Source organism: Caretta caretta, chromosome 5 (assembly GCF_965140235.1).
Source record: "Caretta caretta isolate rCarCar2 chromosome 5, rCarCar1.hap1, whole genome shotgun sequence".
NCBI lineage: Eukaryota > Metazoa > Chordata > Testudines > Cheloniidae > Caretta > Caretta caretta.
The window spans coordinates 51,195,442-51,315,656 of record NC_134210.1 but is presented as its reverse complement, the minus strand read 5'-3'; the positions used below and the strand labels follow the sequence as shown (position 1 = coordinate 51,315,656).

General features: G+C 42.1%; 1 protein-coding gene across 2 annotated transcripts; it reads left to right on the top strand.

Moving 5' to 3' along the window:
* The first annotated feature begins 11,732 nt into the window (after positions 1–11,732).
* Positions 11,733–114,065, top strand: MCCC2 (methylcrotonyl-CoA carboxylase subunit 2). 2 transcript variants are annotated; one of them, XM_048849921.2, is made up of 17 exons: positions 11,733–12,161; positions 20,594–20,660; positions 24,196–24,280; positions 28,052–28,153; positions 30,634–30,761; positions 38,621–38,733; positions 47,731–47,844; positions 69,623–69,687; positions 77,769–77,868; positions 79,048–79,143; positions 80,569–80,641; positions 80,891–80,967; positions 93,276–93,342; positions 93,569–93,725; positions 94,597–94,711; positions 105,972–106,057; positions 113,658–114,065. In XM_048849921.2, the coding sequence occupies exons 1-17, from the start codon at positions 11,748–11,750 to the stop codon at positions 113,773–113,775; spliced, it is 1,977 nt and encodes a 658-aa protein (XP_048705878.2). In that variant the 5' UTR covers positions 11,733–11,747; the 3' UTR covers positions 113,776–114,065. The 2 variants fall into 2 exon arrangements, with proteins under 2 accessions (XP_048705878.2, XP_048705879.2); XM_048849922.2 differs by lacking the exon at positions 105,972–106,057.
* Positions 114,066–120,215: the final 6,150 nt, after the last annotated feature.

The following is a 120,215-nucleotide window of genomic DNA, read 5'->3' as shown; positions in this document are numbered from 1 at the left end:
AATTCTTTTATATATTTATGACTAATATACAAAAACCATATTGAATTACCAGAGCTACAGTATTTATATTTAAGGGACTGTCCCCTGAAGCTCATTATCTTCTTTACTCCTGCAACAAATTTATAATGCTGCATTTTTATAACCATCATTTCTGTAGGAATAAACAACATCAAGGGATTCTTTCTCTTCAGGATGAAACTGAAAAGAACCTTATTTAAACACATCTTCAATAATAAAGGAAAAAACAGAAAAATACTGTCCGCATTATACATTTACTTTATTGCAATGTGAAACAAATTCAGCGTGTTACTACAAGTAGGAAACAGCCTCTTTTTGGAAAATCAGGACCCAATTGCCAGTTGAAGAAAGCTCTTTTCCAATACTGGACCAGAGATATCAATAGACAATAGTTTTATACGAACATCTGCACTTACCTGATGGCAACAGAGAAGGTTATTTGCCAGTAGGATAAGTACTAGGGATCAGTGATAAAGTGACTGATCTACACAGGTTAGAGGAGTGAGTGTGTGTGTGTGTTTAAACTTAGGGAGAAGGCTCTCCTAGTCATGTCACAAGGAAAGCACTGATATCCTTTAGGTGCAACTGAATTCCTGATCCACCATAACCTTCCTCATCCCTTTTGAGACACTACTTTGGATAAACATCCTAGTTTTAGGCCTGATCTACACTACAAAGTTAATTTCACAAAATTTGCATTGACCTAGTTGTGCACCTCTACATTTAAAGTTGTTTTCCACTGTTGTAAGTGCCCTATTATGCTGACATAGTAACCACCTCAAGTGGCATTGAGCCGTGGTTGATGTATGTAGGTCATCGCAGCGTGAGTAGACCCTGCATTACCTGTGTTGACATTAACAGTCCTCCAGCCATTGTCCAACACTGCCTGACATTGACTACTCTGCTCACAATTGTGAATTCCACTGCATAGGGACATGTAGACCAGACGCTTGCCTGCGCGGGCCCCCCCCCCCCCCCCAAAATCCCTGTAAATTTCTGAATTGCCTTTTCTTGATTGTTCAGTTGAGCGAGCATACCCAGCAGCTCTCCGCTGTGTGCAATGGCCTAGCTACCCACGACTCCAGTTGTGTTTCTGCCTGAACTAGAGGGGAGATGCTGGATCTCCTGGCCTATGGGGAGAAGAGGCTGCGCAAGCACAGCTCTGAACCAGCCACAGAAATGTCAGAAGATTGCTCAGGTGTGCAAGAAAAGGGTTTTGACAGGGACGATCAGCAGTGCTGCATGAAAGCCAAGGAATCAGGCATTACAGAAGGCCAGGGAGGCCAACCATTGATTTGGTGCCAAGCCGCGGACCTGTTGCTTTTGCAAAGAGCTGCATGCCATACTTGGCAGAGACCCTACTACCAGCCTGTACGCCACTGTGGAAACTTCTGAGAGGGGGGGGGTGGAGGATGCGTACAAAACAATTTATGTACCCAGGGATGTCCTTTGAATCCTCCTGAGAGATCTTGATCATCTGCAGTCCTCTCAGGTTTCTACAGATTACAGACTTATTCTTCCTCTGCAGTAGGACACTTTCTCAAGCCATTCAGCAATAACTTCGGCAGGCACCTGTGATGCTGGCAGACCAGATGCCAGCTCATGTAAAGGCCCCAGGTCTCACTGAATGCTTACAGATGCATAGCTAGGAACCAGTCTTGCTTATTAGATCTGAAGTTCATAAGAATGTGTTTAGTGTTTTATAAAATAATTGTAGGATGCTGCATGTATTGTTCTCACTCAATACCCTGTTATAAAGTGATAGCAAGCATTTGCATAGTCTGACTATGTAACTTATCAAACAGGGAAAAAGCCTTGTGTAATGCAAATAATGGTCTCTAACAAGAAGATGTTAAATCCTGTTCATTAAACGCAAATGAGCCATTGTGCAAGATCAATTATCAGACTTTAAATGCATTCTTCCCTCCCTCCTTTTCCCCCATGATGAAGGGACCTGTGTGGCAACTGTTGTAGTCAGTTTGATTTCTGTGAGACGCTATAAGTATGGACACACAGAAAAATTCTTCATTTCTTGACTGTTTGGATTCTAAAAGTGCAGAATAACCAAACAAGAAGATAAAGATTCCTAGAGTTACTCTGCACAGCCCTAAAAGACTTTTGGAAAGCTGGCAGATTACTACATCTCTGCTATCTTTTGAAATTATAGAATGATTCACCTGTACGTATATTTTTATTTGCTTTAACCTTTCAATAACTCTCATTCCTTTTTCTTAGCTAATAAAGCTTCAGTTAGTTTACTACATAATTGGCTACCAGTGTTGTCTTTGGTATGAGAATTAGGATGCAAATCGACCTGCAGTGACTGGTCTCTTGGGACTGGGTGTAACCTGAATACTTTGATTTTTTTTTTTTTAATATAAGCGACCATTTATCACTAAGCCCAGCTTCCTGGGTGGCAAGATAGACTGGAGACCCCAAGAGGACCGTCTGTGACTCCATGGTAAGACTAGTACAGTGATCCAGGAGTTCTGGTTAAATCTAATTATAGAACATACCTGGTTTTGTTACTGGTGAAATCTAATTATAGAACATACCACCAGTTTGGGGTTTCTGACCTGTTTTTGACAATCTGCTCTGTGGTAGGCACTCATGGTTGTGAGCTACTCTAGACAGTGTGACACCATTGCCTTAAACAGGCTAGTAACATATGGGTCTAGGCAACTTCAGGATGTCAGCAGCAGCTGTGCTTTCTCTGCCTTTGTCACCCCCAGACATGAGATATCAGCTTAAACAACCACTATCACTGGAAAATGTTGCCATTTTTCAGTCCCAGTGCCCTATACTCAGTTTCATGCATCCCAGCAATTCCCTCTCTATTTCCCTCCCCACTGATGGGTCACAGTCACCATGGCTGTCAGCTGTGTCTTGATCAAGCACTCCAAAGCGGAAGGGCCAATAAGCATATCTTGTTTCACACTTTAGGGGATCAAGACAAGGAGGGATTTATGAATCTTAAGTTTTGCTTTCTGTACATACTATGTTGACAATGATGTCTCCGTGTTATCTGTAGCTGCAGCCGGGAGGAGTACACCTTCCATGCCAGCAGAACAACTCACCCACATAAGGAGGAGAAAGAGGATGTGGGATGACATGTTCTTTGCTGCATCAGATCTTGAATAGATGGTCTGCAGGGTGAATATTGGAGACAGCCTGAAAAAGGAAAGAGTGGAGATGAGAGAGGCCCAGGAGCTCCAACAGGAAAAGGAGAGGGCGATGCACCAGGATACAAAGGAGCTTTTCCATCAACAAATGCAGGTGCTGCAGACTCTTGTGGACCTCTAGATTCAACAATCTTCGGCTCAACTGTCATTGCAATTGGTGGAGAACTTCAGCATAGCATCTCTTTACCCCTTCCTCAGCATTCCACATGGCTGCAGGGCCAGCACACCTACCCCTTCCACTCCACACAGTGGGAAAGCATGGACAACCACAGTGCCATATACACTGACCTGTGAGAGCCATGGTTGAGGTATGTGTAGCTACACTGGCCATCAATTTTCCTTTCCCTTTGTTTGTTTGTTTAGGTTCTAAAAATATAAGTTAAAATGTATTTGTCATGGTGTGTGGAGTGGCTCACAACTGAGAGTGCCTATCTTAGGGCAGACTGTCAGAAAATGGGGCAGACACTTCAAACTGATGGTGTGTTCTATAATTTAGATTTGAACTCCTGGATCACTGTAACAGTCTTACCATGGAGTCAGACAATCCTGTTAGCCTCTCCAGTCTATCTTTTCACCCAGACAAACTGGACTTTGTGATAAAAGGTCACTTAAACCAGAAATCACATCACATTAAGGTTGCTCCCAGTCCCAAGAGACCAGTCACTTACCCCAGATCAACTGGTACTCTAGATCTTACACCAAAGACAACATTGGTAGTCGATTATGTAGTTAACTAAAAGTTTGTTAGCTAAGAAAAGGAAGTGAGAGTTATTGAGTGGTTAAAGCAGGTAAATTATATGTACAGGTGAGTCACAGTTTGTAATTTCAAATGTGGCAGTGACGTAATAAACTCCCAGTTTCCCTAAAGTCTTTTCAGGGTACCCAGATTGTCTGTGGGGATCTCTGCTTTGCATCTGGTACACTTCCTTGTAAGAGTCCAAACAGTCCAGAGATCCCGGATCTTTTCTTGAATCCATACTTATAGCTTCTTTTCACAGAAAACAAGATGACAGTGTCACTACCCCTGTGGGCTTTTCCTTTGACTGAGTGAGGAATGCTGTTGAGTCTTTGACCTCCAATCATCAAACACAATGACCACTTGCTTTGAAATTAGCTCTTTTCTGATAGAATTCTTCATTTGCATTCCACAAGGCTTCTTTCTCATATGATTGGTTATTTAGTTACAGGTGTAGACACAATGTAGATCTTTACATATTGTAACAGGATACAAATAAGTGAAAACAATGCATGTAACATCCCATTAGTTTATATTAAGTTTAAACACCAAATACTTCTCATACATTTAACAGTCACTTTGATCTATACTAACACACCAACTGAATCTATGTGGGGCTTCGGAATGAGCTGGCACAGGTTTGCCAGCATCACAGTATTTACTATTATGTTCTGCAGCGTGTTCAATGCTATTTTTGTAAATCAAAACTTTTATTTTGAAAGTGATTCATCTTTACCAGTTTACAACATATAGTGTACAATGCCTGCTGGCAGTGAAAGTAATGGTCTTGTACACTCCCAACCCAGTGGCAAACAATGTAGTCGTTATAAGTGTACAGCAAACACCTCAACATTACTAGCTGCACTGGCAGTGACAAATGTGCAGCCAGCACCACACAATTCCTAACAGGCCCCCCAGTTGCAGGGCCAGTGCCCCACAACACATTACTTGTTCAAATGCTTTTTCAAAGCCGCCTTCAGCTGTATAGCTCTACGCTGAGCTCTTCTGATAGCCCTTATGTCTGGCTGTTCAAACTCAGCAGACAGCTGGTCAAACTGTGCCCTTCACCCAGGTGGGAACTTTCCCCCCTTTGCTTCACAGATGTTATGCAGGACAGAGCAGGCAGCTATAACCATTAGGATATTTTTTGCACTGAGATCCATTCTGACAAATAAATGACGCCGCACCCTTTCAATCTACCAAAAGCTCATTCAGCTATCATTCTGCACCTGCTGAGCCTGTAGTTGAATCTCTCCTTGATGCTGTTGAGTGGCTTCATGAGCCAGTGATGTAAGGGGTAGGCTGGTCCCCTAGGATTGCTACGGGCATTTCAACATCACCAATGGTATTCGGCGGGTTGGGAAAGAAGGTCCCTTGTAGTTTTCTGAACAGTCCTGCATTCTTAAAGATGTGAATGTCATGCACCTTCTCTGACTTGCCAACACTGATGTCAATGAAGCATCCACGATGATCCACCAGTGGTTGCTTAACCATGTAAAAGTAGACTTTTATGTTGATGTACTCTGTGGCAAGATGCTCTGGGGCCAAAAGAGGGATGTGTACACTGTCTGTTGCTCCACTTCAGTTCAGGAAGTCCATAGCTGCAAAACCATCCACTATGTCCTCCACACTGCTGAATCACAGTCCTGCATAGCAGGAGACAATTAATGGCCCTACATGGTTGCATGACTATGGGATTTTTCAACTCCACAATTGCTCAGTAGCAATCCAGCATTGCAAGTTTTCATAGTGTGATCACTACTTGCTTCTCAACTTTCAGTGCAGCTTGCAGTTTGGTGTCCATGCATTGGATTGCTGGGCAAGCTAGGCACACAGATCCAGCAATATAGATGAATCTGAAAGTTGTGTAGCCACTACTTGTGATCCCAAACCCACATTATGATGCAATCCCACCAATCAGTGCTCATTTCTTAGGTCCAGAAGCGGTGCTTCACTACCTGCAGCTGCTCCGTGACCAACACCAACAAACATGAATTGGTTTGTGCTATGTCCCATGGCAATCACTCCGCCAAGAAATCATCATGTTTCCCTGCACTTCTTCTTTTGGCTCTGCAAATACTGTAGGATCATGTGTCCTATGCTTGTAAAGCTCATGACAATCATTCAGAACTGTGCAGGCTCCATGCTTCTGTTAGAATTGGCAGAGTCTAGCATGGGATCATGGGAAATTGAAAATAGGCATGAAAATTAGGGACTACAGAAGATATTTTGGGATGGAGACCATTGCATTATGGGAAGTTGATCCCTTGCTCCTGGTCACCCCAGCTCTCCAGGTTGCCAGAAGTCTAGTCGGCTCCGTACAACTCCTGGCAGCAACCAGCATGTTCCTGCGGCCGCTAGGAGTAGGGGTGATCAGGGAAGCTCCAAGCACTGCCCCCACCCACAGCATGGGCAATGGGAGCTGCGGGGTGGCACCTGTGAGCACGGGCAGCACACACTGCGCAGAGCCCCCTGGCCTCTCTACCTCCGGGCTGGATATAGCGGCCGCTCTGGGGGCAGCGCAGAGCCCCGGCAGGCAGGGAGCCTGCCTTAGCCCTGCTGCACCACTGACCAGGAGCTGCCTGAGGTAAGCGCTGCCTGGCTGGAGCCTGAACCCCCTGCCCCAGGTCAGAACCCCCTCCCACACCCTAACTCCCTCCCAGATCCTGCATCTGCACCCCAACCCCCTGCCCTAGTTCTGAACCCCCTCTTGCACCCTAACTCCTTCTCAGACCCTGCACCCCCACCCCAACCCCAGGTCTGAACCCCCTCCTGCATCCTAACTCTCTCCCAGACCCTGCACCCCAACCCCCTGCCCCAACCCTGATCCTGCTCCCACATTCCAAACCCCTTGCCCCCAGCCTGGAGCCCCTTCCTGCACCCCAAATCCCTCAGCGCCCACACCCTCAGCCAGAGCCCTCACCTCCTCCCAGGCCAGAGCCCCCTCCTGCCCTGTGAACCCCTCATTTCTGGCCCCACCCCAGAGCCTAGGGGAACCCCCGAGCCTCCATGCCCCTCTGCGGGACTGTGTGTGGCCTGTGACTGATTTTTTTTTTCTGGGGGTCAGTGGCCCCTAATAGAAAAAGGGTCCCCACCCCGATTTAAAGCTGTCATAAATATAAAGGGAAGGGTAAACCCCTTTGAAATCCCTCCTGGCCAGGGGAAAGCTCCTCTCACCTGTAAAGGGTTAAGAAGCTAAAGGTAACCTCGCTGGCACCTGACCAAAATGACCAATGAGGAGACCAGATACTTTCAAAAGCTGGGAGGAGGGAGAGAAACAAAGGGTCTGTGTCTGTCTGTAGTCGTCTTGGCCGGGGATAGACCAGGAATGGAGTCTTAGAACTTTTAGTAAGTAATCTAGCTAGGTATGTGTTAGATTATGATTTCTTTAAATGGCTGAGAAAAGCATTGTGCTGAATAGAATAACTATTTCTGTCTGTGTATCTTTTTTGTAACTTAAGGTTTTGCCTAGAGGGGTTCTCTATGTTTTTGAATCTAATTACCCTGTAAGATATCTACCATCCTGATTTTACAGGGGGGATTTCTTTATTTCTATTTACTTCTATTTTTTATTAAAAGTCTTCTTGTAAAAAACTGAATGCTTTTTCATTGTTCTCAGATCCAAGGGTTTGGGTCTGTGGTCACCTATGTAAATTGGTGAGGCTTTTTATCCAACATTTCCCAGGAAAGGGGGGGTGCAAGTGTTGGGAGGATTATTCATTGTTCTTAAGATCCAAGGGTCTGGGTCTGTAGTCACCTAGGCAAATTGGTGAGGCTTTTTACCAAACCTTGTCCAGGAAGTGGGGTGCAGGGTTTTGGGAAGTATTTTGGGGGGAAAGACGCGTCCAAACAGCTCTTCCCCAGTAACCAGGATTAGTTTGGTGGTGGTAGCGGCCAGTCCAAGGACAACGGGGGGAATATTTTGTACCTTGGGGAAGTTTTGACCTAAGCTGGTAAAGATAAGCTTAGGAGGTTTTTTCATGCAGGTCCCCACATCTGTACCCTAGAGTTCAGAGTGGGGGAGGAACCTTGACAAAAGCTTTCACAGCCCAAATCAATGTTTCTTTCCTTGTCTCTGGGATAATCTTTAGTCCCTGCTGCTCAGTTTTAAAGGCTTTCCCTTAACGAGATATCTGCCTTTACCTTATTATTTTAAGGCTCTGGTCACAGATACATAGGCATTCCGATGCCGAGTGTCACAGTGCCTAACTTCTGGGTGTCTAGGAAAATCACAGCAATTTACAAAACTTGAGTTTGGTGCCAAAGCTCCCTATAAATCAGTGGTTCTCAAACTTTTTGTACTGGTGACCTCTTTCACATAGCAAGCTTCTGAGTGCGACCCCCCCTTATAAGTTAAAAACACTTTTTAATATATTTTACACCATTATAAATGCTGGATTCAAAGCGGGGTTTGGGATGGAGGCTGAGAGCTCACGACCCTCCCCCCCCCATGTAATAACCTTGTGACCCCTGAGAGGTCCCAACCCCCAGTTTGAGATCTCCTGCTATAAATGAATGGGGAGAGACAAGTGTCTTAGACCCTAATTCACAAAAGCCACCAGTTAGGTGTGGAAGATGCCTAAACTAGCAAAGGTGAGGGGTCTGTTCAAAACCTTGTGGTCTTAGCTTCATGTTCTAAGTCTTGCTTCCAATCTGCTGCTGCCTGCAGTGGTAGATGAGGGGAGTTTAGGCAAGGCTCTCGTCTAACCCCACAAATGGGCAGATTTAAATAGATCATTAGTAACTGGCAGGCCCTGGATTTAGGCTGAGTTTGAGGTTCTAGCACACACAGTGTTTTCAGGAATTGAAATGGGCGGGGGGGGCGGGTGTCAGGGCTGATGAGGGGTGAGAGCGTGAGGGTGAAGGTGGGCTCTATGGCACCATAGTAAAAACTGAAAAATGTTTCATGACCATTTTATTAGATTTTAAAATCATCACCCCAATTAAAGTTGGCTACTCAAGCCTTCTATGAAGCACTACATCTACATCCTTCTTGGTTTCTTGTTATAATTTTGCACAACTCTGTTAATGAACTTCTTGAATGCAATGCATTCATCTTTGGTGGCTTCTCGTACATCCAGTACTTCCATTCCTTCAATTGATATGCTCGTTAGTTCATTCACATGATCAGGCAGAAGGCGACTTCTTTCAAAATACAAAATTCTATTCAATGAGGAAAAAGAATGCTCAACTGTGGCTGTTGTGACTGGGAGCAGCAAGAGATGAATTCCTACTTCTTTCAGCCCAGGAAACATAGCATAAAGATTGGGTTGAGCTACTAGTGATGATAAAAAAGAAGCTGAAGTCAAATCTTCTTTAATTCATTGTATGATATTCCACTCTGTGTTCAAATTCTCTATTCTGTCCTGAGCACATGGCAGCTCCCTTGCTGGTAGTACCTCACTCCACTCAACTGTCGGTGTTTTATAAGACAGGGATCTGTAAAAGCTATGTAGAGGTTGAGTAGAATCTAGAAGTCGCTGTTGTAGATTTTTAAGAATCAAGTCTGTGTACTTTTTCAGTTGTCTTAACAAACACTTCTTGTCCTCTTCAGTTAAGGATTCAATATAAATGCCTCCATTAGTCAACTTCTGGACTGAAGTCTTTGCTTCTTCCAGTACTTTTTCAATGGATAACTCTCTGATTGATCCAAATGTAGCTTCTGTTGCTGGACAAAGATCTACTACTGTTGTAGCAGATGCCTGGATGGCATTGTTTAATGACCCAAATGGTTTCAACAGTAGACTTACAAGAGAGAGAATGGCAATAGTCTTCTCTGAACATAGTAGCAAAAGTAATCCACCAGCTTCACTACTTAGATCCATCCCATCTTAGTAGATACTTTCCAAAGCCAGTAATAATGGGTGGAGTAATTTTAAGACAGCCAAGGATCGCTCATGAGAAAGCCAGAGGGTTTGCCCAGGTTGGACTAATTTGAACTTCAGTCCCAGTGTATCCTCTATGTTTTCCAAGATATTCGGTCTTTCTGGACTCTTGCTGAAAAAAATATAATGAAGACAAATTTATAGCTTTTTAAAAGTCTTTTGAAGAGTCTGCAGTTCGTACTAGCGCTAGTTGGAGTAGATGACCTCTGCAGTGCGTATAGGAGAGACAAGGGTTACACTTTTCTCTGAGCAAAGCTTGTGCTCCACAATGTCTTCCAGAGAAGTTTGCAGCTCCATCAGATGCACAAGCAGCCATCTATTTGGGGTCCAGTTGACGACAAGCATTTAACTCTAAGATGTGGGTTGTCACAGATGCAGCCAAACTGTCTTCTATAACTTGAACATCTAGAAATGCATCTACTGGCTTACCACTGACATCAAGATAACGTACACAATGACTTAATACTTGATGAACATTTGCACTGGTATATTCATCAGCCATATATGCACATTTTTTGAATGTGGTGAGAGGGTTCTTCACTTTTTCAACTGTTGAGTCTTTCACTGTTGCACCACGTGCGTCTAGCCAGTCGAGTTTCTTGCAGAAAGACAGTGAGCATTTGCTGGTCTTGTTTGGAACCAGTGTTCAACTTCAGGATGAACAAGTGACAATGCACTTAACATGGGCCTCCAGTTTGTAGTGTGTGGTATCTCTTGCTTAAATAGAAAGTACAATGCCACAGCCATGTTTGTTCGCATGAACTGTGTTGTGTCTCCAGCATTCTTAACAGTCTCATTAACACTCACTGGTGGTGTCCTTGGTCAGTGGAGACTCTGAGTTCAGAGGTGCTTTCACATGAGTTCACCTCCCAGGTGGGGGGCAAGAAGGCACCTTGCGCCTTCCTCCAGCTGCTCACTGTTCACTTTGGCCACTGTTGTTCATTGTGCCAGAGTTCACTCCATCGCTCTGTTGCCAATGGCCCTGTGCCATCACCTTCTGCTGCCACTGTGGCATCTGCAAGTTGGTCTCTTGAGATTCCACCCAGCTCTCAGTGATTTCTGCTGAGCTCTCAGTGGGGAAACCTTGCTCCTAGTGCAGACTGGGCTCTCTCTTCCACAGAAACACTGTCCCACAGCCCATCTAAGCACTTAAACCTGATTACCTGATTTCACCTGTAGTGGTCACTTAACAGAACCAAAGACTATCCATGGAGCCTAATCAGCTCTGTCTTTAAACAGGGGAGTGGGGCAGGTCAAATAGTACTTGTGACTCAGGCAGATTATTAAGCAAAACACCTGTTTCCCCCCCTCCCATACCCTCAATCAGCAGAGGCTAAGTACAGTTCTACCACCCTTTACTCATACAATAAGAACAACATTTCTTTATGCCCCCTGCATTCAAGTGATTTGTAACCCAACCCCAGCCAATCTATCAGTTGGGCAACATAGCTCTGTTTGCTGGATACTTATGTAGATTAGGTGTGAATGTAAATACAATCTGGTTCTGAAGCCTTTCCCTCCAGCCCCCAGCTCATCACCAGCTGTCAGGGAGAGCTTATTTAGACTTTGCTTACAAATGATAATTTGAAATTATTAGGTTGGCCCACATCACTGAAATGAATGCACTGACATGGTCATAAAAATGACAGCTGTACAAGGAAGCTAGTCTCTGTTCATACTTTTCAGATCTATTATACTTTTTCAGACACACGCATTTTATCATTCACTGTATATGCTTTTAAAGTGTGTATTAATGTTTCAATTTCAATTCACATTTCCAAACAATCACTGAACTGGCAACACTGCCTGTAACTAGTTCACAAAACTGGGGGTGGGGTGCTGGGGAATTTCTGGGGGAGGGGTAAACACCTCCATGGGGGGGTGTAGGGAAGTCCCTGCCACGGGGCGCTGCGGAGCTGCAGCTCCATGGGCGCAGTTCTGGGCAGACGGGCCCGGCAGGCGTGTGAGGGGCCGGCGGCCCCCGGGCCCCTGTCTCCCACACGCCTGCGGGGCGCGGCCGGGCCCTGGGCGACCGCCCTGCCCCGAGCGATGCCGCAGGCGGCTCAGACAGCAGCAGCAGCAACCTCCGGAGGCCGCAGCTCGGCCCCGCGCTTTCCATTGGCTGCTGCGGGGGGAGTGGCGGGGCAGCCGGCTGCAGGCCGGGGAAGCTGCCGCTTCCGCCCCCTTGCCCGGAGCTTCCGCGCCGCGATGCTGTCGGGCCTGAAGGGGCGGCTGGGGCTGCGGCTCTGCCGCCCGGCCGCGACTTTGGCCCGCGCGTACCACGGGGACAGGGTGGCCGCGGTGGGCTCGCAGCCTGACGCCGGCTCCCCGCTCTACCAGGTAGGCCGGGCCGGGGCAGCCTCGCCACCAGGCCGGGCTCTGGGGCTTGTCTGGGCCCCGCGCCTGCTCCCATCGAAAACTGCGAAGACTGTCTGGCCCCTGCTACTCGGCTGCGCCCCGGGCTAGCGCTCCCCCTGCGAGGCCGCACACATGGTGTCAGCCCTCGCCCTATGCCGCCTCAGGGAGACGCCGAGAAAGGGGAAACGTGGGGGGAGGAACGTCTCCCTGCCCTCTCCCCGCAAACCTACATCTCCGGTTATTCTTTATATAATGGGGGGTGGGGGTAGCGCCCGCGAGGTGCCAGGAGCGCCTCAGGCTTTCAGGAGCAGGTGGCCACAGCTCCAAGCAGCTTCCAATCTAAGGTCGCACGTGAAACGTCCTTTTTTCCATAGCTCCCACTCTTCTGCAATTGTTTCATATTGTTTCATATTCTCTGTGTGTATATAAAGTCTGCTGCAGTTTCCACGGTATGCATCTGATGAAGTGAGCTGTAGCTCAGGAAAGCTCATGCTCAAATAAATTGGTTAGTCTCTAAGGTGCCACAAGTACTCCTTTTCTTTTTGCGAATACAGACTAACACGGCTGTTCCTCTGAAACCTGTCTTCTGCAAAGGGATCTCTTCGGACAAATGGCCAGATTCCGATCCCTCGGTATAGCTTGAGTAAATGAGCTTTGTTCAGGAGATCCTACAGTAATACCTCTGATAGATCGCTTCGCTAATGAAACAGAGAGGGAGAGCTAGTGTGCCTTAGAAGGCGTTGACTGATGTATTCAAAGCTGGAAGCAATGCTTCGCTTGGAAATTAAATGTGAATTGAGGGAGTGAGCAATGTTTTTACTAAGTCAGTTAGTATCTGCAGTAAACAAGGAGGAAAGACGTAAAAATATCCTTATTTTGGAAAGGATCGGAAGTTTGGGTTGATGCAAATTGGCTAATCTGTGCATCATTTTAAAAGGGCATTGTTAACTTCATCACACTGCAAACAAAACTGTGTACTAGTAAACTTAGATTACTTAAAACTGTACATGTTAGGATTCAGTTCACTTTTTACCAGTTAAACTATTTGTGTACATGCATTTTCCCCCAGCTTGAACACTGAAAATCAATCACTTGCACTTTTTGATTCATAGTGCTGTAGTATGTGGGTTGCAAACCCTGCAGGGGAATATGCATTTATTTTAAAATCTTTCCATTGGGATAAAAAAAATCCCCAAACAACAAAACAAAAAACTGAACCAGCCAACCAAACAAAAATATGTTATAGAAAGATTTCCATTAATCTTAGGTTTTGTTTTGCAAAATGTAAATTTGGGGACAAAACAGCTGACAGTGACACTTTAGTAAGTGTATATATGATAAACCAAACGAGTCAGAAATATTGTAAGTGTTCAATAGTTACTTTTTACTTTAGGCAACTAAATTGGCATTAGCCATCTGCGTGTGCCCTCAGAATTCAAAGTAAAAATGAGACCTGACTCAGTATTTTTTTTTTTAAACAAACTTTTCACTATTTTTTCAAATGTTCATGTATTTTGGCAGCAGTTTCCTATGGGATGTCAAGACAGGCCAGGTACGTCCAGCTATACTGGACAAGCACATTTACTTGGATACATCTGGTACGTCATTCATGCAGTAAGGTGGCAAACAGTGTTTACATTTTTGTAGAAGTAATTACTTATAGAGCACTGTAAGTGTATGTGATGTTTTACAAACACAGAAAAGCCAAGGTCCCTGCTATAAGGCACTTACAGTCTGAAACAAAGGTATTACATGGGATAACACTGCAAACACAAGAAGGCGTAAGGTGAATGATGAAAGTCACACTTCCCTTAGCTAATATTTGTCTTTATGGCTGTAAATTCAGCAAGACAGTTTACATTTAGAAGGCCAACCTATTTTACAAACCAGAGGGGCAATTTTAAAAAGAGAAAAGGAAAGTTTAAATTCTGGAAAAAGACCCAGAGGACCAGATCCTGTAGCCATTTTGCAAGTATGGCTTCTAATAGAGGTCTCAACCTTGCAATAATTGCGGGATTAGTTTGTAATTTCTGCCACCTCAGATTTGCATTGTGGTATCAAGAAGTTGTTATATTAACAACAGATGTGTATAGTACTCATAAAGTAAAGACCGTTTTCTTCTAGAGAAGAATGCATGGTATCTTGCATGTCCTTTTAGCATTATATAACAAAAGTTCAGAAATATATGATAGAAGTAATAATGTATACTGCTAAAAGCAACCTTTTATTTTTTAAATTTTTATTATTTTGCTCAAAGCGTAAGATAAGATCTAAAAGTATTATTGTTGCTGCTTTGTAGAGTAGAATGATTTAGGTTTCAGAGGAACAGCCGTGTTAGTCTGTATTCGCAAAAAGAAAAGGAGTACTTGTGGCACCTTAGAGACTAACCAATTTATTTGAGCATGAGCTTTCGTGAGCCACAGCTCACTTCATACATCTGATGAAGTGAGCTGTGGCTCACGAAAGCTCATGCTCAAATAAATTGGTTAGTCTCTAAGGTGCCACAAGTACTCCTTTTCTTTTTTAGAATGATTTACTGTTCTAGTTAGAGAACTAGGATTAAAAATGGAGATATTCAAGTCTCAAATTCACTCAGTAGTTCCATTTTATGATATATTAATTCATGGCCTGAAAAACCCTTCTACCACTGACAAATGGGAGGCATGGGAGGGGTCGCTAAATGATCTGCTCCTGCAAAGACTTAAGCATGCCTGTGTCTTTATGTATAAGAGTAGTCCCACTGAATTCAATAATTCATATGCATACAATTATTTACATGCTTAAGCCTTTGCAAGTTCATGGCCTAAATTGTCAGTTTATGCAGCTTTTAAAGGGATGTGGTCAACTCAATATCTAGTCAATTTAAAAAATGAGTTTAGTTTCAGCTAGTGTATCTGTTTCCAAGTCCCTCTGCCAATATTTGTGGTTTTTCAATCACTTTTTTTTTAAAGGGGGGTTTTCTTTCCTGATACTGTGTGAAAGAGAGATATGTGGGGCAACTGACTGAATAAGAGAGAAAGCATCCTGGCAAATGACCCACATAAGAAAACAAAGAATAAAGAAAATATTTTTTCTTAATCACAGTTACAGAGATTTGGAGTGTTGTAACTATCGTAGGCTTAAAAATGAAACAGATGTGTGATGGTTATTTTATAACATTTTAAAAATTTGGGGAAGTTTCAGAATACTGGAAGAAAGCTAATGTGCCAATATCTAAAAAAAGGTAAATGGGATGAACTGGATAATTGTAGGGCTGTCTGTCTGACTTGATCCCAGACGAGATAATAGTGGCTGCTGTGGGACTTGGTTAATAAAGAATTAAAGGAGGGTAATATAATTAATGCCAGTCAACACAATGTCAGTCTATTTATGAAAAATAGATCCTGTCAAACTAACTTGAATTTTATTTTTTTAATGAGATTACAAGTTTGGGCATTTGACTCGTTACTTTGTGATATTTTGATTAAAAAATTAGAATGATATAAAATTCACATAGCACCTGTAACATGGATTAAAAGCTGGCTAACTGATAGGGCTCAAAATTGTAAATGGGGAATCATCCTCCTCCTTGAATTGCTGTGTTTCTAGTGGGATCCTGCAGGGTTTGGTTCTTGGCTTTATGCTATTTAACATTTTTAGTGATGAGCTGGAAGAAAACATAAAGTCATCACTAATAAAGATTGCAGATGACGCACAAATTGGGGGAGTGATAAATAATAAAGAGGACAGGTCACTGATTCAGAGTGATCCAGATTGCTTGGTAAACTGGGTGCAAGAAAACAATATGTGTTTTAATATGACTAAATGTATACATCTGGGAACAAAAAAGGTAGGCTGTACTTACAAGCTGGACGACTCTCATATGAGAAGCAGTGGCTTTGAAAAAGATTTGAGGGTCATAGTGGATAATCAGTTGGACATGAGCTCCCAGTGTGCTGTAGCCAAAAGGGGCAATGCAATTCTTGGATGCATAAATAGGAATCCCAAGTAGAAATAGAGAGATTATTTCACCTCTGTATTTGGCCTTGGTGTGACTGCCACTGAAATATGGTGTCCAGTTGTGGTGTCCACAATTCAAGAAGGGTTGATAAATTGGAGAGGGTTCAGAGGAGATCCACAAGAAACTATTAAAGGATTAGGAGGCATGCTTTATAGTAATAGACTCAAGGAGATAAATGTATATAGTTTAACAGAGGAAAAAAAGTTAAAGGGCATCTTGATTATTGTCTATACGTACCTACATGGGGAACAGTCTAGCAGAGAAAGTTATAACACTATCCATGGCTGGAAGTTGAAACTAGACAAATGCAGACTGGAAATAAAGTGTAAATTTTTTAACAGTCAGAGTAAATAACCCTTGAAGCAATTTACCAAGAATCGTGCTGGATTCTCTGTCACTTACATCAAGATTAGGTGTTTTTCTAAAATAGCGGTTCTCAAACTGTCGGTCAGGACCCCAAAGTGGGTCGCTGCTCTGTTTTAATGGGGTCTCCAGGGCTGCCGCTAGACTTGCTGGGACCCGGGGCCAAAGCCCCAGTCCCACTACCTGTGGCCAAACCCCAAGCCCACTGCTGAAGGCCAAAACCTGAGGGCTTCAGCCTTGGGCGGCGGGGCTCAAGTTACAGGCTCCCCCCCACCTGCGGCAGTGGGACTCGGGCTTTGGCCCCCAGCTCAGGGCAGCGGGACTTGGGTGGGCTCAGGCTTCGGTTCCCCCTCCTGGGGTCGTGAAGTAATTTTTGTTGTCAGACGGGGGTTGCGATGCAATCAAGTTTGAGAACCCCTGTTCTAAAAGATATGCTTTAGGAATTATTTTGGTGAAGTTCTACGTCGGGGTGGCCAACCTGAGCCTGAGAACGAGCCAGAATTTACCAATATATGTTGCCAAAGAGCCACAGTAATACGTCAGCAGCTCCCCATCAACCCCCCCCAGTGCCTCCCGCCCACCAGCAGCCATGTGGATCAGCACCTCCCGCAGTCAGCTGTTTCGCATGCACAGGAGGCTCTGGGAGGGAGAGGAGAGAAGTAAGGGCATGGCAGGCTCGGGGGAAGGGGCAGGGGCCTTGGGGGAAGGGATGGAGTGGGGGCAGGGCCTGGGGTTGAGCAGTGAGCACCACCTGGCACATTAGAAAGTTAGCATCTGTAGCTCCAGCCCTGGAGTCAGTGCTTATGCAAGAAGCCGCATATTAACCTCTGAAGAGCCGCATGTGGCTCCGGAGCCACAGGTTGGCCACCCCTGTTCTATGTGCTGTGTTATAGTGGAGGTCAGACTAGGTGATCACAGTCGTCCTTTCTGGCCTTAGACTCTCTGATAAAAGAAAAAGCTAATCAATAAGTCTACAAAGAGAATCTTTTGGATGTGAACTGAATGCAGTTTTGTCTCCCTTAGTCTGCTGAGAGCTTTTGCACAACTGCTGCGGCAGAGCAGTGAAATTAACAAGACTGGTCAGTTTTTTGCTTGCTATTGGGAATCCTGTGACACCAGTAAAACTAGCAATAATCAATTGCAATGTGTACTTACTATTTAGGAAAGTGGTGAACAGTAGAAGTAGGTACTGGAGCTATTTGCAAGGTGAGGGGATTAAAATAAAAATAAAGAAAAAGGCTGAAAGAGGAATGAAGCATAATAGACCACTTCCTCCCCCTCCCCCACCAGGAGCCTGGAAAGTGCAGGGAGGGGTGTAGGGTTGTGGAGATTCCCCGTACTCAAAGCAGCCAGTAGGCTATAGAGTGGTAGTATGTGAAAGAGAGAATCTCTCTTCCAGCAGCTGAGGGTAGAGGCTTCAGTCTTATCAGTTGCTTATTAGCCAAAGGGTGATAAATAAAGATGGCACATATAAGCAGTGTCCCAGGAAAGCACCTTGCTAAGAATATGAACCCTTTTTCAGGAGCTGGTATGGGGGGTTGAGAGCTGGATTTTTTAAATCAAAGTGTGTCCTTAGATCTTGCTGATGGGTCTCCACCCACACATCTTTTATATCAGCTCTGACTACTAGGTGACTGGCAAAATTTTAAAGCCCTTTATTAAGACCATATGTTTTCACTTTTCAGTAAAGATATTTTAAAATGCATTTCTCAGCTTCCAGTAATAATTTCAGAATGCATGTGATGATCTTTTGCGACAGACTATGACTTAGTATGAAATTAAAATAACTCAAATGAAAATTGTCTTAGTGTTTGTTTGTTTGTTTTCTGCATGTGCGCACTTCATCTCTTTCTTTTCCTCTTCCGCTCCACCACCATTGTGCCCTTTCTGTGACTAAAGGAGTGAGTCAGGGTATTGTGTTGACCTGAGAAAGCCTTATTGTTGTGAGACTCATTAGATATCTGGGGGACAACTTTGATTAACAATTCTACATTTTCAGAATTAAACAGAGTGGTTCTATTGATATTAAAGCAGAGTGTTCTATATTTTCTAACTGGGTAACAATAAGATAACTCAATATGAATGAGTGCACAATAGCTGTTGTCTTCTTTCTTTGTCTACTATACCCTGTATATGTAATCTATCTATATTTAAAAAGAGCAACTCTTATTAGAGTCTTTAAAAAGCCATATTGGAATATGGTGGGATAGTATCTTTAATTACTGAGGTATGCTGCAATAGTAATTTTGTGCAGTGACCCTGGCAAACAGGGCAGTAATTATGAGCTCATTAATGGATTACTCACATCCAAAAACATTAGAGCCCGTTTTATTAAAAGAAGGGATGTTGCTGAGGACACCAGGATATTTCTATTCTTTCTTTGATAAGCATCTTGATGTCTTTAGCCTATACTAGGGTTGTCGATTAATCGCAGTTAAGTCAAAAAAATTAATCACAATTAAAAAAATTAATCACAGTTTTATGCCCCTTCGTGCTTCAGCCACCATTTCAGAGGACATGCTTCCATGCTGATGACGCTCATTAAAAAATAATGCGTTAATTAAATTTGTGACTGAACTCCTTGGGGGAGAATTGTATGTCTCTTGTTTTGTTTTACCTGCATTCTGCCATATATTTCATGTTATAGCAGTCTGGGATGATGACCCAGCACATGTTGTTTATTTTAAGAACACTTTCACTGCAGATTTGACAAAACGCAAAGAAGGTACCAATGTGAGATTTCTAAAGATAGCTACAGCATTTGACCCAAGGTTTACGAATCTGAAGTGCTTTCCAAAATCTGAGAGGGACAAGGTGTGGAGTATGCTTTCAGAAGTCTTACAATAGCAACACTCCGATGCAGAAACTACAGAACCCGAACTACCAGAAAGAAAATCAACCTTCTGCTGGTGGCATCTGACTCAGATAATGAAAATGAACATGCGTTGGTGTGCACTGCTTTGGATAATTTTCGAGTATGGATGCATGTTGCCTGGAATAGTGGTTGAAGCATGAAGGGACATATGAATCTTTAGCGCATCTGGCACATAAATATCTTGCGACACGGCTACAACAGTGCCATGAGAACACCTGTTCTCGCTTTCAGGTGACATTGTAAACATGAAGTGGGCAGTATTATCTCCTGCAAATGTAAATAAACTTATTTGTCTGAGCGATTGGCTGAACAAGAAGTAGGACTGAGTGGACTTGCAGGCTCTAAAATTTTACATTGTTTTATTTTTGAATGCAGTTTTTTTGTACATAATTCTAGATTTATAAGTTCAACTTTCATGACAAAAAGATTGCACTACAGTACTTGTATTAGGTGAATTGGAAAAATACCATTTCTTTTTTGTTTTTTACAGTGCAAATACTTGTAGTCAAAAATAAATATAAAGTGAGCACTGTGCACTTTGTATTCTATGTTGCAGTTGGAATCAATATATTTGAAAATGTAAAAAACATCCAAAAATATTTAAATAAATGACAGATTGTTTAACAGTGCGATTAATCATGATTAATTTTTTTAATTGCTTGGCAGCCCTAGCTTATACCTAAGTAGTCAGCTGGAATAAGTATAGAGAATCTGAGTTTTAACTTCTCCTCAGGCTGGGACTTGAACCAATGAACTTTTGGCACAAAGTAGGAGTACTAGCATTTGAACTGAGTCCTTCTGATGTATGTTATTATGATTAGTTAAAAACAAAACTTAAAATTTAAGGGAAAAAACCCAAGCACGCTTCCCCCGCCATAGCCTCCTTTTATGGATAAGCTGATTTCTGATGGACTGAAACATAAAACAAGTTTTCTGAGAATCTAACTCCACTAGAGCTCTTGTGAGGCTTGTTTGAAAGCACTTTGAGATGCTTGGATAAAAGATAAGTGAAAATTTTGTTATGAGTGTGAAGAAAATATAAACTTTTTTGAAGAGGAACAAACAATGTGATATCACCAGTATCTAACACATTTTCCTGTGACATGATTCTCTATTAAAATATAGTGCTATTAATGTTGGTTAAAGTTTAAACGCTCTCCTTTTCCCCCCATCTAGGAAAACTATGAACGAATGAAAGCATTAGTAACTGAACTCCAAGAGCTAGCAGAAAAAATCAGATTAGGTAAGTTCTGTGTATGTGATTTTAGAACATTATTTAAAGTAGCCCTGGATTTATTTTTTACAGAGTTTATCTTAACTGATCTTATTTTTTAATAACTGGACAAATTTATGAGTGTGTTGTGTGATAGGGTTTCTCGTGTCAGTAGGGGGCAGAGCTCATTTATGTTCCTAAAGCTCGTGCTTCAGGGCTTCACCCAGCCACCTGCAAAGGTCAGGAAAGAATGCCCTCTCCTCCCCCTCCCGCCCTGTCCAAGAAAAAAATTTTCTGCAAGAGTTTTTGGTCTCTTCTTCTGAAGCATCAGAGATGGCCATGGTAGGAGATGGGATACTGAACAGGGTGTGCCAGTGATCTGAGGTGGCATTCTCTCTCTCTCAGCTGGCTGATTCTTTCTCACATGCTCAGGGCCTAACTGATCATCATATGTGGCGTCAGGAAGGAATTTTTCCCCAGTTTGACAGAGACCTGTGTTTTCATCTTTCTCTCTTGCATGATTTCTCTTGTATGATAATCAAGGTGGGCCATTTCCAGCACAAATCCAGGTTTTCTCACTCCCCCCCCCTTTTTTTTCCAAAAAACACACACACAAACTCACTCTCCTGCTGGTAATAGCTTATCCAAAGTGACCACTCTCCCTACAATGTGCATGATAATCAAGGTGGGCCATTTCCAGCACAAATCCAGTGGGGGGGTGAGAAAACCTGGATTTGTGCTGGAAATGGCCCACCTTGATTATCATACACATTGTAAAGAGAGTGGTCACTTTGGATGGGCTATTACCAGCAGGAGAGTGAGTTTGTGTGGGGGTGGGGGCGGAGGGTGAGAAAACCTGGATTTGTGCTGGAAATGGCCCAACTTGATTATCATACACATTGTAAGGAGAGTGATCACTTTAGATAAGCTATTACCAGCAGGAGAGTGGGGTGGGAGGAGGTATTGTTTCATGGTCTCTGTGTATATAATGTCTTCTGCAGTTTGCACAGTATGCATCCGATGAAGTGAGCTGTAGCTCACAAAAGCTTATGCTCAAATAAATTGGTTAGTCTCTAAGGTGCCACAAGTACTCCTTTTCTTCTTCCATTAGTTGAAAACTTTGAAGGGATAACATCAGGTCTAATTTGGTTCAATAAGGTTTTGCCATAATAATAATAAATCTTAACAAAAATCTGACACCAATAACATGTTTCCATGACATTTTAAAAAAATTGCAGTGAAGTTTTTAAATTAATGTACCCTATGTTTGCCATTCAAATAGCACAGCTGTGTGCTGGTGCATAAGGACCTGAAAGTGACTAGAAACAGACTCTAAAGGAAAGTGAAGCTGACTTAAAGAAACTGTATCTTGCATCTGTATCTGTATCTTTCATTGTCTAAGCTGAGAGAAAGGCAAAAAGTAAGCAAACTGAATAAGTAGTAGAAAGTTGATTATTAAAATGAAATAATTTTAAATTCCTAACATCTTAGGAACAGCTAAGTATGTTGTTTTAATGAATTTAATGACAGTATTCGTTTAAACAAATAGGATTGTTAATAAGAGACTTTTACTGATACGTTTTTCACTTCAGCTGTTTTCCCTTCTTCATTCCAGTCTGTTGCTATGCTTTTTGCCTTTATAACCAGTCAGCTGGGCAAATACACTTCTTTTCAAGTTGTCAATTAGTGTATCAGGTCTGGTTTACACCTAAAAATTAGATTGTCCTCTCTACGTTGCTCAGGGCTTTGAAAAATTTTGTGCCCTGTGAGATATTGTTATGTTGACCTAAAACCTGGTGTAGAAGCAGCTAGGTCCATGAAAGAATTTTTCTGTTGATTTAACTACTGCCTCACGGAGACGAGGGTTAACTACATAGATGGAAAAAACCCTTCTGTCAATGTAAGAAGCAACTATAGTACAGCACTACAGCCATAGCTGTGCTGCTGTAGTGTAGATATACCCTCAGTTTGCAGAGATGACCTTTGAGGAACTTAGCCATGCCTTGTATTTTAGGAAAACTACAAACACAGGGATTAATCTTCAATGATAGTAAAATCCAAATTGACTAATTCCAACTAAGTGAAGAATATAAAATTTAAAATCAGGGCTGCACAACTAACTGTGGTGGACCTCCAACTGCACAACTAACAGGGCTGGATCTCCAACTTCAACTCTGACCCTTTGTTTGTCTGCATTATGAGAGTTTATTTGTTAAGTTGCTATTTCTCAAATTTTACAATACAGTTTCTTCCACACCTTTGGAAGGGAACAGAATTAAGGTTGCATGTTTAATTTTATCGTTATTACTTGCTTGCAGGATTGGGCTCCAGATTTTCTTCTGGGAAGTGCTAAATAGGTGGTTTGAGCATTGGCCTGCTAAACCCAGGGTTGTGAGTTCAATCCTTGAGGGGGCCATTTAGGGATCTGGGGCAAATATTGGGGATTGGTCCTGCTTTGAGCAGGGGGTTGGACAAGATGACCTCCTGAGGTCCCTTCCAACCCTGATATCCTATGATTCCTATATCATTGTCTCCCATTAATTTCAGTGGATGTGAAGGGTGATCAGTGACTCCCAGTGGTGCTCAGGACTAATAGGATAGGGCTGTTTGTTTCTGTGACTCTTCCTATGTTTTTCCATCAGATGGGGATAGGAGAAAAGCAAAGTATTGCAGTCACTCTACTTTATCCTGCTCACTTAAATTCCTCCTGAGCATTAGTTTACCCTTCAGTCTGTGGAATTCACTGAAGTTGTGAAGTCTATAGTGTAATGAAAAGGCATAAAAGCATACAAAAATGATTAGGTGGCTGTCTGGCATAAATCTAAAGGGTAAGTGTCTCTCTTTCACCCTATCAATAGGAATGGCTCTCACTGAATTAGCCCTCACTGACATCTATGGGATTAGTTTCTGAGGAAATATAAAATGATACATGCCACTGCTACTAAGAGGGTGAGAGATGTCAGCTGGCAACAAGTGTTGGAATGGTGTTAAACACCAAGAAATGAGAGGTATAATTTAGGGTGGTCCAAAGTGAGATAATGAAGGAATGGATGAAGAGGAGCAAAAGGAAATGGTGTATACCCCGACTGTGAGGTCTTCTACACTCTAGAGTAATCTCCCGAGAAATCTCCCATCAGTTGAGCAATTTAAAACTGAGCTTAGCAAAGCAATTTAGAATGTGCTGTAGGGAAATTAACACAACCCATGTCTCCTTCCTATGATCCCTGAAAAGTAAGTTTTTGAGTGCTCTGTTAGTTCATTGTCAAAATGACAACTCCAGATGACAGCAGCAGATGAGCTGTATTAGCTGAGAGTTTATTTGTTTTCAAACTTTGTTAGTAAAGAATGTAGAAAAAGTAACTTAGAACAAATGACAGACAGAATTATCTGCATCATCATCTTAAATCAGTCATCTAAAATGTCAGCTCTATTAAATATATTGTCTCCTTAAGGTCTGTATTTTTGTAATTGAGAATTCAGATCTGTTTTCATTCTATGTTAAGTGTTAATAGTGATTTATTCATATATGTGTACAGTAGATCTAATGAATGACCTCGTATCACAGGGGGTGGAGAAAAGGCACGGAAGCTTCATACATCAAGAGGAAAGCTGTTACCCAGAGAGAGAATTGACAGACTCATAGATCCAGGGTGGGTAATTTATTTTTGGCTATAAAGCATCATATACTCTTTTGTGTTGTGTAAACTAACAGAACTGTCTCTTTTATTGAAGTTCCTAAACTACTGGCAAGCAGGGTGGATTTGATTTAAATCACTAGTCAGGAAGACTAGATTTAATCATGGATTTCTACATAAAAGTGCATTCTTGTTGGTTGTTATAACCTCCATATATATTCTTCACAACTCAGGTTTCATTTTTAGAAGGTACACACCATAAATTTTTAAAGTGATTTATTTTGAAAACTTTCCAGATTAGTTTTACAGCTATATCAGAAAATGAATGATTGTTTGGTTATTTCAGTTACCAAAGGTAATTGAAGCAGATATTTATGAAGTCATTGGGAGGTGAACTATCTCCAATTCAACAGGTTAATCATTAATATTTGGAGGATTTTCTTGGCATGCTGTATTAGGAGGAGAACATCACCAGACAGACATTTAAATTGTTTTATTTAACTAAAACAACAACATTATGTATTCTGGATTTTTTTCTTCAACAGCAAACGTATAATATTTTAACAAAACAAACATGAATTTTTGAAGTTAATTAAACATTCAGGTTTTTTAAAATCAGGTTTATTTTTGTTAAAATTGTTTTTAACTAAAATAGTTAAATGAAATATTTAAAAAAACCCAACAAAAATTAAATAGACTATGTCAGCCTGGTCAACATGAGAAACTTAAAATATTGGCTTCTGCAGCTGACTCAGTCATCTTCACCTTCATTTTCCTGTTTGTTCGTAATCTAGAAAAGAAAAACAAGCTTTCCTGCTTTTTCAGGTCCCAAACGATTTCTCAATTTGGAATGAATTAGTCTAAAGAAAGAAAATATTCTTTCTACACCAGCAGAAGATTATCACTTCAACAGTCTCTGAATCCAAGTGCTTAAGTGACTTCCACCAGTTCACTGTTTATGACTTTCTTTAAAACATCATCAGCAAACATATATTTCTTGAATGGTTCGCCCTTAATTCTGAAGTTTATTATAGTTGGCATTATGGAGGGCTGATTGCTAGATGTCCATGTCACAGCCAACTCCTCTTCTTCAGCAGTTAAGGTTTGACCCTGGTACCGAGTATTGAGAATATTTGCAAGAAAATGAGCTGGAGAGAGTGCTTGTCCCATTAGTTTTTTTAATACTTGTAATTTAACTCTGTCATTGCATATTTCTCTTTCTCACTCAGTTCCTTTCAAATTTCAACAGCATCAGCAATAAAACAGCTATTTCCCTACATTTTGTTCAAGGCTACAGAAATAGGCTTCAGGGTACTCAGCATGTGTTCAACATGTCTCTTAAGCCCAATGTTGACAACTTTGGCTGTGACAGTGCCAACTATTTTTTCACGATTTTGTTCACAAACTGTCATCAGATTAGGCTAGTTCTTGATATAGTGTTCGAAACAGTCCACTACTGAGTTCCATCGCACGTCTTGTGGGAGAGTTAACTTGGTTCCTCCCACTTTTTTCAGAGCAGCTGCTGCAAAGTGGTTGTTACGGAAGTATTTTGCAATTTCAACAACATTAGCCTTTATTTCTGGAACACTGAAGTCTTTAACTAGGAGGTGCGTCAAATGAGCACTGCAACCGTATGTTGTTAGCTTGGAAATCTCTTCTAAATTTCTTCTCATCTTGGATACATTTGCAGCATTGTCTATGACCAAGCTGCATACTAGATATTTGAATTTTTTTTCACAGTTTGTTGTAGCTTTCACTGCTACTTCTTGAAAGTATTCTGCTATGTGTGCATTTCCTGATGTATCAATTGTTTCTGGAAGGAAGACATTTCCTTCTTCTGTTGTCACACAAGCACATACAACCGGATCATTGTGGACATTGCTCCACCCATCAAGACTCAGGTTAACAATTTCACCCTCTAGACCTTTTGCACACTGCTCAATTTCTCTTCCATATGCTTTATCCAGCAATTTGCCTGCGACATCTGCTCCGTTGGGTGGACTGTATCCTGATCTTAATGACTGAACCATGTTAACGAAGTGTGGGTTCTCAATCATACGGAAAGGAGAGTTTGTTGCATAAAACTGGGCAATTTTTTCTTCCATTACCTCTTTTTGTAATCTGCTGGTTCTTTTCACAAATTTGTCTATGGTTATTTCTGGATGATGGAAATTTTTTTTTCTTTTTGCTATAGGTGATATACTGTGGCTATATGACATACGTGATGTGACTGAAACATTATCGTTGGCAGATAACTCTGAAACATAGAAAATTATGGTGATCTAGAAGGTGGATAGTCTTCAGAATCCTGCATGTTGAGGATGGATTCTCCTTAACAAAATAAGTCAATGCAGTTATTTAATTATTATTAGCATACTGCTCATTTAGTATTACTCATTGCATTCACTGACACTCAGTACTACTTTAAAGGTGAAATTGTAAAAGGAAGATCTGCCTATTTCAGCTATTTATTTTTTATCGCAACTGCATCTAAAATGATGGTACCATAAAATAACAACTATATTCTTTGCTCAAACATGAGAATTCAAGAATAGTCCAGAAGGAAGACAGGCAGTCCTTAGGAAAAAAGTCTGAAATTAAAAAGGTTTACCAACCTGAAGATCCTGCATGTTCAGACATGTTCCTTTCATCATCTTCAATGCAGCTACCTCCTCAGAAGGAACACTACTCATGATGTTGTTTCTTTCGGGCAACCAGGCCTTGAATTTCTCTGTTGCACTGTTTGCATTTTGCACGCATGCCTGTCTTACCCACAAGTAGGGGAACTTCATTAAAATATTCTCAAACTGGGTCTCTTTTATGGCCTGCTGCCATTATAGGTTTTCCCTTCTAGTGAAAGAATGGTATGGTAGATGCCAAATCAATGAAGGCTACACTCAGAAAGGCCTCCAGACTTCTGGAATATGCTGCTCAAACAGTTTCACTTTCGTTTTTGCTGCCTGTCCCTCCCTTCTCACATTTGTCTCCAGACGACTTCTCCTTGTCCAGATCTATTCCGCCCCCAACAATCTTCTATTCTTTGAACTTTTTGAAACTTTGCACTTTCAGAGAGAGGTGTACACAAAATTGCAGAGGGACAATAGGGTTGAGGTCTGTTATTTCTCACCTCTGTATATTATTTATTTATTTATTTAAAACCATTTTTGCTGTTAACATGCATGCTATCTTTGAAGACACAAATCCACAGTTTGAGAACTGCAAAACTAAGCATTTCTGATGGTATCTTCTAGATAGAGCACTGAGTCCCATTGGGCAGATAGAAAGATTAACCTAAATAATCTATACAGAAGCCTCTGGAACCCCATAAGATTGGGGTCCCTATTCCATGAACTATTGGAACTCATTTACAAAACTTTTCTTAAACATTATATGACTATATTGTCTCATACTATAGAATTAGAATTTATAATCCCTATTCTATGATGAAATATCTTTGAGCTATATTGTATCTTAATTTATAATCCCTATTCTATGAAATATCTTTGAGCTATATTGTATCTTAATTAAAACTATCTTTAGATAGGTTTTTTCCTCAAAAAAATCCAATTTAAATAAAAAAATCCAATTTTGAATTAATTTTTTTAAATCATTGATTTTTATCCACCCTGCTGGCAAGTAGTGTTGGTTCGTAATCTTGACATATCTATTGTTTGGAAGATGTATTGCAAGAACACATTTTAAAGCCATGAACTTTACAAAAGAAAATAATGTTTGTCAGGCTGCTTCCGGTTAATAATCCTGTCAAAATGTTTGTCATTTTTTTAGGTCTCCATTCTTGGAGTTCTCCCAGTTTGCAGGTTACCAGTTGTATGGTAATGAAGAGGTACCGGCAGGAGGCATTATCACAGGCATTGGAAGAGTGTCGGGGTAAGAAATTGCCAGTGATCTACATATTATGTCTATTATACAAGCAAGAGGATGTTTTTGTGTGGTTCCTAGTTCCAGCTCTGGGAGCCATCTAGCACTTTGTTTCAAATATTAAGTTGAAGGCTTTCTCGTACTTGACTTCTATGACCCAGAAGATTACTAAAATGGCTATTCTGCCGATTTAGTTTTGACTTCAGGGAAAGGATTCAGCTGGGTTCTTATTATTCTTATTCGTAGGACTTGTTTACACCTAAAATTCTGCAGCTGTGCTGTCTATGCCAATGGGAGAGGTTCTTTCATCAGTGTAGGTAATTCACCTCCCTGAGAGGTAGTAGCTAGGTTGACAGAAGAATTCTTCTGTCAATTTAGTGCTGTCTACACAGGGGTGGGGGGTGGGTGGATTTAGGTTAGTTGTGGATTTTTCACACCCCTGACTGATGTCATTAAACTGATCTAATTTTCTAGTGTAGATCAGACCTTAGACAATACATGTAGCAACGTCCCTATTAACTCATTTGAAGGCTGCAGTGTTATCTTTCTGATGAGAAATATGTGGTTAATTGTGCAAGGACATGGTGAGGTAGAAAGGCAATTTTAAACATGTGGAAAGGTGTCCTGGATTAAGAATGGGGTGTGCTCATTTAAAGTCTCTCTAAGGGAGATTGATGCACTTGTTAAAACTAGTGTAATGGGATATTACTTTAGGGATGATGAGCCAGGAAGCTGAAGGAACCCCAGGAGGGTAATGATTTTATCCAGTGCCTTCTTGTACCACCCACGATGTATGGCTTAATGGCCAAGCTCCTCTCATATTTCTTTCTTAAAAAAAATATTCCGAACAGCCATTTACCTTTCTTCAAAATAAAATCTGTTTTAGTAAGGGCATTCAAATGGCTTGTGGCTTTAAGGGGATGCCACTGGTGGAACTGCTCTTTGGGTTTGTTTCTAATAATGGGGAGGGTTTTTTTTTTTTAGTTTCAAGTACCTGGGTCACTCTGGAAGATTTCTGGTGTTTGTGGATTTCACCTACTCTGTTTTAACATAAGTTGGCTGATCAGTGAGCAATTAACTGTTGCTACTTTGCTTTCACAGTCTGTCTGGGTAATTCATGGATTCATTGGTATGAATCCATGGTAGATTCTAGGTAGAGCCACTCACAGGCTCTTCTAGCATGAAGGTATGGTGCTGCAAAGACAGAATGGCTCAGAGTTAAGTCAGTAACAAATTTTTTAAAAATCAGCTTAAATATCTACACGAGTCTTAGTGCCAGATTATCAGCCTCAGCTAAGGTTCTGAGGGGAAGGGCAGATCACATGGTGGTCCACTGATTCTAGACTGGTGAAGTGGTCCCTGTGGGATGACTGCAGATAGCGTAGTTTAGAGCATCCTTGAACAGCCCAGAACTGGGTGATTGAAATGTATCTTAGAAACACCTTTTCCACTCCACTATCGCACCTCAGCTACTCTGAGCCGAGAACCTGTCTCTTATTCTCTCAATAACCCAAGAAGCCAAGTTAGTTTATCTGGAACTGAAAAGAAATAGTTAACAAAATACATTACAAATTCATAGTTCCTTGGTTCTAAACTCCCATGTTGAAGCTAACACATCAAGAGCCTCATTTCTGCCATCAAATATAATACAGGTATATCTATCTAGTCATAACTGTTGATTACTATTTCCAGTTTCATCAGGAATGATGACAGCAAGTATTTTATTTTCAACCAGGCGCCAAAGTACAGTTAAGAAAACGATGTATTTTTTTCTTCCAAAAGTGTATTAGACTGAGAATTTCCGAAGTGTATTTAGCTACAGTTGGTTTTAAATCCAGCATGTGTGTTATGTTAAAATAAACACTTTCTCTTTTCGTTAACGTCTTGTGGGTGGCCTTATGTTGAAAAGTAATATCGCTGTTGACGTTGACAGTGTGGGAGCCCTGCATTGTAAACTTTTTTTTTTCAGCTTACATACTGCTAATCAACAGAACAATTGCTTTGCCACATGAACAACAATTGAAGCTATAAAGTTGTTCCTTTAGTTGATGCAACTGTAGAGAAGGTTTGGGGACTGCTTTATATTTTGACACTGGACTGTCATACTATGGGTCCCCTTCTCAGAATATGAATGCTGCCAATACAGAACACAGAAATAGGGATTTTTCGAGAAGGACATGCACTTTGCAGCAGATTTTGAGAGTATAAGAAAATGTTTAACAACAGCTGTGCTCAGTAAAATGCGTGCAGCTTTCTTTAAAACTAGAGATTTCAGATGCTTCTTCATTAATAGTATTTTTTTATAAGAACTGGAAGCAAATATGACATGAAATCACATGCAGCCTTGAAGAGAGATATCGAACAGTGGAACAGTTTTAAAGCAATAAACATTTAATGCTGATGGAAATTGTTGCAGTTATCATGGTTATAGTGGTAAAGTAGGTCAGTTGGGAAATATGTTTGGTTCTCATAAAGTTTCTACTTTTCAGAGTGGAGTGCTTGATTGTTGCTAATGATGCAACTGTCAAAGGTGGTACCTACTATCCAGTCACGGTGAAGAAACATTTACGCGCTCAAGAAATTGCAATGCAAAATCATCTCCCTTGTCTATATTTAGGTAAGTCCCATTACAAAAATAGTAAATGGCTGCTGTTAAACAAAGGTCAGGGATTCTAGCTAGAAGACTACATTTTTGAATGGACACCATCAACACTATATCTTGACTTTAATAAGGCTTTTGATGTCTCAAATGACCTTCTCATAAACAAACTAGAGACATATAGCCTAGATGAACTTACTATAAAGTGGGTGCATAACTAGTTGGAATGCTACTCAGAGAGTAGTTATCAGTGGTTCACAATCGGGCTGAAATGGCATATCAAGTGGGGTCCTGCAGGGATTTGTCCTGGGTCTGATTCTGTTCATTATCTTTATAAATGATTTGAATAATGGCACAGAGAGTACATTTATAAATGTAGACAGTACCAGGCTGGGAGGGGTTGCAAGCCTTTTGGAAGACAGGATTAGAATTCAAATGATCTGGACAAACTGGAGAAATGTACTGAAATAAATAGGGTGAAATTCAGTAAGGACAAATGCAAAATACTACATTTGGGAAGGAACAATTGGTTGCACAAATACAAAATGGGAGTGCTGCAGAAAAGGATCCGGGGTTTATAGTGGATAAGAAACTAAATATGAATCAACAATATAATACTATTGTAAAAAAAGTGAACATCATTCTGGGATGTACGATAGAACCTCAGAGTTAGGAACACCTTGGGATTGGAGGTTGTTCGTAACTCTGAAAAGTTTGTAACTCCGAACAAAACTTTATGGTTGTTCTTTCAAAAGTTTACAACTGAACATTGACTTAATACAGCTTTGAAACATTACTATGCAGAAGAAATATGCTGCTTTCCCTTTATTTTTTTAGTAGTTTACATTTAACACAGTACTGTACTGTATTTGCTTTTTTGGGGGGGGCTCTGCTGTTGCCTGATTGCATACTTCCAGTTCCAAATGAGGTGTGTGGTTGACTGGTCAGTTTGTAACTATGGTGTTTATAACTCTGAGGTTCTACTGTATTAGCAAGAGTGTTGTAAGCAAGCCATGAAAAGTAATTCTTCCACTCTACTCAGCACTAATAAGGCTTCAGCTGTAGTATAGTGTACAGTTCTGGGCACCACACTTTGGGAAAGATGTGGACAAATTGGAGAAAATCCAGAGGAGAGGAACAAAAATTATTAAAGGTCTAGAAAACATGACCTATGAGGAAAGATTGAAACAAGTGGACTTACGTAATCTTTTAGATGGGAGTATTTCAGTGCTGAAGAATTTATATTAAAAATATACTACCTCACAGCAAGCACATTTAGCGCACAGATGAAGAGAAGAGTGAAGGGGGACATTACATGCTAAGTCTTCAAGCACATAAAAGGTTGTTATAAGGAGGAGGTCGATAAATTATTCTCCTTAATCACTGAGGACAGGACAAGAAGTAATGGGCTTGACTTGCTGCAAGGAAGATTTAGGTTAGACATTAGGAAAAACTTCTAACTGTAAGGAACAAATTACCTAGCAATGTTGTGGAATCTCTGTGATTGGAGGTTTTTAACAACAAGGTAGATGAACACCTGTCAGGGAAGGTCTAGATCAGTGGTTCCCAAACATATTCCACTGCTTGTGCATGGAAATCTCCTGGTGGGCTGGGCCAGTTTGTTTACCTGCCGTGTCCGCAGGTTCGGCCGATCGCGGCTCCCAGTGGCCGCAGTTCACTGCTCCAGGCCAATGGGAGCTGCTGGAAGTGGCGCGGGCCGAGGGTCATACTGGCTGCCGCTTCCAGCAGCTCCCATTGGCCTGGAGCAGCCAACCGTGGCCACTGGGAGCTGCGATCGGCCGAACTTGCGGACGCGGCAAGCAAATAAACCGTCCCGTCCCATCAGGGGCTTTCTCTGCACAAGCAGCAGAACGCGTTTGGGAACCACTGGTCTAGATAATACTTAGACATGCCTCAGTGTAGAGGACTGAACTAGATGACCTATTGAGGTTCCTTGCAGTCCTACATTTTTAAGGGTATGTCTACACTACGAATTTAGGTCGATTTTGTAGAAGTTGATTTTTAGAAATCGATTTTATACAGTCGATTTTGTATGTCCCCACTAAGCACATTAAGTCGGCGGAGTGTGTCCTCAGTACTGTGGCTATCATCGACTTACGGAGCAGTGCACTGTGGGTAGCTATCCCACAGTTCCCACAGTCTCCATTGCCCATTGGAATTCTGGGTTAAGCTCCCAATGCCTGATGGGGCAAAAACATTGGCGAGGGTGGTTTTGGGTACGTGTCGTCAGTGCCCCTCTATCCCTCCCTCCCACCATGAAAGCAACGGTAGACAATTGTTTTGGACCTTTTTTCCTGGGTTACCCGTGGAGACGCCATACCACTGCAAGCATGAAGCCCACTCAACTCACCGTTGCTGTTGTGAGCATTGTAAACACCACTCGCATTATCCTGGAGTATTTGCAGAACCAGGCTAAGAGACGCCAGCTCGAGGGCGATTGTGATGAGGACATGGACACAGACATTCCTGAAAGCATGGGCTGTGGCAGTTGGGACATCATGGCAGCAGTGGGGCTGGTTGATACAGTGGAACGCCGATTCTAGGCCCGGCAAACAAGCACAGACTAGTGGGACCGCATAGTGTTGCAGGTATGGCATGATTCCCAGTGGCTGTGAAACTTTCGCATGCGTAAGGCCACTTTTCTTGAACTTTGTGAGTTGCTTTTCCCAGCCCTGAAGCGCAGGAATACCCTGAAGCTGCCCTGACAGTTGAGAAGCAAGTGGCGATAGCCCTGTGGAAGCTTGCAATGCCTGACTGCTACCAGTCAGCTGGGAATCAATTTGGAGTGGCCAAGTCTATTGTGGGGACTGCTGTGATCCAAGTAGCCAGTGCAGTCACTGACGTTCTGCTATCGAGGGTAGTGACTCTGGGAAATGTGCAGGTCATACTGGATTGATTTGCTGCAATGGGGTTCCCTAACTGTGGTGGGGAGATAGACGCTGTCAAGGTTCCTCCCCCACTCTGAACTCTAGGGTACAGATGTGGGGACCTGCATGAAAACCTCCTAAGCTTACTTTCACCAGCTTAGGTTAAAACTTCCCCAAGGTACAAATTAATTTTATCCTTTGTCCCTGGATCTCTACTGCCACCACCAAACTCTAACTGGGTTTACTGGGAAACGTAGTTTGGACACGTCTTTCCCCCCAAAATCCTCCCAACCCTTGCACCCCACTTCCTGGGAAAGGTTTGGTAAAAATCCTCACCAATTTGCATAGGTGACCACAGACCCAAACCCTTGGATCTGAGAACAATGAAAAAAGCATTCAGTTTTCTTACAAGAAGACTTTTAATAGAAGTAAAGAAATCCCCTCTGTAAAATCAGGATGGTAGATACCTTTCAGGGTAATTAGATTCAAAACATAGAGAATCCCTCTGGGCAAAACCTTAAGTTACAAAAAAGACAGACAGGAATAGTCATTCTATTCAGTACAGTTCTTTTCTCAGCCATTTAAAGAAATCATAATCTAACACATACCTAGCTAGTTTACTTACGAAAAGTTCTAAGACTCCATTCCTGTTCTATCCCCGGCAAAAGCAGCGTACCGACAGACGCAGACCCTTTGTTTTTCTCCCTCCTCTCAGCTTTTGAAAGTATCTTGTCTCCTCATTGGTCATTTTGGTCAGGTGCCAGTGAGGTTACCTTTAGCTTCTTAACCCTTTACAGGTGAGAGGATTTTTCCTCTGGCCAGGAGGGATTTTAAAGGGGTTTACCCTTCCCTTTATATTTATGACAGACGCCTATCCTTATCTTGGCACCAGGCCACCTTGCCAATCAGTACGTAAACTGCAAGGGGTACTTCTCAATGGTGCTGCAAGCACTGGTGGATCACAAGGCACGTTTTACTGACATCAACGTGGGATGGCTGGGAAAGGTGCATGACGCTCGCATCTTTAGGAACTCCAGGCTGTTCGAGCAGTTGCAAGAAGGGACTTACTTCCCAGACCAGAAAATTACCGTTGGGGATGTTGAAATGTCAATAGTTATCCTTGGGGACCCAGCCTACCCCTTGCTGCCAAGGCTCATGAAGCCGTACACAGGCAGCCTGGACAGTAGTAACAGTTCAACTGTAGGCTGAGCAAGTGCAGAATGTTGGTAGAATGTGCCTTTGGACGTTTAAAAGCTTGCTAGCGCTGTTTGCTGACTAGGTTAGGCCTCAGCACAACCAACATTCCCATTGTTATTGCTGCTTGCTGTGTGCTCCATAATATCTGTGAGAGTAAGGGGGAGACATTTATGGCGGGATGGGAGATTGAGGCAAATCGCATGGTGGCCAGTTTTGAGCAGCCAGACACCAGGGCGATTAGAAGTGCACAGTGAGGTGCGCTGCGCATCAGAGAGGCTTTGAAAACGAGTTTCATGACTGACGAGGCTATGGTGTGACAGTTTTATGTGTTTCTTCTTGCTGCAAACCCACCCCCTTTGTTGATTTTAATTCCCTGTAAGCCAACCACCCTCCCCCCTTTGATCACAGCTGGCAAAGGAAATAAAGTAACTATTGTTTTGAAACCATGCATTCTTTATTAATTAAAAAAAAAGTGAGATAACTGACAAGGTAGCCCAGGTGGGGTGCGGGAGGAGGGGAAGGACAAGGCCACATTGCTTATTGTAGATTCATAGATACTAAGGTCAGAAGGGACCATTATGATCATCTAGTCTGACCTCCTGAACAACGCAGGCCACAGAATTTCACCCACCCACTTCTGTGAAAAACCTCTCACCTATGTCTGAGCTGTTGAAGTCCTCAAACCGTAGTTTAAAGACTTCAAGGAACAGAGAATCCTCCAGCAAATGACCCGTGCCCCATGCTACAGAGGAAGGCGAAAAACTTCCAGGGCCTCTTCCAATCTGCCCTGGAGGAAAATTCCTTCCCGTCCCCAAATATGGTGATCAGCTAAACCCTGAGCATATGGGCAAGATTCACCAGCCAGATACTACAGAAAATTCTTTCCTGGGTAACTCAGATCCCACCCCATCTAACATCCCATCACAGGCCATTAGGCCTATTTACCATGAATTTGTAGCCACACTACAAATCAAAACTGTTTGAATGGCAGCCTTCTGTTGTTTGGGCCTTCGTCTGGAGTGGAATCATAGAATATCAGGGTTGGAAGGGACCTCAGCAGGTCATCTAGTCCAACCCCCTGCTCAAAGCAGGACCAATCTCCAATTTTTGCCTCAGATCCCTCAATGGCCCCCTCAAGGATTGAACTCACAACCCTGGGTTTAGTAGGCTAACGCTCAAACTACTGAGTTATCCCCTCCCTCCAAGTGGCTGGGTGCCCCCCCTCCCTCCCTATGTTCTTGGGCGTCTGGGTGAGGAGGATATGGAACTTGGGGAGGAGGGCAGGCGGTTATAGAATGGATGCAGTGGAGGTCTGTGCTATTGTTGGCTTTCCTGCAGCTCCAACAGACGCTTCATCATGTCCGTTTGCTCTCCCATTAGCCTCAGCATCGCCTCCTGCCTCTGCTCTTCGCGCTCACTTAATTCTTTCCTGGCCTCTGCCACTGAATGCCTCCATGCATTAAGCTGTGCCCTGTCAGTGCGGGAGGACTTCATGAGCTCGGAAAACATGTCATCGCAAGTGCATTTTTTTCGCCTTCTAATCTGCGAAAACCTCAGGGATGGAGATGATCGGGGAGCATAGAAACATTTGCACCTGGGGGAGATAAAAAGGGAGAGTAAAGTTTAAGATGATACATTTCTGAGAACAAAAGGGAGACTCTTTCACAGTGAATCAAGCAATTCACAGCACAGCACATGTGCTTTAGGTACAAGGTCACATTTTGCCTTTTATATTGAGCACCTGCCAGTATGGTGACACATCACAAATGGCTGGGCAACAGAATTCGGTTTCCAGGCAGCCATGGTAAGCCTTTTGGTACGCGGGGTTGGCTTCTTACGCCTTCATGACATGTGGGAATGGTTTCAAACTGCAGCGCCATCCTTTCCCATAGCAAGCAATGCCGGCTGGGTTTCACATTTAAAAGGAGGGGCTGCGGTTTTCGGGTGGATGTGCAGCACACACCTCCCCCCACCCGAAAACATGGCTATTCTCTGGGATGATCCCTTCATCCTTCCTCCCGCCATGTGGCTATTCTCTGGGATGATCCCTTTTAGCCAAGCGCAAACAACCCAGCATGAACGAGGTCCTTTTACTGTTCCCTTACAAAAAGAAAAGGAGTACTTGTGGCACCTTAGAGACTAATCAATTTATTTGAGCTCAAATAAAATGCTCAAATAAATTGGTTAGTCTCTTAGGTGCCACAAGTACTCCTTTTCTTTTTGCGAATACAGACTAGCACGGCTGTTACTCTGAAACCTGTTCCCTTACAAAAATTCCCCTATTTCAACCAGGTGACCATGAATGATATCACTCTCCTGAGGCTAACGCAGAAAGATAAAGACCTAATGTTGCTTGAATGCGACCAAAACCCAGGACCATTCGCTGCCATGCTTTGTGGTGCAATGATTCCAGACTACTTGCTACTGGCTTGACGTAGTAAAGTGTTCTGCCATGGAGGATGAAATAAGACAGCCCTCCCCAGAAACCTGCAAAGGCCTTCAGAGTACCTCCAGGAGAGCTTCATGGAGATGTTTCTGGAGGATTCCTGCTCCATCCCCAGACACATTAACTTATTTCAGACACGTTCACATATACAATGCTTTTTGATGATATGCTTATCTGTTCATTCCTTTTATAAAGGTAGTAAAGTGAACTAAAGACCCAGAGGAATGGGTTATTTCATTTTACTACCTGTGTAATAGAACAAAGCAAAAGAGTCCAGTGGGGAACAGTTGTGTGCACACATCAACCGTAATTCAAGTTACATGTAAAAGACAGGAACTGAAGTCATTTTGTTGTTTTATTATTTCTGTTGAAAGGTTCTCTTAGAAAGTTACTTACATTTTTTGAAATACTCCCATCTAAAAAAGAATAAAAACTCAAAACTTCATCTGTAGTTTCTGTTAATAGCTTTCTACAATTTGACATTTTTTTGAGTATATTCCATCTCAATGTGTTTTACTCCATGTTTGTTTAATCAGTCAAAAAAGTCAATGGTTGAGTAAATTATTTTTTTAATTTTAGCATGCTTAGACATTCTATTAAATAAGCAAATGTGTGTGCTAAATGTGCTTGCTGTGGTATAGGTAGTATATTTTTAATATAAAATCTTCAGTTTAGCTTCTTAACAAACAATATTTGGCTTGTAAACTTTTACTGTCAGAGTGAATGGATTGCCAGTGAGCAATTCTGTGTGATTCTGTTCTTTGAAACCAAAGGTATGCTCTTCTGTGATTTATCGAGTTATAAGCAAAGCATTAGGCTCTTGCAACCACTCATGAAGTGAGAGGTTAAGAAGTGCCTCCCTTAGAATGTCTTTCCTTCTATATTGTTTTAATTAAGTGTAGTTTTAATTTCTGCGGCTACAGTGAATGATATTAGATTGTATATATGTAGGAAGGAAATAAGTTTATCCTGCAACACAGAAAATTTAATTTTTAATTTCCTGTTTTAAGGCCTATAAGGGAGTGTCTTTTAAAACAAACAGGTGTTTGTCAGATGAATTTCAAAAGATTTGTAAAACCAAGTGTAATTACATCTTTATATGCAGCTACCATTAGTTTACCTAAAAATGTTTGGGATGCATAACAGCTGCTCATGTGTGCTCATCAATTTTCCTTTTGCAAATGGAGGCGCCTGGCCTGTTTTTCATGATTAGTATGTTGAGTATACATTTTTGCAAACAGGTGACATTTCAAGTAATTTTTAAATAATATGAAACAATATCTCTGTTTAAAATTGTGCAGGAGATAAATTGTATGTAAATCTATTTTTCATTCCACTTGACTTAGTTGACTCAGGAGGAGCAAACTTACCCCGCCAGGCAGAAGTATTTCCGGATCGAGATCACTTTGGTCGCATTTTTTATAATCAAGCACTCATGTCCTCAGAAAGAATTCCACAGGTAACTTTTTTTAAAGCAAAAATTTCTAGCTACTCTGCACACCTGCTTCTTCAATCTGGGTGTAAGGCTCATCTCAGCGCCTCAGGTTTTTGGCAGCTTAAAGTTTTGCTGACCTGATGCTCAGTGTGGGGATTTGGAGACATTGTAAACACCATGACTGTTCACAGAATGGCATTGTGGTTTACAAATAGGCTGTCTTTCTTCTCAGCCTCAAGGTTAGTGATGTGACTTAGCTGCTCCTGGAGTGGAGAAAAAGAGAAATGGTCAGCCTGGGATGAAGGAGTGAAAGAGAGCTTTAGGATATCATTTGCAACAGTTGATTATTCTGAATCAATGCTTGAGAAGTGAGGACCCCTGTGCATGATGGTGAGTGTAGACACATATATAGCTAAGTCGGGTAGGGATGTGTGTGTGTGTCTGTGTGTATGTATGTATTTATACCATTTTTGTACTGCTGTTGATAGGGGGCATTTTCTAATGTATTAATGATTCATAGAATTACTGTTAGTCATGATGTCTCAATTAAAAATGTTTTTTGGGGTCTTCATGTTTTAGACACTGGTATTACTGGTAACATGAGCACTTAATTCTCTGTATTCATTGCTGCATTCAATAAATTGATATCTAGGAGGGAGGGAGGATTAATAAACTTGACAGAATAGCTCACCTAATTAGAAAAACTGTACATATGGAAATGACAACTGGAATCTTGTACATATTAGAGGAGTGTGATTTTTGCATATTTTTTGCTTTCTGTGGGTATTGTTACTATGTCTTTTTTTCGGGATTCTATTTTTGGTGAATTTTTATTTTGAACCTGGTTCGTTAGAATAAATTTTACAGTGGAAATCACATGGGTTTTTCTCCTTTCTTTGATTGACTGAGGCTATGCCTTCTAATCAAGAGGGACAACTTGGTCTAGCAGAAGCCATTTTTATTTGGATTCTCTGAGAGAGAAACTGTTTTAGCTGACTGTTCTGATCCAGGTGGGGATGTTGGAAAAGAACATTTCCTTCTGGCTGGAGGCAGGCAGTGGCCAAGAGTACAATGTTACATTTGCTATTTTCCCTGCTTAGTAGTCAGTGTCTTTTTTATTATGATACAATAAAAAAACTTTATCCCAGTTTTACAAAGGGAAATCAATTTCCTTGAGAACAGTAAGTTCTTCTCTTATTGAAGATGAGGCCTAGTCCAGCCTTCGGTTCCAGCACACATGTGAGTGGGCACAAAGCTGATGAACCTGAACCTTGGCTATGGTTTACAATGAAATTAGACCATAGATAGGAAAAATTGGATTCATTTAAATTTAATTCTTGTTTTTAACTTCAGGGTCTGAGAACCTAAGTGAAACAATTCTCACATAATATTAGGGGGAATGGGAATTATGAATCACATTATTCTCTTGTGAACCCATTTCAAACTGAACTTGGAAGATCTCATTCAGCTCTACCATGGCATATTGAGGAATGTCGCCAACTGCTAGTATTGATTTTAGAAAATATAGTCTTCAGGGTAGTTTGTTTTGCTTTCTACTATTTTAGCTTTATTCTTCCCCAATACTCCTACATATAATTGTTACTGAATGTCTCCTTTATGGAAAACAGGGCAGAGGCAGCCTCTGGCACCCTTTTCTGCTAGGTATAATTGGTGTCCTACCAGTTCAGTGGAATACCATGAGGAGGAGAAGGACCTTGGAGTATTGGTTGATCATAGGATGACTATGAGCTGTCAATGTGATATGGCTGTGAAAAAAGCTAATGCGCTCTTGGGATGCATCAGGAGAGGTATTTCCAGTAGGGATAAGGAGGGTTTAGTACCGTTATACAAGGCACCGGTGAGACTCACCTGGAATACTGTGTGCAGTTCTGGTCTCCCATGTTTAAGAAGGATGAATTCAAACTGGAACAGGTACAGAGAAGGGCTACTAGGATGATCCGAGGAATGGAAAACTTGTCTTATGAAAGGAGACTCAAGGAACTTGGCTTGTTTAGCCTAACTAAAAGAAGGTTGAGGGGAGATATGATTGCTCTCTATAAATATATCAGAGGGATAAATACCGGAGAGGGAGAGGAATTATTTAAGATCAGTACCAATGTGGACACAAGAACAAATGGATATAAACTGGTCATTGGGAAGTTTAGACTTGAAATTAGACGAAGGTTTCTACCATCAGAGGAGTGAAGTTCTGGAATAGCCTTCCAAGGGAAGCTGTGGGGGCAAAAGATCTATCTGGCTTTAAGATTAAACTTGATAAGTTTATGGAGGAGATTGTATGATTGGATAACATGGTTTTGGTAATTAAATATTCATGGTAAATAGGCCTAATGGCCTGTGATGGGATGTTAGATGGGGTGGGATCTGAGTTACCCAGGAAAGAATTTTCTGTAGTATCTGGCTGGTGAATCTTGCCCATATGCTCAGGGTTTAGCTGATCGCCATATTTGGGGTCGGGAAGGAATTTTCCTCCAGGGCAGATTGGAAGAGGCCCTGGAAGTTTTTCGCCTTCCTCTGTAGCATGGGGCACGGGTCATTTGCTGGAGGATTCTCTGTTCCTTGAAGTCTTTAAACTACGGTTTGAGGACTTCAATAGCTCAGACATAGGTGAGAGGTTTTTCGCAGGAGTGGGTGGGTGAAATTCTGTGGCCTGCGTTGTGCAGGAGGTCAGACTAGTTGATCATAATGGTCCCTTCTGACCTTAGTATCTGTGAATCTATGACTCAACAGAGAGTTACATTGCTATTGTGCTGAATCGGTGAGTGATTTGTTTGGAAGGAGTTTTAACTAACTTTATTCTCAGTAATGAGTTCCTTATAGTCCTTGAAAGAGACTAGGAGGCTTTAGGGAGCATAGGAAGAGTCAGCAGCCAGGCGGGAGACTGAGAATGCTGTGGACGTGGTACCATCCTGTGTAAATGGAGTACTTTGTATTAAGCAGTGTGTACACTACTATAGTGTTATAGTGCTATAGTGACATAGCTATTGCAATGTAGTTATGCCATGGTACTGCCATAGTGTAGACACAGACTATAGCAATGGAAGGAGTTTTTCTGTCGCTGTAGGAACTCCACCTCCTCACGAAGCATTCTTCCATTTCCCTACCTGCTTCTACATCAGGTGTTAGGTCAGCATAGCTGTGGTGCTCAGGGGTGTGGATTTTTCTATGCTATGTCAATTTAAGTTGTAAGTGTAGACCAGACCTCAATCAGTAGAAGCCTAAATGATTAGCACTAAAGTGACTCCTGTCATTGTCCAGCAGAGGGATTGTAGTATGAAGATAGTGACTCAAAATGGGAAAGTTCAAAGCAAGAAAAACGGGGCTGGAGAAATCTTGATTTTTTTTTTTAGCAGGGTCCCTGGATGCTTTTAAAACATTTAAAAAAAAAATCATGTTCAGTATTTTCCTTAATACTCTGAAGTAATCAAATGTGTAACACTTAAACACATTCAAAATATAATACATTTATAGTGTTATATTTTTCATAGTTTGACCATTATATGGCATAAAAATAGAGGAAACATACTGGGTTTTATATAAGCAAAACGCTGACTGTAGGAAAGAAATTACTTTTGATTAAAACATATCTATCCCTCAGATTAATATGGCAACGGTGAGAGTTTTCTGAAAGCATTTACACAGGGAAAGAAAAGTGGAAAACATTTTTATTGCAGCTCCTATTACTTTAGGCTTGTTTTAGATTCTCTATCAAGATATCTTTGCTTTCCCTGAAAGTTTTGGTTTTTTATCTTTATTTCAAAGATATTTGTGTTTTTGAAAATCTGTTAATGCGTAGCAGTGACCTACATTATCTTCCTTGTCTGACAAGACATTTTCTTAGACTTGTATTGAGAAAATACAGTGCTAGCTTTTTTTTTCTATCCACGTTAATCATGTTAATCATTGTTCTTGGCTTGATGTCCATTGTTGGCAATGTCAATACTAAAAAGTTGTGTTCTGCAGAAAATCAGACTGTTGGCTGCAACTGGAGTTTAATCTAGTTTGGCGACACTTATTCTACTTGACTATTCTTATTTCTTTTTGACTGAAATGAATCCAGAGTGGGTGCCAATCTTGATTATACTCTGTTACTATACTTTTGAACGTGTTTTCCATTGCGAGTGCTACTTTCAACAGCCATGTTTTTTTCTTTTCATTTTGACAAAAAGCAGTTGTGAATTAATATACCTTAAAATTTCCTAACAAAGCACTATGACCAAATAAACTTGTGGTTCTCTCTCAACTTACTGCGGTTAGACATACAAAACTGTTTCTCTTGGGCAAGAAAGAGTATCATCAACAATAACTTTTTAGCTCAGATATTGCCTTCACTTTCTATAACACTGGTGCTGTCCATGACACTGGTGTCACAGTAGAATGCAAACGCTTCTCTTTCTAGATTCATAGATTTTTAAGGATAGAAGGTTCTACTATGATCAGGGCCAGCCCAAGTGTCCCAGGTGAGGAGCATCTTCAGTGCCCCCTCCATTTGTCAAACTTTTGACTACCTTATTTTTTATTGCATTTGCAGCCCATTTCATGACTTTGATGCACGATTTGCATGCATGAGTTATCCCGGTCTTATAAAACGATAAATTTGCACACTAGGATCTGTAAATCTGTATTTATTCATGCCATATATAAGCAAATAAAAAAAAATTGTTTCCCCTAAGCTTATAGAAACTTTAATAGTAAGAATAACTGAAATGTACTAACATCAAGAAATTGAACTGTGCACCAACATTGGGTGGACCAGTATTAAATAGCGTTACACTAGGTGACAGCCTTAGAATGTTAACCCTTGTCCTTTAGTTCAAAAGATTGCTTTTCTCACCTTTGCCATCGCGAACTGAAGCACAGCATCCAAGAGATCCAAAGACTGGCCAATGGCATTTTCAGGTGATAAAATAACAAGTGATGTCACTCGTTGGCAATATGTTTTATCGATTGAAAATATGTTTTAATGAGCTGAGCTTCAAAAACCTGCACTCACCACTCCTAGCTGTGACAAGCAGCATGAGCAGAATCCTCAAAGCTATCTGCACATTAGGAAAAGTGTCCTTCAGCTCTGCATCATGAATGAGTTGGAGAACTTGGAGGGGAGAGCGCTTTCCGTGTGGCAAACTGTGATGGATGTTGTCCAATTTGACACAGAGGTCTTTATCAATGACATCTGAAGATTCCCCAGGTGTCAGTGTCTGGTGAAGGTTTGTACAATTGTTCATGAGTGTTTTTCTGTATGCTGAAAGCTTACTAAGGTCATACAACCCTCCAAGGTCTTTTTGTGGAGCTTCATTTGTCCAAAACTTTTTTCGATGGGCATTCAAGCAGTGTCAATGAGTGAGCAAAAAAAAGCTCCCTCTTGAATTTTTCTTCTTAGCTTCCCATCACCTCATCTTTGCCCTTGAACCAAACTGTCTCTTCTTCTGATGAATACTAGTGTCCTTGAAGACAGGCTTAAATCCTAAGTTTTCTGCCATTTCTTTTGCAGCAGTTATGGCAGCTTCAAATCTATTGTCTCTGTAGCCACAATGAAATCAAGGCAGCTTCTCCTCATAATAATGGTCTCAATGTCCATCGACTGAGTTTGTAATGCCTTGCTTACAATGTTTCCTGTAACAAGATATTGTGCCAAATCACACTGAGACTAGAAATTTGAAGTCAGTGATCTGTTTTGCCAGGCGCTACTTGTGTCAGATTCTGGCCTGGTGATTGCACCAGTTCCATCAGGGCGTCATAAACCTTAGTCACTTGGTAGCTCACTGGCCTTATGCTGTCATGCAGCTTTCCCAGTGAGTATCACTTAGTGGCTTCACGGTCAGATTTTATAACATTGCCCATGAAGATCTTCCGCCTGATAATTGATGCTGGAAACAGGACATATATCCTTTGTAGTAATCTGAAGAGAGATACTGAATCTAAAGAAGATGCATCTGACACAACCGGATTGAGGGAATGGCAGCCACAATACATGAAGAAAGCTCTTGGATTCAGCACAAGAATCCTTCACTGGATACCACTGTTTCTTCTCTTCATGTTCACACTGTTGTTGCAGCCTTGGCTGTGGCTTTTATTTTGTTTTCATTCAAAATGTTTATAAATAGTTCTATTAAGCCTTTTCCAGTAGAGTTGTCCACTGACCTTGTGGCAAGGAAGGTGCTTGATAACATAAGGTCAGTCAATTTAGTTTTTGAATTGTTTTGCTGCAGTAATGGTCCATAGCTTCTTTATGAACTACTTGACATAGGTGCTCACACATGACATCATATTTCCCAAGATCTCTACCAAACTGAGGAAATTACTGTTATGTTCAGCCTGGTCTATGTTCTGTTTCAGATATTTTCCCATCAAATCTGCCCCTTGCTGCAAACTAGATTGCAGTTGAGGTTTTCGCTTCCTATACTGAGCTCCTGAAGGCTTCTTTGGAGGCATCTTTTATTTTCTATAGGGGCAAACAGATAGTATTAGGGAGAGCAAAAGTCTATGTCCTGCAGTCTTAGAAAGTCATGAAATATGTGGTAAGCATGGCAAAAAAAGTAACAGTATTTCTTTTATGTTGTTGCATAGATAGGAGTTCGAGAGATATCTCTGGCATCGCATTTAAATATTGTCTTTATTAATCACTACTTACATTCTTCAAGTCTTGAAACACAAGTACACTTTCACAGTTATACAATAAAACAAGGTTTGCAATATTGCAGCTGGACTCTCACTTCACTTCAGTTTGTTCTTCTATCTCGCTGACTGAGTGGCGATGCCCCTGCCCCTTATATACCTGCGAGGGCATGACTGACAACATTTTAGGAGGAAAATTTAGTTCTTAGAAGGTCTGGAAGGTTCCACAAGATTCTACAAAGTAATGCAATCAGTTAACTAGCTCTGTAGTCTAGCGATTTGGAGATCTGTTTTACTTTGGATCCCAGAATTTTGAAATCCCAGATTTATATTGAAAAATTATTAACACAACTTGTATATCAAACACAACAACTTCATAAAAAACAAAAGCCCCTGGTGGGGGGAAAGAGGAGGGAGGGACCATTATAAGTGGTACTCTTAAGGAGTCTGTCATTAGACTTGTGGATACCTGATGATGTCTGATAAAATGTGTAAGAGAAAGTCCCATTGATTCATCACTCTGTCCTAGGTGTAATTCGGTGCACAGGATGCCAGCTGATGAAAAAGCTCCTTTTGACTCCATGCTAGGAGGCGTAATGGCATAATTCAGGCCTGTTTCAGGTGCAGGTGAAGCCCCCGACCATCTGTTTTTGAAGAGCACATTTGCTTTTTAATAGCAGCCAGTGGCAGATTAGTCACTGGGCCTACAGGACCTGTGTCGGGTGGGCAGGGTAGGGGAAGCCCCCCAACTCCACTTGCCGGCAGCAGTGCCGGGTGGGCGGGGCAGCCACCATGCCCCCCAACTGCACTCCCTGGCAGAAACCGGGGGGCGGCGGGAGAAGCCCCCCAGTGCCCCCCATCCCTGGCAGAAGCCCGGGACTGCAGGGGAAGCCAGTGGACGTCAGTGAAAGCTCTTGCGTCTGACCCCATTCCCAAGCAGAAAAATAAAAATTTGTCCCGGGGCTGGCCGCTGCAGAAGCGTGGGGGAGGGGGTGGCAGGGGAAGCCCCAGCACTGGGACCCTGGCTGTCGCTTGGGGACCAGAGGAGCTCTCACTGCCTGCTGACTCCTCAGGGCTGGGGAGCTCTCACTCCCCGCTGGGGCCATGGCAAGGAGACAGAGCTTCTCTGGTCTTGGGGCTGTAGTGGGGACCAAAAAGTACCAAACCGGTTGCGGGGCTGCAGTCGGGGGGACGGAATGGGGGGGGACCCTGGGTGGAATGGGGCGGAGCCCCGGGGAAGAGGCAAAAAGGGGTGGGGGCGTGAGCAGGGCCACAGGCAGAGGGGGCGGAACGGCGGCGGGACCACAGGTGGACTGGGTTGGATGGGGCCCCCACACTTGCTCTGGCTCGGGGCCCCAGGAAACCTTAATCCACTGCTGATAGCAGCCATTAAGTTATTGCCAATGTGTAACAGTGGAAGATTGTGTGTTTTCGCTTTTTATTAATATTATCCCAATCTCTTTCTGTGGTTCAAACTGTATTTTCAGTAGGTGAGAGAGCAAATAATAATACATTAGACAATGGTATGCTTTGCACTGCCTGGCATTTCTGTGCCTTCATCAGTGTTCCCCTTTTTTTGTTTTCCATATTACCACTTTGTTCTGCAAGCTGCTTTGAAAGGATTTACTTTCTTGTGAATCCTTTTTGAAACTGGAGCTGAGAGAAGACTTCACTCTAGTATCACAGGCTGCTATGGTTTTTTTTAATATATATACGTTTGTTTTTGGATTCATAACAATCCACCCATCTGGTGGTATCTGGGGACAAGCCAGTTCTTTAAAAACACCACTAAATTAAGTGTGTGTGTGTGTGTGTGTGTGAGAGAGAGAATACCTAGACTTCAGCTCACCATTAGAAATAAACATGACATCAATACCATATGAGGCAAAAGCCTGAGAAAAGAGGTGTGCTTTATGTTTTGCTATTAAGATCAACAAACGTGGGCTTTGTTGGTAGACTGCTTGGAGGAGCAAATTAATTCCCACTGAAATTGAGGCACCTCCTCGGAAAATGTCCTGCCCTTAGTCCTCAGATACTTAAACTGAGGGACTTTGTGCTTGTGTATATCAGCTGATCTCAGCTGTTGACTTCAGTGGAGCTGTGCTGATTTTCAGCAGCTGAGGATTTGGTTTAAATAATGGGAAAGCCCTCAGGTGCTAGGACTATGTGGATCAAAAACACATCTAGAGCGATTCCATGTAGTTTCCAAAGAAATGCTAAAAAAAATCAGAAAAAGGTCCTATCTGTTCTGCATGGACATTAACAATCCCATGTCACTTCTAGTGAGCCTTTGACAAAATCTGCACAATAGAGATTAGTGAACAGGTGCCTTTGAATTTCAAAGAGTTTAGACTGATTTGTTAATATATATTGCTGTTTTTCTTTCAGATAGCAGTGGTAATGGGATCTTGTACAGCAGGAGGAGCGTATGTACCTGCAATGGCTGATGAAAGTATAATAGTTGGCAAGCAGGGAACAATTTTCTTGGGAGGGCCTCCATTGGTAAGTACTCACATCTTTTTAGCAACATAATTTAAAACAATTTCTGCCTTTGCATGTCTGAAAATTTTACAGCTGTACAAGTAACTCAGCCTTTCTCTATGACCTGTTTTGCTCCAAAGAAATGAGTAACTTGGAATTATTAAGATTACTTTTGCCTTTTAAAATTTTAAATCAAACCTTTTCTTTCTCATACTTGTCTGCAGTAGCAGTATAACAAGTGTATAATTGAGATTATGTTAAGCTTTTCATAAGAGAGACGTAAACTATCCTGGCAAAATCACTGTTTGCCAATATAATTGCATCTACTCTAGGGCTTATACCGGCATAGCAATGGTGGTTAAATAAAATCACAAATAAAAAAAAATCACACCCCTAACTGACATAGTTTTGGTGGTATAAATTTTAAGTGTAGGCCTTAGGCAGCCAATTCTACTTTAAATTAACTACGGGATGCAATTTAGAAAAGAAGTTAAGATGTGGTATTTGCTGAATGTTAACTGTTAAAAAAATCAATAGAATACAATTAAATAAGGAATTAGGTTGACTCCCCACATTACAAGAGGCACTGGAAATAGATGACATGCTAAAAACACTAGATAAAATCTTGGCCTATCAGTGGGACTTTTGCCGTTAACTTCAAGGGGGCCAGGATTTAATGTGTAGGACCTTTTAGAACTAAGGGCTTGTCTACATGGGAAAGTTGAGCAGAATAGCTATTCCATTTGGATGCTGTATTTCAGAATAAAAGTCACTTCATTCTGGAATAATTTGTATGCTCACAAAGCACACTAATGATTCTGGAATAGTTTATTCCACAATAAACTATATTGTTAAACAAAGTGATATAATGCAGCACTTTGCTCTACTGCTCAATGGTGGGGTGTTTTGGGAACAATCTGAGGGGCTACAGTTGCCTAAAATTAGTAGACACCAAATATCTCTCAAAAGTGCTTGCATTTGAGTATGTAAAAATGGGGAAATCAGCTGTTAACTCTATTACTGATTACATCACACTACCCACTTCCTAGGGAGACAGTGATGGAGGACTCTGGTGAGGGAGTTTGCTTGTGGCAGCCAGTTAGGTCACAGGGAACATATAGCAATGTCATTTCTAAGTATAGCTAGATGGAAACAAGATTTATTTTTTTTTAATGAAAATTATTCACCCAACAGTTGTGCATGATTCCATAACATGATTCCTTCCAGCGCAAAATTACTGCTACTGGCTATTTTTTCACATTCTGTGTCATTCTGTGTTTATTTTTATGGCATTGTTCTTATTCCCAATGTCCACCCTGGCATTTGAAGCTATTCCCTTCACTTTAGTTTTATTTAGTCCTATTAATCAGGTATTTCAGTATTTTGTAAATTTACTTGACTCCATGTATGGGTAAGTTTATAAATCCTGTGAGGTTCAAAAATAAGCATATATAGTTATTAAACATATTTCTGTGTGAACTTGATAGTTGCTGAACGTTAACCATTCTTTCCAAACCTGTCAGCAGAAACATCGTTGAAATGTGTGCGTGGGAGGGACATGAAGCACAAAATCATGTTGTTGTTTAGCATGGGAAAGTATTTTCTATATTCTTCTTCAAGAGGTGTCCCTGTAGGTGCTCCACTCCAGGTGTTGGTGCATCCCTGCGCCTTCGCTCGGAGATTTTTACAGCAGTACTCATACTGGGTCACACACGCACAGAGCCAGCCCCCACGCTCTGAGTGTTCCTTAATGGTACGCGTGCGCGACCGGTCTCCTCAGTTCCTTCTCTACCATCCTTGGCCTTAGATGGAGCTCAGCAGACTCATTAGAGACTTTTCTCTTCCTTCATTCATATACCTTCCCTGTTAGTTAGTTTGTTGCCAATAGTAATTAGATAGCAATTTTCCTGTCTCTTTCTCTAAAACTACCCAAAAAAAAATATTTTTTTTCTTCGTTCCTGTCAGAGGCAGCCGCTTCCGACATGCCTGGTTCCCCAGGCTTTAAGCGCTGCTCTAACCGCAGTGATGCCATCCCTCTTTCGGATGACCATTCAAAATGTGTAAAATGTTTGGGGGAGTCCCTCATCCCCCCAAAATGTGCCCACTGCAGCAAACTTAAATCCAGGGCACATAAGGACAGGGAGCTGAGGTTAAAATTTCTCCTCCTTCAGAAATCTCTAGGGTCAGCTTCATGGGCACTGACTCAGCTACATGCCGCAGCCCTCCCACCTCAAACAAAGACAAGAAGATTGCAAAGAACCAGCACCCTCTCTCACCCGCAAAGGGTTCTTTGTGGGACAGGTCTACAGCCTCCCTCCCGGCGCTTCCCCAGCTGAGCACTTTTGACGTGCTGGGCTCCTCTGGCGCTGCACGAAACCCGCCTGCGGCTGCAGCAATTACACAAAGCTCCAGTGCTGAGGCTTCAGGCTTCCAGGTGCCTGCTGCTCGTGTGGCACCGTTCGGCACCGTGACAGAAGCGGTGCCAACACATGTTGACATGTCTGACCCCCCGCAGGCTATTCTTGCTCTCTCGGCATCGTCTCCCACTGAGCTGATTGGCAATGAAACAATGCTCAGGACAGCGGTGCAGAGGAACCATTCTTCATGGCAGATTCCTCTTGCACAGCCCTCACCTCACAGAGGAGCTCCAGCACCACAATTTACACAGTCAAGGGACCTGCTGGTGTCACCTATCCCTCAGTCACCCCTACTTAATGCCTACCTCTCTCCAAATGCTCAGTCAGGGTCTGGATGGCGTTCCTCCAGTGATGAGGAAGCTGGTCTGCAGGGGGTGTTTTCACCATATCGAATCTCCCATCCTCAGACCCCAATCAATAGAGGTCATAGAAAAATCACCTCGTCATACTCTCCGAATCCTGCCCCGTGGTGTGTGAACCCCTGGATGGCACCACCCATTCCCTTCCCACCACAGTGGCGATATTGGGCTCCATGAGCATCTTATCCTCGAGACCACACTCGCTACACCACCACAGCCAGGTGCAACACCTGCCTGCCATCGCCAGCTGACGAACCTGCCACTGACATAAGAGTCCAGGCAGCACCATCACAACTACAGGATCAGTCCTGACCTGCCTTCAACCCGGTAGAGCCACTTGTTACGCCTGATGAAGCCCTATTGCCTCCTCCGCCGTCATCTTCAGTCGACTTCTCAAAATTTCAAGATCTTTTCAGAAGAGTTGCTAGTGAGTTAAGAATTAGCTTGAAGAAGGTTCCTGAACAGCAGCATGAGTTAACAGTCATCCTGCAACCCTCTTCTTCCTCTAGGATTGCATTACCAATCAACGCAGCCCTTTTAGAACCTGCTACGGCCATCTGGCAGACTTCGGCTGCAAGCCTACCAACTTGTAAGCAGGCGGATCATAAGTACTTCATCCCTTCCAAGGGCTCTGAATTCCTTTTCACTCACCCAGCGCCAAACTTTGTGGTAGTAGACGCACTCAACCAAAAGACCAAGCACCAGTTTCCCTGCTCCACCCCATCTGACAAGAACAGTAAGCGATTAGATCTGCTTGGACACAAAGCATATACACATCTTCTATGTTACAGTTTCACATTGCTAATTATACTGCTGTTCTGGTAAAATATGACCACAAAAATTACAACAAATTCCGGAAGAAAAGAAACAACAGTTTGCGGCTCTAGTTTCTGAGGGACAAATCATCTCACTAACTGCTCTTCAAGTAGCCCTCAATGCAGCCAATACTGCAGCAAGATCTACAGCTACAGCAGTTGTCATGCGCCGAGGTTCATAGCTCTCCTCCTCTCCTCGAGAGGTCCAGAGTACCATTGAAGATCTTCCCTTTGACAGTGACAAACTCTTTGCCTCCACGACGAATGACATACTTCACTCAATGAAGGACTCAACAGCAACTCTCTGGTCTCTGGCAATTCAAACCCCTACGACCAGAAGGCGACAATTTAGATATCAACCTTATCAGCACCCATGTTACCCCACATACACCCAGCAATTCCATAGGTTACATGAGCAACAACAACAGCAGCAACACCAGAGATCCAGATACCAACGTCACCGCCTGAATTCTTCGGGAGCGTCTCAAACCCCTCCAACTAATAAGCAGATTTGAAGCCTTGGTCGAGGGTATAGAAAACAATGTTCCCACATCAGCGCTTACACCCCATGTCCCTATTTTTGGACACTGCCTACGCCCATTCTCCCACAAATGGCAAAACATTACCACTGACAAGTGGGTTATGGAAGTCATCACAATTGGCTGTTCTATCCCTTTCATATCTTTGCCTCCCACCCACCCTGCCCATTCCTCTTCAGGGACCCCTCTGACAAGCAACTGCTCCTCCAAGAAGTACAACACCTCCTTCTATTAGGAGCAGTGGAACTCGTGCCTGAACACAGAGGAAAAGGGTTTTATTCCCATTATTTCTTAACAGAAAAGAAACCTGGGGGATGGCGACTGATCCTTGACCTCAGGAGGCTCAACAAATTTATCAAAAAGCAAAAGTTCAAAATGGTTTCGCTTACCACCATAATCCCAGCACTAGGGCAGGGCGATTGGTTTTCAGCCCTCGACCTACAGCTGTAGCTCACGAAAGCTCATGCTCAAATAAATTGGTTAGTCTCTAAGGTGCCACAAGTACTCCTTTTATTTTCATATGATTATACATCCAGCCCACAGACGTTTCCTTCATTTTACCCTCTGCTCGACACATTTTCAATACAGGGTGCTACCCTTTGGCCTATCCACCGCCCCCTGAGTTTTTTTCCAAGCTCCTAGCCATAGTCACTGCCTACCTCAGGAGTGTGGTGGTTCAATACAAGACAGGACACGGCTTTAGGCAAGCAAGCAGGCTGGTCTGCTGATGGGATTACCCCTGTCAGCTTTTCCACCTCTTTTATTTCTCTCCCCCCTGCGCATCACATACCCCAACCGACCGCAAAAGGCATCAACAAAGGAAATAATATGACTTTGATTAATATTCCTATTTACTAGCCTCTATCTACTACAATCTTTATTCTCAGGCCTTGAGCTTCGGCCGAGGAAGCTTCCCACGGCTGATGTCCTTATTTTGACTTCCCAGATGGTCCGTGTTTTCATGGTCCATGTCCTTGGATAGAACAGAGCAATGTGTGCATTGCTCCTACACAACAGTCAGGGTGTGCCCTGACTGTTTCCAGGTGCATGAACGCTACATGAACCCTTCACAGGAGACAAGGGGTCATAATATTTCCTTACCTCGACGATTGTCTCCTCAAAGCCACAACGCTCAATGAAGCGCTTTGATTCATGTAGCTCACCATCGCTTGCTTCCTCTCCCTCGGCCTACAAATAAAAACAAATCTACGTTATCTCCTACCCAGCACCTGGAGTTCATAGGAGCATACCTCGATTCCCGGATGGGATTAGCATCTCTCCCTCCCGACTTTGCAACAGTCCTCAGATCACAGCTCGAGACTGTCTACAACTATTAGGTCATATGGCCTTGTGCACTTTCTTGGTCAAAAATGCATGACTATACATGAGGTGCTTCCAAGCGTGGTTGGCCACAGTTTACAGACTGAATGTACATGCTTTAAACAAGCCTCTATCCATACCCTTCAGAGTCAAAGACTCTCTCCAACCTCTGGTCTGGAGCCCCCTTTCTACAGGATGCTCCATCCCTCATAATGACTACCGATGCGTCCCTCACAGGGTGGGGTGCACACATGTCCCACCACACAGCTCAGGGGCTATGGTCTTCAACAAAAACCTCCTTACACATAAACGTCCAGGAGCTTCAAGCCATACGCAACGCCTGCTGTCATTTCCTCCCATTGATCCGGAACCATCATGTATGGATAATGACAGACAACGTCGCCTGCATGTTCTATGTGAACAGGCAGGGAGTAGCTAGCTCTCTCTCGCTTTGCACAGAGGCTATAAAGCTCTGGAATTGGTGTCTTGCGAACAACATCCAGATATCAGCCGCCTATCTTCCCTGAGCTATGAATACCACAGTAGATGAAATAAGCAGACGCTTTCCCTGGGATCACGAATGGGAGATAAACAACACAGTCATCTGCAACATATTCCACATTTGGGGATACCCAACCATAAACCTTTTCACAACTGCGAAAAACACAAAATGTTCTGAATTTTGCTCCAGAGCAGGACTGGGCAAATATTCCCTGGGAGACGCATTCATGATCTCATGGGATTGGGACTTACTATGTGCATTTTCCCTGATACCTGTCCTCCACAGAGTTCTGATGAAGATACAAACAGATCATGCCACGGTAATTCTGATTGCCCCATCGTGGCCCAGGCACCCGTGGTTTCCCTTCCTCACCAGAATGTCACTTCGCCCACCAATTTCGTTGCCCCTCTCTGAACCTCCTATCGCAGCAACACGGCCGATGTCTTCATCCCAAACTGTCCATGCTTCATCTCAAAGCTTAGTTCCTACATGGTTCTCCCAAGATGAACTAGCATGCTCTGAGCAGGTTCAAAGAGTGTTCCTACATAGCAGAACACAATCTACTCAAATCACTTATCTTCGAAAATGGAAGCGATTCACAAAATGGTGCTCAACTAAACAACATCCTCCTACTTCTGCGCCTCTTCCGCTCATACTTGACTACCTATTAGACCTCAAGCAATCGGGCCTTTCTTTCAGCTCCATCAAAGTCCACTTAGCTGCTATTACAGCTTTTCATGACAAGATCGACAACACCTCTGGCTTTGCTCATCCAATCACCAAACGTTTTCTTAAAGGGCTACAATCCCTATACCCAGACATTAACCCTCCTACTCCTCTGTGGGACCTTCACTTAGTATTATCATGCTTAACTCGACAACAATTCGAGCCCCTAGCCACTTGCTCCCTCTTACACCTCTCTATGAAAACAGCATTCTTAGTAAAAAGAAAAGGAGTACTTGTGGCACCTTAGAGACTAACCAGTTTATTTGAGCATAAGCTTTCGTGAGCTACAGCTCACTTCATTCTTAGTGGCAATCACCTCCGCCAGATGGACAGGAGAAAAAGCAGCTCTCATGACAGACCCACCTTATACGCTATTTTTCAAGGTCAAGGTTACCCTCCAACTACATCCCAAGTTTCTTCCAAAGGTGCATTCGTCATTCCACATCAATAAGCCGATACACCTACCAACCTTCTTTCCTAAGCCACATGCAAACTCTTTCTGAATCCACAATGCATAGATTAGATGTATGCAGGGCTTTGTCCTTCTATCTGGATAGAACCAAGCTCTTCAGGAACTCTTCCAGACTCTTTGTCTCCATTGCGGAGCGTTCCAAAGGGACACCTGTTTCTACCCAGAGACTTTCAAACTGGATTTCTGAGTGTATCCGACAGTGCTACCAGATAAAGAAAGTTACACCTCCTGTCAGCCTCAGAACTCACTCCATTAGATCTGTGGCTACCTCCATGGCTTTTCTATGCAAAGTACCTCTGGCTGGCATCTGCAAAGCGGCCACTTGGTCTTTTGAACACAGATTTGTTAAGCATTATGCCCTTACTCAGGACCCTCTCTCTGATACGCGATTTGGCAGAACTGTCATCTACTCCATTCTTACCAAATCTGAAGTCCCTACCTCCTTTAGGTATACTGCTTTTAAGTCACCTAGAGTGGAGCACCCACAGGGACACCTCTCGAAGAAGAAGAGGAAGTTACTCACCCTGTGCAGTAACTGACGTTCTTCGAGATGCGTGTCCCTGTGGGTGCTCCACTACCCACCCTCCTCCCCTCTACTTCGGAGTTGGGGTAGCCTCTGTTGTAGAGAAGGAACTGAGGAGACCAGTCGCACACGCGTACTATTAAGGTACACTCAGAGCAGGGGAGCAGGTTCTGTGCATGCGTGACTGGTATGAGTACTGCTGTAAAAATCTCCGAGCGAAGGTGTAGGGATGCACCAACACCTGGAGTGGAGCACCCACAGGGACACTCATCTCGAAGAACATCAGTTACTGCACAGGGTGAGTAACCTCCTCTTTTTATTTCAATGGAGATTTTTCAGTCTGAAGAAAAGAACAAAGTAATCAGCATAAACAAATGTAATAGTCAATAGCAAGTCCTGAATGAGGAAACTGTGCCATTTAGTGCAAATTGATTTGTTGTTCATTTCCTTTTAGAATTTCTGAGGCACTAATTATGTCATTTAAAATGAGTTAATCTAGTCTTTTTTTCCTTTTTGTACCTTGTAATAATCCTGTTCACCAGAATGGTAGCTTATTGATTATATGTAAACTCAGAACTTTCCTCAAAATTAAGGATTTTTATGTACACTTATTTTATCTGTCTTAATTGGAAAGATGATCAGGATTTTCTTGTGGACAATGGCATAAATGTGAACAGACATGTTACTTGAAAACAGAAATGTCAGTAAGACCAGATGGCTCTTTCCAGATACTCCATGTAACCTTTTATTGAGGGGAAAAAGCTTAGTAGGATTAAAAAGAAATAGACATTTATGTGGCTAGAGATAACATCCATAATTGTGTTAGGAAGGATAAATTATCAGGGCATAAGCCACCACTGTCTAATGGAAGTGATCAAGAAGGTTCTCGTATTGGCAGGTAATTCCATAACTATCTACTGTGAGGTTTGTTGCATCTTCCTGTGATGCATCTGGCACTGGCCACTGTCAGAGAGAACATTTTGGACTACATGGATCGCTTTTTGATCTAGGATGGCAATTTCTATGTTTGTATTGAATTAACAATTACATTATAATATATAAAAATCAGGTCCAAAATCTTTTATTTTCTTTTTTCACAGTCTAGCTTTCCATAATGATCAGTATAATTATAAATATCTAAATGAACTAAACACTTTTAAAAAACATTAAGTTTTAGATTATTCCCAGCCCCATCCATGTCAGATGGTCTTCACAGTGTGCTGTTCTCTGTCTCCATGGCAACTGGGGCACACCAAATCTTTGATGTGAGCATGGGCTTAGGATTCCCCCTCAGAAAGAACTGTCCAGAATTCTCTGCCTCTAAGCAGCATACGTGGCAGACTCTAAGTCTCTCTTTGGAGTGGACCTTTGACAAGATTTGTAAAATACTTTAATTCTCTCTGTTTCTTCTTTGGCTTTGAGGTTCTTCTCCTCAAAACTGCTAAACTAAAAATGTGTATCTTTTGGCTTTCTGAGGAGGATTTGAACCGCCACTCCCCTCCCACTAACAAAGAGCAAACAGGTTGTAGGGAAACCTGCTCCCGGCTGGCATGTGCAAGGTGGTCAGGCCGGCCATAGACATACTAACCCCCAGCCGGCATGTGGGTGAGGTCCATGACAAGGCAGGCAGGCTGCAGGGAACCAGGCTCCCAGCCAGAGAATGATCAAGGTCCATGGCAAGAGTCAAGCAGGCTACAGGGAAAGTCCTTTTACTGAGACCAGGCCAGAATCAGCGGTATAGAGACAGGTGTCTGATTTTCAGAGCCCCCCTGCCTCCTGAATTTTGGGGAAGGCAAGGTCCCCCCACAGCAACCAGGAGTAAAAGATTCCTGCCCCCAGCCGGTACAGGCAAGGTCTGTGATCAGATGGTTGAGAAGGTCATAACCATGCCCCCTTCCCACAAACCATTTTACCTGCAAGGCCTCTGCTGCTGTGATGGGGCCTTTCTGATACTAATGAGTCATTTTTGTCACCAGAGACTCTGGCTCACTTCTCATTCTGTGTGGATGTTCCCCAGTCAGTCCAGACCGAGCAGTAGGGAGCATGGGGCGAAATGATTCAGATCTCCTTTCCTAGGAGATGGACCTGCCTCCTTTTCCCTTCCAGCCTCCAGGGGTCCTATATTAGACCATAAAGGCTCAGGTCCTCAAAGGTTTTAAGGCTCCTAACTTACTGCAGTCAGTAGAGGTTTGGAGCCTAAACACGTTTGAGGATCTGGGCCAAAGTGGCTACTATTCTCCGTAGGGAGACATACAAGATATTTGTCTGCAGACTAATCTTTTCAGTCTCCCTGGTAACATGCTCTTCCCCTCACAGGGCCCCTTACCTCAGGGTTTGGCTCAGGGACTGGTGAAGGAAACTGCCCCCAAAAGGGGCAGTGTAAAATCTTAAAACCTCTCCTGAGAGATTCTGCCATTTAGATCCTCAAAAGAGGAGAACTTTGTAAAGCAGGGGCTTTCGATGAGATATCTCAGCTAAGCTTCCCAGAATTAAGCACAAATGGGGCTCTAACTTCACATGTGCTTATGTTTTTAGAAAATGAAATAACGGCAAAACTCTGTAAAATTGAAAAAGATCTGTGCAGTTCAACTAGTTTATGAGGGTGTCATTAAGGTGGAGTGGGAATTCCCTATCAAGATCTAATTGTACCTAATATTAAACCTGCTTCAGCCTCATAACAGAAAGGGCATAGTCAGATCAGCCAAGGGAGTATTCCTGCAAAAGCAACAGAGAATAAGAGCAGCAATTAGGCTAAAGCTGGTGTGACAAAGTTCGTTCTCTACCTTGGTGGGTCTTGCGCTTATTGGCGAATTTGCTCGCCTCGGAGATTCATGGCAGCCCTCAGTTTGGCCGTTTTCATGAACCCACAGTTCAGGTCAACTTCTCCTGTGTCTGATCAGGAGTTGGGAGGTTTGGGGAGAACCCCGGGCTTGCCCTCTACTCCGGGTTCCAGCCCAGGGCCCTGTGGAATGCAGCTGTCTAGAGTGCCTCCTGGAACAGCTGTGTGTCAGCTACAACTCCCGTGGGCTACTTCCCCGTGGCCTCCTCCCAAAACCTTCTTTATCCTCACCATAGGACCTTCCTTTTGGTGTCTGATAATGCTTGTACTCCTCAGTTCTCCAGCAGTACGCCTTCTCACTCTCAGCTCATGGTGCCTCTTGTTCCCAGCTCCTCACACATGCACCACAAACTGAAGTTTTAAACCCAGGTGCCCTCATAGGCCTGTCTTAATTGATTCTAGCAGCTTTTTGATTGGCTACAGGTGTTCTAATCAGCCTGTCTGCCTTAATTGTCTCCAGAAAGTTCCTGATTATTCTGGAACCTTCTCTGTTACCTTACCCAGGGGAAAGGGACCTACTTAACCCTGGGGCTAATATATCTGCCTTCTATCACTCTCCTGTAGCCATCTGGCCTGACCCTGTCACACTGCATACAGGAGCCTTAGCCGTGAGAGTAATGACTGTAGTGTCTGTGCTCACCTGGAGGCCACTGTGAGCATGCGCCAACACCCAATCTCCCTACTCCAAACAAACAAACAAACAAAAGCCCTACTCCATAATATCTCCTTTAAACAAGATTTTCCTGGCAACTTTTTCAGGACGGTTGCTTTACCTGACTGACTTTCTGTACATTCAAAACTTCCAAAGACATGGCTTGGGGGTAACTGTAGCGCCACTTGAGGGAACTGGAATTGCAGGCTACCATCCGATATACTACCAAATATTTTGTTGGTAAGCTCTTTGGAGAGAATAGAGACAAAAGTCACTGAGGCACCTTTAAAAGTTGCTCTTGATTCCGGGTTTCCCAAATATTGGCAGATCCTGCACTCCATGAAAGGAGCTTCAGGGCACGCCTTCCTGTGTGGGTGATTGTCCTCAGAAAATGAGTGCTTGAGATAGTTAGGGAAGGATATTTGATAGAACTCACTCATTCTCCGAGTGACAAGTTTATCCTTTACTCAAGGTAAATTAAAATAAACAAATACTATCAACAAGACCTTTGTAGCATCAGAAGCTGAAGGATGCAATGATCACAGTTTCTTATACTGGAAAAATACAACACGTTCTGTGGAGAGACTGGCATTTTGGTAAAAGCACAAGATTCTATGTAGTACAAAGAGAAACAATGTCATGCAGCCCATTTTAGATCTCGGGTCCCACAACAAGTCCATAAGATGGTCAATATTCCATGTGGAAATATTGGGCATTATCTTCTCAAAACTTCAGAACATGAAAATAAACCTCCTGGAGATCTACTGAAAATAAGATTGGGGAGAGTCGCCCAGAAATACTTTAGTTTTTGCTACAGTAAGAAGTACTTTCAATACAGAACACTTCTTTTTTGGACTCATAACTTCTACACGGTTTATTCACAAATGCCATATGATCCCTCCCGTCAAGTGAAAGTCTAACCTTATCTGACAACCTTCTCGTTACATTATGCAGAGTCCAGCAGTCATCACTTAAAAACTTTCAAAAAGGTGGCTTTGAACGAACAAGTGGAGGGACCAATTACAGCCTTCATAAAACTCCAGCATCTCAGTTGTGGTCCATAACCATCGTTATTTAAAAAGAGAAAAAGAAGATGATGGTGTCTGATTTGCCAAACATTAGCACATCTCTCTGAAGATAAAATCTTAACTCCATTCAGACTAACACGGCTGCTGCTCTGATTCCTGGGATAGTTGGTTTCATGTCTCAATGCAGGAGTGCTGGGTGAAATTCTGTGGCCTGCATTGTGCAGGAGGTCAGACTGGATGATCATAATGGTGCCTTCTGACCTGAATATCTATGAATCTATCTATGAATCAATACCTGGCATAATTCTTGATTTGTTTCCAGACCCCAATTATAGCAAATCAGTATATAAAGATCTTGGTCCAGATCCATTATTAGAATCTCTTGGTGAAATCATTCTTAATATTTAACATTACCTGATGTCAAATCCAGAGAAGCCTGTTCATCAGCATAGATACTAGAACCCATATAGGGGAACATATTGTGACTCCTATATGTCTTTGGGAGGGTATGATAGAAGGAGACATGGAGTATAATATGTTGCATGTGATGGACCCTCAGATTGACTACTCTATTTCTGGTAGATATTTCTCCAGAAATGTGATGTGTATATAACTGAAAGAAGACAGAAAACATTCGCAACTGCTTATGGTACTAGCCTTGTTCATGTTCTGGGCAGAAGCTCTCACTCTGTCCCTCAGGAGTCTGTGCAAAGAAGAAAAGTCAGGCTGGCTCAGCAAGACACACATAGAACCGAATGATTGCAATCTAGACCATCTAGCCTTTGTGCACCACAGGCCAGGTTGGAAGCCTATGGACACACACAAAACACAGTGCAACAAAGTGTGAACACATGCACCCTGTATTCACACCCTGCACATTATTGTAATAATCTTTGTACAAAATATGCCTTGTGAGGTATCCTTGAAAAGTAATAACTCATTGGTTAGTAATATGGTGACATGTATGTAGCAACATTATATGTAAAGTTATGAACATAAGATGAAATTATGACTGAAATGTGGTTACCATAATGGATAAACCTGTTTCTCAGAGAGAAAGGACAAGCTGATGACTCTAGTCAGGAGTCATCAAAGTTGATGGACAGTCACCTGTCAAGTGATCATTTTTTGACAAAGAAGAAGAGGGACAGTAACAGATTGATCTACATTTTAGCAAACAGCATGGAATCTCTTTCACCATGAGACTCCATGTCTCCAACCTCACAGCTGGAATGAACTTTACCTAGAGGTAACCCTCAGGAAAATGCATTTTAAAAGGTGCTTGGACTATAAACTGAGGGGCAAAACCACCTCAAGGTATCTCTCCCTCCTTCCTTTTTCACCTAAGAAGACAAAGGAAGTAGCCATTTGACTTTGGGAGAGATCCTGACCTGAAATTTGGTCAGCCCTGTTTCTGTAAGCATGTGGTAAGGATTTGATCTTGACCCAAGTCTAGTTTAAGTTTTTTAGCATGAGAAAGCATTTGATCTTGTAACCATTTCTGACTTTAATGCCTTGTACTTGTAGTCACTTACAATCTATCTCTTTGTAGTTAAATAAACTTGTTTTATTCTTTAATCAAACTGATCCAGTTTTGCATTCAAACTGAATTGTTTGGGTCATTCCCTTTAAAGTAGCAAACTGTTGAATATTGTTCTCTTACAGGAGCAATGGACCTACCATATCAGGACTGTCCAGGAAGGGACTGGACAATGCAGAAGACAAGTTTTGGGGGACAATTCGGGACTGGGTGTATGTTGTAGTAACCAAGGCTGCTAAGGTCAGTGTTGCTGGCAGGCAGCTATATCAGACACTCAGGGTATGACCTGCATGCCGGTCGGCTGTTTGTTAGGAGCTCAAAGCAGCACCCCAGGTTGCAGGCAAGCCACCCCAGGTTGCAGAGCAGGTGCTGATACAACCCCTTACTGGTCTAGATTGCACCCCAAATGTGACACAGGGATTTTTCCTGAACCAAAATCCAGTGCTGCCTAACATCAGCTGGGAAGCTGAAAGGAAGGAACTACAGTCACACATTCTAAGAAGGTGATAAACGCCCTCCTAGCATCTCAGAAGTAATTCACAGGTGATGTCTATATATCACTTGAGGTTTAGATGAGTGTTACAAGGAACACACATCAAGGCTAAGTCAGCTGAAGCAAAGGACGTGCTAGTGTTTTTACAAGATGGCCTGACCATGGGGCTCAAGGCCAACACTTCTTGGAAAGATAAGTCATCAATTGCAGGCACATTGTGCTGTAAGAAATCCACCCATCACATAACAGATTTCTTATTAGTCCTCTGGCAATGTGCAGATTCTTGTCATAATCTCAATCTGTGTACCAGTAAAACCACTTTTCAGTTTCATAGCTGGTAGCTCATATTCTCGCTGAAAGTATGTTCCCTACTCTCTACTTCCTTGTCCAGTGAGGTGTCAGAGCTTGGTGTGCTGTCAGTGAAACTTCAGTTCCATATTCTATCAAACATTTTATGAACTAGCCAGGTGTCCATCCCCAATGTCACCACAATCTTCCTCATGTAATAGGAAGTGGCAATATTGTCCTTTTGGATGAATCCAAACATCCCAAGGAAGTAGAGTACTTAATTTAGATGTGAAAAGAGCCTTCAGGAGAATAAAGGTATATATAGCTGCATCATTCAAAGCCTCTGGTCCAACTGTTCTCATTACTGTGCACTTGTGAAAAGAGCAGTGATTTTGTGGGAAAGAGATCATACACATCTTAGGAGGAGAGCTGTCAGGCTAGAAGAGGGCCTTCCATCTACACTTGCTCAAATACTATAGAGCCGCCATCCTCACCCCTGCTGATTCACTGTTTAGTAGAAGAATGTTATGGAACAGGGTGCCCCAATAACTCTTAAGGATGTTTCAGTCCTACATAGATAAATTGAATCCACCTTTCTTCTCTAGGGATGATATACTGCTTTCTGTATCCCCCTGTGAAGACTGTCTGACATGCAGAACACTGAGAAGGGGAAAATTCTGTCTTACCCCTATGAATTTTCATTTGAGGACTCTCATGTCAGACAGTCGAACTTTCCCTTGGAGGACTGTATTATGTTGAGAGTTTTCTTCTGGCGATTACTCGCTTGTTAAGTAGATTGAAAGGAAACAGGATGTTCATACAGGAAATACCTAAATTTCATGTTAAGGCTTTGCTGCAAATGGTTGGAGTTGAATAGCACTTTTAAATAGTGTTTTTTAGCTCTGGAATGTATCATTCTAGAGGGCTCTTTCTGAACGATGGGTGGTCCTCAGCCCAGGCTCGGAGCAAAAATCTGATGAACCGCCAGAAGCCATGGTGATGGGGAATGCCTATTTGTGAAGACTGTCTGACATGGTGGGTCCTAGAACGAAAATTCACAGGTAAAACAGAATTTTCCCTTTTTGTCATAATGTTCATTTGAGTCCAATAATATGAAATTCCAATGAGATGTAACAGAAGGTTGTGTTTATGAAAAGTACCATTATAATATTAAACTAACTTTCCCATAAAATGTTTAGATTTATCAGCTATATTACAAGATACTGAGGTCAAGAATTTTAAACATAGGGGCCCAGAGTTAGCCTATTAAATCTTTATGTACCGACCTAAATAAGTGGCCTTTCAAATCCTATGAGCATCCGGCAGTTCCTATTGAAGTTAAGCTGAATCTGTTAGTTTTGGGGTCTGGAATAGATATTTAGACATAATTTAGTACCCAACAAATGCTTCATGTGTCCCATCTTTCTTTTTCTGGCACTTTGGGAGGGGGTGATTGTAGGTATACTGTGAAATTAGTGGGCTTTTTTTTTATTTAAGTTCTTTACATATTTTATGTTTGTTATAGTTTATTGTGAAAGTGCATAGAGGTTTTGATGAGCTCTTCTGGATGTTTATAAATGGGTTGCAGCCATTGTTTGCTGCTTTCTGGTATATTAAGGACTGAAAGGTTTTGGATTTTTTTTAAAGGCTTTTCTCTTGTTCTATCTTGGATATATCAAGAAGTCAAGTCTGATCTTCTCTCTGTTTGCTGGAGGATTTCTTGGATGATTGAGAGTTGTGAATAGGGAGCTTTGATAGCCTCTAAAGGTAGGGATGGAACTGCTGAATATTTAACAAGACAGCTTTTCCCCTTGTACTTGGGGTTTTTTTTATGTTGTTTTCTCAGTTCTTTATAAACATAACATAACTTCTCACTGCTAACAATCAGGTTTCATTTGCATATCTTCTCTGATGTTATAAACCTCCTGCTTCTCCAATCATCCACAGTGTTTTCCAGGAAAAACACAGTAGGAAGGAACTAATTTCCCTTCTCCAAACTTTTCAGGCTACCATCAACATAAAGACACAAAAAAGGCACAAACCCATTTTGTTGCTTTGTAGATGACATTTAAAGTTGCGGAAATACATACTTGTAATCATGCCAAAAGGCTCTTAATCTCCAGAGGCAATAGTGAAAATGCAATAAGGTGGATCAGGGAACTGTTTGATTTGCAGTGTGTGTTGATACTTTATTTCATATGATTCAGCATGCTGCAAGCTTCTTGAGCAGCTCTTATTTTATGTAGTATATATAAAAATTTGAACAAAATCAGAGGTTATTTGGGTTCTCTTCCCTGAGTTTTGTATATGTGAGAGATAACTAGGACTGAGGCTAGACAAGAGGTCTTGGCATTTGTGGTTGGCAAATATTTAATAGTTACATTACAGAGAACCTGGATCTGACCTTTCAAGAGGATTTTATCTAAAAAACTTGAATGTGAGAAAAAAAACTTTTTGTATATTGCAAAATAAACAATAAAGATGGATTTAGTACTGAAAATACCTCTAATGATCTGAGTTTAGGCACTGAGAATAAGCATTTATTACTGGACATTTTGGTTCAATAAGCAATCATAAGCCAAAGATCTAACTGGCATTTTTCTTGAAGTTGTGACTTGTTGTGGGCTAACATTGAGTCTAAATATATTTACAAATATTTACATATTTTATTTTAACATAATTAGAGTAATGAATAGCCCAGGGGTTGGTATTTGGCCAGAATGACTTTACCTTTTGTGACCGGATTCCCCAGGGAGCCAGCTGAGGTCACTCAATTTGGGTGGACTGCAAAGAATGGGGCAGACAATCCCCAAAGCTGGTGGATATTCCAATACTTAGATTTACCAAGCCAGCACAAAACAGCTTCTTTATTACCTCACTGGTTACCCAGAAGCCAACAGCACAGTTCCCTTAAAGTAACGCAGCCTCAGGCCTCCATCTAGACACCCAAGTCAGATATGATGAGGATTAATGAAAATCTTCATCGTATAAAAAAGTTCTACCAATCCCAAGGGATCAGACACATTACCTTCCAGGTTAATGAATATTCCAGATCTTACCCAAATACACACTTACAACCAATTCTTATTCACTAAACTAAAATTTATTAAAAAAGAAAAGAGAGTGAGTATAGGTTAAAAGATTAGTATACACACAGACATGAGTCAATCTTGAGATTCAGATTCATAGCAGAGATGGTGAGTTTGTAGTTGCAAAGAGTTTTTAGAATTTAGTCCATAGGTTATAGTCCAATGTCTAATATCCTATTCAGGGTGTTCCAGTTTAGGACTGGGATTTCAATCTTGTAGCTTAAGCTTCCCCTGCACTGAAGCATCAAGCAGATCTGAGATGACAGAATCAGGACCCAAGGGTCTTTTATACATTGTTCTAGCATTCACTTGACTATACAGTCCTGGGTAAACAATAGGCTTTTAATGTAACCTTCTGTTTCCTAACACCACCATTAGTTATACAAATTAATATAGGGCAATTTATCCATTTGGCAGTCTATCACAAACTTCAGAGAGACATATAAACAATGATGTTATTGCACTCAAGATTCATCTAAATGTTAACATTCCCTTTTGATCTCTGAATCAACAGCTATAGTGACAGACAGGAACTGTCTGTTTACATGGCTAACATTTATGAGTACACAATTAGTATCACTTCTAACAATATAGGTTTGCTTTTCAAAGTTCTAGCCTATCTACCATAGATCCTAATTACCATTTCTAACATGTCTCTACTGGTTGGCTTTGGGTTAGTTAGCCTGCAAGCTGTTTAACGCCTTCTGGCCATGTGTTATACTTTGTATAAGATTCGTTGCAATTATATAACAGTGGTAGCAACAATGGTTTGCATGATTATATTTTAATTAGATAATATCACACCTTTTATGTGGTTAGGTGTAATCTGGCAAAGTTCCTAATGGATATCTAGACAGTCACATAATCAGAAGAATACCATGACCGCTGATAGGAATTCAGCAGAGAAACCAAGTATCGAATGGTCACAGAAATTGAATTATTCTTTCTCCTGAAAATGTAGCTTATCTGAAACAGGTTCCTCCCTTCCCCAATTATTGGGCAGTGTGAGAAGATTTTCAGTGCTGCCTGTACTCTTCCTGACCTGTTTAGTAGTTCAGTAGAGGTCTTTACTCTCTAGGATTGTCAGGTGGGCCTGTTTTACAAGTACTAACAACTCATTTTATGTAAAACACACAAAGAAGTGATATGACGACATTACAGTGGTGGGCACTTACATTTCTGGAACAAAGGTAGAAAACGTGGGTTTTCTTTTGTGTGATCGCACACTCCCTATTAACAGTTAATGTATTACAGAGTATTTCACATCCTAGTGGATACAATGTAGTATAAAGTTCCTATTTTTAGCCATAGGAGGGACATGAGATATTTGACCATAAACTAGTCGCATGTCCAAGGCAGTATTTTATCCATCTTGGGCCAGTATAATTGTAGAGAGAAAATTCCACTTTTGGAGAAAGAAAAGTTTCTTAAGCAGGTTGATTTTTAAAATAAATGCTCAGACATCTGGAATATTGGTGATGATCCAGGCACAGATGAATCAATGGGCAGAGGTCCAATGATACAGTTATAGGCACATAATTATCATCATACCAGAGCCATGTGATAAATTATGGAAATAGGTGCAAAGTAAAATCTGTCACATGGGTCTGTAATTTATCACATGCATCACCACCACATACATGTGGAATGTGCATATATCTCACGCTCATAGTTTTTCTAGCAATTACTTTGGAAGAATTTCTACCAAAATACTTTTTGACAACATTTAGGATACTTGTTTTATAAAAATGAAGTTTCCAAAGATGAACAAATCTCTCTATATAAATTTGTCTCTTGGCAAATCTCAATCCTTGCAGATTGAGCACCACCTAGATGGATCTCTATGTAGACTCTGAATGTGGCCTGGATGGATACTCACTTTACGTCCATCATTGGCAATCTTATTACACCACCAGATTTTTTGGTGGCCACATGATTGCTGGCCACGTAGCAGCATTCTTGGGTAAACTTGGTCTTCTATCTTAATATGTCCTTACCAAGAAAACTGGTAAAAAAAAACAGTGCTGATAAAAGTGACTGCTGGGTTCAGCTACGAATATCCTCATTGTTAACCTTGTCCTGCCACTTAATATGTAGCAGCTGACGAGGATGACAAGAATCCAAAACATCCATCTTTAGCTCTTCAGCCTTCCACAGCACTCGCATTTTACTGCTGTGCAATAAAGTTGGTATAACTGTGGTTCTATAGATCTGCAGCTTTGTAGCACACTTGATGTCATGACATCCCTCTAGAGGTTGCTGAAGGGACCAAAACATGGCAGCAGCTGCTGCTATATGAATGTCAACATCTTTTGAGTATCCTCTAGCACTATCTATAATGCTTTCCAAGTATTTGATAGTTGCCACCTACTTGATGTTCTAGACAGGTTAATACTGAGCTGGTTGTGTTCTGGAGCTGGAGGCTGTTTGATGGTAATTGCCAGGGGCTTAGTTTTATCTGGATTAATAACCAGACCAGTGTGGTCTGCTTCTTGCCTAATCAGACTGGCCATCAGCTGTGGCATAATGGCCCTTTCACAAGGTTTCATTGGTTGTCACCTCAGTAGCAGAGAAACTCTTAGCCATTTCAGATACAGGGACAACTGACCAGATTGTTGCAGGTGGCTGGCTTCAGTATAAGCATCCTTCTGACTTTTTATATCTGTAATAACATATGATACCCGATTCCTTGCATACATTTTCAGAACTTTCATCAGTGTTCACAGTAGCTTAACATAATTTTTTTTCTTGATAAATGTCATAATTCCAGTGACCACAGTAGTAGTTATAGTTGTTTTCCAACCCATTTTCAAAACTCATTGATACAATCACTGGAATTATAATCAGGCTCCACTTCTTAGCACTTTGTCACTGGATGTGAAATACTACACACAAAAGCAATATATGATGAATGTGTGTATTTTATATATGCAGGGATTCAGATATGAAAGTATTATCCCTGTTAATGAATAAGTCAAAATTTAATAATTTTATGAGTATTTTCGTATTGCAAGTAAATGATTTTTAATTTAGTTAATCAGATTCTTGGATTAAATTCAGAATTTGAAATTCAAAAAGTGATATGAGAATGGTGATATTTTTCTCTCCTGATGTCTGCTCTGCCTCCTACATCCCTGTTCCTCTGAGCTACACAGTGTTTTTTTCAGCTTTGGAGAAATCTTTATTTATAAAGCATTTATGCTAATTATTATTTTGGAAAGGTACATCAATAGATGTGTTTCAATAGTAATTAATGCAAAAAACATGAGATTACATTGCTTTATTATAGGTAAAAATTCTATCACTCCTAAATTACTCTGTCAAGTCCTTTTGACAAACCCAAGTTACTTCACACCGTCTTGTTTTTTTAGGAGGATCACCCTTAATTCCGATAATTTTCTTTTATAAAAGTGCTCTTTTTAGAAAAGGTTTCTTTTTAAATTATTTTGTGGGTGTGAGACAACACTCAGTAATGCACAGGTGGATTTAGATTGTTTTAAGGTTAATAATAGAAAAACTAAATTAAACATTTAACATTTGTAAAAGAGTTTGTCAAGAAAATAACTGAATATTAGAGTAGATTTTGAATCAGAAAATGTATAAGCTAGTACCATGTGCCAGTAGGGAAATGGTTTGTCGAGTGACATTCCATTTGAAAAAGGAATTATTTAATTTTGGCATTGGTATATTCCAGGAATTGAGTCCAAGCCTTGCATTTGTGGTTCTCACTTGGAACGTTTATGGATACAGCACAGCATCCCATTTGACATTAACGTTAGCTTTGTGAAAAAGAGCAGAATACCTGTAGCTAGATTAAAAATGGTTTACACTAATAATCTATTGATGAGTAATAACTTTTACAAGGTATGCATTAGGTGATGGTTTTAATCTAAAAAATAATGGTCAGGTAATACATATACCCACACACATTAGTATAGGAAAGAGCTTTGTGGATATAGAACTTAAATGTAAATGCTGAATAATGAAGGTATGAATTCCATGAAATTTGGGTAATTTAAAAAAGATCATCTTAGCACATTTTAAATACTATAGCAGGAAAATATTGCAGAAACATGACTGAGTCTAATTAGTGAAGAAACATTTGGAGAGGAACTCTTTTTATTACTAAACTTTCCTAAACATTCATGTGAAGTAAGTGCAAACTCTTTCGCTGATTCTGCTGTTTATATACTATAGGTTAAAGCTGCAACTGGTGAGGAGGTATCAGCAGAGGATCTTGGAGGTGCTGATCTTCACTGCCGGTAAAACAAACAAAACCCCCTGGGGTTTGTCATTTTCCACATACCCCCTTTAGTTTTTAATGGGGCTAAAAATGAACTGATCAAAAGATTTTTCTAAAGCAGGTTGGTCCACCTAGTTTAGTATCCTTGTCTAGCAATGACCAGTAACTAATTATTATTCTTCAAGTGTTTGTTCATGTCCATTCCGATCAAGTGTGTGCATGTGCATGGTAGCTGGAAGATTTTTCCCATAGCAGCCTCCGTGAGGTTGGCCTGGGCACCCCCTGGAGTTGCGCCTTCATGGTGCTCAATATAGAGCCCTGCCCACCCGCCAACCCCTCAGTTCCTTTTTACCGCCAGTGACAGTTAGCTGGAATGTCCCATAGCCCTTGCTTAGCAAGTGCCTTTATCTCTGTTTTTTGTGTATAGTTCTCTCTAGTTAGTTGTATAGTAGTTAGAGTTAGTTGGGGGTTCCCCACCTTCCAACTCCCCGGAACTGAGGTATGCCGCGGTCCCTGGGTTTCAAAACCTGTGAGGTCTGCGCTAAGTGCATGCCAAAGAGTGACCCCCACACTTCTTGTCTAAGGTGCCTAAGGGAAGGTCACCAAAAGGACCGGTGTAGGAACTGCCGAGAGTTCCGTCCCAGAACTATTAAAGAAAGAGAACAGCGGGTTAAGGTTCTCCTAATGGAGGCAGCTCTTTGCCCCCATTCACACCCTGGGTCAGGGGACACCACACACAGCACATCGACGGGGAGTGCCCTGGCACTGTCATCCCAGGAACTGGTGCTGAAAAAGGACTCTCTTTGAGACACTGGGCACCAGCACAGCTCCTCTCGTGGCCAGTCGGCCAGGCACCAGTCTCAGTCGCCAGTGTCACAGAAGAAGAAGAAGCTGGAGAGAGAGCATTCTCCCCCTGCTAAGTCTAAGGAGCCAACAGCTGTGAGACCCCAGTTGGGCCACAACACTAGGTCCCCGGACAGGGCCGAGTTGACTCCTGCCCAGGTGAAGCAGTTGAGTCTGGGCCCATCGCGATCGCCAGACTCTACTGGCCAGCAACTGCCGCTCCCCTTGACACCGGTGGCTTTTTAAGCAGCTCAAGACCTGCTGCATGTCACAGCGCCATTCTCGCCCCCTAGCACAGAGGTGGCTCCGTCCCCGTCCGCACCACCGCGACCCCAGGTGCAATCCAGAGGGAAGCCGGCGATGATATCCTGGCACTCTCCTCCTCAGTGGCACCCTCCAGCACTGATACCTGTGGAGAGAGAATCCCGTCGGTCCCTGAGCTCCCTCCGCTCGGTGCCCCGAAGCATGGCTCCTCCGTGGTGTTCGTTTTTGGAGACCTCAGAGTTGGAGTCAGACACCTACCGTTCAGATAAGAGCAGGAGCAGCAGGTCCAGGTCGCGGTGGGACAGGCAGGCTTACCTGGCGCCGTGGCCACCGCAGTGGCAGAACCCCTCTCAGTGGCCCTTCTGGACTTCCTGGGCCTTTCACCAGAGCCAGGGAAGGAGCCAAGGGTTCCACTCAGTGGCGGCTTCGGCCACCTTTATCCCACCGGCTGAGCAACCAGCCACTGAACCACTGCCACCAACGTTGACACCATTGACTGTGGCACCGTCGCCGGCTTCGACACCAGCTGCGGCTTTGACACTGGCATCAGCACTGGCCTCAACAGTGGCTCCGACGCCACCAGCAGTACTGACAGCGACCCCGAGTTCTATGCTGACAGCCCCATCAACAAGCACGGCACCATCCTTGTCTGCTCCTGCACAGGACCCCCAAGAGTCACGGGATCCATTGGGTGCCGCTGGCAGGGAGCAGCTGCCATTATTTGAGGCTTCCTCCTCGTCGTCACCAGACGAGATGCTGGCTGGTACTGCCATAGCCCCGGCGCTTGAGGACAATCGGGTGTTGCAGCACTTGCTGCACCAGGTGACCCAGGGTTTGGGCATCAAGGCAGAGGAAGTAACAGAGGACTCCGATCCCATGATGAATATCCTCGCGCTCTCTTGACCTTCCCGTATTGCCCTACTGCTCATAAAAACTATTGTGGACACCAGCAAAACCCTGTGGCAGACCCCAGCCTCATTGCCACCCACTGCCAAGTGCAATGAACAACGGTATTTTGTGCCGTCTAAGGGTTATGAACATCTTTTTTCCCACCCGCAACCTGATTCGCTTGTTGTGGACGCTGCTAACCAGCGTGAGTGTCAAGGTTTTCAAGGCCCTTCCCCTAAAAACAGGGAGGCTAAAAAACTCTACCTTTTTCAGGAGGAAGATCTATTCCACGGGTGGATTGCAGCTCCATATTTCCAACCAATAGGCCACTGTCAGTCAGTACTCTTTTAATACCTCTATTGCAATGGCAAAATTTGCTGAGCTGCTCCCTCTAACTCCCATGCCGAGTTTTCGGCCTTGGTTGAGGAGGGCAAACTGATCTCTTGAGTTTCCCTCCATGACGAGAGTCATGGCTACAGAGGTGGTCATGAGAAGGGGCTCCTGGATCCAGGTCTCAGGTCTCCTGTACGAGGTTCAGCAGACCATACAGGACCTCCCATTTGAGGGTGTGACTCTGTTTTCGGAGAAGACAGATAAAAGGCTACGCAGCCTAAAAGACTCTAGAGCCACCCTCAAATCCTTGGGCCTACACACTCTTGCCACGCAGCGGAAACCTTTCAGGCCTCAACCTCCTCCACGGTTCTACCAACAGGACGGCTCCCAGAGGAGGACTAGGAATGGCAGAAAAAGGCCACACCCATCCTCAGGCCAGGGCTCTGGCCAACCCAAACCATCTTCTGGCCCCAAACTAGCCTTTTAAAGGTGTGGTCGAGCATGGTGCACTTGAACGAAAACTGGATCTACCTTTTCCTCCCGACTGTCCCCTTTCTACTGGGCATGGTCCCATAGGACTTTGGACTGCTGGGTGCGCCGCAAGGTGGAGAGGGGATACTCCATCCACTTCTGTGCCCTCCCGCCCTTCCACTCCTCTTACCCGTCCCTCTTCAGGGACCCTTCTGATGAGCAGCTCCTTATATAGGAGGTGCACTCACTCCTTTCACTAGGAGCAGTGGAAAAGTTTTCTCAGGAGCGGAAGGGCAGGCGTTTCTATTCTCGGTATTTCCTAATACGGAAAGCCTAGGGCTCAGGCCCATACTAGACCTGCAAGAACTCAACAAATTTATAAAGAAGCTCAAGTTCCACATGGTCTCTTAGGCCTCCATCATTCCTTCATTGGATCCAGGAGACTGGTATGCCGCCCTCAACTTGAAAGACATGGACTTTCATATAGCTATAACTGTCCCACAGAAAATACCACAGGTGTGTGGTAAACACCCACTACCAGTTCACAGTCCTCCCGTTCAGCCTGTCAGCAGCGCCTCGTGTTTTTACTAAGTGCATGGCATTTGTGGCTGCGTTCCTGTGCAGACAGCAGGTGCAGGTGTTCCTGTACCGTGGCGACTGGCTCATCAAGGGCCACTCCAGGTCTCAAGTGGAAGCACGAGTCAACTTCATAAGGGCTATGTTCGACAAACTGGGCCTTCTTCTGAACGAGGGGAAATCAACGCTGTCCCCGGTTCAGAGGATAGAATTTATAGGGGCAGTACTGGACTCGACTCAAGCCTCCTGGAAGCAAGGTTTCGGTCCCTTGGTGACATCATACGAGGTCTCAGCCGGTTCCCCTCCAGCACAGCAAGAAATTGCCTGAAAATCGTGGGACACATCGCTTCTTGTACCTACATAGTACAGCATGCCAGACTCAGACTTTGACCTCTTCAGTCATGGCTAACGTTAGTGTATCAGCCAGTCCGGGACAGCTTGGACAGGATCGTAATCCTGCCTTGCATGGTACTTGACTCCCTCCTGTGATGGCTCGACCCACAGATAGTATGTGCAGGGGTCCCCTTCACCAGCCCTCAGCCGTCCCTCTTGCTAGTGACAGATGCGTCAGCCTTGGGCTGGGGAGCACATTTGGAAGACCTCAGGATACAAGGCCTTTGGTCTCAGGCAGAACTTGCTCTCCACATCGATGTCAGAGAGCTCAGAGCAGTATGCCTTGCATGCCAGACTTTCCGAGACCACTTGATAGGGAGATGTGTGTCAGTTATGACAGACAACACCATGGCGATGTTCTAATATCAACGAACAGGGGTGTGTGTTCCTTTCCCCTGTGCTAGGAAGCTCTCATGTTGTGGGACTTCTTTGTAGAGCACTCAATACATCTGCAAGCATCGTAGCAACCTGGAGTGCAGAACGAGTTGGCAGACTATCTCAGCAGGTTGTTCCACGGCCACGAGTGGTTCCTTTACCCGGACATGGTGACCTCAGTCTTCCATCAGTGGGGTTTTCCCCAGATACACCTGTTAGTCAAACTACGCAACAGGAAGTGCCAGCAGTTTTGCTCCTTCCTGAATCACATCCCGGCTTCCATCGTGGATGCGTTCCTCCTCCCATAGGGAGGCTGTCCCTTGTACGCATTTCTGCCTATCCCTCTCATTCACAAGGTGCTCCTCAAGATACAGAGGAAACAAGTGTCCTAAACATACAGTTAAGGGTAGCATAAAATCCCTCCTTTACCTGTAAAGGGTTAAGAAGCTCAGATAACCTGGTTGGCACCTGACCAAAAGGACCAATAAGGGGAGGAGATACTTTCAAATCTGTGGGGGAAGGTTTTTGTTTTGTTTTTGTGTTTTGTGTGTTGTCTCCGGAGACAAAAAGAGAGACCAAGGAAGTAATTCAGCTCCTACTGAAATGATACATCTAATATTACAGAAATAGTAAGTAATAGCAAGGAATGCGTTGGATTTGTCTTTTGTTTTAGCTTGTGAATTTTCCCTGTGCTAAGAGGGAGGTTTATCCCTGTTTTTTGTAACTTTGAAGTTTTGTCTAGGGGGGAATCCTCTGTGTTTTAAGTCTTATTACCCTGTAAAATTACCTTCCATCCTGATTTTACAGAGGTGCTTCATTTACTTTTTTTTCTTTATAATAAAGTTCTGTTTTTTAAGAATCTGACTAGTGTTTAGTGTCCTAAAAACCCAAGAGTCTGATCTGTGCTCACCTTGTTTACCTATTCTCAAGCCTCCCCAGGAAAGGGGGGGAAGAGGCTTGGGGGAATATTTTGGGGAAACAGGAACTCCAAGTGGTCCTTTTCTGAATCTTTGTCTTACTCACTTGGTGGTAGCAGCAGTACTCATCCAAGGACAAGGAAGGATTTGTGCCTTGGGGAAGTTTTTAACGTAAGCTGGTAGAAATAAGCTTAGGGGGTCTTTCATGCGGGTCCCCACCTCTGTACCCTAGATTTCAGAGTGGGGAGGGAACCCTGACAACAAGCTTTGGTGATATTGATAGCTCCAGCCTGGCCCCACCAGCACTGGTACACATCATTCCTGGAAATGTCTGTGGAAGCTCCAATCACCATGCTGCTCTTCCCGGATTTACTAATTTAGGATCATGGCCGTCTCCAACATGCTAACCTCAAGTTGCTGCACCTCACTGCGTGGAAGCTCCATGACTGAATCCAATGGAGCTTTCTTGCTCGGATCAGGTTAGACAAGTCCTCCTTGGCAGTAGGAAACCCTCCATGAGAGCCATCTACTTTGCCAAGTGGAAGAGATTTTCAATCTGGTCGGCGCAGCACCGTTTGTCCCCGACGCTCGCCTCTGTGCCATTTATATTAGACTATCTTGTCCATGTCAGTAAGGGTTCACTTGGCCACCATCTCTGCCTTCCACCCAGGCACAGACGGCCGCTCAGTCTTTGCTAACCCTATGATCAGCTGCTTCCTTAAAGGTCTTGACAGGCTATACCCGCATGTCCGACAGCCTATCCTGGCTTGGGATCTCAATCTGGTCCTTTCCAGACTCATGGGACCACCCTTTGAATCTTTGGCAACATGCTCCCTGCTCTATCTCTCATACAAGGTACTGTTTCTCATAGTGATAACCTCAGCCAGAAGGGTGTCTGAGCTCAAGGCACTGACATCAGAGCCCCCTTACATGGGTTCAATAAAGACAAGGTTCAGCTCAGGCCTTACTCAGCGTTCCTCCCAAAGGTTGTCTCCCAGTTTCACATCAACCAGGACATCTTCCTCCCAGTGTTCTATCCTAAGCCACACTCCAGCGGCAGGGAGCAAAGGCTTCACTCATTAGATGTCTGCAGAGCGCTACATTGAGAGAAAGAAGCGATTCTGAAAGTCTGTCCAGTTATTTATGGCAGTGGTAGACAGAATGAAAGGTCTTCCTGTCTCCTCTCAATGCATCTCATCATGGATCATGTCCTGCATCCGTGAGTGCTACAACCTGGTGAAGATGCCTGCTCCTCCGATCACTGCACACTCCACCAGGGCTCAGGCCTCTTCAACTGTGTTCCTGGCGCAGGTTCCCACCCAGGAAATCTGCAGAGCAGCAACGTGGGCCTCCATACACACTTTTACCATGCACTGTGTGATCACCCAGCAGGCCAGAGACGATGCAGCCTTTGGAAGAGCAGTGCTCCAGTCAGTAGACGGCTCTGACCCCACCTGAACTTGGGCTTGTGAGTCACCTGATTGGAATGGACATAAACAAGCATTGAAGAAGAAAAAAACTGTTACTCGCCATCTCGTAACTGTTTATCTTGGAGATGTATTATTCATGTCCATTTGAATACCCACCCTCTGTCAGAGTAGCTGGCAAGAAGGAACTGAGGGGGTGATGGGTTGGCAGGGCTCTATATTGAGCGCCATGAAGGTGCAACTCCAGGGGGCGCCCCGGCTGACCCGATGGAGGCTGCTATGGGAAAAATTGTCCGGCTACTGTGCATATGCGGGTGCGCACACCTGATTGAAATGGACATGAACAACACATTCCAAAGAACAACAGTTACGAGAAGGTGAGTAACCATTTTTTCAGAGAAAGACAACCCACTTAAATGTACACATTTAATGCCCGCAGTCCCCATCCAATGATAGTAGTGGAAATTGTACTGAAAATGGTGTCCTTGTGCAATAACTAAGGAAATTCTAGGAAGTCTCTAGATACCATGTTTGACCTCAGATTCCCAGACTTTGTAGTGTTGTATTTTACTGGTAATACTTTATCATCGGCTATTCAAGATTTTTTTTTTAATTTAAGACTTGGTATTTTTTATTTTGTCATTTTTGAGGTTATTGAATTGGTAGTATTATAAGAACTTGTATGACAGACGCATTCTATTGCTGTAAGTATGGCAGTGTGGGTATCATATGTTGGAATAAAATTTTTGTTATTATATATCAACTGCAATAACATGTCCATTATAGGTATATTTCTATTGTGCATTCTGTGTTTTATGTTATTAGGCTATTAAATCATGGAAAAGGTCATACATCTTATACCTTCTAGGATTCTTTCCTTTATGGTCAATTGTAGCTTATTGTACACTAAATCAAAATGTCCAGTGATAAAAGGAACATTTGTAAAGAGTCTATACTATCAAAGCTGAAATAACTATATACTTTCACTTTCTCAGAATGGGAAGGGAAAAAAAGCAAAATGTAAGCATTCCTTTATAATACAATGAATAAATAAGCTCCGTTTGTACTTCAGTTTACTGGTGATTGAAGTGTTATTGTTAAGGTAATTAATGATATTTTAAAATCACTGTCAAATTTCTCCCATGATTTCAGTTATTTTCATTCACTATTTTAACTCATATTTTAGAAGTTTAGTATTGAAATTTTTCTTCCCTAATAGTTCTTCATTCTTCAACATGCATTGTTTTTTATTGTTCACTTACTCATAAATATTGGGCTGCTCAAAATAGATTTTATTTTAAATATTGAAACACTTTGTATTTTAAACCGATGTAAGGAACTACATGGATGGTGCAAAAATATACAAGAAAAAAGGAGTGCAAATATGATGTCTGTCAACTTTGTGGTCTCTTTACAAATGTAAAAAAAACTGAAACTATACGTTAACTTCCTAAATATGGATTTGGGAGCCTGGTTTTAGGCATCTAATTTTTAAAATATTGGCCAAAGTATTTTAAAAACTCTCATTTTTACCATTTTTTTGTGTATGTGTGGTGTATATTACATACATTATAAATATATATATATATATATATATATTTACTTCTGTACAGAAAGTCTGGTGTAACTGATCACTATGCTTTGGATGACAATCATGCACTTCATCTAGCTAGGAAAGTTGTGAGGAGTTTAAATTACCAAAAGAAAGTAGATGTAAGTATATATGTGATTTTTTTTTAACATAATGCATTTTCTAAATTAAAATGTATAATTTTTCCTTTTTTTGCTGTGTCATAGCCGTGTTCGGCCCAGGATATGTGTGAGACATGGGTGAGGTAATATCTTTTATTGGACCAACTTCTGTTGGTCAGTGAAGCTTTTGAATAACGCAGAGCTGAAGAAGAGCTCTGTGTAGCTCAAAGTAAGAGATATTATCTTATCCACCTTGTTTTTCTAGTTTTTCCTTATTATTTGTATGTGCATTGGTATGTTTGACATTAAATACATTTTTGACATTGAAAAAAGACATGGTTCCTGTCCCAAAGAGCTAAAGGTCTAATCTTGCAAGTATGTGCTCCTATATGCAGTCCCAGTGAAACTGATGGGACTACATGCAGGAGTAAGCAGAGGTTTGGGGGTAACTGTTTCAGAAATATGCTCTAAATTAAGTTCCACAACATACTTAATTTTAAGCATATGACCAGTCAGTCCCATTGACATCAGTGGGACCTCCTCATGCTTCAAGTCAGGTACATGCTGAAATACCTCCTTGAAACTGGGTTTTAGACAGTAATGAACAAAGGAAGTGGAGAGGGAGGGGGTGCACTCAAATCATTAATAATTCAGGTTCATCATGTGTCTTGTTGATTTTAAAATAATAGGGTAGGTTTGATGTAAAGGGTGAATGGCTTGTAGTGGAGGAATTGGCTTAGGTCAGAGGGTCAGACTGAGGAGATAGAGTACACTGGCTGAAGGAGGAGAGGGTATGTAAACATAAGTAATGGCCTGGAAAAAATCTTTTTCAGTTTATGATGTGCCAATTACCCTGGTATCTAGGTGGGGACAGGGTGCAGATATGCAAAAGGGAGAAAGATGCAAAAGTTTTGGTGAAGTGGGAGGAATTGTCAGTGTGGAGCATGGGCAGAGGTGACATGTGCAGTAGTAGAAGTTAGGGACAGAAAGAAGGAGAGGAGTGATGCTGTTCAGACCCTTCAGTGTAAGGGGCTTGAACTTGATGCAAAACAAGGTTCAAAGCCAGTAAAGTGATCTGAGCATGAGTGGTGAAAGGGGAGCTATGAACAGGGTAGTTGGGAAATTAATTAGGCTGTTTTGGCTTATCATGATGTGAAATAATTTCTTTGTCATTTTAATAGCTTTATTAAATTGCTACAGGTGACTATAGAACCATCAGAAGAGCCTTTATATCCTGCTGATGAATTATATGGAATAGTTGGGGATCAGCTTAAGAGAAACTTTGATGTCAAAGAGGTATGGATAAAAATGTAGCTGCAAAATACACACACAAAATACTTTTTGCACTCAGTTTCCTTGCAGGAAGGCATGCTTCATTTATTCCTCAATATTTGTCTTCAGAATACAGCTGTTGGGCTTGATGAATCTTCCATTATTATAGGATCTTCTAATGTTTTAAATGTTCTTGTTTTGGTAAGCCCAGTAAAATGTGAATGCATTGTTAAAAATTTAACACTTTTCTATTATTCTCTTGAAAAAACGATTAACAAAGGTTAGAGTTTAAAAGTATTTTTGAAAGGTTGCCAAGACTACTGTTAAATAATAGGTTTGCAGATCTTCTACACCACGTGGCCACTGCTTGGATACAGTATTTTAGCATTCTTTTTTTGCTAATTCTGTAGCGCTAGATATAAAGAATTCTGTCCTGATTTAAGGATTCTGGAGGCCTAAAACGTAACAGAAATAGTTTAGCTCTCCCAGCCACACAAAGGGATCTCACCCTGCAGAGCGCGGCTCCACAATATGTAGCACTACTGTGCACATCTGCTGATCGCAGTATGCTCTTAGAGGGCCCTAAGGCCTCAGTAATAGCTGCACAAGCAGTTCACATACTGTTTATGGGTTGGGGAAGAGGACTGCATTCTCTCCAAGCCCCCCTGCCTATGGTCCCACATGCAAAGCCTATTTACTCAAACTTTGCCTGCAAGACCAGTATTTGGTCTGTAGTTAAGAGTCCTGGCTTGAAACCTCCTTTAAATACTTTACCAGGAGACATGAAGTCTCACTTTCATTACAGGGACGCTGAAGTACTTGAATACTCCGATTTCCTATTCTTTAAAGTTGACATTTCTTTTGCCATGTGTCTTGCTGGTTATGCTCATATGCTTAGTCACAAAACCAAATCTTGGTCATTTTAAAACTGATTGTCCATTGTTCTATGACAGGTCCCAAACATAAGCAAAGCTTCATATGCATGTACCTTCAAAGAGAATGGCAAATGCATGTGTGTAGCTTTTTCTGTCTTTGAAATGTATAGTGAGTGTACCCATTTGTGGTTAATATGCCTGGAAAAAACAGTTTTTCTGTCTGACATGGGAGTAAACAGAAGAACTTGCTTATGATTCAGTTTTGAAGGTGTGTAAAGTTTGGGACCTGATGTTTTCAATCTTTAAATCTCCTTTAAAATGGACCCTCTTTTGATGAAAATAGAGGTAAAGCATAATTTATAAGGTATAAGGGTTCTTCCCCCCCCAGCCTAACTTTAGTCTACCATCAAGATAAATACACAAATCAGGATGCTTGACATCTTCTAAATGGAATGCCCTTGAATACTCGATGGCAAGTTAGATGTCAAAGTGCACCCTGTCTTTCTAAACAAATTTTAGTGCAAACTAAAATAAGGAGGGAAACCTAATTTTCTTCTTCTTTCCCCCCCTTAAGGTTATTGCTAGAATTGTAGATGGAAGTAAATTTGATGAATTCAAAGCCTTATATGGGGATACGTTAATCACAGGTATTTAGAACATATATTTTTTTAAAAAATTATTCTGTAAATATTTCTCCCAGTTTTACAGGTGGGATAATTTTGTTTGGCTCATCCATTGTGCTGAGCTTTAAAATTATTTAATAATAAAGGGTTTTCTTTCCTCAGGAGACACATCATTACATCAAGAAAATAGTATCGGCTCTGCATTTTTTATAGTGAACTCAATGTACCTGAAAATTTGTAACTTTATGTTGTTTTTCTTTTTTCCCTGTTCAGGATTTGCTAGACTATTTGGTTACCCAGTAGGAATTATTGGAAACAATGGAGTTCTCTTCTCCGAGTCAGCAAAGAAGGCAAGTTTAATGTGTTATTGAGTCTCTCTTCAAATTTTAATTGAACATTGTTACTGAGAACTCAACTATTGGATCAGAATTTCCAAGGGGAAAAATGTTTTTTTTTTGTAATAACTAATGGATGTGTCTGTGTGGGTATCTGATGTGAAAATGAAATGACCAAAATTCCTTGATAGATTTTGAAAGTAATTTACTTTGTTTTATAAAAGGTGGTGTTACCATAACAGATTCAGATAAGAGGCAGACATGGCAACAGGAAAGTATAGTTACAAGAAGAGCAATCAAAGCTGTATGGATATGTCACAGTTGAAGTAATAAATTCTGAAACCTCCAGCTGTTACAGGAAAGTCAATACAAATGCTTTAAAAAGTAATTGTTAGATGAAATTCTAAACCTTTAAATTGAAATGTTACAGTTAATCATAATTTTTCTAGTGATTGATAAGAATTTAGTTCCAGTAAAAATTTCTGATGTACTCTTATTTCTCATTCTGGTATCCAATTTGTTGACTTACAATAGGTTTGCTTTTCATACTTCTTCTTGGTAACTCCTGTATATTAATTTTATCTTCTTTACAATCTCGGTACAATGTATTTTTGTTCCTTTTTAAAAAAACAAAAGTGTTCCTCCAGTACAATGTTCTGAATATGTCAGTGCCTTGACACAAGGATCAGGGAACAGAGAGGCTCTTTAGGTGAGAAGGTGGCTATTGGCCAAGTTTTGTCTTACTTAAATAAGGGATTCTGGATTCTTTAAAGAAACAGGTGACAAGGCCAAACTGAATTTCTATTTTGGGAGAAAGAAGGGCAATAGTAATCATATATCCTGGTCTCTTTTGGTGAAATCCTCACAGAACTGGTGAGGAAGTTACTGGTGAGGAAGTTGGTAAGTTTGAAACGCACCTTGGGCAGAAATCTGAGAATGAACTATGAACAACTGTGAAAAATCTGCCTCTGTCTAGGTGTGGGGGGGTGGGTTGTTGGTGTTTTGGTTTGGGGTGAGGGTGGGAAGTTAGAAATGCAATCTGAATACAGCAGAATATTCAGAAGATGCTGCAATTATTTTTAAAAGAAAACAAATTACACATGCAAATGTTCACGAGGAGGGGAGAAGTGACTAGGGCTTCAAAAGAGGTTTGGGTCTGTAGCGAGAAATGGGGGTATTATGGAGATGGGATAAGTGGGAATGGGTGGTTGGGCAAGGAAGAGTGCTTAGGGGACTCAGGTGAAAGGGAAGGTGTAGCACAGGAAGTTGGGGGTTTAGGAATGGGGGGACTGTCAGCTCTGAATTCTTCCCTTCTGTATGTGCACTGGGATCTGGGAGAGCGCGATCCCTCTGCAGGGGTCTGAGCACTTCTCCCTGACTACTGTGTGCTCTGGGATCTTAGGGGCCCTACTAACCTTGGGGTGGGGTGTCTCGGTGGCCATACATAGCCCATGAAACTTGAACATTTACTCATGATGCTGCTGTGGATTTTTTAAAAACGGTTATTTTCTCAGGACCTTGCTCATATCACTGTGACAGCTCATCCAAACTGCTCCAATTCACTCCTTTACCATTCAGTACACTACACCTCACACAGTTAATGCAGCCATAGTGAATGCAGATAATTCTCAATAACTATTGCCTGCTCCAGAAGGCAAAGTAGAGGTTGCATGGGCATTTACCTTAACTCTTTATTTTCCTGGTTTTCAGAAGTCTGAGTTGTGCTGAATTTGATGTTCTGAAAGGTCACCGGTTACTGGGCAACCGTAACTCTGTGTTAATTAAGTTTTCTGCCATTTAACAGGAGAATATGAGTTGGACAGGTCTGATGATAGAAATGGCCGAGAGTTACCACCAAGTTTCATGGGAGGACTCTGAACACTATCATTCCATTGTTCTGAACATGTACTCTATTTGGTGATTGGAGGTTGATAAACTTACTCTTATAGTGCCAGATGCTATGGCAGAAATAATAAGGGGAAAGAGAGAAAAAGTACTCCCTTGCTTTCTTGTTGATAGGAAAGCTTTTGCAATACTAATCACCAGAGAATACTGAAGGTATAAAAGGGTAATGAGGTCTTTAAAGCTGCAGAGAGCTGTAGAAAATAAATGTCACCACAAAATGGTCTTATTTATTGCAATCCTTAAAGTTCAAAGTATTCTCCATTACACGCAGCTCACCTTTGTGCCTTGTTTCATGCCACGTAGGAGCCAAGCAAAATCTTTTCCCTCCTTCAACTTTCTCCCAAAAGCTTTCTCTTTCCCCCAGTCTTTCTGCACTAACTTCCTCACCAGTTCTGTGAGGATTTCACCAAAAGAGACCAGGATATATGATTACTATTGCCCTTCTTCCCCCCAAAATAGAAATTCAGTTTGGCCTTGTCACCTGTTTCTTTAAAGAATCCAGAATCCCTTATTTAAGTAAGACAAAACTTGGCCAATAGCCACCTTCTCACCTAAAGAGCCTCTCTGTTCCCTGATCCTTGTGTCAAGGCACTGACATATTCAGAACATTGTACTGGAGGAACACTTTTGTTTTTTTAAAAAGGAACAAAAATACATTGTACCGAGATTGTAAAGAAGATAAAATTAATATATAGGAGTTACCAACTTCCTCACCAACATTTCTCCCAGAATAAAAATTCCCCTTTGACAGAGGCAGATGGGAGCAATATGTCTGCGTTTCTTTTTTCTTTTTCTTTTTTTTAAACTTCAGATTTCTGCCCTAGGTTGGATTTGAGCTCACCGGGACTAGAGTGTTGCTCAGAACTGGTAACCCTAATGTGTCCTTGAAGCCATTCAGGTCCTGTGACATAGAGAGAGTTTTATTGGCAGTTAGCACTTCACTCTGTATATTCTCAGTGTAATCCATTGGGTGCATAAACCTTCGGCCAGGTCTACACTACAGACCTATATCAGTATAAGTACACCACTCAGGGGTGTGAAAAATCCACACCATTGAGCAACGTAGTTAATACCCAGCTAACCCCCTGCATGTAGACAGCACTATGTCAGTGGGAGGGCTTCTCCTGCTGACATAGCTACTGCTTTTGGCAGGTGGATTAATTAGGCTGATGAGATAAGTTCTTTTGTTGGTGCAGTAGTGTCTTCACAAAAACCCCTTTGTGGTGCAGCTGTACTGCTGTACGTGAAGACAAGCCCTTAATGTGCCTAACTGGAGAAGCAAACTCTGTTTCAAAAAATGTTTTAATTTGATTTTCCCCAAAGGGATGGTGGGTGCCATGCACTCTGCTGGGGTAACCGTTAAGCATCTGAGATCTTGATGTGATGATCTGAGCCCTGGTTTGGTCTCTGTATGTCAGCAAAAAATGGTGCCAGAACCTGTCAACTTTAAGAAAAGCTGTTTTTTCCCCTCTAGGGGCTGTATCTTGGGAATCCGTCATTCAAATGGCCCCAAATTTGGATCACTGTCTGTACCCTCCTTCCCCATGAGGCACACCAAATTTCAAGGCAATCTGATTAACTATACGGATTAGAGCATTTAGAAAGCTGGTCTTAACAGCTCTGCTCTATTTTTTCTTTATATATATATATATATTTATAAATGAGACCCTTACCTAATTTTTAGCTTAGTCTGTGCAACATATGATTTATCTTCTGTAAGGGCCATAACCTGATCGTGTGTGCTTTTTTCATTACATTATTTTTAACAGTTCCAAAACTATACAGACCTATTTAAAATGGCAGACCTGGCCTACTGTGGCTTTTCCCCATAGTAATCACTAGTTTTTTGAGTGCTTCTGTGTGTATTATCACTGTTTTTTCCTCTTTGCTAGCAACTGGGGGTTATTTGGGTATTGTGAAAAGGTCACGGTTTTTTGTTACTATCGTGCACCCCCAAGGGGTTTATGGGCTGAAAGAATGGTCATTAATTTAAACTCTATCAGCAGAGGATTAATAAGGTTGTCAAGGTTCCTCCCCCACTCTGAACTCTAGGGTACAGATGTGGGGACCTGCATGAAAAACCTCCTAAGCTTATCTTTACCAGCTTAGGTCAAAACTTCCCCAAGGTACAAAATATTACACCCGTTATCCTTGGAATGGCCGCTACCACCACCAAACAATTACTGGTTACTGGGGAAGAGCTGTTTGGACGCGTCTGTCCCCCCAAAATACTTCCCAAAACCTTGCACCCCACTTCCTGGACAAGGTTTGGTAAAAAGCCTCACCAATTTGCCTAGGTGACTACAGACCCAGACCCTTGGATCTTAAGAACAATGAACAATCCTCCCAACACTTGCACCCCCCCTTTCCTGGGAAATGTTGGATAAAAAGCCTCACCAATTTGCATAGGTGACCACAGACCCAAACCCTTGGATCTGAGAACAATGAAAAAGCATTCAGTTTTTTAAAAGAAGACTTTTAATAAAAAATAGCAGTAAATAGAAATAAAGAAATCCCCCCTGTAAAATCAGGATGGTAGATATCTTACAGGGTAATTAGATTCAAAACATAGAGAACCCCTCTAGGCAAAACCTTAAGTTACAAAAAAAGTACACAGACAGAAATAGTTATTCTATTCAGCACAATTCTTTTCTCAGCCATTTAAAGAAATCATAATCTAACACATACCTAGCTAGATTACTTACTAAAAGTTCTAAGACTCCATTCCTGTTCTGTCTCTGGCAAGAGCAGCACACAGACCGACACAAACCCTTTGTTTGTCTCCCTCCTCCCAGCTTTTGAAAGTATCTTGTCTCCTCATTGGTCATTTTGGTCAGGTGCCAGCGAGGTTACCTTTAGCTTCTTAACCCTTTACAGGTGAGAGGAGCTTTCCCCTGGCCAGGAGGGATTTCAAAGGGGTTTACCCTTCCCTTTATATTTATGAGACGCCCCCCAAATCTCAGCTAGGGTGAAACACTGGCTGGGATTTCTTCCTGGAGCTCTAGGAAAACAGAGTTAATAAGACACATGCATCTCTAAATATACTACCAAGTACATAAAGACTAACAATATTTTCCACATCTCAAGGACGATTTTAACTAGTTGATTCTGGGAAACTTTCACGGGAGAGTGCATCAGCCACTTTGTTAGAAGCTCCTGAGATGTGTTGGATGTCGAAATCAAAATCTTGGAGGGCTAAACTCCACCGAAGAAGTTTTTTGTTAGTTTCTTTGACTTTGGGACAGGCCACTTTTGGATAGCATCCACTTTGGCCTGTAGGGGGCTGATAGTTCCTTGACCCACCTGGTGTCCAAGGTAAGTCACTCTGTTTAGGCCTATTTGACACTTCTTAGCCTTAACAGTTAGTCCTGCCTCCCTTATGCGCTCAAGGACTTTTTGTAGATGTTCCAGGTGGTCTGCCCAGGAATCCGAAAATATGGCCACATCGTCAAGGTAGGCGACTGCATATTCTCCTAATCCCGCTAGGAGACCATCTACAAGTCTTTGGAAAGTGGCGGGTGCATTTCGCAGCCCGAAAGGGAGTACATTAAATTCATACAGCCCGAGATGTGTGATGAAGGCTGACCTTTCCTTGGCAGATTCGTCTAGCGGTACCTGCCAGTACCCCTTGGTTAAGTCCAAGGTAGAGATGAACTGGGCCCGTCCCAGTTTCTCTAATAGTTCATCTGTGCGTGGCATTGGATAGTTGTCTGGGCGAGTTACAGCATTTAGCTTACGGTAGTCCACGCAAAAACGTATTTCCCCATCTGGTTTGGGAACTAGCACCACTGGAGATGCCCATGCACTTTCAGAGGGGCGGATTAATCTGTAACATTAACCCATCTGTAACATATCCTGGATCTCCCGTTCTATAGCAGTTTTAGCTTGAGGAGACACCCGGTAAGGTTGGACCCTAATTGGGTGAGCATTACCTGTGTCAATGGAGTGGTATGCCCGTTCAGTCAGTCCTGGGGTGGCTGAGAACGTTGGCGCGTAGCTAGTGCACAGCTCCTGGATCTGCTGTCGCTGCATACGCCCAAGGGTCATGGAGAGGTTCACCTCTTCCACACCACCAGCACATTTCCCTTCGTAGTAAACACCTTCAGGCCACTCAGCGTCGTCTCCTCCCTGGGCTGTAAACTGACAAACCTTTAATTCTCTGGAATAAAAGGGCTTTAGAGAATTAATATGGTACACCTTAGGCTTTCGGTTGGAGGTGGGGAATGCTATGAGATAATTAACAGCTCCCAGGCGCTCCTGGACCGTGAATGGCCCTTCCCACGATGCTTCCATTTTATGGGCCTGGAGCGCCCTTAAGACCATGACCTGGTCTCCTACTTTGAAGGAACGCTCTCTGGCATGTTTATCATACCAGGCTTTTTGCTCTTTTTGAGCATCCTGTAAGTTTTCTCTAGCAAGGGCTAAAGAGGTTCGGAGGGTGTTTTGTAGGTTGGTTACAAAGTCCAGAATGTTAGTTCCTGGAGAAGGTGTAAATCCCTCCCATTGCTGCTTCACCAACTGCAATGGCCCCTTAACCTCACGGCCATATACAAGTTCAAATGGGGAAAACCCTAAACTGGGATGTGGTACAGCTCTGTAGGCAAAGAGCAACTGCTGCAACACTAGGTCCCAATCATTGGAGTGCTCATTTACAAATTTACGTATCATGGCCCCCAAAGTTCCATTAAACTTCTCCACCATGCCATTTGTTTGATGGTGGTAAGGAGTGGCAACCAAGTGATTTACCCCATGAGCTTCCCAAAGGTTTTTCATAGTTCCTGCCAGGAAATTAGTCCCTGCATCTGTGAGGATGTCGGAGGGCCAACCTACCCTGGCAAAAATGTCTGCTAGTGCCTGGCACACACTTATAGCCCTGGTGTTGCTCAGAGCTACTGCTTCCGGCCATCGGGTGGCAAAATCCATGAAAGTCAGTATGTACTGCTTTCCTCTGGGTGTCTTTTTCGGAAAAGGACCCAGAATATCCACAGCTACTCGCTGAAATGGAACTTCAATGATGGGGAGTGGCTGGAGAGGGGCTTTGACCTGGTCTTGGGGTTTTCCCACTCTTTGGCACACCTCACAAGACTGGACATAGGTAGAAACATCCTTGCCCATTCCCTCCCAGTGGAATGACCCCCCCAAACGGTCTTTGGTCCTGTTCACCCCAGCATGGCCACTAGGGTGATCATGGGCTAAGCTCAAGAGCTTGGCCCGGTATTTAGTTGGAACTACCAACTGTCTCTGAGGATGCCAGTCTTCCTGGTGTCCACCAGAAAGAGTTTCCTTGTATAAAAGTCCTCTTTCTACAACAAACCTGGATCGATTAGAAGAGCTGAGAGGCGGTGGGTTGCTCCGTGCCGCCGTCCAAGCTCTCTGGAGGCTTTCATCTGCTTCCTGTTCGGTCTGGAACTGTTCCCTTGATGCTGGAGACATCAGTTCCTCATGGGATTGTGGACCTAGGCTTGGTCCCTCTGGAAGCGATATAGGGGATGGAGCTGTTTCTGTTGACTGTGAACCGCTCTCCGCTGGTGCACTATGTTGGGATTCAGGCTCCGGCTGAGCCTCTTGTGTAGGGTTATCGGCTGCTGCCAGTTCAGGTTCGGTGGGGCCCTCTGGTGTTGAGGTTGCAAGTACTGGATTCAGTGCTGACACGGGGTCTGGTGTTGGTTGTTCGGCTGGTTCCGGTTCTAGGACTGGTTCCGTCTGGGTCTCTGGGACTGGATCCACTACTGCTGTTGCAGACATTGGCCTGGGGTCCGGGTCCATCACCTCTGACTGGGTCCTGATAGAAGTTTCCGGAACAGAGCTAGGCCTCACGGCTTGTTTAGCCTGGCTGCGGGTGACCATTCCCACCCTCTTGGCCTGCTTCACATGATTGGCCAAGTCCTCCCCCAACAGCATGGGGATGGGATAATCATCATAGACTGCAAAAGTCCACATTCCTGACCAGCCCTTGTACTGGACAGGTAACTTGGCTGTAGGCAAATTGAAAGAGTTGGACTTGAAGGGTTGAATCGTCACTTGGATCTCTGGGTTGATTAAATTGGGGTCCACTAAGGAAGCATGGATAGCTGACACTTGTGCTCCGGTGTCCCTCCACGCGGTGACCTTCTTCCCACCCACACTCACAGTTTCCCTCCGCTCCAAGGGTATCTGGGAGGTATCTGGGCCTGTGGACCTCTGGTGTGATTCCGGTGCAATGAACTGTAATCTGTTGGGGTTCTTGGGGCAGTTGGCCTTTACATGCCCCAGCTCGTTACACTTAAAACATCGTCCAGCTGACGGGTCACTGGGGCGAGGAGGGTTGCTGGAGAACGGGGTGGTGGGACGATAAGGGGTCTGGAGGGTTCTTTGGGAGGTAGGTGGGGCTTTGGGCGGCCCCCGGTAATAAGGTGTGGTCTGGGGTGGTCCCTTCTGGTCTCCGCTCCAACTGCGACCAGTTTTCTTCTTCTCTGCCACCTCCACCCATCTGGCTCCAATCTCTCCTGCCTCAATTACAGTTTTGGGTTTCCCATCTAGGATGTATCTTTCTATTTCCTCAGGAACACCCTCTAAGAATTGTTCCATTTGCATTAGGAAGGGCAAATTTACTGGAGATTCAACACTTGCTCCTGATATCCAGGCATCCCAATGTTTCACAATGTGGTAGGCATGTCGGGTAAATGACACGTCTGGTTTCCACCTTAGGGCTCTGAACCTCCGACGAGACTGCTCGGGTGTTATCCCCATTCTGACTCTTGCCTTGGATTTAAACAGTTCATACTTGTTCATGTGTTCTTTAGGCATTTCAGCTGCCACCTCAGCTAAGGGTCCACTGAGCTGCGGCCTCAGCTCTACCATGTATTGGTCAGTAGAGATGTTGTACCCAAGGCAGGCCCTTTCGAAGTTTTCTAAGAAGGCCTCAGTATCATCACCTGCCTTGTAGGTGGGGAACTTTCTGGGATGGGAAGTGGTACCTGGAGAAGGATTGCTAGGGTTTGTTGGTATATTCTGCTGGGCCTTTATCTTCTCCATCTCCTCCACATACTTCCTCTCTTTTTCCTTCTCCTCCAGTTCTTTGTCCCTTGCTTCCATAGCTCTCCTGTGAGCAGCCGCTTGGTGTTGTTCTGCTTCTCTCGCTGCCTCCCTTTCTTGTTCCTTCTTCAGCCGCATGAGTTCTATCTGTCTTTCATGTTCCCTTTGTCTTTCCTCAGCCTGAAATTTGGCTAATTCCAGCTGTAGTCGAGCTGAGGATTTGGTCATTCTAACCTCTCTGTTTTTAACTAACTTTACACCCGAGGTTTAGAAATAAACAAACAAAACTTGGCTGTAAAATTTTGCTGTGCTGCAATAGAATACCTATTCTCTGATAGTGATTGTCAGCCTACAGAAAAAGACAATTCCCTTGTCTCTGCTCTGGGCCCAAATTAAAGCAAAAAACCTCCAACTGCTTGGAAACCTGCTTACCCAGCCCAAAGAAAAAGCAAATGGGTAGAACACACACCCCCTATTTACTTTTAGGAAGAAAAGAAAAAAAAAAAAACAATGGGTTGGAAGACTGTGAATTTCCCTGCAGGAGTTAAGTACCCTGCCTCCAGGCAAAAAAACCTGCAATTCACAAGATAATCCCCTTTTGTCTCTGCTTGGCCAAAGTTTCAAAGCTGCTTTCTGGACTTTCTTTCCAAAGAAAAAAAAATTTCCTTTTTAAAATCTGTATTTCTAGTTCAAAAAATCTCAACTGGATCTCAGATGATTTCAGGTTAATCCCACCACTGTGCCACCATGTCAAGGTTCCTCCCCCACTCTGAACTCTAGGGTACAGATGTGGGGACCTGCATGAAAAACCTCCTAAGCTTATCTTTACCAGCTTAGGTCAAAACTTCCCCAAGGTACAAAATATTACACCCGTTATCCTTGGAATGGCCGCTACCACCACCAAACAATTACTGGTTACTGGGGAAGAGCTGTTTGGACGCGTCTGTCCCCCCAAAATACTTCCCAAAACCTTGCACCCCACTTCCTGGACAAGGTTTGGTAAAAAGCCTCACCAATTTGCCTAGGTGACTACAGACCCAGACCCTTGGATCTTAAGAACAATGAACAATCCTCCCAACACTTGCACCCCCCCTTTCCTGGGAAATGTTGGATAAAAAGCCTCACCAATTTGCATAGGTGACCACAGACCCAAACCCTTGGATCTGAGAACAATGAAAAAGCATTCAGTTTTTTAAAAGAAGACTTTTAATAAAAAATAGCAGTAAATAGAAATAAAGAAATCCCCCCTGTAAAATCAGGATGGTAGATATCTTACAGGGTAATTAGATTCAAAACATAGAGAACCCCTCTAGGCAAAACCTTAAGTTACAAAAAAAGTACACAGACAGAAATAGTTATTCTATTCAGCACAATTCTTTTCTCAGCCATTTAAAGAAATCATAATCTAACACATACCTAGCTAGATTACTTACTAAAAGTTCTAAGACTCCATTCCTGTTCTGTCTCTGGCAAGAGCAGCACACAGACCGACACAAACCCTTTGTTTGTCTCCCTCCTCCCAGCTTTTGAAAGTATCTTGTCTCCTCATTGGTCATTTTGGTCAGGTGCCAGCGAGGTTACCTTTAGCTTCTTAACCCTTTACAGGTGAGAGGAGCTTTCCCCTGGCCAGGAGGGATTTCAAAGGGGTTTACCCTTCCCTTTATATTTATGACAAAGGTTTTTAAATGAAGGAACAATATGTAATAATGACTGAAAAGCCAAGTCTTTCATTTGTGTCAGGTTTACATTTTTCAGTATCAGTACGACCACCTGCTTCGTGCCCTTTCAGGTTAATTTATACCGATATCACAGAATAGATTTTGTGTTACAGAATTAAGATCCCCTCTTCCCCTTCCCCCCCCCCCCCCCCCAAAGAAAGAAAATGCGTCAAAGCCATCTCAGCTTGTTTGTTGTTTTTTCATGGTTTACCTAAGAATGTAAAACACGCTCTTTTTATCTTCACATGTGATAAAACTAACCACATATAATAGGCTGAAAGTATGAAGGCTAAAATATCCTTGGCAATGACTCACAGGCATATATAATCTTGCGGACTATCTGACTACTCTGATGCTTTGTAAATACTCTGCATTTTTGCCTTGCCTCACTGATCTTGGCCATGCTCAGTGAGCTAGTGGGTTCTTTGTCCTCTTGACCTGCTCTCCAAGTCGGTCAGCATTTCAGTCAGTATTCAAGTTCAATCAATTGTATGGGATTCCTCCAAACATAATACAATAAAATGTTTTTGTACCTGAACTCTGCATCACCCACCCCGCAACAACCAGGCCTTTGGAAATGCTAGAGTGGGGTGGACAGGGATGGACAAATTCCCAAAGGCTGCGTGACCGCGGGTAGGTTTGCCAAGGATGGTTTAGGCACAGTTGATTTAATGTGCAAAACAAAACGTTAAGGGACAAAGCCAATAAAATTAAGAAAAAGTTTAGTGGTTTTTCAAATTCTTGACTACAGCCCCAAACTGCCCTTGCTGCTGAGGTTATCTTGGAGTCCTCCCTCAGGCAGGTCTGCCTCTGTGGAACTACAAGGAGCAGTGACCTCAGCTTGTTAATGGCTTTCTATACAGCAGCATTGTTCTTGTTGCCTTAGGCTATGTCTGCACTGCAGACCTTACAGCGGCACCGTTGTACTGCTGCACTTGTGCCGCAGCAAGGTCTCCTGTGCAACCGCTCTGTGACGTAGCACTGTTCATACCGGCACTTATGTCCATCTGGGGTGTGTTCTTTTTACACCCCTGACTGACAAAAGTGCTACTGTAGACATAGCCTTAATTTTGTTACCTGCTGTTTGCTACACCTGTTCTTTAAATTAACCCCACCTCTAATGGCAGCAATTACCAGAGTGTAACTGATTGCAGAGGAATCTGCTGCCATTTCTTCACTAGGTAAAATCACCCTTAGTTAGGAAATGAGGAGAGGGAGAATAAAAAGACAGAATTTCCTCTGTGCTCCACGGAAATGATGGAGACATTGAATACTGCAGTAGTTTGGAAGACTAGGAAAGGTAAGGAACTGAGGATTTGGGTAGATTTCACTGGAAGGAATGTAAAAATGTGGTTTCACTCATAACTGTGGTTTTTATCTTTTTATTTTCCATTATACAGTATTACTTGTTACTTTATCTTTGAACCTACGCATTAGTTACAGGTTTCTGTTTCCATGGAAGTCAGTGGAAGTTTTGCTGTTGACTTTAGTGGGAAGAGGAGTAGGTCCTGCCCCCAGTGTGTCCCCTGTGATGAAGGGGACAAAGCAGGGCCTGCCCTTGTTCCCACTTGAAGCCTATGGCAAAATTTCCATTGGAAGTAGAGTGACAATAACATCAAGCAGAGCGACTGTAGATATTGCTTCACTCATTCATCTTTTAACAGTTTACCTTTACTCTGTTTGCAGGGAACTCATTTTATACAATTATGTTGCCAAAGAAATATTCCCATTGTGTTTTTGCAGAACATCACAGGTGAGTAAACCTGACTAATAGGCTTTGTTGCTGGTCATTCAGGGTCAGGCACTGAAGCAGCATCTATGTGTATATTATCTGTATCTCAATTGCTCAGAAACCAGCCTGTCTGAACATATAGGCCCGTTCCCATCAATGATTTATAATAATATGGTTTTGTTTGAGTGAGTGCTGTATAGCTAGTATTTAGCAACTGAAAGATCTTGTTCATCTTAAAATGTATTAGGTTTCATGGTTGGTAGAGATTATGAAGCTGGAGGAATAGCAAAGGATGGAGCCAAGATGGTAACTGCAGTAGCCTGTGCCAGTGTGCCTAAAATAACAGTAATTATTGGCGGATCCTATGGTGCTGGAAACTATGGTATGTGTGGAAGGGCATATAGGTAAGTATCACTCCTGATTATAATAGGAAGTAAAGATTTCATATGCCTTTCAAATCCCATTACCCCAAAATTAATTTTAACTCTGGCAGAAATTGTGCTGCCTTTGTTTAGAAAGCATCTTGCACACAGTGAGTGTGACCAGAAGTAAATAATAGCTGTAGGACCTTGTGGAGATTGTTAGGCTCATAACTTAACTATTATTAAAATGTTGTGGTGGAGGAAATTCTCAGGAAGAAAAATAGCTAACTTCTTGAAAACAAAACTATTGCTCCATTGCTAAAAAATGAAAAATGGCTGCTGTTTTTTGTGCCTTTCACAGCAACCATAGTGGGCTGGATCCCGTAACCCTTATTCATACGAGTAGTGCTTATTTGTGTGAAAGTCCCATTGGATGCAGGGTGTCTGATTGTATGAGTAATGTTTATAGGATCCACCCAAAATTTTTGTTAGTTTTTTAGTCTCTGTTCACACTATTCAAATAGTGTTTTTGATGACATCAATGTGTCTGTTTCTGTTGAAGCTGCATTTGTTAACTAAAGTAAAGAGTCATGTGACAGGTTTATTTGTTCTGTCTTGTGTGCTTTTTTTCGGGGGGGGCGCTTTTTGTGGGGTGAGGGAGATGGAAGACAAATGTTTAAGAAATGTAGATACTAGAACCTTTAAAATAGAAACAATGGAGCATATTTTTCAAACCCTATAACATGATGTTACAAACAATGGAGTATTGTTCTAGCTTAATTTACATTTTTAAAATAAACCCTATCAATACAAATAACAGAATTGTTCACCTCAACAGTGTATTTTTTAATTCTCTGGTAAAAAGCTGATCTTTGTGTTTTGTTTTAAGTTTGTTTAATGTTGTATTTTTCAGTCCAAGATTTCTTTATATGTGGCCAAATGCTCGCATCTCAGTGATGGGAGGAGAACAAGCCGCAACTGTTCTGGCCACAGTAGCTAAAGACCAAAAAGCAAGGGAGGGGAAAGAGGTACTATCACTCTCTTCTGCTTACCCCTGATAAGATCCGGGCAAATGCCAAATGAAAGTAGAGACTCTTAGTCTACCCCTTGTATTATGAGTACCATCATTCTCATCTAATCTTGCATTGTAGCTGGCTTACGTTGTAATACCTTCCCTTTGACCTGGTAGAGTGCTATCACGCAACATTTTGATTAAAGAACTAGAACAATATAAAATTCACATGGGGCCCATTAAATGGATTAAAAGCTGTCTAACTGATAGGTCTCAACATGTAATTGTAAATAGGAAATGGTCATTGAGTGGGTGCGTTTCTAGTGGGGTCCCACGGGGATTGGTTCTTGGTCTACGCTATTTAACATTTTTGTATATGACCTGGAAGAAAACATAAAATCAGATGACATGAAGATTGGGGGAGTGGTAAATAATGAAGAGGACAGATCTCTGATTCAGAGTGTTTAGATTGCTTGGTAAACTGGACTCAAGCAAACAACTTTCATTATAATGTGGGTAAATGTTGTTAAGGGGCTTATTCCTTCACCCACTTACTTCCCTGGTCCTTCTCGCATGAACAGAGAGCAACAATACCCAAAGTCCAAAGGTGCAAACAATTTGATGTTTGTTGGGGTGAACTTCCAGCAAGTATGATTCCAGTTTCCTTCCTTAGTGTCCCTCTTCCCAGCTCTGACACCACAGAGCCTTACCTGTGTCCCTGTTCCCATTCCCCCCTTTAGCAAAACATGATTCCAGTTTCCCCACCCCCATTCCCTGTTCCCATTTCCCCCCCCCCCTTACTTCCTGATTGACTGCAGACGATATAGTAAAACTTGAGTTCTGCTTAGCTATACCTTAACCTATCATTTTACTGAAATTTAACTAACCAATCCTAACATATTGTAACATGATTATTCAACCAATTATATCCCACCACCTTAATTAGCTTACACCCAGCAAAATTAATTATACAGCAGACAGAAACAATTACAGAACCAGACAGAGATTATACAGATAAACAATAGGGAAATGGGGACTACAATGATAGAACAACACAGAAATGAGGATTTCACATCCCAGCTATTGATAAGTGAGTTCTTGCCAGACAGGATGCTATCGAACTAAGTTTCCTTTTACATTTTCTAGGCACTTCCCTTTCTCTAGAGGTGATAGGCATTATCAGGACAGGATTGTATTCCTAACAGCCCAATAGCACCTTATTTCAATGTGACTAGTTCGGAATGTAAAGATGTGACTGTTCGCTTCCCAGCTTATGGCTGCCTTTGCTGCTTAGCCAAAAATCTTAGCCTAAGAACAGGGCCTCAGACTGTCACAGTGAGAAAAGGCCTTTACACCGGCAGACAGTGATTTTGATTCTTTCTTTTATACCTCTATAACTAGCTAAGTGATAAGAATACACCTAAATTCTTCGAGTATAGGCCTTTACAGACAGGCCTGAATATCTATATCCTAACAAATGTAAATGTGTATATATATATAGTAACAAAGAATGTAGGCCATAGCTACAGGATGGGGGACTCTATCCTGGGAAGTAGTGACTGAAAAAAATCTGAGGGTCATGGTGGATAATGAGCTAAACATGAACTCCCAGTGCTATGCTTTGGCCAAAAGGGCTAATGCAATCCTGGAATGCAGAAATGGGGGATTCTTGTGTAGGGATGGAGAAGTTATTTTATCTTTGCATGTAGCACTGCTCCAACCACTGCTGGAATACTGTGTGTCCAGTTCTGGTGTCCACAGTTCAAGAAAGTTCTTAAACTGGAGCGGGAAAAGAGATGAGTCATAAGAATGATTAAAGGATTAGAAAACATGGTTATGGTGATAGACTGAGCTCTTTGAGTCTATCTAGTTTTACAAAGAATGTTAAGGAGTAACTTGATCAGTTCATAAGTACCTACATAGGGAACAAATATTTAATAATGGGCTTTTCAATCTAGCAGAGAAAGGTAGAATACGATCTAATGGCTGAAAATTGAAGCTATACAAATTCAGACTGGGTAGAAGGTGTGCATTTTTAACAGTGAAGGTAATTAACCATTGGAACAATTTACCAAGGGTTATGGTGGGTTTTCCATCACTGATAATTTTTAAATCAAGATTGGATGTTTTTCTAAAAGATCTGCTCCAGGGATTATTTTGCGGAAGTTCTATGGCCTGATTTATACAGGAAATCAGACAAGATTATCACAATGGTTCTGTCTGGCTTTGGAGTCTATGAATCTGACACTTAACAGTTTAAGGCTTCTGTTAATGCTGCTCAGTGGTGTGACTAGCAGGGGGTGTTCATGAAATGCTAGTGCTTGCATCTTTCCTGTAGCAAGTGACTTGCCCTGTTTCCACTAGCTTAGGAGACAATTACTTAAAAAAAATTTTTTTCCCAGGTTTTCTCTCTCTTTGGGCCCTAGGGCTGGATCCTCAGCCCTGCCTCAGCTTAGCATTTGGAGATTCCCCTATGGGGGAGATAAAAGAGGAATATCTGAAAGCACAAAGTGTCTTTTTCCAATTACGTTTGCAGTGACTTTGATTTCACCATTTTCATTTGAAATTTGTGGTATTTAAATAAGCCTGCAATTGTTTTGATTTAACGAATAGGCAAAGGAATTGGAAAACATCACTTGTGACTGTTTTTATATTATATTTCTTATGCTTATGTCAGGGCATCTTGATCACTAACACGAAATGGTAGATACCTATAGTTGCCATGGAAACTGAATACATCCTTACATGTGAAATGATCTGTTTCAATGTATTACAGAATATTGGAGTCAAATGTAGAAAATAGATATTAATAATGAAGCAGAAAATGGACATTGTCACTGGCTATGAAAGTTTTCCTTTTTATCTATTAAACTAATACTTCTCATTAAAGTGTTTTTATTGTAATATATCGTACTCAGAGTTTTTTATTGTGAATAACAATCAGGATAATGACATTTTTGGATTTTATCTCTCTCATCTGCTTAGCATTCCGATTGCGTATTGACTGAATACTTGGGCTATATATGGGTAGAGTAAAATTTACCCTTCCTCTCTCTGCCTCATTTTCCCCAATCTGTAGAATTGAGATATTACCATGAAGAGAAGTTTTGATACTGAATTACAGTTAGTTTGTAAAATGTTTTAAGAACCTCAAATGAGACATGATATAAGTGTCATTTCATGTTTTTGTGGTTATAATTAAGGAAAGCCAGAACTCTGTATTTATTATTGCAGTATTCTTGTCAGCAAGTTAAACAAGTATGGGCTGGATGAATGCACTATAAGGTGGGTAGAAAGTTGGCTAGATTGTCGGGCTCAACGGGTAGTGATCATGGCTCCATGTCTAGTTGGCAGCCGGTGTCAAGTGGAGTGCCCCAGCGGTTGGTCCTGGGGCCGGTTTTGTTCAATATCTTCATAAATGATCTGGAGGATGGTGTGGATTGCACTCTCAGCAAATTTGCGGATGATACTAAACTGGGAGGAGTGGTAGATATGCTGAAGGGCAGGGATAGGATACAGAGGGACCTAGACAAATTGGAGGATTGGGCCAAAAGAAATCTGCTGAGGTTCAATAAGGATAAGTGCAGGGTCCTACACTTAGGATGGAAGAACCCAATGCACAGCTACAGACTAGGGACCGAATGGCTAGGCAGCAGTTCTGCGGAAAAGGACCTAGGGGTGACAGTGGACGAGAAGCTGGATATGAGTCAGCAGTGTGCCCTTGTTGCCAAGAAGGCCAATGGCATTTTGGGATGTATAAGTAGGGGCATAGCGAGCAGATCGAGGGACGTGATCGTCCCCCTCTGTTCAACATTGGTGAGGCCTCATCTGGAGTACTGTGTCCAGTTTTGGGCCCCACACTACAAGAAGGATGTGGATAAATTGGAGAGAGTCCAGTGAAGGGCAAGAAAAATGATTAGGGGTCTGGAACACATGACTTATGAGGAGAGGCTGAGGGAACGGGGATTGTTTAGTCTGCAGAAGAGAAGAATGAGGGGGGATTTGATAGCTGCTTTCAACTACCTGAAAGGGGGTTCCAAAGAGGATGGTTCTAGACTATTCTCAGTAGTAGAAGAGGACAGGACAAGGAGTAATGGTCTCAAGTTGCAGTGGGGGAGGTTTAGGTTGGATATTAGGAAAAACTTTTTCACTAAGAGGGTGGTGAAACACTGGAATGCGTTACCTAGGGAGGTGGTAGAATCTCCTTCCTTAGAAGTTTTTAAGGTCTTGGCTGGGATGATTTAATTGGGGATTGGTCCTGCTTTGAGCAGGGGGTTGGACTAGATGACCTCCTGAGGTCCCTTCCAACCCTGATATTCTATGATTTTATGACAGGTTTCAGAGGAACAGCCGTGTTAGTCTGTATTCGCAAAAAGAAAAGGAGTACTTGTGGCACCTTAGAGACTAACCAATTTATTTGAGCATGAGCTTTCGTGAGCTACAGCTCACTTCATCAGATGTCAAAAAGAAAAGGAGTACTTGTGGCACCTTAGAGACTAACCAATTTATTTGAGCATGAGCTTTCGTGAGCTACAGCTCACTTCATCACTGATGAAGTGAGCTGTAGCTCACGAAAGCTCATGCTCAAATAAATTGGTTAGTCTCTAAGGTGCCACAAGTACTCCTTTTCTTTTTATGATTTTATGATTAGCATTTATTTGATGCCAAATACTGTAGTTGCCTTACAAGGCTTAAATTAAGAATGTCAGGATGACAGTAAGAGATCAAAAACCATTCTCCCCTGTATTATATCAGTCAGCTAGGAAACCAGGACAGGCATCTCTGTTCAGCAAAGTGCTTGAGTTTCATTGGTGTAAAAGATTACACGAGGCTCAGGCCAGCAGGGAATCTGGACCATTGACTTCAATGGGACTGCTCACATGCTTAAAGTTAACCAAATGTGTAAGTGCTTTTTTGGATCAGGATCTCAATCATTTGGGAACATCTGGCCAAAGAAGTGCATCTTAAGGTCTTTCTGGAAGTGGCTAGGTTCATCCTTACCCTTAATTTCACAGATGGTGAACTCCAGCAGTGTTGGGCTCAAGAGAAATAAAGTATTATGTATTGACAGAAGCAAATATATATATATATATATATGAAAATAAATAAATGGTCAAAATATTAACATAAGCCTGATGTTTTTTGTTTACTTTTCAAAGTAATGGCTTACAAAATTTGTTTTATTTTTTTAAAATAACATTGTTCCAGGTTCTCAGCTGATCCAACAAAGAACTTAAAAACATGCTTAACTTTAAACATAGGAATAGTCCCTTTAACGGAAGTTGAGGGAGCAACACCAATTTGTGACAGCTGAGAATTTAGCCTGATATTTATATTTAATGAAAGCTTAAAAAAGGGGGTGGGAGTGAGATCCTCCTTCTGTTCTAGTCCCTTTAGACCAAGTGAAAGGTCTGCAGTGACAGACTGGGGCTCTAAAAGACCTGGATTTGCTGAGGGAGGATTTCCCCACTACAAGCACTGCAGATGACAGCTGTAGGGCTGCCTGCCAAGCATCCCCTCACAAGCTCTGGTGTAGGTGGCATACTGGGATAACAGGGGTGTATTGGGGCTGCAGTATGGGAGGCTGCCATAATTTAGGTTCCCAGGGCTGTTTAAATTACATTATGTCTGGAGCAGCCCAAGGTTATGAGGGTGCAAAGGTGGCTTAAAGCAAAATCTCAGCTGAAAGAGAAGTCCAAAACCTGGTTTATTTTACTATTTTTATCATTTAAAATATGGCCTCAATAATTTTAAAATAGCGAATCTCAAATTACAGCACTTAAAAACTCTTGAATACGTGACTAATAAGCAACTGAAAATGGAGATTTTATTAGAAATTTTTGACATGCATTAGGATAGAGTTGTTTTACCCTTTTGTATCGCAAAATTGTCAGGGTGCCTATTTTAATTTTAATGCATGTCACTTGATTCGCTAAAGTGAGAATTATGGGTGGAGCAGGGTGAAAAATGCCTGGAGATGGTTTATGCAGTGTAATTCTAGCCGTGATGGTCCTAGAATATTAGAGAGACAAGGTGAGTGAGGTAATGTTTTTTATTGAATCAACTTCTGTTGGTGAGAGCGACAAGCTTTTGAGCCACACTTAGGGGGGGATATGATAGAGGTCTATAAAATCATGACTGGTGTGGAGAAAGTAAATAAGGAAGTGTTATTTACTCCTTCTCATAACACAAGAACTAGGGGTCACCAAATGAAATTAATAGGCAGCAGGTTTAAAACAAACAAAAGGAAGTATTTTTTTCACACAATGCACAGTCAATCTGTGGAATGCCTTGCCAGAGGATGTTGTGAAGGCCAAGATTATAACAGGGTTCAGAAAAGAACTTGACAAGTTCATGGAGGGTAGGTCCATCAATGGCTCTTGGCAAGGATGGTGTCCATAACCTCTGTTTACAAGAAGCTGGGAATGGGCAATAGGGGATGGAACACATGATGATTACCTGTTCTGTTCGTTCCCTCTGGGGCACCTGGCATTGGCCACTGTTGGAAGACAGGATACTGGGCTAGATGGACCTTTGGTCTGATACAGTATGGCTGTTCTTATGTTCCTACACACAGCTCTTCTTCAGGTCTGGGAAAGGTATGAACATCACAGCTACATGAAAGGTGGAACAGATTCTTTAGCGTAAGTAGTTAGCACATATTCTAAGGGGCTGTTCAAGGTAGAGTGGCCTGTTAACACCTCTACAGTCATAAGACACACTTGAGGAAAAAAATCCAAGACTGTTATCTGGAAATCATGCAAGAAATCCAGAACAACTATGACCTCACCCCACCCCACCCCACCGCCTCACCTCCCAGTGACAGCCATCCAACACAAAAATAAATAGTGGAACCAATTGCAACTACTCTACAACCCACAGAACACCACTTCTGAGAGAAACCATGGCACCATACCCAACACATAGACACTACACGACAACCAAACTTCATCACTTTATCAAGACTACCATTAACTGGAGTTGAATTATCTGTACTGTCTAAGGGACTGAACTTCTGCCCAACTACAGAACCTGATATCATACTAATATGTGGACAACTAGAAGAATTCTTCCGTTGTCTCTGCCTCAAAGAATTCTTTCACAACATAGAATCATAGAATCATAGAATATCAGGGTTGGAAGGGACCCCAGAAGGTCATCTAGTCCAACCCCCTGCTCAAAGCAGGACCAATTCCCAGTTAAATCATCCCAGCCAGGGCTTTGTCAAGCCTGACCTTAAAAACCTCTAAGGAAGGAGATTCTACCACCTCCCTAGGTAACGCATTCCAGTGTTTCACCACCCTCTTAGTGAAAAAGTTTTTCCTAATATCCAATCTAAACCTCCCCCACTGCAACTTGAGACCATTACTCCTCGTTCTGTCATCTGCTACCATTGAGAACAGTCTAGAGCCATCCTCTTTGGAACCCCCTTTCAGGTAGTTGAAAGCAGCTATCAAATCCCCCCTCATTCTTCTCTTCTGCAGGCTAAACAATCCCAGCTCCCTCAGCCTCTCCTCATAACTCATGTGTTCCAGTCCCCTAATCATTTTTGTTGCCCTTCGCTGGACTCTCTCCAATTTATCCACATCCTTCTTGAAGTGTGGGGCCCAAAACTGGACACAGTACTCCAGATGAGGCCTCACCAATGTCGAATAGAGGGGAACGATCACGTCCCTCGATCTGCTCGCTATGCCCCTACTTATACATCCCAAAATGCCATTGGCCTTCTTGGCAACAAGGGCACACTGCTGACTCATATCCAGCTTCTCGTCCACTGTCACCCCTAGGTCCTTTTCCGCAGAACTGCTGCCTAGCCATTTGGTCCCTAGTCTGTAGCTGTGCATTGGGTTCTTCCGTCCTAAGTGCAGGACCCTGCACTTATCCTTATTGAACCTCAGCAGATTTCTTTTGGCCCAATCCTCCAATTTGTCTAGGTCTTTCTGTATCCTATCCCTCCCCTCCAGCGTATCTACCACTCCTCCCAGTTTAGTATCATCCGCAAATTTGCTGAGAGTGCAATCCACACCATCCTCCAGATCATTTATGAAGATATTGAACAAAACCGGCCCCAGGACCGACCCTTGGGGCACTCCACTTGATACCGGCTGCCAACTAGATATGGAGCCATTGATCACTACCCGTTGAGCCCGACAATCTAGCCAGCTTTCTACCCACCTTGTAGTGCATTCATCCAGCTCATACTTCTTTAACTTGCTGACAAGAATACTGTGGGAGACCGTGTCAAAAGCTTTGCTAAAGTCAAGAAACAATACATCCACTGCTTTCCCTTCATCCACAGAACCAGTAATCTCATCATAAAAGGCGATTAGATTAGTCAGGCATGACCTTCCCTTGGTGAATCCATGCTGGCTGTTCCTGATCACTTTCCTCTCATGCAAGTGCTTCAGGATTGATTCTTTGAGGACCTGCTCCATGATTTTTCCAGGGACTGAGGTGAGGCTGACTGGCCTGTAGTTCCCAGGATCCTCCTTCTTCCCTTTTTTAAAGATTGGCACTACATTAGCCTTTTTCCAGTCATCCGGGACTTCCCCGGTTCGCCACGAGTTTTCAAAGATAATGGCCAATGGCTCTGCAATCACAGCCGCCAATTCCTTCAGCACTCTCGGATGCAACTCGTCCGGCCCCATGGACTTGTGCACGTCCAGCTTTTCTAAATAGTCCCTAACCACCTCTATCTCCACAGAGGGCTGGCCATCTCTTCCCCATTTTGTGATGCCCAGCGTAGCAGTCTGGGAGCTGACCTTGTTAGTGAAAACAGAGGCAAAAAAAGCATTGAGTACATTAGCTTTTTCCACATCCTCTGTCACTAGTTTGCCTCCCTCATTCAGTAAGGGACCCACACTTTCCTTGGCTTTCTTCTTGTTGCCAACATACCTGAAGAAACCCTTCTTGTTACTCTTGACATCTCTGGCAACTTGAGATCTTGACAGTGATGACACCACTCACAATTACCATATCCCTTCCGACAATCATAAGAAAAAGGAATTAAATGACTGGACACCACAGAGCGGATGAAACCACGCTCTTGATCACTGCATTAATTGCTTCAGGGAAAAAAATTGACTGTGAAATCTTTAACAAACATAATCTTTCCACTGCCGAGAGGATAGCCATTCAATCCCTGAAATCTAACTACCAGATAGTGATCAAACCAGCAGACAAAGGGGATGCCATTTTAGTCCTCAACCATGATGCTGCATTAATGAGGCCGACTGACAACTATCTGAAATCACGTACTGTAAAGAACTCAGAGAAGACCCCACACCACAATTTACCCAGCAACTTAAGGATATCATCAAATCCTTCCCCAAACAACTCCAGGAGAAACTCTGTTAACTTGTCACCCATGAACCTACCCCATGAACCTTCTACATGCTTCCCAAGATACACAGACCAGGGAACCCAGGCAGACTCATCCTATCTGGCCATGGCATTCTTACTGAAGGAATATTGGGACTCTCTTAAACCATCCTCAAACTAATCTCCACACAAAGGGCCAGCTTCCTCCAGGACACAACTGACTTTCTCCACAAACTCCACAACATTAGCAACCTCCCTCAGAACATCATCCTTTCCACCGTGGATGTCACTTCCCTGTACACCAACATCCCTCAGAATGATGGTATAGCTGCCTGCCTGAAATATGTACAAGACAATGGACAACCCTGAGATATCCACCCCAAGCACATATCCAAACTCATCCATTTCATCCTCACCCATAACAATTTTACGTTCAACAGCAAACACTTTCTCCAAACCATGGGAACAGCCATGGGTACTAGGATGGCTTTCCAATATCCCAACCTCTTCATGGGCCACCTTGAAGAAGAATTTCTGGACAAATGCACCATGAAACCAATGATATACCTGAGATACAAAAATGATATTTTCATCCTCTGACCAGACGTTTAAACTCTGTCATAGATTTCCACCATAACTTCATCAACCACCACCCGTCCATTAAACTCTCTGGGATGCTCCCACACTAGTATAAACTTTCTGGAAACCACAATCAGCTTCAGCAATGGAACCCTACAGGCAACCATATACAAGAAACCCACAGATCACCACATCTAACTTCAGATATCTAGTAACCACCCCAAACACACCAAGAAATCTGTTCTCTGCAGCCAGGCACTCAGATACCACAGAATACCACTTTCTCCGAGGAGAAAATCTGGGATATACACCTTAACACATTTAAAATGGCCTTCACCAAACAAGGACACTCCACCAGAAAAGTAGATTACGTTATGGAATGGGCCACCCAAATACCTCGGGAGAACCTGCTTCAATACTGAAATAAAACTCCTTCCAACCTCATACCCATAGTTGTCACCTCCCACCCCATACTGGAACTCATATGGGTATCCTCAAACAACTACAACCCATACTCAGTGGGAACCACATCCTGAAAGAAATCTTTCCTGAACCCCCACTTCTGGCCTTCAAACAGCCCCCCAACTTCTCCAAGCTCATAATCAGATGCAAGCTTCCCACAGACTAGGACACACCAACTCAAAGCGGCATCAGACCCTGTCAGAACAACAGATGCAAAACCTGTAGACATATTTCCACTGCTACAATGATCAGCACCTCCTCCAACACAGCTTTCAAGATCCATGGATCCTATACATGCCAATTACAACATGTGTAATTACCCCAATATCAACTCTGTGGTTAAATGAGTCAATCACTATGCTCTCTAATGAACTTACACAGGAAAATGATCAAAAGCAAAAACACCCTATCACCTGTGGGTGAACACTTTTTTCACAAAGTGATCACTCTCTCTTACTATCCATCCTCATCCTCAAAGGAAACCTGCACAACACTTTCAAAAGATGAGTCTGGGAGCTTAAATTCATAACTCTGCTAGACACTAAAAATCATGGACTGAACAGAGACACTGGATTTGTGGATTACTACAACAATCTGTAGCCCACTAACCCCCTATTTTTGTATGTGCTAATTACTTATACTAAACAATCTGTTCCATCTTGCATTTAACTGTGATGCTCTGAGTAACTTTCCCAGATTTGAATTGCTGTGTGTGGCTCGAAAGCTGGTCTCTCTCACCAACAGTAGTTGGTCCAATAAAAGATATTACCTCACACACCTTGTCTCTGGAGATAGTTTAGCAAGTCACTTCTTGGCTGTTGTTTGAGATGGGGATCTGATGTCATTGTGTAAGTAGGTATTCTGAAGAATTTCTTGTACAGACAGTGTTCAGTTACTCGCTTTATTCCTTACAGTTATCTGAGGCAGATGAAGCAGCTTTGAAGGAGCCAATCATTAGGAGGTTTGAAGAGGAGGGAAACCCTTATTATTCCAGTGCAAGGTAACATATAAATGTCTATTCCCAGAATGCGATGATATAACCAGAATGTGTTAACACCTTTTAGATCTTAATGCTGAACAACGGACCAGTTACACACAGTTTAAAATAATCTGGAACAAGGATTTTGTTTAGTGTCCACAGGTACTATGCAATCCAAACCATGGTTCCATCTATCTTGTCTCTGACAGCGGGCAATACCTGATGCTTTAAAGGAAGGTTTCCAGAATGCAGCAAGTTAGTTGTGTACCACTATGTATGTAGGGACGTGGTGGAGAGGGAGATTCTTTACAGATTCCTACAGATGGTCATAGGACCCTATGAAGCATGACATTTGATTTCTCATATCGTTGTAGTTTGTCGAACTACAAACATCAAGGATGATAAACTTACCCACTTTTTTTAATAAGTGTCCAATTTTGTATTTGTATATATCTGATCTTCCACGGGTTACTTGTGCACTGGGTAAAGGGACATTGCTTTATTAATTCTAAATATGCTTCCTTTTTCAAAAGGTTATAAAGGTTGGGCTTATATATTTTGAATACCTCAGTTAAATCCCTTTTAAGTCAAATGCCCTTACAGGCTAAATTATCATAGTCTTTGCAACCTTCCTTTTCATGTAAACCTCAGCATTTTACTATTTGCCCTCCTTCTTCGGTTCTTTTTAATTTCTTTTTATAGCTTTCTTGAGGTGAGGTGATCAAGTAATGGGCACGCTATTCTGGAGGAGGGCACATACCATTAAAATGTAAATAATGTGTTCTCTTTTCCTTTTATAGTGAGCATATATACAGCAACCTTGTGAAATTTTTGACACTTCTCTCCACTTCTAACCCCATATTTAACTTCTTGATAATGACTGATACTACTTTTTTGATGTTACCAAATTCTTCACTGATGCCACCACTAAAATTTTGTGCATGTGTTGATCTTCTGTTGCATTTATTATTGTAAATCATTTTCGTCGCCCTCCCATGCCTCTCATCGCTTAGGTCTGTTCAAAATGCTGACAGGAAAATCATCTTCTGATCACATCAGTCCCCCTCTGAATCCTTCTAAAGGGTTCCTTACCCTTATGCTATCAAATTCACGGTCTTTGTCTTTACTTACAAAATACTATATCATTTTTCCTTATATCTCTGGCCGTATCTACACTACAGTCGCTGCAGTGGCACAGCTATGGCGTTGCAGCTTTGCTGTTGTAACACCACAGTGTAGGCACTTGCTCCAGTGCTGTAGGGTTATTTTTCCATCACTATAGGTAATCTCCTCCTCCGAGAGGCGGTAGCTAAGTCAACGGAAGACTGGGTGTTAGGCAGACCAAATATGTCACAGAGGACACAACATTTTTCACAGTCGTGAGTGACGTAGCTAGGTCAATCTAATTTTTAAGTGTAGACCAGGCCTCTGTTTCTATTACCACTATTCCTAACCATGCCCTACACCCTTCTCTCTTTTGCCATATGGTACCGTTGTAGTCTCTTCCTCAGCTTGCCTTATCTCTCATCATGCTGCCTGCTTCTCCTTGTTCTCAATTTCACTAATGGCAATGTACACAGTTTATAAAAAGAATTGCACCACAGTTAAAAACAAGTGTTATTCCAAGATCTAATTATCTATGCCTTAAGTTTTACAAGTTCTGATTAGCTAGCTGTAGTGGGACTATATTGTGACTCCTGGTGTCTTCCTTCAAATCTCTCCTTAAAACTCAAGTAACTTGCTCCTACCCTTTTCTCACCAGTGATTTTTACACCCTACCTTAAGTGAACTGTTGTCCACTATATAAATTATTTTTAATGGCAGCGATCCCAAGCATTGTATTTACTTTCATCTTTTGCTTATGGTAGTAAATAAATGAATACCTTTGAATAAAGACATAGACTATGCTAAAAGTTAGCAAGAAGTTTCTCTTTTAGTAAATCCCCTGAGTATGCTTAGAATTATTTAATTCCAGACACACTCTGTCAGTAGGGGTAAATTTGCGTTGTTACAATTGTAAATGTGATTAATTTAACCATTTTAATAAAAGTATGTTAACAGGTGTTTGTAAGCAATAAGCTCCTATATTGAAGCAGTCTCTATGCATATGTCAACTCCTAGTAATTATGTAGACACAAAGCAATCTGTTTTGTTTGGTTTTTTTACTCTCAGGTTAGTGCATTATTTATGAAGTCATAAACTATTACTAACTTTTATTGATTGGTGACATGATGACTTGCACACTTCATCTATTTGTTAGCCAATTGAAGCTTTATAAGATTTGTTCTGAGTATAGATAGAGACTGTGGACCAGGTCCTCAGCTGGTGTAAATCAGTGTGGCTCCATTAAAGTCAATAGAGCTAATTTGGTTTGTACCAATTGAGGATCTGCCCCTATATCACTCTTACAAAGCCTCAGATTTATCCCTCAGGAAGAGAGAAAAATTACAGTAAGGATTTTAATTTTTTTATGATTGGATTGTAAACAGAAGAATTTTTCACTGAACTAATTACATTAAAAATTACAGTTAGGGTGTCTGTATTTAGACCAAATCCTTAATTTGCTGGAGGAGAAAATGAACTCTTTGATTTTGTTAATTTGTCCCTTTTTTATTTATTTATTATTTTTTTTACATATCCACTGGAATCTTATTCATAATCTCTTTGTACTGAGGACTGAAAAATTATTGGATTTATTAGGCGTGCAATATGTGTACAGTTGTGATGTAAAAAACAACTCCATTTCCCCCAAAACAGCCAACAACCCATTGTTCATATTTAGAGTAATAGTTACGTGTAAGGAGAGAGATTTAAATATTAGCCTAGGGCCCACATGTTTTAAAAATGGGTGTTTCCATTCTCAAAAGTGTCAAGTGATTTTTTGGGGGCCTGGCTTGCGACATCTTAGAGTGTGCTCAGCAGTTTCTGAAAGTCACACTGCTGCAACTTAAGTACGTAAAATAACTAGTTATTCTGAAAATTTAGGCCCAAACCCATATTTGGATACCTAAATAAGTGGCCTAATTTCAGTGGGAGCTGCTGAGTACTCAGCAAGAAACCTAACTTTAGGCATCCTTTAAAAAAATAAAAAACTTTGCCTAATTCTTCAGTCGAGGGAGAGCAGTTTGTTTGTTCATAAAATACTGTCCCAAAATGAGCTAGGAGCTTCACAGTCATAAACTAAGACAAGTCTCTGGTCTGAAGACCTTACAGTCTAAGGGCAGTCTACACTTAAAACGCTGTATCAGCACAGCTGCGCTACTGTATCACTTAAATGAAGATGCTCCTACATTGATGGGAGAGCTTCTCCTGTCAGCGTAGTTAATCTCTTCGGTGAGAGGCGGTAGCTATGTCAATGGAAGAAGCTCTCCCACCAACACCGCTGTCTATACTGGAGGTTAGGTCAGTGTAACTATGTTGCTCATGGGTGTGGATTTTTCACACCCCTGAGCGACGTAGTTCTACGGATGTAAGTCTGTAGTGCAGACCTGGTCTAAGACCCTGAATATACATGGTCTGGTAGCCCTCAATTCCCACCAGTTCTTTTTTTCCTGTGGAAAGAACTGGGCATCTTAATAGGTTTGTCTTCTACCTGTGACCAATATTCACACCTGTCCCCACCAATCATGAATTGTATGCCTACTCCCTTCATACACTTCATTTTCCTCAGTAAGATCTCAGCGTTTGGAATACTGGATTAAGACACTAAGCTTTACACTACTATTTTTGTAGTTTGGTGGCCTAGTCCAGTCACCAGTGATATCAAATATTATTTACTCCTGAGGGAATTCTGCGCCAAAAATTAAAAATTCTGTTACATAGTCTCTGTCTGTGCTCTTGGGGCCTGATTCAAAGCCCAATTTACTTCAGTGGGCTTTGAGGCCCTTGAGCAATAAACTTGAAAGTAAAGGGAAGAAAATGCTTTTATGATCTTAAAATGGAAGCATATTTCCCTATTTGCTTTGTGTATGCAATTTTGCTTATCAATTATAATTTGTTATCTTCAGGATGTCAATATACTTCCCCTTAGTTGTGTTTTCTAATCCAACTTTAATCAATTGTCTGAATAGAACCTTTCACTCTGAACAGTCTTAATTAACGAGAGTCATTAGCCAGCTCTCTTTTTAATGAGCTATATTAATCTGCTTACAGGTTTCCAAATGGAGTTTAATCAGTTTATGTTGTAACAAATTACATGGGCCTTTTTCTTTTCCGGTCTGTTTGTTTCTTTTACTTAGAGTCCCTGTTCTGAATATTTTATGAACATAGATGTGATTCATGTTCTAGCACTGGGTTTTTAATAGGATGTTTAATGTTATGTCCCAATACAGAAGACAGTTTTCTTTAAACAAAGAAAAGCAGAAGGTAATGGTGACCTTGAAAGCAATCTTTACCTTATACAGTGTAAAATCTTTGAGGCTGTCAATAAAAGCTAGTTTGTCATTACAAAAAACAAGTATTCTATTAAAAAAAAGGTGTGTAAAGTTTTGAAAGGTCTTTATTACAACCATAGCCTTTTATAAGGCTGAATTTCTGAGGTTAATTGCTTTGGGCCAGCAACGCTTTCTTAATATAACTTATCCCACAAAAATACAGTTACATTAAACCTCTTTAATGAAATTTGAAATATTTCATTCAATTTTGATGGTTTTACTAAAAGAGATTGAAAAATCATTATGCCAAATAGTGAGGTATATCTCAATACTGCAGGTCCCTCCCAGAGGGACCAAACAAACATGTAACTATCAGAAAATTGAAATGAAATCAAACTTAGAACAAAGAGAAATCACTATATGTAGTTACATTTTATTATCCTTTTAAGATTATGAGGAGCACGGTGACTGAGGGTTTGATCTCATGAAACTAGATCACTGAGATATCCCAATGTTTATCCAACTGTGCCAAGAAATTAAGCTGATCAAAACTAAATCAGGTTCTAATGGATAATGAAATAAAAATAATACATTTTTATGTGAAATTTGTAGTGAAAACTGCTGAAGTGTTCTTGGTAACATATTCTCTGATGTTACAGAATGTTAGCCATGTATATCTTAGACTGTGATCCCACTGACATTTTCTTAAACTAGGGTTTTATGCATAGATATGAGACGCACTCATTATTCCTGAAGAGTTTAAGGCCTGACCTAACTTCCATTAAAGTCAATGGAAACACTCCTGTTGACTTCAGTGGGAGTTAGATTGGTCCTCTAGCTCTTCTGGGCTCAAGAGTGTTCTAATTATACTTTTGTTTTGTGTTTCACTGCTGTGGCTTAAGGAGAAAAAGAACCTAATTTGAGCACTTAATTTTTCAATGTGATATTATTGTTAAAATACAGCAAAAGGTTGTAATTAATGAATGATTATTATTAAAATCCCCAATTTAGAAAAGCACTTAATCACATTCTTAGCTCAAAGCATGTGCTTACACTCTATCAAATTTAGTAAGACATAAGTGGGCATTTAAAGTTAAGTGTGCTTAAGTGATTTCCTGAATCGGGATGCTTTCCTGAATCACATCCTAAGTGCTGATAACATGTGTTATGCTATCCAGGACACAAGCGCAAACAGTATGTCGCTGTCCTGCAACAGTATCTGCTAGTGTGACTCCATGTGGGCATAAGAGTGCCTGCTAGCAGCTCTCATTGTGGGATAGGAGCCAGAGGGTACATCTACATGGCAAAAAAACAACCAAACAAAAATGCCAAGGAAGCTAGTCTCAGAGCCCAGGTCAGCTGACTCAGGCTCATGGAGCTTGTGCTACAGGGCTAAAAAGAGCAATGTAAATATTACTGCTCTGGCTGAGGCCTGGGCTTAGAGGCCCAGCCTCCCTCACCAGATTTCAGAGCCTGGGCTCTTCCCTTACAGGGAATGTCTACACTGCTATTTTTAGTCCCTTAGCATGAGTCCTGTGAGCATGAATCAGTTGACCTGTGTTCTGAGACTCGCTGTCATGTAGATGTGCCCACAGAGACAGAGAGAGGTTAGGATACAGACGGGAAAACCAGAGAGGGGAAAAGGTTAGGCAATAGGTTTGTAATTTTTTATATTTGTTGGTGTTCATATAGATTTGTTTCTTGGGAGCATCGTAGAAGAAGTGAGTTTCTGGATATCCTGTTTTTGTGTGTACCCAAGTTGTAAAAGAGAAAATGTAATTAGATATTTTAAAAATTATTTGCTGTGACTTGGTGAAAGTGACACTAACAACAAATTTACAGATTTGTTGCAAACTTCTATTGGTGACTAAGACTCATGAATACTTATTCACATACAGTATGCAGTTCTCTTTATTCTGTTCTTTAGTATTGAGATAAGTGTGCTAAATGTTTTCTTTCCTGTGTGTAACTTGATTTAAAAAAAACAACAACAACTAATCATCAAACAGTATAAAATTGACAACTTGAAATGTTAGCCAGAAGGGAAGACTATTTTTGCTCTTGATTAAAAATTTAGTGTTGGCTACCCATTGTTTTAAAATAACATGAAAGGACCATCACTTTCAAAACAAATTTACCAAAAGCAGAGCAGTAATTTAAAGAAACACAATAAAATTGTCAGTGATGACAATAATGTAGTGATCTCAGAAAAGAATACAAAATAAGTTGCTCTTTTTGGGCCTGGGGAAGGGAATCCTTTTTTTTTTTTAATTTTTTTTAAAGATATTTAATGCTGTGTTGCAGTCCCTCAGCTGGCTAAAATTCACATTGATTTAAATGGACGTTAGCTGCAATAGGACTTCGGTATCTGGTTCTAAACAAAGTGCCTAGGGAAGGTAGCTGTACAACATATACAATTTTTAGGACTTTTGGAATTTTTGCTATGGAGCTCATTTGGAGCAGGATGGAATCTTTAGGCACTTATCCTGCAAACAGTCCCATGTGTGCTTAACTTCAATTGGCTGCTTGTATGCTTAATAATAAGCAGGTGCAGAAGTGCCTGTCAATTTGAGGGGTTGGTTGTTCAGAATTCAGAGGAGTTTTTTGTTACTGTGGCATAGCTTTATGAATTCATTGCTCTCAGGGACTTCACTATGGCACAGATTAATTTACAACTGTTTAGAAATAGACTTCAGTAAAGGAGATTAGTGAAATAATGGTTGGCAGTCCATAAAAAAAAATACTCCCGCACTTTATATCCTTGTGCTTTCATAACTAAACATTTTGAGTTGGCAGCTAAGCTAAGCCAAATAACATTTATTAATGATGTTAGTTTACTTTTTAGAATATAGTTACCAACAGGCTGGGAGCCATTTTCATGATTGGGATCTTTCCCATTTATTTCTCTTGAGATTTTTTTCTCTTGAATTTAGGATGCCATTTTCATACTGAAAAAATAGTATGAATAATCCCAGTTAAAGTAGGTAGAGATTATCCTAGTCATTTATTTAGAACTGTATAGTTAAATCTAGAAGACAAATTGTACAAATAATAAAAATGTAGGCATGAAATTCTGCTTTGTTGCATCAGCATAAATGTGAAGTAGCTCAATTGTCTTAAATCAGAATTTGGCCCTTTTTTTATCCACTCCCTCCAACAGAAATATTTATTTACTTCTGTCTGGCTGAAAGCCTATCTCTTGTAAACTGTTTATATAATTCTTCTTTTATTGTTTGGTCTAATTTCAGGTTATGGGACGATGGAATTATTGACCCCGCTAATACAAGACTTGTTTTGGGTCTGAGTCTTAGCGCAGCACTAAATGCACCCACCAAGAGGACAGAATTTGGAGTTTTCAGGATGTGATCTAAATGACTTTTCAGAACACCCTTGTACATTTTTAATCAAAGTTAAAGATCAGATGTACACAGGTAATTCTGAGGAGTACATACATATAGATTTTTGATATAACAATTTTCATACCATGCTTAAGTATTTTTTTAAATATTGTCTGGGATCAGTGCATGCATCGTTTCTGTAATACTGAATCTTGCATTTGGGTGAATAAATTCGAACTATCAGCATTAAGCTAGATCCGTTTGTCAGAGAATCACTGCTATAATCTCTTAACCATTAAAATTACATACATGAAATGAGTTCTGTTTCTGATGTTTCTCTGTGTTTGCTCCTTTTAAGTCTACATTTTACCTCCAAAATGTGGAAGTTACTCTTGCCATCTAGAACTGGGGTATCACTGAGTGTGCCTGACCCACCAGCCTGGGCTCCCTTTACACTGTATTGCTGTGGCAAGCTCATAAGCCCCGTCCAGCACACATTCAGGTAGGGACAAACCCAGCTGCAGTTACATACAGAAGCTGTGAGCAGCTCTGCATGGGAAGGCTTCAGGTAAGGACCTTCGTAAGCTAAGGACGTACAGCGTAAGCTCATGAAATTCGTCCCCGCCCTCAATGTGGAGAGGAATATACACAGCTTTCTGCCCCAGGTTATGATTCCCACATGAACTGGTTTTAGACAAAGCGAAACAAGCTTATTAACTATAAAAGATAGATTTTAAATGGTTATAAGGGATAGCAAAGAGATCAAAACAGATTACCTAGCAAATAAACAAAACTGCAATCTAAGCTTAATATACTAAATAGATTGGATATGAATAGCAGATCCTCACCCTAGGAGATGATACAAGCAGGCTGCAGATTCTTAAGAGCCACAGTGATGTCACTCCTCTGCCTTATATAACTTTTGTATATGGCGGGAACCCTTTGTTTCAAAGCTTGGTTCTCACGTCAGTCAGTGTAAAAGCACTGGTATCCCAAGATGGAGTCCAGCACCAGTTCCGTGTAGCCTCACAGCGGCTGTGAGTCGGAGATTGTTTGTAGCATTTTCAGGAAGGCTCTCTGCCCCCCAAGGTGGGCAATAAACTTCTTCTAAGGCCTACTGTTCTCCCTAATGATTCATTAACTTGAATGGGCCCTTCCGAACCAGCCGTCTAGACTGAGAGCATTTTGTCTAGTGGGCGTTCCCCATGTATAAACACGGTTGTAATACAGATACATAGTCAATATTCCTAACATCAGATACAAAAATGATACATGCATACAAGTAGGATAATCCTATTCAGTAAATCATAGCCTTTCCAATGATATCTCACATGACCTATCCTGCATAAAATACATGATGATTATATTATAATCATATAGTATCTCTATGAAGAATATGGGGTGCAGTGTCACACCCTTCCTGGCAGCGTGATCCTCATAGGTAATTGTGGCTCCACATGGGCCCAGCAGTCTGCCCACATGGCTCACGATGCCAAACTTTAAACACATGCTTAAATCTCATTGACTTTAATTGGTTTAAGCACATGCGTAAGTGCTTTGTTGAATCAGGGCTTAACATTTCAGTGTAATGTGATGCTTTGTTAGAGTTCTAGGGCGAACATATTTTTGTGTATTTTTTAATATAATGTAGCTTGCAGAGCCTGAATGTCAAGCATGGCAATTACTCTTTCCAGAGTTAGGGGTTGAAAATTGTGCCTTGTGTCACTGGAGAAAGGTAATTTTTCCTTAGCTTGGTACTCCGAATGCCCAAACCTCAGGTAGATGAATGCCAAATGGGATGGCTAGTGCCGCTACTCATGACTGGGGACCAAATATCTGCATAAATCAGCTACTCAGATGCTGATCCTCTCTGGTCCCTACCCTGGCCTGTGGGGAGAAGAAAGATTGCCAGCTAGAAGAAACCACCAGGAGAGCATGCCAGTGCTGGCTTTCCCTGGCTTATGGAGTAGAGGGGAGAAGTTCCCCTGGTCCCAGTAGGGTGAAGGAAAGAAATTCACCCAGCTACCTCTCATCTATACTCCTTGGGGAATGGGAGAGCAAACTGAAACAGGCAGATTGTCTGGAGAAGTGGTGGTTACTGAGTGGGACCTGAATATTGAATACAAGTAGCCCAACACGGGGCCAAATATTAGGTCCCATGTATACCCCCGCTTTGCACAAAAGTCTAAGATTTTACCTGTGTCTGTAAGTGTTCAGATATCAGTTCCTTCTAGTCTATAAGAAGTTGTTAATTCTGTGTCATTAAAAGGTTATTTCCATAGCTCTGGATATATTCCCCTCAATGCCATATTAATGTGGACATTCTTAATACTGTATTTTGACCCTTACATGTATAGTTATAAGAGGAATATTTTAAATTTTTGTAGTTAAAACTGCAATAGGGCAAAGAGCTGTATTTTGTTGTTTATTCTTGCATTTGTTATTGCATAACACGGTTTTATAACCGGGGTTGGACATGCTCTTTGCCCCATGCAGCTTGCTTCTGAAAATATGGAGAGGCTATCCTTAAGCCCCTATGAAAATAGCAGCAAGGCTGTATATAAAATAAAGCCTAGCAAGCATGCTTGAAAACAAAAATGAAGGTGAATATATATCACCAATGACTGTTCAAATAGCTACATTACTTCAGGCTTTCAGGCTCTTGCCTCCTTCTTTACTATTTCTGTCAGATGATCTGTCTTTCAGCCACCTGATCTGTTAGACCAGTTGTTTGAACAGCAGAGGATTACTTTGGCATGATATACTATGTGTGGAAGTATTCCCACAGAGAGAATAGTAATGAAATAATTCTGAGTAGAGAATAGTAATCTTGAGATGCAGCTAATGAAAGTGGATACATTTATATGGATTCATGCCTCAGAGAATGTTCACTTCCTCTTGCTTGTTATAATGTGAAGGAATAGTTATTTACTTTCGCTGCAGTATCTTCAATCTAATATATGCGTAGCCTCAAGTCAAAACATGTCTCTAGATAAATGGGACTGTTCCATTCTAACAAAACATATCTCCTGAAACAAGCGCGCTATAGAATTAACGCAAGCTTTGGCAAGCCCCACCAACGTTTCTCTGTCAAGAGGAAGACGTGAAGCAGAACCTTCCCTGAATTCTAATTAAATAATTATCATTTCCCCACCATGTGTGAAACTGCTTCTTAGATCATCTTTTCATATTAGCATCCTGTAGTTTGTACATGGACATTTATTACACACTGGATAAAACATGAAAAAGATGACAGAAGAACCACCACAGAGTGCATTTAAGCAGAGAGTTGCTGAAGTAACAGCTCATTCTACTTGGGCCATCTGGTTGTGAAGCTTGGAATGCATCTTTCATGCTATAACATCTGATGATGATGTGGAGCATGTTTACACTGGGGGCCTGATCCCATATTATTTGCATGCTCATTTGATCACTTTTAAACCCCAAAGAAATACAGAATTACGGCTGAGACAGACTGTACTTGTCGTCCTGTCCCTTGGTATTGCATATATATGACTTGTGCACAGGAGTGAATAGTAAATTTGTACAGGTCAGGTCAAGCTTTACTCTTAGATTGGTAGCTAAAGGACAGGTCAAGCTCCACTGCTCCCCTTTTACACCTGAGTAGGCTGATTTTCTGTCCTGTATTGTGGCTAGTTTGCCTCTCATCTTTAGTTTTACTTTATTTAGAAGCCCTCTAAAGTTTATCTGGACCATCATTTCCTCTAAAATACTACTTCCCACAAAAGCAAATACATCAGTGAAAGCAGTGGAATAATTATATACTACAGTTGGGGGAGCAGAAAACCAGGAGTGAGAATGCATTAGTGCGTCAGGGGTACAATTCAGATAGCAAAGATTGGGGTGGGGTGAGAAGAGACATGTCCCCTTCAGTCTCCCTCCTGTATGCTCACATGTATGATCCTGAATTTGCTATGAGTGGCTCACCCGTTCTAGAAGCTGACATCAATTGTATAAAAGAGACAAGGTGGGTGAGGTTATATCTTTTGCTGGACCAATTCTGTTGGTAAGAGAGAGACAAGCTGAGCGACAGTTAAACTGACCTAACCCCTGGTGTAGACAGTGCTAGGTTGACGGGGGAATTCTCCCTCTACCTAGCTACTGACTCTTGGGTAGGAGGAGTACATACACTGACAGGAGAACCCCTCCCATCAGCGTAGGGTAGTGTCTTCACTGAAGTGTTACAGTGGTGCAGGTGCAGCGCTTTAAGACAAAGTGGGGATGAGGGAAGAGAAAGTTACTCACCTTGCAGTAACAGGTTCTTTGAGATGTGTGTCCCTGTGGGTGCTCCACTCTCCACCCTCCTCCCCTCTACTTTGGAGTATTATTCTCCACGGTAGAGAAGGAACTGAGGGGGTTGCAGGACGCGCGCGCTCAGGCAGACTCTAACAAGACTGCGAGACAGCACCTGAGCGCGTGCATCCCGACCAGGCACTGCTACCAAAGATCTCCAATCAACGGCGCCGGGATGCACTGTCACCTGGAGTGGAGCACCCACAGGGACACACATCTTGAAGAACCTCAATTACTGCCAGGTGAGTAACTTTCTCTGACCTCATCCCCCTTGTCTCTCTAATATCCTGGGACCAAATCAACTACAACAACACTGCGTATTTCAACTGTATTGCAGATTTCTCTTGGGAATGCTAATAGGTGCTGTATAAACACACATGTAGACACAGTCCCTGCTCCAAAGAGCAGGGAAAAACCAGACTCAAATAAATGTGGCAAGCAAACAAGGGCATGGGAGAAAAGAAGGTAACAGTAATGAGATCATGTAGTTACATCAGCAAGCAATTTTTGTGACTTAATGGTTCTGAATCATTTAACTGACTTAAAATATGTTATAAATTCACAGTCAAACCATAACGCTCTGTGCTCCCTTTAATATTTGCCTCCCCATTTGAAAAATACAACCCTAGGCTTTGTGCCTCTTATTTTTCTATTGTATTTGTTTTCTCTCTCTTCGTAGGCTGTTCCTAACTGATGCCCTAGCCACCACTATTACTTCCATTTTAAAATCTCTCCTTTCCACACTAGCCCTCCTCCCCTGGGGCAGCTACCACACAGGGGCCAGCGAGCAGAGTTGGTAAGTCTTTATATATGGCAGGAAGTCTATTAATTGCAGAGCATACACTGATGGCACTGTACTCCGAGGCTATGGAGATGCTGCAGAGGCTGCCCATTACCCAACTCATTGACTTAGGCCATGTCCACACTACAAAATTATGTTGACCTCAGTTATATCGGCATACAGTCGCTGCAGTTATTACATCGCTCGTGAGTGTCTACACCATGCTCCTCGTGTCGGCTTTGCACATCCTCACCAGGAGTGCTTGTATCAATGCAGACTGCAGTGCACTGTGGGCAGTTATCCCACTGTGCAACTTGCCACCATCCAGTGCATGGTGTTTGGGAAAGTTTTAGCAATCCCTCATAGGGCTGAAACCAGCCACGCAGGGGTGACTGGGAGCATGGGTTCAACTTCCCATAATGAAGTGTTCTCCATCCCACAATATTTCACACCTCCTTTCAAAATCCCTGCAAACCCACATGTCCTTCCTTGTTGTCCACCATCTCTGTCAGAAGCATGGATCCTGCATAGTTCTGCACTATAGTGATGAGCATTGTGAGAACAGGGCACACAATCCTTCAATATTTACAGAGTTGGAAGAGGAGCTGTGGGGAACAAGACGATACCTTGGAGGCTATATAAAAAGAAACAATTCAAGGCAGTTGGCGGCATTCATGGAGCAGCTGCAGATAGTGGAGACCAGTTCTAGGCCTGAGAAACGAGCACTGACTGGTGGGATCTCATTGTCATGCAGGCTTGGGAAGATGAGCAGTGGCTGAAGAACTTTCGGATGTGCAAGGCCACATTCCTGGATCTGTATGCTGAAGTCGCTCCAGTGCAGGGACACCAAAATGACAGCTGCATGGACAGTTGAGAAGTGAGTGGCGATTGTACTGTGGAAACTTGTGATGTCAGATTGCTTCTGATCAGTCAGGAATCAATTTGGAGTTGGGAAATTGACTGCTGGGGTTGGTGTGATGCAAGTGTACAGGGCCATTAATCACCTCTTGCTATACAGGACTGTGACTCTGGGCAGTGTGCAGGATACAGTGGATGGTTTTGCAGCAATGGGCTTCTTGAATTGCGGTGGGGTGATAGATGGCATGCATATCTCTATTTTAACATCAGACCCCCTTGCTGCAGAGTACATCAACAGAAACTGCTACTTTTCTACGTAATGCAAGCGCTGGTGGATCACTGGGGATGCTTTACCGACATCAGTGTGGGCTGGTCAGGGTAGGTACCGAATGTGCACATCTTTAAGAACACAGGATGTTCAGAAAGCTGCAAGCAGGGATTTTATTTCACTGGCTGTCTGCTGATTGTGAACAGCCAGATTCCAGGACTATAAGAAGAGCTCAACGGCTCAGGGC

Bases quoted from the DNA above. Each gene is read 5' to 3' on its own strand.
- MCCC2 (XM_048849921.2), top strand. From the start codon at position 11,748: ATGGGCGCAGTTCTGGGCAGACGGGCCCGGCAGGCGTGTGAGGGGCCG. The intron at 12,162-20,593 runs GTAGGCCGGGCC...CCCCCCATCTAG, and splicing joins CCGGCTCCCCGCTCTACCAG to GAAAACTATGAACGAATGAA. The intron at 24,281-28,051 runs GTGGGTAATTTA...TCATTTTTTTAG, and splicing joins GACAGACTCATAGATCCAGG to GTCTCCATTCTTGGAGTTCT.